General features: G+C 37.0%; 3 protein-coding genes across 5 annotated transcripts; 1 reads left to right on the top strand and 2 right to left on the bottom strand.

Moving 5' to 3' along the window:
* Nucleotides 1–13,609: 13,609 nt before the first annotated feature.
* ZNF22 (zinc finger protein 22) lies at nt 13,610–21,045 on the bottom strand. The gene is made up of 3 exons (XM_074296278.1): nt 20,952–21,045; nt 18,099–18,187; nt 13,610–15,860 (listed from the first exon to the last, which is right to left on the bottom strand). The coding sequence occupies exon 3, from the start codon at nt 15,767–15,769 to the stop codon at nt 15,092–15,094; it is 678 nt and encodes a 225-aa protein (XP_074152379.1). The 5' UTR covers nt 15,770–15,860; nt 18,099–18,187; nt 20,952–21,045; the 3' UTR covers nt 13,610–15,091.
* A 13,434-nt stretch (nt 21,046–34,479) lies between these two features.
* On the bottom strand, nt 34,480–112,884 carry RASSF4 (Ras association domain family member 4). 3 transcript variants are annotated; one of them, XM_074296273.1, is made up of 12 exons: nt 112,727–112,884; nt 91,450–91,583; nt 82,317–82,414; nt 81,320–81,395; nt 61,721–61,863; nt 60,829–60,917; nt 59,475–59,635; nt 44,489–44,590; nt 42,297–42,348; nt 39,068–39,189; nt 37,977–38,074; nt 34,480–36,459 (listed from the first exon to the last, which is right to left on the bottom strand). In XM_074296273.1, exons 3-12 carry the CDS (start codon nt 82,376–82,378, stop codon nt 36,390–36,392), a joined length of 975 nt encoding a protein of 324 aa, XP_074152374.1. In that variant the 5' UTR covers nt 82,379–82,414; nt 91,450–91,583; nt 112,727–112,884; the 3' UTR covers nt 34,480–36,389. The 3 variants fall into 3 exon arrangements, with proteins under 3 accessions (XP_074152374.1, XP_074152375.1, XP_074152376.1); XM_074296274.1 differs by having other exon boundaries at nt 59,475–59,632; nt 112,727–112,881; XM_074296275.1 differs by lacking the exon at nt 37,977–38,074 and having other exon boundaries at nt 36,213–36,459; nt 112,727–112,881.
* DEPP1 (DEPP autophagy regulator 1) lies at nt 69,648–71,402 on the top strand. Its single transcript, XM_074296276.1, has 2 exons — nt 69,648–69,785; nt 70,683–71,402. Exon 2 carries the CDS (start codon nt 70,685–70,687, stop codon nt 71,372–71,374), a length of 690 nt encoding a protein of 229 aa, XP_074152377.1. The 5' UTR covers nt 69,648–69,785; nt 70,683–70,684; the 3' UTR covers nt 71,375–71,402.
* Nucleotides 112,885–144,179: the final 31,295 nt, after the last annotated feature.

The raw sequence follows: 144,179 nt of genomic DNA, 5'->3' as shown, positions 1-144,179 counted from the left end.
AATAAATAAGAATTAAGTTAAAGAATCAAAAGAATCTTAGAAAAGTTAAATATGTTGGAGAAAACTGAAAAAAAAAAAACCTGACTGGGAATAAAAAGACTATGACCAGGTGGGATTTATACTGGGAATACAGGAATGGCTCAATGCTAGGAAAAATGTAAGTGTAATTGAACACCTCAATAATAAAAATGAAGAAAACTATATGATTATATAAGTAGATATAGGAAAGAGTTTTTGATAAAATACCATATGCTTTCATATTAAAAACACTAGAAAACATAGGAATCAATAGAGCTTTCCTTAAAATGACAAGTTGTGTCTAAAAACCAAAAGCAAGCTTTATCTGAAATAAACATGAAACCTTCCAAATAAAATCAGGAGTGAAGCAGGGATATCTCTCATCATCATTCTTACTCAGTGATGATGAGAGATATCCCTGCTTCTCTCCTGATTTATACTTCCCCTCCACCCCCCCGCATAACTTGTAAATAAATCATCAAGTCCAGATGCCAATATAGGCGTGTAAGCGTATGAGCGTCTGAACATATGAGCGTGTGAGCGTACAGACATGAGCAAATAATTTAGCACTATATTATAAATTCTAGACAGAGAAATAATAAAATTAATTGGAGAAGAAAATAAACAAAAAAGAAAAACTATCATTCTTTGCACAAGACATGATGACTTTTTAAGACAATACTAGAATATCAATTAAAAAACCAGTTGTAACTAACAAATTTAGCAAAGTTGCAGGATATAAAATAAACATACACAAATCATTAGCATTTCCATAAACTACCAAAAAAAAGAAAAGAAAAGAAAATATAGATAGAGAAATTCTTTTAAAATAACTATAAGCCACATAAAGTACTTTGAAGTCCACCTGCCAAGAAAAACCCAGGACTATATGAACACAATGATAAAAAAAACATTTTTCTATAAAACTGAAAATATATCTAAACAACTGAAATATTAGTTGCTCATTGGTAGGCTGAAACCAACATAATAAAATAGCAATTCTATCTAAGTTTTTTTTTTTTAATTCATTTGATGCCACATGAATAAAACTACACAAAGATTTATTTTATAGAGCTGGAAAAAAAATTTAAAAATGCATTTGGAAGAACTAAAGTTCAAGAATACTAAAGGAATCATGAAAAAAAAATTAAGGAAGATATCCTTGTAATATGTGGCTTTAAACTTTATTACAAAATAATAAACATAAAAAAATATGTTACTAAGAATTGGAGTGGTAGATCATTGAAATAGATCAAGTACAAAATACAGAGTGTTAAGGACCATTCCTAAGTGTGAAGGGACAGATCATTTCTCCAAAAGCCTCCATAGCTGTGAATAATAACAACCCTGAAGGGATTGCAAATCAGCCTTTATTGACATAGATGTTGCTTGTGGGTTGGGAATGAAATAAACTGGAGGCAAGAGAGAAGAGAGAGATCAGAGAATGCAACTGCCTCTCAATCTCCTTGTATCATTATCATCCTCCCATATGAAGGGATCCATTCTATTGATCTGAGTTGGATCCTCAGCAGACACTGGCAGGAGGCTACCATAACAACCAGCAGCTACTAACAGGTTGTTCCTATAACAAATTGTGCCCAAAGAGAGACACAAGAAACACAAGAAACAAAGAAGCAGCAGTGCTCAAGAGCTGTTCCTGAGTAGGCTCCTCCCAAGAGAGTTCCTTCATTAACCATAGGGAAGGAAAGAGAGAAGAGATCTGTTAAGATTTTTTTCAGTCTGGGTAATTAAATAGGCCAACACATCAAAGGGCTAAGCCAGGAGACTGATGAGAGACTTATGAAAAATATCTGTTCTGACTATAGTCCTCTTCTTTATTTGTCAGAAAATTTGCCTCCATGACATCTCAACACATCGTATCTCACCTTATAACCATCCAGAGGTGATAATGCTGTTTACATTCCTCAGCACATGGCTTTAGATAGCAGCTGTTTCACAATATTGGACAAACTTACTGACTATACTGTTGGGGGAAAGTTAATAGTATTCCTCTAAAACAAAAAATGGGGAATCGTTAAGGACTACATCTAACTGTGAAAGGCAGGTCAGTTCTCCAAAAGTCCCCACAGCTGTGAATCCAACAACCCTGAAGGAATTGCAAATCAGCCTTTACTGACACAAATGTTGCTTGTGGATTGGGAATGAAATAAATTGGAGGCAAGAGAGAAGAGGAGAGAGATCAGAGAATGCAACTGCCTCTCAGTCTCCTTGTATCGTTATCATCTTCTCATATGAAAGGATCCATTCTGCTGCTCTGAGTTGGATCCCCAGCAGCCACTGACAGGTGGCTACCATAACACCCAGAAGCCACTAGCAAGTTGCTCCCCTAACAACAGACTAATAAATAACTACAGTAATTTAGTATTTGATAAATCCAAAGATCTAAGCTTTGAAGGAAAAATTCACTATTTGACCAAAATTTCTGGGAAAACTAGAAAGAAGTTTGAAGAAACTAGACATAAACTAACATCTCACACTGTATAGCAAGATAAGGTGGAAGCAGACAAGTGATTAGAAATAAATGATGACATCATAGGTAAATAAGTGGAACATTGGAAAATGTATCTGACAGATATGTGACTAAAGGAAGATTTTATTATCAAACAAGAAATAGAGAAGATCACATGAAGTAAAATTGATAATTTTAATTACGTGAAATTAAAAAAAAAAACATTTTTCCCAAACAAAATTAATGTGATGAAAATTCGAATGAAAACACAAAATTGTAAACAGATTGCAGCACTTTTTTCTGATAAAGACCTCATTTCTCAAATATGTAGGAAACAAAACCAAATTTAGGGAAATATGAACCATTCTTCAGTTGACAAATGATTAAAAGCTATAGACAGGCAGTTTCTAGAAAAAAATATTAATACTATCAATAATCATATAAAAGTGATGGGCAAAAAGGTTTCAGAAAACACTATACATAGTAACAGAAATATTGCAATGATGATTAACTGTGAAAGACTTAACTACTCTGATCAAGAAAATGATGCAAGACAGTTCCAAAGAATCCATGATGAAAAATCTATCCACCTTTAGAGAATTGATGAACTCTGAGTGTAGACTGAAGCATAATTTTAAAAATTTCTTCATGAGACTTGATGGTGGTGGTGGTGGTGGTGGTGGTAGTGGTGTGTGTGTGTGTGTGTGTGTTTGTGTTTTCTTTAGCAACATGGCTAATGTGAAAATATGCTTTTCATGACTTCATACATATAACCAATACTGAATTTGAGAGAAATAATTATTTTGTATTATACTGATATAACCCACTATTAATTAAGATTGTCTTTTTTTTTCCTCATTCAAGGACCAGTCCTTATAGATAAATCAGTCAGTCTCTGAAGGACATGGCTGATGAAAGAAATTGTCCAGTTCTTTGGGTACATACTCCTTGATCTTGTGCAGGATTCTAACTAACTAGAAAACCTCTTACTTCTTTTTTTTTTTATTTTTTATTATTATTTTTTTTTATTTTTAAATTTTTTATTTTATTTTATAATTATAACATTTTTTGACAGTACATATGCATGGGTAATTTTTTACATTATTATCCCTTGCACTTACTTCTATTCAGATTTTTTCCCTTCCTCCCCCAACCCCCTCCCCCAGATGGCAAGCAGTCTTATATATGTTAAATATATTACAGTATAATTTAGATACAATATATGTGTGTAGAACCGAATTTTTTGTTGCACAGGAAGAATTGGATTCAGAAGGTAAAAATAACAGTTTACATTCATTTCCCAGTGTTCCTTTTCTGGATGTAGCTGGTTCTGTCCATCATTAATCAATTGGAATTGGATTAGTTCTTCTCTATGTTGAAGAAATCCACTTCCATCAGCATACATCCTCGTACAGTTTCATTGTTGAAGTGTATAATGATCTTCTGGTTCTGCTCGTTTCACTCAGCATCAGTTGATGTAAGTCTCTCCAAGCCTCTCTGTATTTCTCCTGTTGGTCATTTCTTATAGAACAATAATATTCCATAACATTCATATACCATAGTTTACCCAACCATTCTCCAATTGATGGACATCCATTCATCTTCCAGCTTCTAGCCACTATGAAAAGGGCTGCCACAAACATTTTGGCACATACAGGACCCTTTCCCTTCTCTAGTAGTTCCTTGGGGTATAAGCCCAGTAGTAGTATGGCTGGGTCTCTTACTTCTTCTAATAATATAAACAAAATCTAATATAGGTCAATTCTTATCCTTAAGGGAATAAACCTATGTCCTTGCAAACTTCCATTAGAGTTGATGGTGACCCATTTTATGAAGAAGAAAGCAACCAAAGTGGTCTGGATAGAGATGGCCTCTGTCCAAATTGTTCAAGATGGCATGATCAAGTCATATTCTCAGTAGAAGGAGTTGAATACTTTTAAGCCTACCTTCTGATTTAAATGTCTATTAATCAGGGTTGATTTCTCCTGCCAAGAATCATTGCCTTTAAAAATATATATATTTAAGGCATTCAGGGTCTCCCTTCCATATTTAAGGTAATTAAGGAAAACCACTGACCATCAATTTATTGATTATTAGTTAGCCTGAATAATACATGGATTATCAATTGCCCTGAAACTCTGTCATTCACCACATATTGTTTGCCTTCTCAAGTGGTAGTAGAAAAATGGAAGGAAGTGAGAGATATAGAACTCAAATTAAAAAAAATATTTAGTGTATTTTTAAAACATATAATTGGAAAATATTAAATGAAATAAAATATACATTTAAATGTATTACTTTTATTACTTTTTTGGCTTCTACATGACCATATTAACTTCTTTTAAGCTTATATAGAAACTAAAAATTTTCCAATGAACTGCTATCTTGACATAACCTTCATCTTGCATTAGAGAAGTAGATTTTTTTAAATTCCATTACAAGATTTTCATTTATCCCTGCTAAATTCCATACCTTATTAGGTTTGACCCAGTGTCTATCCCTGTAAGGATCTTTCTGAAGACTTAATTCTCCTTTTCAGCATTGTCATCTTCAAATTTTATAATCAAGCATTTATTGTCATCACTAATAAAAATTCTAAAGAGGGCCTATTACAATCTGTACAACTCTCAATTAGAAACAGTTAATTGATCTGTTATTGGTTAATTATCAGTTAATTAATTAGGCATACTGAATGGAATGCCAGGCCTGGATTAAGGAATACTCATCCCTCTAAGCTCAAATCTGGCTTGAGATAATTATTGTGCTACTATGGGTAAGTCATTTAAGCCTATATGCCTCAGTTCCCTTGTCTATAAAATGAGCTAGAGAAGGAAATGGCAAAACATTCTAGTATCTTTGCTAAGAAAACCCTAAATAGCATCACAAAACTGAACAAAAAATCAGCTTTGACTGAACAATAATTAGAGACCACATTCCAACATGTCATGGAGCTATTAATGACTATTCCTTGATCCCAGCCACTCTGTTACATTTAAATCCATTGACCACATCTCTCCATTTAGTTGATAAAAATTGTCATGAGACTTTGTCAGATACTTTGCTAACATCTCAGTAAATTTACCAAATCTACTAGTTTAGTAACCCTAACAACAACCCTAAAGAAATGGCTTAATCTGTTTTTGATGGAATCATATTGTATCTTGTGACTATTTCTTCTTTTTTGAATAATATATTCTAGAATTGTGCCAGAAGTCACAGTCAAGTTCATAGGCTTATATTTTCAAATGCCATCTCTTCTAGTCCTGTGGCTCTTTTCTAGCTTTTTATAATCCTTCAGTAGTCACTTGGAGTAGCTCAGCAATCAACCAATTCTCAGTGATTGATCCTATTTATCAATTTAACCAATTGACAGTGAATAATAAGTTGAATTTAAAAAATCAAACTAGCTATTTGGAAACATATGGATCATAATTTTAAAATATTGAATGAATTGTTTTATTTTGTAGTACTATAATCAGAAGTTGTAAGTCTATTTTAGGCAGTCTAACTGAATGTCATGTAAGAATTTTGCATGTTCTTATGACTTCATAAGAAACTATAAACATTTAAAGAAACATGAATAGTAACTAGCATATGCTAAGTGCTTAACAAATGCTTATTGAACTGTATTGAACTCATATAAGCTGATATAGACCAGATAAAGAAACAGAAAAAAAATTGTCTAATTACAATCATGTAAAGGAAACAGCCCTAGAAGCCAGTCCAAACTCAAATTAAAGACAATGAACATATTGGTTCTAGATAATTTACTCTTACTTGACTGGTTTTCTTTGTTAATGTAGGGTCCTTTCAGGGGGAAAAGAAGAGTTTGCACTTCAGAAATTGTGTGATATTATAAATAGTTTTGGTTTTATTTTGTTTTGTTTAAGTCTTGATAAGCAGTGATTGACAAGAAGTACAGAATAAATATGCAATTTCAAATGAGGCTAATATGCTTGTTTATTCTGTAAAATTAAACATTTTTCCCAAGGAAGTGTTTCAATAGGGGTTCTGTGAGTTAGTAGGTAATGATTGAAATTTTAAAAAATCAGTATAACATTTAAAAAATATGCAGGAAAAAAGTGTGTTCCCTTTTCAGAGAAAGAAACATGAATTGCATAATTTTGTTATTCTACCTTACTAATTTTTTAAAAATCTAAATGATACCTCTTTTAGTCCCTTTTAAAGCAGCTTTAGATGAAACCATAGCCTACTGGAAGGAAAAACTTAAAGCAAAACTGAACATTGGGGTTTTAGTCCCAGCTTTGTTAACTTGACAGGTAACTTTGGGTAAGCTACTGCTTTCCCTATACTTCAACTTTTCAATAAAATTGGCGGGGGGGAGGGGGAGGTAGATTTAGGAACTGATTTCTAAAATTTCTTCCAGCACTAAGATTGAGTTATTTGTTTATAATATTAAATCAAAAATGCCCTAAAACAAATTTTCATAATATCTAAACATTTCTTGGGATTCTAGTGATCTAGAGATTCCTTTTTTTGAATCTCTAGAACTCAGCTGTTTTCACATTCAAGCCTCTAATTGGATACATGTGATAATTTCCAGGGTAAATTTATAATGGTAAGCAAATATCTCCATTTCAATTTAATTTGCCTTTATCGCCATCTACTGGTCACCAACATAAAAAGCAACCTTGAAATATTTCTAAAAGATTTAGGCTTTACAAAGTGAAATGTAAAAAGGAACAGCAATGTTGTGGAATGACCAGCTGTAAATGACTTTGCTATTCTGAGCAGTCCAATGATCCATTTTAAAAAAGATGTATGATGAAAAATTCTACCCTTACCCAGAGAAGGAATTGATTGTGTAGGAATACAGATTGAAGCATTCTTACTTTCTCTTTTAAACTTAATTTTTCTTGAGGGTTTTTATTTTCACTAGAGTGGGCAATCTATATTTTCTTTCACAACTTGACTTTTATGGAAATGTTTTGCATAACTTCACATGTGGTTTCTTAATTGTGTGTGGAGATATGAGAGAGAATACTGAACTCAAAAATTTTAAAAACAAATGTAAAAAATGTTTTAAATGTAACTGGGAGAAATTATTAAATAAATAAATCAGAAAAAAAATTTAAAAATCAATCAATCAATCAATAAAATACAACAAAATTGAAGAAAAAAAAAATTAGGCGTCAGAAGGTCTCAAGTCTAAAGCCTCAAACCTTTGATATATACCAGTCACATTGTAATCAAAATTATAATCAAAATCATTGATTAAATACTCACCTGATAATGACATCTCTCTTGTGTATCATAGAATATTTCAATACTTCAAATTTTGTGATTTCATTAGTGGGGATACTCCTATTTCTGTAGATTATAGGTCCTTGTATTTTATATAGGCCTGATGAGTTACTGGTGACAAAAAATAATAATCAGTACTTAGTGATGTTGGGAGTAGAATTTGTTATCAACAATTTTCTGCTGATAGGCTTCTCCAACCTATCCCAATTTATGTTTAAACTTTCACTAAATTTGGTAGTTCATGCTCAACTAATGCAGATTTTAAGAACTCAAGAATTGTAGGATTGAAAAGGAGTGAAATGGCCTAACTTTAAGGGGAATTATAATGAAAATATGCTAGAGTTGGCATACTATAGACCAGGGTTATTGATTTCAAATCCTGGTAAAATTCTAGAATACATTATTGATTTCTACACATTTAAAGGGTTAAAGAATTTACAAAGAAGCAGAATAACTTCATCAAAAAGAATTTAAGCTACACTAATCTCTAGTCATAATAACTGAATTTCCATAAGGATCTCTGCCAAGATATACCATGCTATCCTTGCTGACTAAACAATAATTCATATTCATATAGTTTTCAAAGCACTTTCCTAAATAACTCTATAAGCTAAGTAGTATAAGTGTGTTTTATACATACACACACACACACACACACACACACACACACACACACACAAACTAATTGATCTGAGTCAAATGATTTGCCCATGACCATATGTATGTATGCAGTGTCTCAGAAAGGATTCAAAGTCAGTATTCCTCACTCTATTCTTCAATGACCTCTCCATGACATCACACTGTCTTTCTTAGGAGATGTGAATATTCTTACTTCTGAGTATATTCTTCAAGCTATATTTTCCTGTGAGACAAGCTGCCACCAGAAGAAATTCTCTAAGGCTCCCTCATTTCTCTGGTACAGTACAAATCAAGACATAGAGCCATTAAGGTCTAGAATCCACATGTACTTTTTTTCTTATAAATATTCATTCTACCAATAGTTATTAAATACTTACTTTGTCCAAGGCTCATTAGCAGGCACTTTGGAAGAATATAAAGATGCAAATTACTTTACAGGTAGGAATGGAAAGAGTAGATATGACTACACACCTGTCAGATTGGCTAGGATGACAGTGAAAGATAATGTGGAATGTTGGAGGGGATATGGGAAAACTGGGACACTGATACATGGTTGGTGGAATTGTGAATACATCCAGTCATTCTGGAGAATGATTAGGAACTATGCTCAAAAAGTTATCAAACTGTGCATACCCTTTGATCCAGCAGTGTTACTACTGGGCTTATATCCCAAAGAGATTTTAAAGAAGGGCAAGGGACCTGTATGTACAAGAATGTTTGTGGCAGCCCTCTTTGTAGTGGCCAGATACTGGAAACTGAATGGATGCCCATCAATTGGAGAATGGCTGAATAAATTGTGGTATATGAATATTGTGGAATATTATTGTTCTGTAAGAAATGACCAGTAGGATGATTTCAGAAAGGCCTGGAGAGACTTACAGAAATTGATGCTGAGTGAAATGAGCAGGACCAGGAGATCATTATATACTTCAACAACAATACTATATGATGATCAATTCTGATAGATATGGCCCTCTTCAACAATGAGATGAACCAAATCAATTCTAATAGAGCAGTAATGAATTGAACCAGCTGCACCCAGACAAAGAACTCTTTGAGAGATGATTATGAATCACTATATAGAATTCCCAATCCCTCTATTTTTGTCTGCCTGAATTTTTTATTTTCTTCACATGGTAATTGTACACTATTTCAAAGTTCGATTCTTTTTGTACAGCAAAATAACTGTATGGACATGTATACATATATTTTATTTAACTTATACTTTAACATATTTAACATGTATTGGTCAACCTGCCATCTGGAGGGAAGGTGTGAGGGAAGGAGGGGAAAAGTTGGAACAAAAGGTTTTGCAATTGTCAATGCTGAAAAATTACTCAAGCATATAACTTGTAAATAAAAAGCTATAATTAAAAAAAAGAAGGGACAAAGTTGAAAGGGAAAAAAGAAAAAGAAAGAGTAGATATGAATTTTATTGTTCAGGCAAAATCAAATACCCTGCATATGTATCCAAGGGCAAGTACTTAATATCCCAGGAGTCTCAGAATAAAAATGTTAGTGGAATGATTCATTGGAGAAACATTGTTTGGAACCCCATTTCTGTTTACTCTAAGACAGGGAACTATTAGTGAAATAGTCTGGGGAGTTTATATGCTGCTGAGAACTTTTCACAAATGGCAGTTTGGTTTCTCCCCAAAGGTAAAAGTTTGACTCCCAATTCACCTTGGATCTCTAGTTCCTATTGAGGTGGATAGAAGTTCATCTGTTACTAGACTTCTTTATTTGTTGAGGGTAATGGCTGATAAGTTATTCATTGCTTCATGAGTAGCCCACCAGTTATGGAAAATTTGGATTGGCAAAACACTTTAATTTGAAAATGTCTAAGAAGTATGCTGCATGGATTTTGCTGGGACCCTTACTGTACAAAGCACCACAAAAAGCATAGAATGAGGCAATTTCCTCATAGAAGAATTGAGATAAGAAACAATATATTCAATGACAAGTTTGATTCATTAGAACAATATTCAACTGGAAAGAATGAAATAAAGATTCATCAGGAATGCTTAGCATGGTCTTATGCTTATGGCTAGCTAGTTAAAAGTAACTGGCTCCTTTTCCAAGATGGATGTTGACTGAAACTCAAAAAGGAACAAGTTTTGTTTTCCAGTTGAAAACAAAATTTTATCTCTTCTTTTTCTTGACCCCCCCCTTTAGCCTTCTGCACTTTTTCCTTTGGACTCCAGAAAAGGGGAACAGGGGTCCAAGAATTGTTTCCCCACTTGCCCCAATACATACCAAATGGGAAATTGATTTCTAGTCCTCAAGGTTGAGGCTATCCCTCTTTTTGTTTTTTTCTAGGTACCTAGCACCCTAAACTCTAAGAATACTTTCCATGATAATTTGAGAGTTCTGAAATTTACATTTTTCAGTTCACATGTTCAGGCACTAGATCATTTAGATTTCTTCAACAGCATGACCATTTGAAGAAAAGGAATATCAGATAGCTCTTCAGCTAAAAAACTAAAATAAAGACTGCAACAGGACTGAATTTTGCCAAAATTATTGTTCTGTTAGTGCAAACACTAAATAAAATCTTCTCAAGTGTCTTTATTTGGGCCAGTACAAGGGGAAGTCTAATGAGATATAATTGAATAATGCATTTGTTCATGAATTTCTGTAAATCCTTTATGTCAAATATTTGTTATGGTACAAGATATAAAGCTTGTCCCTACTCAATTCTTATACTGTACACTTAGTATACACTTAGTGCATAGGAGGTAAGAACCTGGTGCCCATTTTGGGAAAAATTTAAATACAGAACATACCTAAGTTGTTACTGTTTTTCAGATGTCCAGGGAATTTTCAAGGTTAAGAGGAAAATAATCAACCCTCTTCGGTGGAGATATGGGTGGGGGGTGAGTAGGTCTTGAAGAACTCTGTAACCCATATTCTTGTGAACTCAAAGGCCTACAGATTCCATTGCATGTAAACTCCTTTAAGATAGGGAATGGTTTTGGTTTTCATTTGTTTTTGTCTTTGTATCTCTCAAGACAAATTTAAGATGTATTAACTAGTGAATGACATTGGACTGACATTTAAAATCCCTTCTAGCTCTAAAACTATATTAGGAATAAAGTTCCATTTAGAAATTAAAAGGATTTTACTCCTCTGAACCCAGCATGTAATGTATACTCTTTTTAATAGGAATTATGTATATCACTTTGGAAATAAGTCAATCAACAAGTTATCAATAGGCTGGGGGGGGAAGGCAAAATAAATTCAGTATTGCAAAATTAGCACTTAGCACTCTCATTAAGGGAGTGGGGTGGGGAAGCAATAGAATTTATTATTCAGCAATAGAATTGTGCAGAAGGTAAACAGAATTTTGCCATCATAAACTATCTCCAAGTGGGATATTAGGATTTTTTTTGTGTGTGCTTCTACAGAATATACAAATAAGAGACTTTGTAAATCTATTTTCATATCTTACCCAATGGAGACATTATCTGGCAAAATTGAGATGTGTAGTCATCTAGCTTAACATTTCTACATCAGACATTCATTATTTTATATAGCAGCACCAATTTTTTTTCTTTTTGATCATTCATTTCCCTTTGAAGTCCAGGGCATCATGGAGACTTTGAGACATGAGATCAATCCCTTTTCTCAAAAATGGCTATTGAAATAAATGCCTGTGATTGTTGCTTAAGGTCATATACATTTGGTAAAGGGAACAAAGCAATCTCCAGGAAAATCTATAATTCAATAAAAATCAGAGAATCATAGAGTTAGAATTGGGATACTGAAAAGTCATCCACTTCAGCATTCATTTTGTAGATTTAAAAAAACTGCCATCCCTAGAGATGTGTCTAACCACGATCTTCTAAGTGGTGAAAGGTAGGAAAAAAAAAAAAAAAAAAGCAGCACTAAATTTGTAATCCAGGGATGTCAGAATTCCAATTAAGCCATTTACTGCCAAAGTGAACTTAGACAAAATATTCCTTCAACCACCTTAGTTCCCTCATTTGTAAAATAAGGAGATTAAACTAGTCTAGGCCCCTTGTAGTTCTAAACTTTTGACTTTGTACCTTTGGCATATCAATCTCTGTGGTTCTTAGTTTTGTAAAAGGAGGGTAAAATTTTGACTAGATAATTTTCAAGATTTTTTTGGCAAAGTTTATGGGCTATTTCAAAAACAGCAGTTAAGCATGACTGGAAGCCAGAGCTCCAACTCTAAAGCTAGCATTCTGCGCAGTACCATGCTTGGAGATTTTATTTTTTAACCATGTTAAGACCCTTTCATTCCTACCCAACATCAGGAATAGCATGACATCCATTTTTCAGAACAATTTGTGGCATTCTCTAAGGAATAACTCTACTGAAAGCTAACTGTACCATAGATCTCTAACTTCACTATCTCCAGGAACCTTGACATCTGCATCTATATCATAAATGTCTAAGTGATGGATCATAAAGGACAGTTTTTGATGTTGACAGCACTCCAGAGAAGGGAAAACAAAACCCTATCAAGTTCTCAAAATCTCAGAAGATATTCTGCACCCTAAAAGTCTACAGTATATGAAAGACCTTCCCAGTAAGCATGCTAACAAAGACCAATTCCATATGTATTGTGCATGCCTGAAATTAAATAGTACCTAAAGAGGAATGGATAACTTTCCAGATTTATCACTGTTTCCAATGATTTTGTTTTCCATTATTGTATTTGACAGCTGTAATTTTCGTCCTTAAACTCCATCCAACATCTCACTTTAAAAGATAAAGGCTGAGTACATGCACAGAAATAGATTGAGTATGTGCTGTCCATTGACCACCCTAAGTTTAGAGAAGCCAATTATCAAAATAGTGGCAGGGTCATGAATGTTGAGGTCATAGAAATTTTAAATTTATTTACTATCAGGAGAGCATATATTAAAACTATACATAGCCTTGAAGTAATGAACTAGAGATTTCCTACTTTATCTTAGTAAAGATACTTAGAAATCAAGTACAATCAAGTGATTATAATTAGATTGACTAATATGTTCAGAGCATTATACCTTAGAATTCTCAGGAGGCATTTCAACACTGACTAGGAAAAAGGCAACAAATACAGAATGTGGATTTATCCTTGTTTTGAGATGGAATCATAAAGACTCAAAAAGTTGAGAAGTAGGAGAGAAGAAAGAATCCTAGATGGTGAATTAACAGAAATGGATGAAACTGGAAACCAAAAGACAAGCATTTGAAAAACAAAAGTTGACATTGTACAAAATATTGCTTTATTTCATATGGAGAGCTGTCATTAGCACAGTAAAATCTGAAATGATTACAAAAGATAGAGAAATTGTGAGAATCTCGGCATCCAATAGGAACCAAAACCCTGAGCTTAAGTTTGGCCAGGATGTCTGAAACATGACACTGTTCCCTCAGAAGCTGAGAAACAGGTTTTCCTGGACTTCTAAAATGTTAATTCTGATCTAGAAAGCAGGAATAGGGGGAAGAGAGGAGAAAAGGTTATTTCAAAGGAGAAGCTAAATTGTACCCAAACTAAAAGTTATTGGCTTTTTGCAATTGTTGAAAAAACTTGCTTTGAAAGAGCAAAATTTCTAAAGTTCTCACGGTTAAAGTCAGGGACACTTGTTACAAATAATGTTTTTAATTAGCAAGCACATAAGCAAATAGTTAATAGATCAGATAGGAACGTCAGATATTTTAATATAATTTTCTTTTTACCAAAAGTTCATGAGTCCACATAGTTACCTTAAAGCACAATGTTACTGATGCCAGTTATGTGTGCCAGTATATCTTCATTCTGTTCAGTGGATACAAACTACATTCATAATCCTGGATCTTGAAAATTCATTCTCAAGGTCACAAGGGAGAAATCCAGGAAATTGAGTATGGGTGAACAGAATAAATCCACCAAAATTCCTGGAAGAACCTGACTTACTAATTTGTAAGGTAATAGCATTACCTCGGAAAAAAAGGGAAAGCATGATTACTATTATTATAGTAATTTAAATACCCAAGTCCTAAAAACACTAGATCTCATTCAGCTATTATATCTTTTGCTGAGAATAGGAAAATTCAGGAGATGATGAAAATTAGAGGTTCTATTATATTCTTGTATTAATAAATGATAAATCAAAATAATGTGAACAGAAAACTTTTAATCCTAAATGGATTAAATTGCTCTCCACTGATGAATGAGCTTAAATCTATCTTTGCTTCCTTCTTCAGTTTTTTATAATAAATCTTCTTCAAGTGCAATACTTGAAAAAATGTCAAACACAAAAAGGACAAAATCCATTTGTTCCAAAACCCAAAAGCTAATCCATCAATTCTTTGAGTGGAATTAACTCCTCTTCCCTTCTACTTCATACAAAGTCTGACCAATCCTAAAACTCAATGATCAACTACTAGCATATTCTTGTACATTCTCATTGCATCAAACCTTAAAAGCACCACAGGGAAATTTGCAGGTTAAAAACCATTAAATCAAAGAACAATAATAGGAGGAATCATAGTCTTTCACCCCAAATATCAACAAATTCACAATAAATCCCAATGACACTTAAAACATTTTCTGTTGAAAGTAGGAGGGGGTGGAGAAGGAATAGTCCAGGAAATAAGGGTGGTGGCAAGGAGGATTGTGGCAGGTACAAGAATTGTAGGGTTTTTTTTGTTTTGTTTTTTTCATTTTTATTAAAGCAGGCCTAAATGGCGTATCTGTTTTATTTAGCACAGCAAAGATACTGATTTCCTTCCTGTATGGATTCTCCAACCTGATACCAAACTAGTTTTTGTCCTGGGATTTTTGCCACGGATTTTTTGAGGTCTCTCTTCTCTATGAAGTTTCATATGTTGACTAAGGTGAGAGCTCTGGCTAAAGCACCTGCCACATTCAATACACTGATAGGGTTTCTCTCCTGTGTGGGTTCTCTGATGCTGGATAAGATGAGAACTTTGACTGAAACATCTGCCACATTCATCACACTGATAGGGCTTTTCTCCAGTGTGAATTCTCTGATGCTGAATAAGATTTGAGCTCTGTTTAAATCCTTCCCCACACTCAGTACATTTATAGGGTTTTTCTCCAGTATGGACACGCCGGTGCTGAATGAGGTTTGAGCTCTGAAAGAAGCTTTTTCCACAATCAGCACATTTATGGGATTTTTCTCCAGTGTGAATTTTTAAGTGCTGAAAAAGAGTTGAACTCTGACTGAAACTTTTCTCACATTGAGTACATTTATAGGGTTTCTCATCTAGGCTGTTTCTAAATCTACTGAAACCTGTGTCAAATCGGGAAGTCATTCCCCATCTCTTCCGCTGCCGTGCTGTCTTACATTGATTCTCAAAGGTTTTTCCTTGGCTTGTGCTTCGGGAAACATTTCCTTTGGCTCTTCCAAACTGCATCCTGGAGATTTTAAAAATAGTCCTGCTGACTACTTTCTATTGTTTTCCTCTTTGATCCAATGGTGTTTCACTTTCTTTGTATCATAATTTTCTAAAGGAAAAAATATGCACATCTTAGTTAATTCCTCAGCCAAAGAGAAATAAAGCAGTAACAATAAAAATAATAGTAACTATTAATAATAAAGTAATAAATCCAGCAATGATTTTTCTTTAAGAACTTCATGGAGTGGGTTAATCCTACTTCAATGTCCAACTAGAAAAACAAACTCTACCTGTGATGAAAGAAAAATATATCAGGCATCAAAAAGTGCAAAAAATATTTGTAAATTCTATACTACTTGATATTAGAAGAAGTCCTAGATACTGAAACTTTAAAGAGGGCCACAATATCAAAATCTTAACTGCATTTATAGTTGTCTTTTTTTCCTATTCTGCATGGGCACTTGTAAATGGAGAAATGATGGAAGAAAAATTAATTTGTTGGTAAGTGTTCTGACCTGGTCCAAATATTCTAGAAAATAATTTGCATGTGTATTCAAAAAGTTGTTAAACTGTACACACCTTTTTACACAGAAATACTATTACTATAATCTACTACAAAAGAAGCCAAAAACAGAGAAAAATGACTAAAGTGTATAAAAATACTTATAGTAGTATTTTCCTTTTGTTTTTTTAAACAAAGGATTGAAAACAAGTGAATACCCGCTAATTGGGGAGTAATTAAAAAAAAAACAAAAAACTGTGATATATTAACTTAGTTAATTTAGGCATGGCACAAAATTATTGTGCCATAAGAAATTAGAAGAATTCATAGACATTTGGGAAGACATATAGATCAATATAGAGTGTATAGAACCAGGACAGTTTATACAATGACAAAAATAATATAAAGGTTAACGATGAACCAAGATCCATCAATGCAGTGACCATTGATGACATCCAAACATCAATAAGGCAGCAAGCATCCATTTCTTTAATATAGATGATAGCCTAGAAGGTACACAATAGGATATACTTTTTTTCTTTTAAGCAAAGTATAGATAGTTTGATTTTGCTTAACCTCATTCATAGTTTATTTGTAGATAAGATAACTTGTTTTGGGAAGGAAATAGGAAAAGGTATAGATTTTTTAAAGTACAAATTAAATTTTAAATGTACAAAAGGCTTCAGTAGGGACAAAAGCATGTGCTACAGACCATCACAAAAATTAAAAAGAAACAGTATAGAAATGTCATTTCATTTATAATTCTCTCTTTTTGTTCTTACTTGTTTATTGTAATGTTTGGATTAATGATCAATTCATTACAAAAAAATTAACTTTACAAAATAAGGAATAAAATTTATATTAAATTATGCCAAATAAATAGAAGAGTAAAATGTGAAGTTACATTGAAAGAAAAGCAACTGTAATTTCTTTTTTTTTCCCCCTGAGGCTGTAGTTAAGTGACTTGCCCAGGGTCACACAGCTAGGAAGTGTTAAGTGTCTGAGACCAGATTTGAACTCGGGTCCTCCTGAATTTAAGGCTGTGCTCTATCCACTGCGCCACCTAGCTGCCCCGCAACTGTAACTTCTTAAGAGAAAAGACTATTCTAAGTATAAAGTTCAAGATATAAGCATAAAAGTATACTCAAAATTTGCTAGTACTCATTCATGTTGTAATAAATAGGAATCTAATACTTATTTATTCCTGCATGATTCTGACCTAAGGTTTAGGTTTTTCTTCACTTGATAGAATAAATGCAACAATGTATTGAATTAAGATTCTTGTTTTTACTTGATATACCTCAACAATGACAACTTTATAAATCTAAAATATTAATTACATTAGGGTAATTAATAATAATGGTTTCATTCTGGAAATGTGTTCTGTATTCTACTGACATTTAATAATGATTAGAAGTGGGATTTTTTTTTTTCCCTAGGTAAAAAATGATCACAAGGAAAAGAAATAATACCTCTCAAAACAAAACAAAATTGATGCATGATAGCTTTCTTGGGGGAAAAAAGGAATTATTCAAAGAATTCTTTGTTCTTCAATGGAGTACTAAGTAGGAAAAAAGGCAATGGGAACAAATTAGAATAAAAAGATTGATGAGTTTGATAGAAGGGAGATAGTAGTAATGATGATGGTAATAAAACTTAAAGGCTAAAATCAGATCAATATTTTAAAGTATCTGGAAGCTTGAAGATGCCAAGTTTTAAAATCTCTCAAAATGTGAAGTCTACAACTTTTATTTTATATATTTTCAAAAAAGCCCTGAATATGTTCAAATTGGAAGTTTTCATAATCATTGCCAATGGTGAGATTACATTAAAGTGATTACTTACTTTATGTGGAATAAAATTATTGGTCTTCTCTCTGTTCCTATAGTACAGCCTTCATATAATTCTCCTGGGTGAGTTGAAACAAAAGAATGCTGGAAGAAAAAAATCAAATCACACATTACTCATTCCAGTTTCCAGATAAATAATTCCATGACAATTTACCCTTTTTAAAAATGTGAAAGTCCTAAGTATACATTGTCCTCACTCATAAACACTGCTCCTAAAGATCCCCGGTATCCTTCAAAGTTCACCTCAGTTAAGTACTACTTAAGTGAGTAAAAAGTTTTTCCTAGTCTCTCCAGCAGTGAATGCTTCTCTGTCCTCAAATAAATATTTGTGTACTTACCTAGAGTGAAAGTTTCTCAAGGACAAGTACTTATGTAGTCACTGAAACTGCCAGCAATGCAATTCAACAAGAATTTAAAGTACCTACTCTGTGCTAAGTACTGAGAAAACAAAGAAAATGAGATACTAACTTAAAAGGCTTACAATCTCCTCAGAGAGTCATAGGAACTAAGAGGCAAAGAGTATAATAAAGTTAGAATTCCAGGAGGGAGAAATGCAGGGAAAGAAAAGTTTGAGAAACTAAGAGATCCCTTTCGTAGAGGAAGGTTTCATGGAAGATGTAGCAAGAATGTGCCTAGAACGGCAGTAGAAACACTCAACAGAAATCCATGTCTGGGGAGTGGGGAGTGGAGTGGGGGCTAGATTATCCAATGTTCAATGTCATTGCAAGTGAAGTGCCCAGTAAAAAAATAAACCTAGAAATAACATGAAGGAGGCCACCAAGGGCAGGCTGAGAAAAAAGAGATTACATACTGTAATGACATTATTTCTTTTGGACCCCTTAGACACCTGTCTTCAATGTAAAGAGCTCCTGTGATGACCTATCAATCAATCCCTGATCCAAATTTCAAGTCAAGAACTGTCTGGAGCACTGAAAGGTCAAGGGACTTACCAGGATAGCAGAGGCAGGGGTAAAACCCAAATTTGCCTGTCTTTGAAGCCATCTTTCTGTGGCCACCACAACATGGTTCTTCACTAACAATGATCAAATAAAACTAAAGTTTGGGCTGAATTATCAATTAATCAATTATCAATGAATCTGGAAGGGCTTTTTTTCTATAACAGGGTTTGTTTTTAATCAGAGGTATCATGGCATTTATACATGTGTATGTATATATATGCATATATATATATATATATTCACACACACACATAAATACACATATATGTATATATGTTAAAAATTCATGTTATGTGATCTTGGAAATGGGGGGGGGGAATCTGCACCTTTATTTTTCCTAATTTTTAGTTCATTTTATAGTCCCTTGTATTTTATTTTATGCAATTAAAAACATTATCCTGAGAAAGGGTCCACATCTTTTCAAGGACACAAGAATGGAGAAGAGCCCCTGCTCTGAAACACTCAAGTTTTCCTCAAGTGTTACAAAATAAAACCAATTAAGAATCAGCAATTATAGTGTTCTGAAATATGCAACTCAAGCACTCCCTTGCCCCCTTTTCAACATTACCTGCTTCTCTTATCACAACACCCTTGGAAGGCTGGTGAGCTTTATTTAAAATCACAAAGACAACAGAAGCACACAGGCCATCACACTGGTGCATGCAGTAGGATCTCAGGAAGGAGATCAACCAAAAGTCAATATTCATTAAAATTCTTCCAACTCCAGCTCCCCCCAAAAAAGCTCTGCCAAGTTCTAACTCGGGGGTTTTCTCAAACTACGGCCAGCGAGCCCGATGCAGCCCGTTTATGTGGCCAGCTGGGTTATGGCAAATGGGCTGAGGGGCAGAGACAGAGGGTGAGCTTTTGTTTTTACTATAGTCCAGCCCTCCAACAGTCTGAGGGACAGTGAACTAGCCCCCTATTTAACAAGTTTGAGGACCACTGTTCTAACTGGTCAGCCAAGACCGCAGTTAAAACAGTAGAAAAGGAGCTCCACCACGGACTAGTCTACAAGGCCTGGGTTCAAATCCAGCCTCAAAGCATTTATAGGCTACATACACCTCCTTCTGGCCTCCAAGGTTCCCGGAATGAGATTACTGCAAAATGAGAATAATTATGTCCACCCTCCAGATCAGTAGTGAGTTGCAAAGTGCTTTGCAAACCTTAAAGTCCCATATAAATGCTAACAATTGTTATTACTATTATTGCTATTATTGTTACCACCGCTACTGGTATTGTTAGCGTTGTTACTGTAAATACTATTATTATTATTGCTATTACTGTTTTCTATTATTATTTTTTTAGTTATTGTTGGTATTTTTACTGTCATTACTGTTACTGATATTACTATTATTACTGTTGCCATAATTGTTACTGTTAGTATGACTATTACTATTATTGTTGCTATTGCTTTTGTTATTATTGTTACTACTAACATTACATTGTTACTACTACTCTAGTTATTGGTGCTGCTATTACGGTCATTACTTTTCCCGAACAGACTAACAGCCTTTTTTTTCCTTTTTGGGGGGTTCCCACCAGCCCCACACAGGAGACATAAATGCTCCTGGATAGACTGACGGACCCAACACCCCCTTCGCGGGAGCCGCCCCCCGCCCGGGGGACCCTCGGCTCTAGGAATGACTTCTGGGGATACGCAGCGGGGTACAGAGGGGGACCGAGGGCTGTTTCCCCACTTCTCCACAACACCCGCAGGGCCTGGCTCCCGGGATATAGTGGGCGGTGCCTCGGTCCCGCCCCCCGATCCCCAGGCCCAGCTCGAACTCGGCCCAACACTGCGGGCCAAGGAATAACCGCAGCCGGGAGGAGGCAGCCGCGGGAGCGCAGCGCGGCCAAGGCGGGTCCGTCCGCGAGGCCCACTCACTTACCGCCACCGCTACAGCGGCCTACTTCTACGCGCGCAACTACGGCTCCCGCCCCTCTCTCCGGAAATTCGGAGAACGAATCGCACTTCGACTTCCTCTGTGTCCACTCTAGGACACGAGGAGGCTCGACTCTATGGTTTTAACCCGCTGGGGCCCATGGAGCTCCGAGGGTGCCCGAGTCGACCCCGGGCTTTACTTTCCTAACTTGTGGCTCCTAGTCCCAGGTCTGGGACAGAGCGCGGCTACCGGTCACTGCTTAGACAAGTGCAGTAGATAGGACGCTGGATCTGGAGTCAGGAAGACCCTCCAATCCAGCCCCGACTCTGTCTCAGTTTCCCCCTTCTCAAGCGCAGCGCTAATAACTGCGACCTCCTCGTGCTTCGGTGCGCGTTAAATGAGAGTGTTTGTAAAAATCGCACAGCATGGGTTTGGCAGAACTGGGTCGAGAACAAAAAGTTCCTGGTGTTTCCCACGGCACTGGACCCTGTATGAGCAGCTCCTTACCGTGCTCAGTCTTAGCCATCATTGCAGAGGAAGGTGAGGAACCTTGACCTTGACCTTGTTATCTCTTCAAGTTCTGGTCCATGGTGGATTCTTTCTTTCTTAGTTGCATCTCTAGATCGAGGGTTCTTTATTTATGGTTCATAAACATAAATTCATACATACACACACATATACACGCACATATGTACACACACACACACAGTTTTGATGATTAAATTTCACTTTGTTTCATTAGAATGCATTTTATTTCATAAATTTAAAATAGCATCTGAAGTCCACAGCCTTTGCCAGGTTGCAAAAACCAGCCAGGTTGTGTCATGACATGACACAAAACATGTTAAGAACTTTTCCGATATTTTGAAGTTTCTGCTGTCCATGAACTCCATGGCAGACTAACCCGAAGGGATCTAGCAAAGATGGCCTAAGCCATGAACAAATTTACAGAGAAAATGTAATCTCAAGGCTTTGACATTTGGCTTTCTAATTGGATACAATAAGGTGAGGTTACCCAAGGCTGCACAAGGGATGGGACTGTAAAATCTAGTTGATCACTAACAGAACTCTTCCCTGCTTGCCTAGGGCATTAATCTTATCCATTCTTTAGGCAATCCTACCTAGTGGCCCAGCACCTCATCACTAGAAACATATTGAATTAAGGAATGGAGAAGAGTGTAAAGGGAGAGACAACAAGCAAAAAACTCTGTACTAAGAAGATATGCTCAGTCATTTTCAGTTATATCTGACTCATCATGATCCTGATTTGGGTTGAGGTCCCTTTAAGATTCCTTCTGATTCCCAACCCCCACAAACAGCTTCTTCCTTATTTAAAAACCCATTGAATTCTAGTCAATGCTAACCCTGGCCAAAACCAGTCAGGAGCCTGGGACTCCACCACCTTTAAGATCACCAAAAAGCACCCTTTTGAATTCCAATGATATCTGGGCTTTCCCAGCCCCCACAGGATCTAAGCTAACTTGGACTTTCCCAGTCTCCACTCTAATGATCTGCTCAGGTTTCCCCAACCTCCACAACCCCATTATAAAAAGGGGGAACCCTGGAGCCCATTCTTTGCAGGAGCCCAAACATGGCATTCTTAGTCAGCCATGCCAAGGGTTCCTGTCTGCCCAGTGACCAGCTCTGGCCCTGGCGTCTTTCTACCTTTACCCTCACTTCCAAACCCTACAATAAACTTTTTTTTTTAATCAATCTAGGTTTTCAGGCTTGTAAATTTCTTTACAGGGGACTCTGGGCCATCACTAGACTGCATTTAACTATGTATCCTTACGTGGAACCAAAAGGGGTTACCCCTTACCTAACTCTCATCAATCCCTCTTGGATTTTTTTTTTTTTTTTTTTTGGTAAAGATTCTGGGAATGTTTGTCATTTTTTTTCTCCAGCTCATTTTATGAATAAGAGAATTGAGGTAAATAGAGTTAAGTGACTTGCCCAGGGTCACATATCTAATAAGTTTCTGATACAAGGCAGAGATAGAATAAATAAGGGGGGGGGAGTTTTAAAGGCTGCCAATAATCTCTTAACTGCTAAATCCAATGGCTTTTTCTTAGTTCCTTTCTTCACACATTGGCATTTCCTCTTCTTGGTTTACCTTCCAGCTCTTCAGCTTCTTTATTTTTTGTCCTCCATCTTCCACTCTCAAAGTCCCAACTTCTTAAACTACCCCAAATGAAGTCTTATAATTGAATATGGTGCTAATGGAGTTATGATTTGTTATCAGAAACTGTGATTCGTATATGTTTTATATACTTATTATTGTATAATAAGTAATATTATATTACTTGGTCATGTAATATCATAGTCCCATGACCCTTGGTCATGAAAAAATTTCTCAGGTGAAAAGAGTTGATAATGGAAAAAGTTTAAGTAGCCCTGCTCTAAGAAAAGGTTTTCCTACAGAGTGCTGGAGAATCATGATTCTCATTCACCCTTTGTGTCTCTAATGGCTTAATTTGCTTCTAATATTTTCTTAAGGTACCCAGATGCCACCTTCTCTGTGAAGCCTTCCTCCCTTCTCATCTTGTCAAATGGCTCTCTTTCTCCTTAAATTACCTCATTTCTATGTATGAGCTTATAGATCACAACTTTATACTTAGAAGGACCTTAGACATCAATACATCAAATCTGTCATTTTACAAATAGAGAATCTGAGGATATACTTAAGTAACTAGCCCAAAGTCACACTTAACTCCTAAAAAACCTATGGGGTCTCCCCATGACTTACTTCATCAAAACCTTGAATGGCCTCAAATTCAAGGTCATCCACAAATTGGCATTTCTCTACCGTTTTAACTTTATTTTTTCTATTTCAAACATTTAATGACCAGTTCAGCTATACACTATTCAACATGTCTCCAGTTCTGCCTTATCAATATGTACATATATATATATATATATATATATGTGTATATATATGTACAGTAAAAATATAAAATGAATAAATATAAACAATATATAAAATAGTTAAAATTATTTAATAGTTGAGTGATCAGGGAAACAGTTCATGTAGAAGATTATTTTAAAGGGGCAATTGGAATTAGGTAGCTTACCAGAGATCATTTAGGAATTGTTAAGTAAGTTGATTTGTAATGTCAAGTTAATAAATGTCAAGTGTCTGAGGCCAAATTTGAACTTAGATCCTCCTGACTTCAATGCTGGTGCTCTATCCACTGAGCCAACTTGTTAACATCTAATTCACTTTCATCTTAAAAGAGAAGTCATCTATCAGGAGGAAGAGTAGAGGAGGAAATACATTCCAGAATTGAAGGATGTGCCAAAACATGGGGAGATAGAGGGCGCATCATGTAAACCCCAGATAAATTAAATGACTTAATCAAAGTCACATAGGTTGTTTCAGTGCCAGAATTCATATTCATGTCCTCTCCAATTTAATGGTCTTTCTACTGCACAACTATGGGAATGACATGTTCAGGAGAGCTCTGAGTGGTTTGGCTATTTTGGTGCTAACTCTTTGTGGCCAAGAAATTAGAGAGCCTTACCATAAGAAAAGTTATATGGTGCATTGGCAATGGCAAGTCAGGAAAGAACCTGTCTCTTATATTTACTATCTATATCTAGACTTCTTAAACTTTTCCCACTCATGCCCTTTTCACATGAGAAATTTTTACACGATGCTGGTTATATAGGTATATAAAATAGATATACAAATCAAATATGTGCTGATCTTAAATCATAAAGAAATTTATCTTAAAACAAATCTTTGTTATATCTATAATTTTACCATTTATTAAAGACAAAAGCAAATTTGCATGCTATTGAGAGAGATTGTTTATTTTTATATAAAGAATTAAATCTTGGTAGAACATTTGATACCTTTAATTGTGGCCAAATTTTTCGTGGTCCCCTCATTCAGTTATATGATCTCCTCAGTTTAAAAAGTTTTAGTCTATATGACCATAGTAAATCACTTTATCTGTCTGAATTTCCTTCTCATAAAATGGGAATAATATTTGTAATACCTAATTCAGAGGGTGGCTATGAGAATCAAAGGAGATAATGTAAGGAGTTTTTGAAACCTTGATGTGCTATATATAAAGCTCAGTTATTATTACAACTAATGGAGTAGCAAGCACTGGAAATGGAGGCCCGAAGGAAGGGGACTCTCTTTTCAAAAGGACAATGTAACTTTCTTATGGTCTATTTATTCTTGCAAAGTAGTTTAAAAAAAGAAAGAAAAAAGATGGGAAGCACCTCTGAACGTGAAAAGTGCTGCATAAGCAGCAGAGCTGTTGTTATTTCAGTCTCGGGGGCTTTGTTTAAGAGGAAGTGATTAAGAGATGAAGCCGTGCTTGTGTGACCTCTCACATGTCTCCAGTCCAAATCTCTGACCTTTGTGCAAGAAGAGCTTTTTTATTGTGTGAATCAAGCATCTCAGGACACACAATGTGTTCTGTTCACCAAAGGCCGCAGGTCTTACTTTCTGTTTCCTTTGGCTTCTCTGGGAAAGGAAGCCCTTCACATTCCCACCCCAGGGTTTGGTGTAGCCCTGCCTTAAAATTCTGCCCACTAGCAATGTCACTTGTTATAATAATAATAGCTCCTATTCACATAGAAATTGTATGTGACACTGTGTATGGTTTATTGTCCCCATGAAGACAATATCATGATTATTGTCCCTATGAAGACAACATTGCTCAATAATATTTTTTTTTATTTTTATAATAGCTTTTTGTTTTCAAAATACATACAGTTTTTAACATTCACTTTTGCAAAACCTTATTCAATAATAATTTTTTTAAAAGCACCATTATATAGTACACTAAGGTTTTAAAAGAACTTTAAAAGATTTTTGACAGGGCAGCTAGGTATTGAAATGGATAGAGCACCAGCCCTAAAGTCAGGAGGACCTGAATTCAAATATGATCTCAGACACTTAACACTTCCTAGCTGTGTGACCCTGGGCAAGTCACTTAACCCCAATTGCCTCAGCAAAAAATAAATAACTAAATAATAAAATAAAATTAAAAGATCATTGGTTCACATGATGAGGAAACTGAGATTTTAAAAAGGCAAGGCATTTGCTGAAGATCATAAAATGAGATGACCGTAACATCTAATGTTAGAATCAAAATTTGAACCTAGATCTTATGAAGATATTTCCTTTTCTCTTTCCATCACACCACAGTGAAAAATTATTGGGACTTATTGAGTAAGAGACTGAATGGAATGTGAGTAATAAGGAAGAAAGGGGGTTGAGACCATATTAGGATTCTAGAATTTATTTATTTCTTTCTATCTTTCTATCTATTTTTGATACAAATTGCTTTCTGAATCTAGTTGGGAGAGAAAACTCAGAACAAAAGGGAAAAACCATGAGGAAAAAAAAGAAAGAAATGAACATAGCATGTGTTGACTTACCTTCAATTTCCATAGCTTTTTCTGGATGAAGATGGCGTTTTCTATCCAAAGTCTATTGGGATTACACAGAGAATCACAGATTTAGAGCTAGAGACCATATAGGTCTTTGAGTCTTTGAGTTCAACCCCTTTATTTTACAGATAGTGAATTGAGGCTTTAAGTAATTTGCCTACATTCACACTGCTGTTCAGTATCTGAGGAAAGAATTGGGCTTTCTCGGAGACCCAAAACATATGGTATCTAAATAGAAGCTCCTGTTCACATTTAATTAGTTATATGTTTTGTTACTTTTTTGGATAAGGCAAAACATCCTGTTTAACTAAAACTGAAAGGTATCAGGAAAGGGGAGTGGGGTGGTTGAACTACGATCCATTTGATAAGGTTGCACAATGTTTCTTGCTGCAGCTGTCTGGACAATTTTATCCAGCACATGTGTGGAATATTTTCACCATGTGAGACTTTTACTCATGTGTCTCTCTGTGTATGTACATGCATATATGTACTAGAGGACCCAAAGAGGCAATCCAGAAATGCTTTCTGGCATTATGTCATGGGTTAAGCACAGGAATGGAAGTCAACTGGGTTCAAGTTCCCACTCTGTCATTTAATTTAATTGATTTGTGTCATTTAATTAGTCATTTAACTTATTTTTAGCAAATCACTTAATCTCTCTCTGCCCCAGTTTCCCCATGTATTTAAAAGGGAGGAGTGAGGGATTGAAAATATTTGTCCCTGTCATTTTAAGGAAAATTTTATAAAAATTAATACATCATATAAAAGTGAATAATTATTATTCCTTTTGAATTCCACTATATTTGACTTGTCATAATTGACAGTGACTTCAGATAGATTGCTTTGTAATCAATTTGACTCATGTTTCTAGGGCTGTGTTATCCTTGGATGTCAATGATATCTATGTACAGAGTACCATTCTGATGATAAACCCTAGATCTGTTGTGGGGTAGTGAGGATGGAGAAGAGAACATTCATTAGGGACCTAAGTGTTTTAGGCACTATAATAAGCAAGATGGTGCAATGGCTCACACTCTCTGAGTCTGGATTTAGGAAGATCTGAGTTCAAATGCAGTCTCAGTCATTATATGTGTGACTTTGGACATTCATGTAATCTAAATTTGCTTCAGTTTTTTCATCTATAAAATGGGGGATAAGGGGGAAATTACAGTACATATTTCACACTGTTGTGAGGATCAAATGAGATAATTGTAAAGTACTTTATACAGGACCTGGAACAAAGCAAGTGCCATATAAATATTAGTAGCAATAACAGCATCTCGAGCTGTTTAATCAAAAACTCACTTTTAATACATTTAATAATGAAATATGTCTCTTCCCTTGAAATCTAAGCAAATATGTCCTTCAAATGGTTGCTTTGGAGCATTTGGAAGTCTGACTTCATCTAGTCCAATTCCTGGTATAGTTTTATGTCCACTAGCAGATACATATTTCCTTTGTTTATCTGAAGACATTGCCTCCTACTTCTATGAAAGACTCAATAAACTCAATCTGGGTCTGCCACCATGGGCACTGAGTGCTGCAGTATAAGTGGGGCATTAAACTTAGGAGTGTGGGAAGGAGAAAAGAGAGAGAGGGTGGAGGGAAAGAAAGAGGGTCTGGAGAGAGTGAATAAGAACTACATTACACCTATTATGTGCTGGAAACGCTGCTAAGCACTTTAGCATTTATTATTTTTTATTTTCACAACATCCCTGTGAAGCAATGGTTGTTATTATCTCTATTTTACAGATGAGGAAACTGAGACAAAAAAGTTAAGTGACTTGCCCAGTATCATACAACTAGTGCCAAAAGCCAGAGGTAGTTTCAAATTTTCCTAACTCCAGACCAACTAGTCTATTCACTGCAGCAGCTAGCTGCTTCTGATAGACAGACACACAGATAGACAGGTAGGTAGATAGGTAGACAGACAGATAGATGGAAAGAAGATACACAGAAACATATAGACAGGTCAGATAAATTAACATTACTTCTCTGCCTTCAGAGTTTCGTGGCGGCTTCAAGATCCAAATAAAATTCCATCTTTTAAAGAAAATCTTTCCCAACTCCTCTCAATTTTATTGCCCTTTTTTCTTTTCTTTTCTTTTCTTATTTTTTTTAATTTCTCCTGTATATAGCTTTATATATTTGTTTGCTTGTTGTCTCTCTCAATTGATTGTGAGCTCCTTGAGAACCGGGACTGTCAGATTCTTTTTTGAATCTCCAGCATTTAACACAATTCCTGGCACATAATAGGCACTTAATAAATGCTTATTTACTCTGTGTGTGTGTGTGTGTGTATGTGTATATATGTGTGTGAGACACAGAGAGAGAGAGAGAGAGAGAGAGAGAGAGAGAGAGAGAGAGAGAGAGAGAGAGAGAGAGAGAGAGTCAGAGAGAGAGTCAGAGAGAGTCAGAGAGTCAGAGACACAGAGAGAGAAGTAGGGAAAGATACAAACATGAGCATACACACACACACACACACACACACACAGAATCAGAGGCAAAGACAAAGAGTCAGATAGATAGGTAGAGCATTTATTAAGTATTTATCTGTTCTAGGCCCTAGTTAAGTACTGGGAATACAAACACAAAAGAACAAGAATAATCCCTTGCCCTCAAGGAATTTAATGGAGTAACAGTTAGGAGTTGCACACTACAGCATGGTATGGAGGAGGCTAGGAAGTATTGGTGACTCGGGCAAAATATCATATCCTAGGAATATGGGACAGAGTTCAGGTTGCCAATAGGGAGAAAGTGGAAAAGATGGTCCAAGTAGAAAAGTCATAGAGTAGCTGAAAACACCAACACACTAAAATACTCTGTGCCTAGAATCTGAAAATGGAGATGATAACACATATTTTTCACTCTATTTCCCTTTTGTCCTTGCTGCTCCCTCAAGGGAGACATGAATCTGTTTTTCCAATCTAAGAATTTGTTTGGTTTCTGACTTGGCACTTATTTTTGAAAGAAACTTATTCTTAAGATAACGGATAGGGAGTAAATATAATCAAGAAAGAGGCTATAGTTAGTAACATATATAGGAAACTGACATTCTATTATGCTAGGAGACTTTGACATTAAATTGGGATTTTCAAGTAATAAAAGATGATACATGCATATATAAAATATATGTATTATATATACATATATTATATATGTTTATAAATGTAAGTAAATGTGTGTATCTAGACCCAATGAACCTGAAATATCTGAGGGAATTTGAAATATTGAGGGAAGGATTTGAAAATGAACCAGAATAACCTTCTGAGGAAAGTTCATATCTAATTCCCCTTTTTTTCTTCCTAAAGCAGGTTTGATAAGTAAACTATTCCCATGAAGGTCTGAGTAAAAGTCATTAACTAGAAGAAAAGTCATATCTAAAGGGAGAAGCTAGAAAAGTATCCTCCCTCTTAGGTATTCATATTTTGAAATATTAGCTTTATATTTTGAAGGGAGTGAGAGACAAAGCCTGCTGTGCACCTAAAAATTTGTAGGACCCAGGCATATACTTAATAAGTTTTCAATGTTACTGAAAGTGTATAGCTCAAGGCACTATAAGTTACTCTTTAGGGATTTTAATTTCACACAGGGAATCAACAGTGTGGTGAGGAGCCTGCTGTTTATTTTAGAGGCATTGCTTAATAGGGCTTTACCACTTTTATTTGGGGGATTTCTCAAATGACATATTGTGGAATTTTTGTACGTCAAGTTCATGAAGAAGTACTTCTTGAGGAACCAAATTAGGCTTTTATAGAATGGGTCAAGCTAAGGTCTAACTTATCCAGTAAGATTGAATCATTCTAAATCTCATGAATTAAGGACGTGGCTTCTAAGATCAATGATGTTTATAAAATGCACTGATAGATTTTTTGTCTCCAGAACACAGGAAATAAATGTTCCAAAATAATTATGAGTCACTTTAAGATCTCTTCCGGCTAAATAGGATCAACAGGTTAGAGATGAAAGTAGGAAAGTACTGGAACCAATTCATTCTGGCTCTCAAAGACTTATCTGTCAGTTGATAGCTATGTAGATAGATAGGTAGGTAGGTAGATTAGATAGATAGATAGATAGATAGATAGATAGATAGATAGATAGATAGATAGATAGATAGACAGACAGACATATAGATGAATGGAAAGGTAGATGATAGATAGAATGAATAAATGTAAAAAGAAAAAAGAAATGAAGACAGAAAAATAGAAAGAGGGAAGAAGGGAAGGAGAAAGGAAGGAAAAAAAGGAAGGAAGAAAGGAAGGGAGGGGGGGAAAGAAGGAAGGAAGCAAGCAAACAAGCCAGTTAGATTTTCAGAGTGATCATTTATACCTGGGAAACTGACAAATGCTATGATCAAGTTTGATATTGTTGTTTTGTTGATCATCTAAATTTAAGAAAGTGATAATGTTGAAAATGCAGACTATACTTTAAAATGTGCCCTGAATGCATTTTTTTTTCTTTGGGAAAAGCTGGCTTTTAAACATTTGTCAGCATATATATGATTGAAAGAGACTTTAGAGTTCAGTTAGTTTAGTAGTTTTTAATTTTGGTCTCAGAACCATTTTACACTCTTAAAAATGGTCAAGAACCCTCCCCCTGGAAGAGTTTTTGATTTATGTGGGTCATATCTATTGATATTTAAAGTATTTTAAATTAAAACATCTTAGTACTATTATGAACATAGTTTTGATCTTGCAAGCTCCCTGAAAAGGTCTTTGGGACCTCCAAAATACCTGGTTCACTCTTCGAAGACCATTGACCTAGTTCATCCTTTTATTTCCTAGATGAGTAACCCAGAGAATGGAGGCCTTCCTAAAATCAGGAATTGAAACTAACAACCAGGATTCAAACCCATATCCCTTTGATTCAATATCCATGACTTTTTCCATTTTACCATATTGGATTCAAGAGTTCCACTTACAAATGAAATAATGAAAAGTGTAGATTGGGCATGCATTCACGATGCTTTGAGGAAAAGATGCCTTTCAAAATACATCAAAGTCCAAGACCACTGACATTGTCTGACAACAACAATGATTTTGACTATTAACATAGCCAAAAAGATCTGAAATTGTTGCATTTTCAGATAGGTAGGTGGTCTTAGAATACTGCAGAATTTGCCAGTCTCCAAAGGTGGCAATGACTGTACAGTAGCAGGCAATTCTGGTTGTGATATATCAATAATAAGTAGAATAACCTCCACAATACTTTTTAACAAACTCCCTTTCTTATTCATCTTTCAAAATTTCAAAAGTTGGCCTCTTTTTAGAAATCAGCTGATTCACACCTTCCTTTAGAGGGTTACAAGCTCAAAACAAGCTAATGTGCTTTTAGTCGGCGCTCATAAAAACATTTTGTCCAGAACAGTGGAGGTGACAGGCAATGAGCTTTTGCCAACAATCAGCAAAATACAGGAAATGTACTGTACTCCATAATGTACTGGACCCGCTGTACTCTGCCCTCATCAGGCCATATCAGGAATATTGTATTCCCAGCATTTAAAAAATCTCAGAATTGGAAGCATTTCAAGAGACCATCTGATCCAGACTATACCTAAACAGGAATCTTCCAAAACAAAACTGTTATACAGTCATTTAGCCTTGCTGTAAGGAGAAATCTGTTGCCTCATGAATCAATCCATATAACCTTTAGATAACATTGCTCATTAGGAAGTTATTTTCTTAATTCACAACTAAATTTGTCTCTGTAACTTCTCATTTCTTCTACTTCTGAATGCCATTTTAGGAAGCACATGGATAACTTCCAACATGGTGAGGCAATCTAAATCCCAGAAGCAACTAGGGATGCTTACCTGCTAGAATGCCCAGTACAGATTTAGAGCTAGACTTTCTAGATCTTCTAGTTGAACTCCCTCATCTGAAAGATAACAGGCCCCGAGAAGTAAATGGATTTTGTTACACCCATTTTGTTCCTTTTGAATTACTCTAACCAAGATGAAAACACTCTACTCTTCTTTTCTCCTCTCTTTTACTTCTTCCTTCTGCCCCAGAATGGACTCTAGAAGTCATTCCAGATAGCCCTGAAGCAGGAAGACCTACCCCGATCCTGGTTACAGTCCCATTGTTGGGATGCTTAACTGCTCATAGGGCTTGAATAAGACGGGAGTCAGTAACTCCATTCCTTCCTATAAGATGGCATACAACCAGGCCTTGCTAATATTTTTTAATATCCTCAGATCTTATCATTTGCTCTGCAGCAACCTACTTAGACGGCCTTTGGATTTCTGGGCCTTGCCATGCTGAATTGTTGGTCTTCCCAGTATTTTCCATCAGCTCCCCTACTCAACTTTCTTTTATGTGTTTCCTCTAACTAAAGCATGAACTTTTGGAGAACAGAAATTGTCTTGATTTTTTTTCTTCCTATTTGTATTCCTAGTATTGTGTTTGGCACATAGTAAGCACTTAGTGCTTTTTCACCCACGTTGATGATAGAGCATGAATATTGCAATAATTTTATTTTCTTTGAAAATAAAGTCTAAGAAAAGATGGACAGCTCTGAACATAATGTGTAGTATTTATTTGAAATAAATAAATGAACAAATGAGGATAAAGTTTAGTTGTGGTGAAGGCTTGCCACTGTATTAGACTATTACTTATCTAGAACATTACTCTGTATTGTGATTACTTGTGAATGTAATATCCCTCTTTTAGATTGGGAATTCATCAAGGAAAGGACTGTTTTGTCCAAACTTTGTATCTCCCTTAGCATTGCATTCAATAGATGCTAAATAAGTATCTGTTGAATTACAGTATTGCATATGATATGTAAGGAACTGATTTGTCTTTGTGTTCATTTAGTGGTACATTGCTACATTGATGGTGTAGGGATAGAGTAAGATACTTTGGTGTTACCTGGTACCAAGGACTGAGCCCTCTCTACCTATTACAACATTGTATAAATGTGAATGAATAATAAATGTATATTCATATACAAATGAGTTTCTCTTTAAGAAACAAGGAGAATAACATCAGAAATAAAATGCTAGATTTAAAGCCAGGAAGATCTTGACTGAAATCTCTCCTCCAATTCTTACTAAGGGAAATTTGGTAAATCACTGAAATTCTCTTGGTCTTAGTTTCTCCACCTGTAAAATGAGAACAGTAATAAGAAGCTTACCTATTTCTTTAATAGCTTCAAGCTGCACTAAGACTTTTAGGACATTGTGTAAAATGTCATGTATTATGATTAATTGTAACTTTCTGAAGGCAGGAACATTCACTTATTAAACTATCTTACCCATTGCTTACCACAGTTTTTTGTTGTTTTTGTTTTGTGTTTTTGTACAAAGTAGGCACTGGGATATAAAAATAATGTTTGACATATATAGGCATATAGGAAATTAACATATGCCCACTGTTCAGTGAATGTGTGTCAGGTAGTTTGTGTCCAATTAACAGAGACTTTGAGAACCAAGGACCACCTGCACTTCAAGATGAGGCACTCTTATAGAACTGAACAAATGAAATAGGAGATTAACTCTGGCAAATAACAAATGAAACCCAGTCTTTGTCAATTAACAGTGACCTTGGCTTTCTCTTCTATTCACAGAAGCTCTTATAGGTTCTAAGTATTCATTCATTAAGCATCTGCTAAGTGCACATTATTGTGCCAAGCACTGGTAGTGATGCAAAGAAAAATAGGACACAGATGACCCCTAGACATAGATTGAGTGATATAAATTCCCAAAGTGCCAGTTTTCATTAACCATCTTATGCTAGGCAATTAGCAAAGTCAGGTTCACACAGAAGTGTTGGACCTACTAACAAATGGCAACTAGGAAAAATGATTCTTCCTAGCACAAGTTTAAACTTTCTAAAGGCAGTTTATTACTGGTACCTGACCACAAAAATTCCCTACAAAACCAATGCTCTAAACAATGCTTGCTTCTGCTTTTCAAGGAGAGGCAAAACAAAAGTATAGAATGATGGGACTGAGGTGAATTATGTAAGTGAGACATGCTGGGAAACTCACAAGACTGAGTCCTCTCACTACCCACCATTACCAGGTTCCTCATCACAGCAACTGCTGTGTTATCCAATATATCCCATTTGCAAGAAAACCCTCTGGCTGATTTAAGTCTGACAAGAAAGAATAAAAACAGTTATAGAAAAATATTGAAGCTTTATTTGTATGTGTTTAGTAAACAGTTATATTCAAATACTCAAACTTGTAGAGAAAGAAAGTAGCACAGACATAGGAGTGTCATTTTTATGTTATAAGTGTTCACAGAGAGACAATGATGATGCTGACCCAGAACAAAGAAAAGCTGAGTTCAAGTTCTAACACTAGCATGTATTATTTATGGGAGCCTAGACAAATAATTTAATATCTCATTGACCCAGGCAACTAATTTTCTTAGATTATAACTTTCAGATTAGGTACTTAATCTGCTTTAGAAGAAGGAAATTACTAGTTTAGAAATCATAATCTAATTTTTTTAAAGCACGTGCAGATTTCTCTTTAAACCCTTAAGGACATTGTCAGGCCCACTGAGTTTCATTAGATCTTGGCTTAGGCGTCCAAAGAAGCCAATTATGATCATTAAGCACTGAACAAATGCTTATTGATTTTGGAGCTCTCAGAAATCCATTTACACCAAATTTGTTATCCATTTATTAGGAGAAAGGGCAAATAGCTGAGGAGTCAGGTCATGAGATTCTGGTCCAAAAGGAGAATCTAGGCTATAGGTTTGGTTCTGTTTTGACCAAGCATTTCCAGTGGCTGTTCCCTGCAAGTGCATATTTTTGCAAAGGCCACATCATTCCTAGAATTTTTCCTTAGTAGAAAAATACAAGATTTCTTCAGTATTGTGTCTCCTGGGAACTTGAAGCCCTTTTCTCCCAATTCAAGCACTAATGGCTTAAATGTCAGTTTGAAGGAATTGATAAGTATTAGACTCACTGTTTCTGAGGTAGAAATAGTAGTTCCATGCCCTTGGGCATCACTAGGACCACTTTGTTTTGCACCTCTCAGACACTGTTCTCATTTAGCATTTTGTCTTAGGGTTATTTGGAAATATTGTATAAACTAGTCCTTCCCTTGGATGTACACCATGCTAACAGAGTGATAATACTTCTTTAAAAGGAGCCAAAAGAAGCTGGCAGTGTTCCCTTCATGATTTGCCCAATATACATTCCACCAATTGCACTGCTTTTGTAAAGAGCGAGGACTGGAATGAACATCTATATGAATGATGTTTTTTTATTTGTGGGGGCAGGGAAAGGGGAAGGTAAAAGAGCAGAATTTAAGTGACTTTGATTTTCACGTTTGCACAAAAAAGATTCACAACAGCCCAGTAGCCAAGGCCAAACCATAGTGAAATGGGCATTGTTATAAATAACAGTATTTCAAAATTGACTTTGTCAACCACTATTGAGGTTGGTGTTTTCCAGGACAGTAGCACACCCACACTGTGAGAGTTATGGTGAATTCATAGCACAGAAGCAAATTGTGTGAGGTACATACTACCCCTTTCTGATGACAAAAGGAACAGTGGATTTAGGTTATTCAGAGATATTAGAAAAGGCAAAGAACAGATGGACTGACCTTACACACTAGCTCCTTAGGGACTTGCCACCAAGAGGATGGCAAGAATGGGAGCTAGAAGTTCCTACAGCTCCCATTACTTCTCCTCACCCATGCCACATGTCCTACTCCTACACCACTACCAGGCAATCAAGGGAGTTGTGCTAAACTCTGAGGAATCTTCTTGCAAAAGAAAGATGGCAGCTATAGGTACCTTAGTTCTCTTTCCCTAAGGTCTAATCTGGTTCCCACAGACCAACTCCAGAGGGAACAACTCCAAAGATACGGTTAATAGCAAAAGATAAGATGTTAGTGCTGCACAAATAAATAGTGTGTCTATCCCCCAGTTGTTCTGGGGGAGCTGGTTAAGTGGCAATTAAAGGGCGAGTATCAAAGAATCACAGCTGATTGGCTTCAGATGATTGCATCCTGTAGACTTTTCCATAACCTGAAATTGCTATCCCTGGTCATTTTGGAAACCAGATGCTACGCCAACTCTTCTGGATCTGTCAACTGCGCCAGGCGTTGCAACATCATCAAGCGGAGAGTGCGGAACCTTATGGAAGACACAATGCACAGATCTCACCCAGGGTTTGACTACATAGCCAATATAACAGTGCATGTGGGATCTTTACCCAGGGAAAGCCTGGATGCTTTGTTATCATGGCAGGGCATGTGGCCCATGAGCCCACTTTGCAAACATTCACAAGCCTTGTCTTGACTTAGGCTATGCCCTTAATTCTCTGAACTCTTCTCTCCTCTAACAGCACCCTCATTTTTTCTGGAGGCTGCTTCAGAGTCAAAAGGGAATCAGTGATGATCTCAGGAGCCTTGAGTTTTTTCTGTATTTTTCTTTTAAAAGCTGTACTATTTTTCTCAAATAAGCAATAATAAAAAGATGGGGCATTTCCCTCAAATAGTATGAATTTCAAAACTATTCACCTCCTATAATTTGTGATGTCTCATCTCAATTTATAAACCAGGAGGAAACTACTATTTTCTTTCTCTATGACATGATTGGAGATTTGAAATCAAATGAATAGATTGTTTTTTCTTTAAGTCACTACCATATGCGAGTCATTGTGCACATTAAAAAAAAATGTTTTTTCATGTAAAATGAGCAAAAATTCAGAATTTTAGAGTTGAAAAGGGTATTAAAGGTACTTCAATCCAGCTCATTAAGGCCCAAATTGATTACTTCATCCAAGGAGCCTGGGTCCAAGTGAAAATGGCTCAGGAACACAAAGCTAATTAAGGACTCTAGGCTTATTCTGTTTACATGAACAATAAAAAGAACTGAATATTCCCCAAGAGTGCCTGCTACCTGCCCTTCCTCCTCTAGGCAAGCAGAGCTGAGATTTATTTCAATGATCTCTTCTCACCTAACTTTGAATAGTTCTTCCTGATCACACCTGTAATTAAATAGAACCAAATAATTGGAAAGTACTATCTTGTACCTGAGAGTAGGCAGCTAGTACCTCATTACTTCCCTTTCCAAAAATCCAAAAACACCATTTGGCACAATCAAGTTTCATCACTTGACTAACTCCTTTTAAAATATCTGTGCTTGAAGCAAGTAGCAAGTTTACAGTTTCTGTTATTTAAAAATATCTTTTCCCTGGGCCTTGCCAGCACCTTACAAGAATTCTTATCCCACTTCCCTCTTCCCCCCCATAAAACTCTTTGGACATTTCAAGACGACTTTCCAGTTTATCACACTGACATTTTATAATGTAAATACTGAGAGACATAGGACTGCCTGTCTCTGTGACTCTGAGGACACATTTTCAGTATCCTCTGTTTCCCTTGTACTACATAGATGGGAGATCTCAAAACTACTTTCCAACTAAAAATAAATGAAATGTCACAGCAGCCACACAAAAATGCCATGGAGCATGAGTGTGGGGCAATTGGGAGACTGGATTTACTGAAATTAACTTAAAGACTCTTTAGCCAGAGAGACAGAAGAGAAGAGAAAAGCATCCTTGCCATCCTAATGGGAGATGCTTTCTCTGCTATCCATGTGGTGACCCTGATGGATAGCTACTATGTGGATTCTTTGGAGCTGCTTACTTCAGAGTCAGTTTGATTATTTCTCTTTCCTCCTCTTCTTTTAATTTTTCAACAAAACTGTCCAGCACCGGCATTTCAAACTTAATGTACTGAGCGACCTAGAAGATCCAAGAAGATTTAATATTTTTGTAAAATATTCTTTAATTTTATTTATTTATTTATTGTTCTGCTTTTCAAATATGGCTTCATTGGCATTCCCAAGCAACAAGATATCTCTGTTCTTTATAAATTCTATTCCCCCACCCTGCCCCTGTTAAAATCCCTAGGTATCAACTAATAGAAGCTAAATAGTGAATGCAGAAATAAAAAGGTCCCATTATTATTTTCAGAGGAGCTATTCTCCATTAGAGGAAATATAAACTGAAGATTAGGAAAAGCATTCAATAGTGAAATACACTCACGCCGAGTTCTCTCAGGGGGAGTGGTTCAAATCCCATTCTCCTGAACAATGAGAATTGAACTTGAAATAGCACTCAGAAAAGTAATGGAGGAGGTGGGGTGAAAGGGAGATATGCAACATTTAAACAATTCTGTCATGGGAATAAACTCTGTGGGATCTACAATTAGCTAATCTTTCTTCTCCACTGGTAATTTTGGAGATTTGCTAATCATTTGGCTGGGAATCAGAAAGACTGGGCTCTAATGAGAGCTATCTTGCCTTGAGATTAAGCTCTTGGTTAATATAATTTTTCTGGGTTGTCCAAGATATACACACACACACTAAAACTCTTTTTATTTCCAAGAAGTTTTTTACCTCCATGCAGGGGGAAAAGTGACATAATAACAATTTCCCCCTTACCTGGTTTCTTTGTTATATTATTTCTTGGAGGTGGGGGTGGAGGGTAAACACAACTACAGAAGCTAGCTGGTTCATTACAGGTAATAAAGTGGAGTGGCCATAGATCTGAGTATATTCTGATTGATGGGACTTTGCAAAGGTTTAGTGGGGTGCCAGTCAAAATAAATGAGAAGAAATGAGGGAATCTTTTATCTGCTTTGCTCAGCTATCCCTACTTAGCTTAGATGCTAAGTATTCTTCCTTATAAAAACATATATGCTCCATAGTGTTTATGACTCTGACTCCCACTTACATCATGAGGAACTTCTTCTCCCAAGTCTGTTTCCATCAGAAAAATTTTGGCGATTTTCTCACATGGACCATGTAGGATTCTTGAAATAAGTGGATATTCACAGTCTTTTAATTTTGTTCGTTCTGGAGAAAGGTAAATAAGATCCAGTTGTCTCATTTTGTTTTGAAGAACATTCTCTTCTGGGTTAAAACAGGCACACTGATGCTCTGTTGGTGAAACTGAATCAATCTATCAATTCTAGTAAAAAATTGGACCTGGTCCCCAAAGTGACTAAACTGTGAGTACCCTTTAACCCAGAAAATCAGCATAAGGATTATTCCCCAAATAAATAAAAAGAACCATATGCATAAAACTATTTATAGCAGCAGTTTTTGTGGTGGCAAACAACTAGAACTTAAGGGGATGAATGACCATCAATTAGTGAATGGCTGAACAAAATATGGTCTTTAAATCTTTAAATATAATGAAATATTTTTCTGTGCTTTAAGAAATGGAAAAAAAAAGGATTTCAAAGCAACCTGGGAAGATAGGAAGATTGATTTACAGGGAAGTGAGCTGAACCAATAACAGGACTATGTATAGGAAAATTTAGGGAAATTTAAGAAAGAGGAAAGACTTAAGATCTCTTATCAACACCATGACCAATTACAATTCCAGAGGACCAATAATGAAAAATAATCACCCAATTCCAGGCAACAAGTGACGTGTTTGACTTGATAAGCAAAATGAGAAGTGCATTTGGACTTGGCCAATAGAGATTTGTCATGTGGCAGACTGGGCTAGAGAGTGCTAAGAGGCTCAATGTGAATCCATCCTCACTAATGGAAGGGCAATTGAAAGCACAGAGTCTAACAATTAATGCAAGGCAGCAGCATCTTCCTATAGGAAGAAATGGAAGAGATTTAGCTTGTTCATATTATAGATGAGGAAATGGATGGAAAGAGATTCCCTTACTTGCCCTAATTTATACAATAGGAAGTAGCAAGGGCAAAACTCAAACACACCAAGCTCTAATCTTACTTCTGCTTTCTCTATTAAAAAAGAAAATTTTTGTTCCCAAGATTTTGTCTGAATACAGAGCAGAGAACTAAGCCATTCTTCCATCTATGCACTTGGTTAATTCAAATTACACCCACTGTGAGCACCTTTTGTTCATTTCCTTTTGAGCTTTGTCACTGAATACAAATTTAGTAGCTGCTAATTGTTTTATTCTAGGCTAGGTCTAGCTCAGTTCAATCTAGATTTGAAATTGAAATGTAATAAGACAATAATTTAAAATAACTGGATAGTATAAAATTGGAGTATTTCTGTGGTCTAGAATATAAGTTGATGAATTTACAAAAATGTGAAAAGACTTGGAATTACCAAGGATGATGGTATACACCTTCAGAGAAACAGGATAAGTAAGCATTGTACAGTCTTATATAGATGTTTATAAATATATATATATACACATGATTATAGATATTTATGTATATAACATATATATGTATGCTTTATATACATGTTTATATGTATATATGAATGTATGAGTGTGTTTGTATATGTATATGCATATATGTTTTATGTGTGTATATCTATGGATATGTGTGTATATATGTATATATTCACATTTAATTGTAGCCTTTTTGGGGGAAGTTACGGCAGGGGGAAATAAAGAGAAAAAAATAATAAAGTAAGTATAACATAAAACAAAAGAATCTACAAGGAAGCAAAGAAAAGAAAAAAGATGAACAATTTTGGACATAACGAATGGTATTTATATCATGCTTTCTTGAAATGGTAATTTATTGTTTCATATTTTAAATTCTCTCATGTTCTGCTGTTTTATATGGTAATTTTTTCTGCCTTTTTTCCTTTTTCCATTTTTCTTTATTTCTTTCATATTTAAGTTTAAAATAAAATCAATTTTTAAAAATAGAATATAATGAGGTTACATGGACCACAAAAGACAACAAAAATATTTTTTATTTAGAATAAGATCTAAAAGTATAAGAATACTAAACACTAAAGAATAAGTGTATAATCCCTATAATTCCTACAAAAAAAAATAAACACTATTCCTCTCAGCCTCCACAACACTAATTTATTCTAGGTGTAGGAACTTCCTCCAATGTGGATATGACTTGGTAGATTAAATCCTATGTGCCTTGGGCACACAAGGCTAAATAAATTGCTCAGGGTCACATAGTGCCAGCTAGTCTAAAATTATTATACATAACAACATAAATAACAAAAATAATCCTGATTCTTCCCATTTTTATCATCACCTTTGCTCACACTTATCTAATGCTTAACATATATTATACCCTTTGATCCTTAGAACTACCTAGTGGGCCAAAGGCTATTATTATTATTCCATAATTCTTAGAATCATCCAGAATCAGGATAAGAAAAAGTCTTTATTCTTGGTCTTTTGGGGTCACTGTCAGGAGATTAGATCTAGGAATCGACATACCTCCTTCCCCTCTCTCCATCGCCCAAGTATATGCCTGCCTACTCCACCCTCTGATCTCTCCTTCCTTTTCTTTGTCCACACACACAGATGGAGCCAGCACAGAGTTGAGTAGAGTCATCCTTAAAGCATGTTAATAGAGAATTGTCCAATTGGTAATTAGCCTTAAATGCTAAGTTATCTCGGTTAGGTTCATCTGCTCAGTTCTAGCCCTTCATATAATAATATATTTTTATATCTATATAGTATATAGATATCTTTGTATCTTTATAGATGAGGGAACTGAGAAGTTAAGACTAGACTAGGGCCAGGGTTACAAAGATAATAACTTTATAGCAGAATTTGAACTGAGGACTTCCTGATTCTAAGCCCATCATCCACTGATATGTGCCTTTTTTGATGAATAAAGTTCTTCATAGATGTGAACTCTTCTTATCATTCACTGGCAGTGATCAACCAAAGCTGGTCTTTCCTTTAGCTGAGTGCCATAGATTCACAGCCACTGAGACCTTTGCCTCTGGGATTTAGGAGCCTGAGTATGTCTTCTCCCAACTCATCACTGTGCTTCCTATGAGCAGTAAAGTGCTTAGCATACAATAAATGTGTAATAAATGTTTATTTCCTTCTCTCTTATTTGTGTCAAATAGTTCAATAAATAAGTATATATATAAAGCACCTATTTTGTGGCAAAACCATAATTTTATCAGAGTCCCCCGTAAAATTCCCAAACTCAAATGCAGGTGTTACCACTCAGAAGGAATGCTTAAAACTTACCTCCTGATTCATGAACTACATAGAGTGCAAACTCGCTGGGGCCATTTTCAACCTGCAACATTCAGAATAATATATTAGTACTAAGACTTAGAGATGTCTCAGCATAGTATTGGACTTAGAATGTCTGAACCTCACTCATCACCTTGGTCTTTGTCATATCGATTTCTCCTTCTAACTCAAATATTTCTATTAATGACCCACTATTCTCTTTGCCACCAAAGCAAAAAAGCATGAAAATCATCTTTTTTATTTCTCCCTTCTCCATGGTTCCCAATATCCAAGCACTTACTAAGTTTTGGTGATCTAGTCTCTTTCATCTCTGATCTTTCTTTTGACCCCTCCTACTCCAATATCAGATCCTCATTACTTCTCACCTAAAGTACTGCAACAGATTCCCAACTGGTCTGACCTTTCCAATCCATCAGATCCATATATCATGCCTAGAATAAGTTTTCTAAGCTGTTGCTTAGATCACATATATAATCAAAAGTATATATATAAGATGTCTGAATTCCAAACTGCTTAGTTTGACATTCAATGTATTTCATAAGCCATTTATTTATAGTTTTAACTTTATGCCATTCCCTGGTCTATAACATATTCTTTGCAACTTCCATGAGTTTACTTATGCTTCTTCCACATGGAATCTGCTTTTCCTAAACTCCTACTGAAATTCCTATTGATATACTACCTAGTTATTATTCAAATGCCATTTCTACCATTTCTATCTTCTTATCTCTTCCAAACAGAAACGATGTTTCTTTTTTTTCTCTGTGTTCAACTTTTTGTTTGTTCTTTTTTTACCTTTTGTGGAGACCTCGTCTCATTCTGCATTATATCATATGAATCTATGTGTTGATGCTGATTTCTCTACTATATTGCGAGCTTGGAGGATCACGGGTATAGACTCAGACCTCAGAGCCTACTAATCATGTGATAACATACATAAAACTGAATGAATCACAAGTAAACTCAAAGGCCCATTTACTATTCCTTGCATACAATATTCCAGTTCCCCTTCTGTGCCTTTGAAATAGCTGTCCTTATTCACAGTATGCTTTTCTTCCTCTGGAATACTTTAGGTACAAGACTGAGATGAAACCCCACTTTTGGCAGGACCCCCATCTGCTAGAGTCTTGGATTGCATATGCATATAAACACACACGCATATGTATTTGTATATATGTATTGCAAATATGTGCGCATATATGTATATTTATATATATATATTTATGTACATATGCATATATATCCATATGTATTTATGCCATATTTATAGATATGTAATATAACTATTTATATGATATCTCCTGCATTAGAATATGTGCTCCTTGAAAGCAAGGACTATTTTTGCCTTTCTTTGTATCTCCAGTGCTTAGCACAATGACAGGAATATAGTAGGAATTTAATAAATGTTGACTCACAAAATCCAAACTACTCATTTTACAAAGGCATAGACAAATTAAAAAAAATATGGCAAGGGTCACATAGCTAGTAATAAGTGTCTGCTGCAGAAATATAAAATCAGATCCTTCTAAGTCTAGTGTCCGTGGGCACTCAGGTAGTGATTGGAATTAAATCAAGATGTCTAACTCTAGAGCTAGGACTCTTTCCATTGCAAAATATTGCCTCATCAAGGGCAGAGACCAGAATCTTATTCATTTCTATTTTTCTTTCTGCTTTTTTGTCCTTTATAGTATAAATTCTAAGACCTTGGACATGTGCCTCTTTTAAATGTGGCCAAATGAACTTATTCAAATTATAGGATATGCCTTTCCTCTTGTATAACCTACCAATATATAAACTACCCTTAGCACTATACTATATAATTTGACTTTTCTCCTCCTAAAACAGAGGTGGGAAAACTGGGGCTCAACGGCCAAATGCAGTCCATCATCTGTATTTATACAGTGAGCTAAGAAAGGCTTTTCCATTTTTAAAATAAACTTTTATTGTATTTTAAAATACACAATCATTCTTAGCTCATAGGCAGTGGGATCCAGCCCCAGATTGTAGTTTGCTGATTCCTGTCCTTAAAGAAACCAGATGTCTATCACCCAAATAACCTCTGGATTATAGAATCTTGTAAGCCCTAACAAGCGTATGTCTACACAGACCCAGGACTTCCACAGGGGTCCTTAGGTTCTTCCCCCTCAGAACTTGTGAATGATGTCTTCTCCAGGCTGACTTACCCTAAATTTGTTCAGAAGCAGGGTGAGCACTTGGACAGTTGTCATGGTGCTGTTGACTCTCACATTGGTCACGGAGCCATAGGCAGGAGTAAACACTGAGGTCTGAGAGAAACAAGATGTGCTGATTAGATAGAGTAAGAGCCAGATGCACGCTCCTATCACGGTATTAGCTTGTCTTGAGCACACTGCTCTGCCATGGACATCTCTGGCACATGGAAAGAAAACTTAAGAGTCCTATCCACTATTCACGTGGAACACCTGTGGCCATCTGCCACTTAGCCTAGAACACAATTGCCATGCTAGCCTCCTGAATTTATGTTAAATCCTATTAGAAAATCAGGATAGGGAAAGTAGTGACAATGGAGAGTGCCAGCCTTAGTCTCAGTAAGAACTGCATTCAAGTCCAGCTTCTGACACATCATTTAATCACTCACTGTCCCAGGTTCCAGGACTAGAAACTACTCTGAAAAAGACCCTTCCTCACCTGCAGCTCCATATGCTTTTAGAATCACTGCTGTACTCTAAAAGAGTCTCAATACTAACAACATTAAAAAAAAATCTACCAGTGCTAAACCTAATTTACACAAAAGCAATTAGTTGATTTAGTAACTCCCCTCTGCATGGGGAGACCACTGGAGATTGTCCTCAAGTATCCATGGTCCTAATAAAAATGCTTCAGAATGAAGCATGAATGAAGGGATAAAAGGAATGAAAAAACATTTATTAAGCTCTTACTTTATATCAGATACTATATTAAGCACTGGGGATGCAAACAGAAAGAATACAGTGTCTAATCATTTCATCAACTTTACCTGACTCGATGACCCCAAATTGCTAGTGAAGAATCCCCAAAACAGGGTTGTAACATAAGGACTAAACAAAAGGGAAAAAAAACTAAAAGGACTAAAACAAAAGAGCAGAGGGACCATTATCATCTCATTAAACAGAAGTCCTAAAATAGTAGTAGTGGGGATGCAAATGAGAAAAATAGTCATTATTAAAAAGACCTTGCAACATTTTATTTTTAAGTCATATTTTTCATATAATTACCAACTTTGGTTCAAATTAAATTTTCCCAAGAAAATATACCTTGGATCAAACCTGAGTGTGACCTACCTGCTATTTTTTTAAGTGTTTCTATGTGTCGGTATATATGTCCCTCCAAAATTTCAGGATTATTATGTAAGACATTAAAATTATTAAAAAGAATGGACTAAGGAGCCTCAGTTCTGAGACAGAAGATACTCTATGAGTTATTTTGTGTGTGTGTGTGTGTGTGTGTGTGTGTGTGTGTGTGTGTGTGTAAGAAATATAAACAGCTAGGTGGTGCAATGGATAAACTGCTGGGCTTGGATTTAAGAAGAGCTGAATGAAGCCTCAGATACTTCCTAACTGAGGGATCCTGGACAAGTCAATTAACCCTGTTTGTCTCAGTTTCCTCATCTGTAAAATGAACTAGAGAAGGAAATAGCAAACCATTCTAGTGTTTTTCCTAAGAAAACTCCAAATGGTGTCACGAACAATCAGACACAACTAAAGTGACTAAACAATAACAAAATATATGAAATATATGCATATACTTCACACATGTACATAAACAAACAATTCATTTTATATACATTCACATGTATTTCACATGTATATATACATATATATTGTATAATATACATGCACAAGAGATAACTATATTCCTTGTGCATGTACATTTATACATATGTGTATGGATGCTTTGCACATATGGATAAGCATAGTTACATGCATTCATACACACTATGTACATATTTACTTATACAAATATATATGTATATGATCCAACTCAAAAAGAAATGGGGGCCATTAATCTGTACATAAGGATTTCTATAAGCCACATATTGACAACTTTAAAATGCTTTAAAATTTAAAAATATCTTTGCTTCATTGTACTTTTATATATTTTGTTAAATATTTCCCAATTATATTATAATCTGGTACAGGTGACACTTGGGAGTATGGTGGGTCTCATGTGGGCTGTGGACTATGTATCTGACAATTCTGCTCTAGGCAACTTTCTAAGACCATAAATTTCAGAGTTGTTGCCCAACTATTTTGGTAAAAGGAGTTTTCTCATCTGGGAGTTACCTATACCAATAAAATCACAGGTATAGTCCCTGAAAACACACACACACACACACACACACACACACACACACACACACACACCTATGTACACACATGTATATATTAGGGAGAGGCAGGAGGCAGCCTGTGCCAGGCTATTAACTCCTCCTTAACCTCCACAGCCTTGATATCAGGAACCCAAAACCAAGAGTCTTGGGAATAACCATGTTAGCATGCTGCCCTTAGCCATTATTCTTGCCAAGCAAGCAAGTGTTCCTTTTGTTCCTTTGGCCCTGACAAAGGGTTCAAATCAGAAAGTAATATGGTTTTCTCAGTATAAATAATATTTTAGAAGCAGCATGGCCATCTGCTTTGGGGCTGCATCCTCAGGAACATGGGATTGTTTCATCTGACTGTAGCAGAAATATATGATCTGGAGTTTTCTACCTCTTCCCCCCTCTCCCCCGGAGCAAGGACTATCACTTTTTCACTTGTACGACCAGCATGTGCATAGTGCTTTGCACACACAATAAGAGCTTAACAAATGTTTCATCCACATAATATACATAAAGAAACAGGTACAGACACACAGAAAAAGAATGAGACAGAGCAAAAAGCAGGGAACATGGTGAAGGGGACAGAGAGCTGAACCCACAGTCCAATGGACCTGAGTTCAAATCATCTGTGAAATAAAGAGGCTATGAGTTATTCACCCTCTCAGAGTCCGAGACAGTGTCCTAAGATTAAATTGTGAGGAAGCTGCTTATTTGCATCTGAAGAGTTTTCTCATAACTAATTCTTTCTCAGAATCTCTCAGCCTCTCGCAATAACGATAGTTGTCTGTCTCCCTCTCTGTAATCTTATTTCTTATTTCTCTCTGTTTCTTGTGTCTTGGCCTGTTTCTCATCCCTGCTTGTCTCTCTGTCTCTTTATTTCTGTGTCTCTCTTTCACCCTCTCCTCCCTACTTCTGTTTCTGTCTCTAATCCATGCATGTCCGTTCATATATGCATTTTTTCCTATCTCCCCCCCTTTAGGAGTGAAGAATATATTCTGAGTATTCCTATATTAAGTCAATTATAACCTTGCTCACACTGGCCTGTTGTCTAGCACCAGAAAATGCCACACAACAGAATGTTCCAGGATTCTGATAAAATTTGTGATGCTTCAAAAGTTTCCAAATTTAGCCTCATGCTGAGGGCTTAGATCCTGGGAATAGGCTTCTAAAATGTAAAAATCCCTGTGGAATTTCAAAATCATTATTAAAAATATTTGCAATATATAAAAGTATAGGTTGAATTCTAATTTGGATACAGAGGTTCTATGATTAATAATGTCATTTTGTCTTCTAGAAGATGCATGTCCATCTCTAGCATTTCATACAATTGCTTCATGAGGATTGTCCAGCAAACACTAATGCACTGTTGGTAGAGTTGTGAACTGACCCAACTATTCTGGAGAGCAATCTGGAACTAGGCCCAAAGGGCTATCAAATTGTGTTTACCCTTTGACCCAGCAGTGCCATTATTGGGTCTATATCCCAAGGAAATCATAAAGGAGGGAAATGAACCAATATGTGCAAAAATGTTTGTAGCAGCTCTTTTTGTTGTGGCAAATTTTCCCCATCAATTGGGGAATATGAAGATAATAGAATATTATTGTTTTATAAAAAATGAACAAGCTGATTATAGAAGGCCCTGTAAAAATTTACATGAACTGATGCTTAGTGAAACAAGCAGAACCAGGAACACATTGTACACAATAACAATAATAAGTCATAAACCTTTGCCTGTTCCGGAAATGTGTGATGATCAACTATAGAGAGACTTGGTTCTTCTCAGTGGTTCAGTGATCCAAAGCAATCCCAATAGATTTTGGACAGAAAATATCATTTACATCCAGAAAAAAAAAAAAAAAAACTAAGGAGACTGAATGTAAATCAACTACTTTTTCCTGTTGTTTTTTTTTTCTTACTCTGATTTTACTCTCCCAATATATTTCATAAAGCAATATGTATCAAAAAAATAAATAAACTTACTACAATTTTTAAAAAGGATTATCAAGCAACTTCACCAACATTTCATCAAATGCCTTTTTCTTTTTAAAAAGGCAAGTATGAAGCCTGGAGTTAGGAAGTTCTGAATTCAAATCTAGCCTTAAACCCTGACTAAGCTGGGGATTCTGAATGAGTCATTTAATCCTTGCTTCACATTCCTCAGTTAGAAAATGGGGAGTAATAGCATTTACCTCACAGTATTCTTATGAGGATCAAGTGATATAATATTGTTAAAGTATTTAACATTGTACCTGATCCATAATAAGTGTTACATAAATGTTTTATTCTCTTCTCTTCCTTTTCCCCATACATTGGATACCAATGGTACCTTTTGCATTTGGAAATGAGCTTCAGCAGCCTAAACTAAATGCTGTGGGTCAGATTTTCAACTTTATTAAAAGTCTTAGTTATACAGTGACATGTTTTAGGAGACTGACTTCTCTAGAGTATTCATTGAGGGGCCCTGTTTATCTGCCTATCAGGAAGAAATGATTTTCTTGAGCTCTAGATATCAAAGGTTAAACTACATCTGGACCTTGATCTTCCGGATCTGAAGCCAAAAGTCTAATCCACTTTCATAGATGAATGCTCTTAATAGTCTCACTTCCTGTTGTCCTTCATTTCTCTCCATCAGCCCTAAGAAAGGTCCAAGGCTGAATATCAGAAGTCCTAGAATTCAAGCTGTCAAATCTACAACCATTTATTTAGCACCTACTATGTGACAGACATTGTGCTAAGCATTTTCTTCTTATCCTTGCCACTATGCAAAGCTAAAAATTCACTTGTTTAGTGTAAGAGATTCATATTTAGGTCTGGACTAGAAAGTTATTGAGCTCATTTTTTCAAGATCTAAAATTCTATGATTCTGAGGCAAGGTCACTTTGCCTCTGTCAATTACATCTTTTCCAAACAAAATTCACTTACTATGCAGCTCCTAAATATAGCATGGTATTAAGCTCTGGGGGAGATATAACATTTACACAGATGAGTAAATGGAGATCATTTGAGAAAGGTAACAGCATTTAAAATAAGAGGAATAGGAAAAGGCATCTCATAAGAGAAAGCAATTACATGAGAACTGAAGTGTAAAAGAAGAGGAGGATTCAAAGAGAAAAGATATTCCATGTGGCAGGGATAGCTTCTGTAAGGCAGAAAGGGCTAAGACAAATTCTAGGGTATAACTGGGTCAGCAATAACTAAGAATTCACAAAGGGGAATAAAGTACAAGAAGTCTAGAGAACCAGGCCAAGCATTTAGACATTAACAGTGTGAATGTGGTGGCCAAGATCAATGGCTTATAGCAGGGGTTCTCAAACTATGTCCTGTAGGCCAGATGCGGCCACTGAGTACATTTATGCTGCTGCCGGATTATGGCAAATGGGCTGAGGGGCGGAGACAGAGTGAGAACTTTTGTTTTTACTATAATCCGGCCCTCCAACAATCTGAGGGACAGTGAACTGGCCCCCCATTTAAACAGTTTGAGGACCACTGGCTTACAGTCTCTTGAGGGCACAGAATCAATTGGAGGAACTGAAGAAAGCTAAGGAGTATTTTTTGTAAACAAAGTTTCTGGGGGGAAAATTGGAATCTGATGAACTGCTCTTCAATTGAGGAATGGCTAAATGCGTTATGATATATGAATGTGAAAGAATTATGTGCCAAGAAGCAATGAAATGGTGTCAGAAAAACTGATGTAGACTGAAATGAACAGAACCAACAAACCAATTTATATAACAATAATATTACCAGAGAGACAAATGATTTTGAAAGATTTAAAACTCTAAATAATGCAACAAGTGATATTTAATAACAAAGAATATTCCAGAAAACCAATGGTAACCTGTTTTATCAAAACGGGTTACTTATACCCTGACCGAGAGGTGATAGGCTTAGAGAGGAAAATAAAATATATTTATTTTTTTGGACATGGTCAATAATAGAAATTTGTTTAGCTTGACTACACATGTTTAACAAAGGTTATGTTTTTTTTTCCTTAAGAAAGACTTGGAGGGAGTGAGGAGCAAAGAAAGTTTTATTGATTGAAATAATGGAATTGAATAAAAAAAATTAAATAAAATGAAAACCAATAAAGGGAGGGGGAAGACATTGTTAAAAAAAACAAGCATTAACACATTAGAGCAAAACACTGAAAATGAAACAGCCCTTCCCAAGCAGTGAGGCTGAAGGATTATTCTGCTTTGTAAGAAAGGTCTTTGGCATCAAACATGTTGTGATTACTGTTATTTTCATGTTGATCTTTTCCTATCTAACTTTAGGGCTGATACTGATATGAGTGCTGTCAAAACTGATGTGGCAGGCTTCCCATTCTGGGCTAGGAAATGCTTCATTCTAAGAGGCACACAGCTGAATCTAGCAGTAAGGTCAAGGCAGTAGGATAAGTCATAAACCTTTGCCTGTTCCGGAAATTAAATCACCTTTCCTGTGATAAAAATAGTGTTTGGAAATATCTCTGCGTGAGCAAAAGCAGGTCCCAACACCATTCTGAGAAAAATTACTAAATAAAGCTGATCAAAACAAGCTGCATCTTCCAAGAATGTCAACTCCAGGGTGCTCTCCTAGTTTGAAAGCCTGATAAAACCTACCTATTGCTATGCTCTGGATATACTTTTGCCTCCCTACTAATGGGTACTAATGTTTAGTTGCAAAACAAGGTGAGAAAGAGGCCTTTTGTTATGTTATACATAATTCTCTTGGGGAAACTATTACTCCAAAATTCTAGTTCAATATCTTAGAAACGTTTACCTGGAAGCAAGCTGAAAGAATCGATCTCCATTTCATAGGTGAATCTGTAATATGCAGTAATCTATTCTCTGTAAAATTAGGCTCCATCATAACTATCTTCTACCTTGAATTAATTACTGATCACATCAATGTGAATGTTTCCCTTCCATTGATGTATATTGCTGCCCATTCTGTGCAATAGTTTTCCATGTACTCTCATCACACAATATCCTGCTTCTTCTCTTACTTTCACTTAACTCCATGTGATGAACCACTTTGACAGATGGCAAGCTGAATACTGAATTGCTAGGAAGACATTTTCTTGTCATGATATTCAAGATTAGATAAATCAGCTATATCACATCTTTTTCTGTTTATCAAGCATAATGGATGAGAACATAAGAATATATTGTCCTCTGACATCATCCATCAGGGATTAAGAACCTATAGTGAGCATCAGCAACAGAATTCAAGCTGAGACTGAGGCACAGGCATTCAGTTGCCAGGCTGGAATAAATTCATCATAATCCTGAAAGATGATGGAGTTAGAAAGGACATTTAATTCCGTTAGGACAGAGTCTTTGTCAACCCAAGAGTCTTGAGCCTCATTTTCTATTTAGAGAGACAGTGCTAGGTGTTTGGAACTATGGCCTAAGGAATTCTGCTGGGGCTGACAGAAATGGATGGGGGATGCCTAGAGTTCCTGAGACTAACTTATATCTAATTTTTCCCCTAGAACTGAATCTCAATCAATAGGACACTGCCTAAATAGCTGAAAATCACTGTCGCTATTCAGGAGTCAAGTTCTTCCCACATATATATACAAATAAATGTACCCCAAAGTGACTGACCTCTTAAGCTACTGCCCTTTCTAGGGCCCAGAATATTCAATAAATACATACTAGTTAACTGAATCTTATAACAATAACTAGCATTTATATAGGAGCAGCTAGGAGATGCAGTAGATTAGAGTTCCAGGCCTAATCAGAGATACTCATCTTCCTGGATTCAAATCTGGTCCCAGACACTTCCCAGCTATATGACCCTGGACACATCATTTAACTCTATTTGCCTCAGTCTCCTAATCTATAAAAATGAGCTGGTGAAGGAAACAGCAAACAACAGTATCTTTGTCTACAAAACCCCAAAAGTTAGACATGACTGAAAAATGACTAACCAACAAAAAAATTGATAATGGTGCTTTAAGGCTTCCAAAGTGCTTTACAAATTTCATATCATTTGATCCTCACAAAAACCCTATGGAGGTAGATATTACAATTATCCCCATTTTGCATTTGAAGAAACTCAGGTAAACATAAGTTAAATGACTCGCCCAGGTTCACACTATTAGGAAGTGCTTGAGACAGAATATGATCTCAGGTCTCCCTGATTCCATTCCACTCCACTCCACTTCTAGGTGCCAGACATAAGCTCCTCAGATAAACTCTTTAGCTCCTTGAAAGAGATGGGACAGCTGTTTAAGCTGGAAACATCTTCACAAGCAATTTTTGCCACAACATTTGAAATAGCCTTCATGTATGTTCTTATCTCCAGTCACTTCATTCTATTTATAGTTCTAGTTGCTTCCTTTTTGTAGTTCTGTTGACCAAATGATGCAATCTTAGAAGGTCAGTGCAACATGTCTCAATTTAATCTGTTTAATTTATAGAAAGGGGAATAATGGATGACTAGGATATGGCATTCAAACAAATAATCAACCCGGTTCCTACAGCAACCCCATATAAAATAATCACTTCAATTATAAATCAATTTAATGTTCATCATAGATATGGGAGAGGAGACTAATAAAACAATGAGGGTTTGGGACTCAAAGTACCTGAAACTTAAAGAAATAAAAGTTAAGGAACAGAAGGGCCTGTTCCAGTGACTTAAAAGAAGGCTCTGTTTGTGATCCTGCTTGGAAGCAAAGGCAAATATAATATAAAATGCAAACTAAATGACCCACTAGAACAGAAGGTACATGGAGTTGAAGGACATTTCTCCTTGCTGTAGCAAATTAAATGAAGAATTATCTTACAGAAAAGAAGAAAGAAAGGAAAGAAAGTAAAGAAAGGAAAGAAGGAAGGAAGGAAGGAAAGAAGGAAGGAAGGAAGGAAAAGGAAGGAAGGAAGGAAGGAAGGAAGAAAGAAGAGCTATGAAAAAAAATATTTGGAGAATTTGGAAAAGATATTGGAGAATTAACCCAGTATTAACAGGTTGGTGGGTAGAAGAATGTGCAACCAGAAGAAAGGGAAAGCACCTTCTGAAACATTGAAGGCATATTAAAAGTATGAATCTCAAAACACAATGTATGGCTCTAAGTGGTGGGACAAAGAATTATTGCATAATATTCCATGGATTCTTAGAAAGGATCTGCAAGAAGAGTATAGCGTGGTGTTGGTTCTGGCTATCACTGCTGAGGGATGTGGCCCTCTCTAAATTTGACTTAAGTCAACTGGATATGTGCTTGTATAGTATAAAGGTGAGCATAAAGGAATTTATGTCCATTGAGCACTATTCTGTTGATTTATAGGAACAAATGGGATCTATAAGAGAAAACCAAAAATTTGTTCTGGGAAATATTAAGTCCTCAACAGAAAAGTGACAAATTTGAGGGGGGGAGGTAGGGGGAAACACAAGTGATCTTCCAATAACATTTTTTAATTAGAAATTGGGATTTTAGTAGAGAAATAATTAAATAGCAATGAAAAGCTGGTTAAGACCATATAGAAGAATAATACATGTCCCAATGTCCCTTTAAATTCTAAATCTCTATATTATAGACATAATTATTCAATCAGAGGTAATAGCTTATATTAATATAGTTCTTTAATTAATGTAAAATACTTGATTTAGATACATTATACTTTACTTGATCTTATCAAGTATACTGAGTGGGCACAATAGACAGTGTCATGCTCATTTTACAGATAATAGAACTGAGCCTCAGAGGCTATGTAACTGCAAGTAGGCAAGTAGTAAGGGTTAGAAGTTAGATTTGAGCCCTCTCTTTTCTGAAGTCCAAAACTCTTGTTTCAACACCAAACTGTCTCTATGCTGCTTAAGTGGCACAGTGGTTAGCATGCTCAAACTAGAATCAGAGAATTCTAAATTCAAATTTATTGACACTTATTGACTGTGAGATCCTGGGCAAATCACTTATCTGCCAGTTTCTTCAAAAACAAGATGGAGAGAACGTGAACTCTTCTCATAAAAGTGACCCCTGCCATAGTTTGGGGCTACAGTTCCATGAAAACCTCCCTTGCTTATATCCTTGCTTAATCTCACACAAACCACATTGTAATCTATCTTCCCCTGTTCTTGTACCCCAAGAGTAGATTACAGATTGTGATCCTTGACACAAATTTGGGACAGCTGAGGCCCAAGATGGGTTAAAATGGTATAAAAAACCATTCTCTGTTGCCTTTCCTTTACCTTGCTCCATTAGACCATGCTAATGGAGGTGACATCTTTTTTCTGCAGAACCTGAATAAACTACTTTCTACTCCAACTCTAAGAAATGTCTATTTGAATTCTTTTGGGTTAGTGTTCACTCTTCCACACACTCATCTATAAAATGAAGAAAATAATTACATTTACCTCCTAAGGTTGTTGTGAGGATCAAATATGATAATATTTATAAAGTATTTTTTAATCCTAAAAGCATCATATAAATGCTAGCTAGTAGTTATTATTATTATTAGCTCTTTGTATGGAATAAAACTAACAAAGACTGAGAAGAAATTATTCATCTGATCAAAAATGACATAGAAAATGGTGGTAAAGGGAGAAATATTTCCAGTCAAATAAGACCTGAAACTAATATTACAAAGAGTGACAGAATCTCCATGGGAGAGGAAGATAGTAAATCATGGGAAAGTAACAGGGAAGAGAGAATATTAGACTTACAGCCTCAGACATTTATATGCCAACATGCAGAAAATGTATAATCAGCAAATTGAGAGTAAGATTTTAATATGCAAGCTGGCAAATATCACCACATAGGAAGCATGAGATTTGTAAGATGGTATTTATTAAAGAATATAGAAATGAGAGCGTATTTTTTATTCAAAGGGAGCTGTGTTAGGGTGGAGAGGAGATAGCAAGTCAACTCTTAGTGTGAGAACTTACAAATCTAATACTCATCCACAGACATGAGAAGTAAAACACAGTGAAGAATGTCTGAATGAAGTAGAAGTTAGAATATAATAGAAGATTAAAGCAATGGGGCAGGTACAGAAAGTGGAGGAATTTTTGATTCAGATCACCAAATGGTATCAAAATAAAGAATTTCAATTACTATGGCATCTACCAGATAAAGCTTTCTTTTAAAAGGAAAACATGAGAAAAAATTCTGACTTGATGATAATATCATCTTTTAGGAGACAGATGGGAATAACTAGGACCACTTAATAATGAAAATAAATTATTCAGTTGAAATAAAGAGTTGGATACCTGGAAGGATGTAATAACATTATTCTAGAATCCATTATGACCAAAGAAATTAGATGAACATGATTTAGATTTTAATAAAGAGAGCGTCAAAAGAATCTAGAAATAAGATAAGTAAGAGATTATAATGGGGATAGGGGGTGCCCCGGTTAAGGGGATCTCATGAATTAAATTATGAAGACAGAGTTGAGAATGTACTTTTTAAGAGTCCAATGTTCCCACATAAGAAGTACCCTGAATTGAAGAGGGCAGTGATATAATATAGCTCCTGGGGAGGATGTAGCAAAACCCTAAGGCTACTTGACCTTAACCCTAAGGCTATTTGGCCTTGGAAGTACTGTAGTTCCACAAATGATGCTGACTCTAAGATAACAATATGTTAGTAACAAAGTTTCTGAGAAAATCTAAAACATATCATTCAATAATGGGGTGCAATTCCACTTCTAAGCCCCTAGAATTCAATATTCCCCAATACTATCTCTAAGACCACTCCTCAAGTCTACCTCTATGCCATAAAATTAGTAAATCAATGACATGAAACACCTTATCTTTCTATCTTTTCCCCATAAATTTATCTTCTTGTTCCTGATCCTTTATTAAATTCCTTTGGAACTTAGCCCATCTTAATTGGCTTTATAATAATAATAAACTTCATTCCTTGTCTTAGAGATGGATCTGAGCCTGTGAATTCTTTTGAGACACTTTGTGAGACCAGTCTAGAACTCCAACCTTTTGGGGATCTCCTTTGAATCCCAACCATAGGAAACCAAGATCAAAGCAGGGTCAAGTTAGAATGAACTATAAAAGAAAGACTAATGATAAGGATGACTTAAGGTTTATGGAAAATTCTAAGGATAAATGTTGGGATTAAGAAGAAAGACCTTTTGGACACAGAGTATTAAGGAAGGGTTACTATTTCAATCCTTTATTGGTATGGGGTAGATGGGGTGGGACAGGGTCTTCAAAGTGAAGCAAAAGAACAAAGAATTGATAAGTAGGACTATTTCCTGATTGTTTCCTGGACCAGGGTAAGGAGAAAAGCAAAATCTTAAGGCTCAAATAGATAAACAATATGGAATAATTAGCTGGAAATGACATCAATTAGAAAGGAATTTGATCCTTTGAGAAATATAGAGGTAAGGAAAGGAAGGCAATGGGGAAGAAAAAGATGAGAGGTCACCAGTGAGACCCTGGAACATACATTCATTCCTTTGGTGGGCTGCACATATACACAAAATGCTTAAATGATTCAATGGGAATGTGTAGAAGGTAGGTGCCAACAACAACAACAACAACAAAAAATAATAAAAAATAAAAACCATGGGAAGGACAGATTTGGGTGAAGTCAATAGGCCGTTGATAATGGATAACCAAGAGGAGAGGAAACAGTCAACACTTAATGTTACTTTCATCTAGTGCTGATTTGAAAAGGCCTGACTTCATTAGTTTAGGAAATTCCTTCTACCAAGTAGGTCAAAACTTGTTCTGTAATTTATAGTCTTAAGAAAGAGGTGTACCTTGGGGACCTTTAGTGATTTGTCCAGAGTCACACAACCTGGATATGTCAAAGGCCAAGTTTATCTGACTCAGAGGCAAGTTCCCTTGCCATGACATCTCCATTGCTCCTGGAATTGTACAGAACACTGTATTTTGCTGAATTGAATCCTTTTACTACACAGGCTTGGGGAGAGGTCTCCACATCAATAAAATGAGGGACTAGATCAGCTCTTAAACTCTTCTAACATGCTATGCTAAGAAAACAATCTTCAGATTGAAAAATGGTAGTCCAAGAAAAATAATGACTTTGATAGAAAGAGAAGACCAAAGGCCCTGGGAATAAACTTCTATCCCCTCATTCTTATTAATGATATCCCATGTTACTGAAAGAACTTTCTGTAATGAAAGCTAAATTTCTGTTCATGATCACTAAGAAATCTTAGAGAACAAGAAAAGTATTCTAAGATTTAAGATACATTTTAAAGAGAAAGAAGGTAGATTTGTCCAACTTAATGTCTCATTTTCCTCCTTGCAAAACAAAAAAAAAAAAAAGAAAAAAAGAAAGAAAGAAAGAAAAAAGAAAAGAAATGTAAAGTGATCTGCCCAAAACCACACAATTTGTGAAGAGAAGATCTGGCTTTAAACCTATATGCTCTTAATCAGTTCACCAATATAATCATCACTACACTACCTATACCTTTTTAGGAGCCAGTGTGAGATCACTGGGAGTAAACTATGGTAGACAAACTACATTTCCTTTTTTGACAAGATTAGTAGGCCAACAGATATAAGAAATACTGTTGAGGCAAATCTGCATTCAAGAAAAACATCTGACAAAACTGTAGTATTTTTGTCAACAAAATGAAGTGGTGCAGGTTGGACAACAGTACAGGTAGGTAGATTTAGACCTGGTTGAATGACACGGTACACTGAGTTTTACTAATGGATCATAGGATTTCAGATCTAGTCCTTAGGGGACAACTAGTCCAATCTGTGCCCAAACTAGAGTCCCCTTTCTTCAATATCCCCTACAAGTGATTACCCATCCTGAGAAGGGGAATTTCTTGTCATCCTTGACAGAGGTATCTAGAGCACTATGGTATGACCTTGTCATTGCCACCTCCACATCACATTTTTATCAATGACTTGGAATCATAAAAGGCATACTTGATAACCCATGTAGGAGGCATGAATGTCTGATGTAGTGGATGGTTGAATCAGAGTTCAAAAGATCACAACAAGATGATGAAGTGTCGAATAATTGTGCAAGCGGGCTACAAAAATCAATGGCACAGCATAAAAGGAAAAATATAGTTTGATTAGTTATATGTAAAGGAATTAGAGTTTTTAATACAGTACACAGATAAGGATGACTTGGCCAAAATAACCAAGTCATATTTTCAGTTGCATCAACAGAAGCATGATATCTACAACACCAGAGTCTGCCAAATCCACTGTGCTCTGCCATGACCACAGTTTTGCTTTAAGTTCCAGGCACCATATTTTATGAAAGGAAGCTGGATGAGTCTGCAAGAAGAGGTCCAAGATTGTGGGAAAGCCTCTAGTATACTGGGAGCAACAAGGTGAGAAAGGTTAGGGGAGAAAAAGTCCATAAAGAGGATTTATGGGACAATATGAACAAAAACACACAATTGCATCAACATGCATTAATGGAAGAAATACCCAAATCAGTGAGCTCACAAGCCCATTATAATACCAGAGTAGGTAACAGGTAGAACAGGGATTGGACCCATTTTTAACAGCTATAAAGGGAGATTTAGAAGCAATGTATCAAATTTTCAGAGAGGTTGATTTTGGTTCAAAATGAAGAATTTTCTAATGATATTGCCTATATGAAAAGAACTTCAGGAGGAGGGTGTGACTAACTCCTTATTAGGGCTGCTGTAGAAAGGGCTCAGATACTAGGGAGGGAATTAGAGTAAACATTCTTTCCAGTCCTAAAATTCTACACACAGTGTAAAAAACAAAACAAAACAAATAAAAAAAACCCAAACTACCATACTTCTTATACCTATGAGCACAAATTATACAGTAACCTGAACATCTTTTCTTGGGTTCAGATGTTAATCTATAACATAAATGGGTTAAATGCACTACAAAAAGTGCTAATCCTGAGAGATTACCTTGTGGTTATAGAAATGCCCATTGATTGAAAATCTATGCCGCTTTATCTTCTGAGCTTCTCCCAGTGTGCGGCATTTTGATCTTCGCTGAATCATGCAACTTGCATCGCTTTTTGTCCGCATGAGCTGTGGTGTCTCTTCTTCACCAATTATAAGATCTGCTAATGGTGGAGGTGAACAAAAAACATGATGGTTTTGGTGGGCCAATAGATGACAATGGAATTAATAAGATGATGTTTGATTGAACTCATGAACAGAACAACATTAAGAATTTATGTATATGGAATTATTAATTAATTCCCTGTTTTTATTACTCAAATTAAATTTAATAAATTTTTTGTGCAAGAGACTAGGGCACTAGTTCTGTTGCTCCTATGTTCAAGTAGGTAGATCAAGATGTATAGAAAAAAGAAGAAACAATTTGTGATTAATTAGAATCCCTTTTCCACTAGAAATTGTGAGATTTCTGCTTAGAAAATTATTGATATTTACTGAGTGACCTTTAGTGGGTGCTGTACAAGAAAATACAAATTGAAAAGAAAACACTATTTGGGAGAGATCCAACAGGTCAAATAACAGAAAATTAGATTCCAAGTGGCTTGATTAGGGTATTGATTGATTAGACTATCATCTAGCCTGGTGCCTTAGTTCAGACCAAATGTTTGGCATTTAAAGCCCTTCACAACCTGGCTCCAAGCTCCCTTTCCAGTCTTGTTACAAATTTCCTTCTAGTTACTATGTATGTATCTTGAATGGATCTATTCATATACATGCTGTCTCCCCCTTTACAAAGTAAGCTGCTTGAGGACAAAGGCTATTTTGACTTTCCTTTGTATCGCTAGAGCTTGGTACAGTGCCCGCCTGGCAACATAGTAAGCATATACTAAGCATGTATCGATTATTCTTCTTTATGTATTCTAGGGACAGCCAAATCAATCTACTTACTATCTCTCACAACATCTAACCTTCATGCATCTTCCACATCTGGAACATACTTCCTTCCTATCTCTATCTTTTGGAATCCTTAATTTCCTTCAAAGCTTACCTGGATGATTCCTCCATGAGACCTTTCCTGAGCCCAGTAGTTTATGTTGCCTCCCCCAGGACCTCATATACAGTTTGTATGTATTTTTTGTATCTACTTATATATCTATGTGCTATTTCCAGCAATAGATTGATACCCTTTGATGCCAGGAATTATTTTGTTTTCTTTTTGTTATCACATCATCACACATAATGCTTGGTGAGTATTTAAAAAGTTGATTGATTGAGTGAAATTACACTAATCTATAGGATTTTCACCTCTCTCTCCTTTCTTTGTTTGGACCATGCTCACAGGAGGAACCCCACTTACTTGAGTAGGTGCCAGAGTTTTCTGAGTTCACCACAGCATGAGGGCTTGATTCCTCAATGGTCTCCTTGGCACCCGGGTGAAGTCCCTTTCTGAAAAGACAGTCATCATGTTTAATGCTTTCTGTTGTCAGAAAAGAGTTTCTCATTTTGAAAAGGACTGAGCTACATATCCTTTCATATCAGGGACAAAGGAGAGGAAAGGAGGCAAAAGTCAAATGCTGACATTTTACACCATACTTCTATGTGTGAATGTTGTCTCCTCCTATAGGATATAAAAGTAGGGACTATTTATTTTCTTTCATTTTGTCCCTGGCATACATTAAGTGATTAATCAATGCTCATTACTGTTATATTATGAAGTAAGTGGTATATTCTTATTTCCATTTTGTAGCTGGAAAAGTGAGGATTAAAGAAAGGAAGAGACTTCTGGCCATGTCTTAAGAGGGGGCAGAATGGCAGAGCAGAACTATAACACTGAATTTGGAATCATGGACCTGGTTTTAAATTCTATCCTTGATCTTCAATACCACTTGTCTACATAGCTTTTGGGCAAGTCACTTAAGGAGACTAAGCATCAATATGGAGGTGATTATGAGGTACCTAAGAGCAGGAGGACCCTGAATCTCCAGTGCCTGGTACAGTGCCACTTAGGAAGAACATGATAGATGCTTGCTGAATTGAGATGAGTAGAGGTCTTTCTTTGACCTCAGCCAAACCATGAATTTTTTTTTTAGTATTTTTAATATTCTCTGTTAATTTTTTTTAAATTTCTCTGAGCTTTTTTCTCATATCTCTACTCTGGCCTTCACAAAGAGGCTGGATGAATGCCTAGTTTAGCAAGGGAAGATCGCATGAAGCACCTTGGGGAGCTCCCTCTCCATTGGGCCACTTACTGGCTTACAGTAGACAGATCTTTCTTCCATGGGTCTGTGGAGAGGTGGATTCTCTCATTATCGTCCTGCATCTGGAGCCTGATGGGTCGCCTCAATCCCCAGGATATGTTGAGTAGCCCTTCAATGATCAGCTCTCCTTCTTCCTGAAGTAGGAGGTAGGGGAACAAAACGTGGAGACACTCAAGGACAGTCTTACCCAACTTAAAGATTGGTCTCAGGGCCCACCCATCTCCACGTGCTACATGACATTTGGTACGTGATGAGAGAACCTAGCAAAAGGAAATGTGAGGCGTGCACTTTCACATCTCATCCCACCCTGACTTGGCCAGAAAAAAGCAGTACTAAGGAATGAATCTGATGAGTCAGAATTAATTCAGGAACACAGCCGAGGTATAGTCAGTCACGTACAGCCCGGGCCGTGAGGAAATAGAAGTCTCAAGGTAGAAGTGTTCCTACCCACATGCCCAGAAACTTCCCCTTCCGACCATACGACTTTTCTAATGAGTTACTATTAATGGATTTTAAGCTGACTTCTATTTCCTATGTATAGTCAACTCAGTTGACTGCAAGTAAATTACCCCACCCATCCCCCATCAGTCAGTGTAAAAGCAAGATCAAACACGAAAAGGTGTCAGGACAAGACCCAAGAGGATGGGAGTAACTATGTAATTAGTATGTGTGCCTGAATCAGTCTCCATCCTACAACCAAAGCATTCCTGGATTACCAAGTATTTGTGCCTCTATCCTGATGTAGCAGGATGAATAATTCAATTTCAACATTTACTAAGTTTAAGGAGGCCTTAAGTATCATTTTTTTTAAAAGTAGGTCACTAAAGCAATGAATCAACCAGCAGGCTCCCAGAGATTTATTTTTCTTATAAAGATTTTTTAAAATTAATTCTCCTCTCATCCCCCAAAGTCCATCTAACTAATTTACTCTTTCCCTCCCACTCTACCCACTCCCACTTTAAGTAAAAAAAAAAAAAAAAAAAAGCCCTGTTACAAATACACAGTCAAACAAATCAAATTCTCTCATTAGACATAAAACACATGTACACATAGACACATAGACACATACATGCAGAGACACACATGCATACACAGTCTCAATTTTCACTTTTGAGTCCATAACTTCTCTATCAGGGGGTAGGAAGAATATTTCTTGAGATGATATTTCCAAAGATAAATTAATTTCCAATTTTATAGGTGAAATGTAAGATTTTTAAAAATCTTCACTTATTTACCACCTTCCTCCCTTCCCTAGATACACTATCCCCAAAGGGGTGAAAAAAAAAAGTGTCTCCAAACTGTAATAAACCTTTTACAAGTAAGTTAGAAGGACTGGATATTTCTTCATTAAATAACTGGGTCTCTTAGAAATCTACCTTATAGGGCAATTGACTTTTCATTTGGTATGAGTCAGGCTAGCTGGCCCTGGATTGACTTAATTCATCTTTCCAAAAAAGATCAAAATTAGGAAATTTGGAGGGGGGGGCATTTCATGAGTGCACAATTACCATCTAAAATTCCAAGAACATTAGTTATTCTGTTCAATCTATCCCACCCCACCCTTCCTCCATACACATTCTGTTCTATTTACTAGTCTCATTTTCGAGGAATTTTCTCAATATAGGAAATGATCAAATAGCAATTAAGAAACTACTGAATATTGATATTGCACTATTGTTATAAAGGAAGGGAGGTGGTATGGTATAGTAGAAACTTAACACAGAAGACTAGTGGTAAAAGCTCATGCTACTTTTATTAATAAGCTCTAGACCTATAGCCAAGTACTTCATCTCACTTTTCAGGGCTTCAGTTTCCTTAATTGAAAAAAAAAAAAATCAGGGACAGGATTAAATCAATCTTTTTGTGTCCTGAGCCTCTTTGGCTCAGAATTACAGCTGGTACCTACATGCAGAATTGAAGTGAATGCTAAATTTTAGTTAAATATTAATGAAAACAAGTATGTAAAAAAATTTCCCTCCAGGTTCAATACAAGGTAGTAGGTATCACTTGAGTAAAGTTTTGAAGGGGAAAAAAGGATTTTTAGAGGTAGACATGAAAGACTGGGAAAGTATTATAGAAATGCAGAACAGTTAGACACATAGATAGGACAGTAAGTATCACCTGAATAACATTTTAGGTCCTTCATAATTTGGACCCAACCAATCATTGGATTTAGAGTGAGAAGGGACTTTGAAATTAGCTAGCCTAACCCTCATCAGACAGCCAAGTCTCAGAACACTCAATATCAAAACTGGAATTTAATACTAGGTTTTCTTTTTTCTTTTCTTTTCTTTTCTTTTTTTTTTACATGACCTTTGTAGCTCAATCAAAAATCTTCTACAAGCATCAAAACTGCTTTCATTCTACCTGGGAGATAAACTTTTGTTCCTTTCATTTAAGATGAATTTGCAATCAAAGTAGCAATTCATTCAGAAAAGAACCAAAGATTTAAATGATATTAGGGCTAAGAGGTTAACACTATCAATTATTTTTAAGCCTTGATGAATTAAAACTCCAGCTCAGATTAAATTTAAGGAAAGTGAAATAAATAGCAGATGCGATTGCCAAGCCATTATTAGTGATATCCAAAACATTTAGAGTGGAATTGATGCTACAGGACAGGAGATAGACAAACATTATCCCCATTTCCAAAAATGTGAAAGAAAAAAGTAAAAAAACTCAATGAGGGAGTTCAACCTTCCTGACAAAATCCTAGTGATGAATCAATCCCAGAATAACTCATCAAGAACAGGTCACATCAGTCTAAGCTTATTTCCTTTTGTGTGAGAGCTTTTAAATTTACAGATCAAAGAAATACTATAAATAGTTTATATACGATTTATCCAGATTTCAGAAAAGCATTTGTCAAAAGCTTCTCATACTTTTCCTCTGGAGTAATATGGTCTGCACAAGAGTGCAATTAGAAAGATTGAGAGATGGTCGAATAGCCAAACCCAAAGGGTGATCATTAATAATTCCATATCTACTTGGAAAGTTTTCAATAGAGGCTTCAGGAAGTTCTGCTCAGCCCTATGCTATAAATAGCATTTTTATCTTTGAATTAGATACAGGTCTAAATGGTATATTTGATAGATGTACAGATGGCAAGGAGCTGGGAACAAGAGTGCACTGGAAGCCCTATGGTCAGTAAGTCAACCATATGATATGACAATCATAAAACCTAACATTATCTTAGGTGAAATTTTAAAAGGCAGAACACAGGCTAATCCCACAGGTATATTTTGTTCTAATTAGACTACATATGAATTATTTTGCCATATTTTCAGAAGGACAGTGGTGACCTAGAGAGATATAATAGGATAGTGGAGAATATCATTCTGACCAAAAAATGGTTGAAAAACTTAGGGATGTTTAGCCTGAAGAGTGGATAAGGAAATTATCTTCAAATATCTGAAAGGTTGTCACATGGGAGGATTAAACTTCTGTTTTGTTTCAAAGGCAATGAAGCAATGGGTAGAAGTTGCCAAAAAAAAAAAAAAAGGCTTAAGTTATTAATATTAAAAATTAGAGTTATCTACCTTTTTCCCTCTCTAGGTTAATAGTTTTCTAACACTGTAGATAACTCTACTTTGGGATTTCTCCACTGACTGGTGACTTCCTACAGAGACTACTATTTCATGAAGAGCCCAGGTCGACGTTCATTTTTCTCCCAGCTTTTCTCCTAATTTTTCCAGCTCTCTTTTATTTGTTATCTTCTCCCATTAAAATGTGAACTCCTTGTGGAGGGGGAAATGTCTATTTTTATGCCCAGTGCTTAGTACAGTGGTTGGCATATAATGAACCTTAATCAATGCTCTATCTATCAAGCATATTATCTTTCTATCCATCTACCCACCAATCCATCTATTAGCACAAGGGGCTGTCTTGAAAATAAGATGATTCTTTCTTTTCAAGTAAAAGTTTGAATAATTATTTGTTGGGGATGGTGTAGAAGAGTGTTATTTTTAGTTAGTGCTTGGAATAAATGACTTGAAATTCACTCATATTACTATCGAGTCCCATCCATATCAAAGCAGAGACCCCAATACTTTCTCTGACCTGGTAGAACATAAGCTGAATAAGAAAAAAGGACCCTCTTACTTTTGGATATGTAATACCAATGCCTGGTATAATAAATGGTTATTGACTGATTTTATTTTCCTTAACATAGTCTATTTGTCCTCATTAACAAGCTTTCATGTTTCATTCATCCAGTTCTCTAATCTGTGAATCAGACAGCTAAGGCTAGCTCAAACTTGTAGAAAGATGTCCTATGTAAACTGATAGATGAGGCAAAACGTTAACTTTCATATGCTCACTCCCATAAGCTGCTGATAGGATCATGCTCACTCCTGGATCTTGTTCCTGATTAAGCAGAAGTACTTACTAAATACCTTTCTCCTCTTAAGGAACCCTCTAAGAAAAGTGGTTAGGCAGGACCCAAGTATAATCTGTTGATGAAGTCTAGCTATTCTCTGCCTGAAAAAAGAATCCCCTCTCTACAGTATTTCTGACAAATGGCCATCATTTTCATTCTTGAAAACTTCTAGTAACAGGAAATTCATTCCCTTAGGAAAGAAAAAAATGTCATTTAAAAAAAAAAAAAAAAAAAAAGCTTGAATGACTAGAAACATCCTAATACTGTGCCCAGATTTGCCTCATTGCTAGTTCTAGCTGTTGGTTTTAATTCCCTCCTTTAAGATAAAAACAAATCTTCCAAATCAAGAAGACTGCTATGGTCTGTCTCTTTCCCCATTTGGCCTCTTGCCCCTCCTCCACTCCTGCTTGTTCTTCAGGCTAAGAACTCTACTTTCCTCATGTCACAAACCTCCAATTGTTCCTAAATGTTCTGGCAGTTCTTTCACAGTATTCTGCCAACTATATTTCATCTGTCCCCCAACTTTGTATCCCACTCTCCCAACCCAACAATACAGATGTGGTTTGATCAGGGACTACAGCGTCACTCATTTTAGAAAAACACCACAAGGAGACATTATGGAGAGTCAATAAAAAACTTGGAGATAACTCAGAATTTCTGTTTCCTTATTCACAAATTTCTGCTCAAGCTACTTGTTTTTTTGTTTTGTTTTGTTTTGTTTTTTTAAGAACAAAAGAGTTTTCTGGCTGCTAACATCCTGAACCTTGAATGCCTAGTACTGAATATACTTGAAATACAAAGTCAACAGTAAGCTTGATGACAGACTAATGGGAAGCCTTGGACAAGGGATATCATGGAACAATACAGCATAGATGATGTGACTGAGATGTCTCCTGAAAACCAGATTTTGCCAAAGGCTTAAAATCAGGTATTAATGTGTACTCTAGCTCAAGGCACAACATTCAAGAAAAAGTTTGGATTTAAGAATAGTTATTCACTTTGTTTTCTTAAAGAGTTGGGATATAGCCTGAAGCATGTTAAGAATCTTTCTTTCTTTACCTGGGAAGGAGAAAATAAATTAACTTTATGTACATGTACACCTTCTCCATCCTTTTAGATCCAAGTGTTCATTCTCCAAGATTAAATATGTGGTTGGAAAGATGTGTCTCTGATTCTCTCAAACACAGAGCCCTAGTTCCCATTTCTAGGCCTTTGCACAATGGCTATCTCCCATGTCTGGGATCTTCTCCTTTCTAATCTCCCTTTTATATTCTCTCGATTCATTTAGCTTTATTGAGTCATCAAATGTTGCGGTTCAGTCATATGAAAAATTCACAATGGCCATTCTCTTTGGCAAAAGGTTCATTTATTTGGAAGAGATTACAGACAAAATGAAGAGATAGACACTTTTAATCATTAACAAAGGAAAAGACAAGTTTCTTAGTGGAACTCACAATTAACGAGGAGAAAGAAAATATTCGATGAAGTGGGAGATATCACTGACAGGTAGGCTAAATTCCAAAAGAGATTTAGCACTTTAAAAAGTTAGGTAACTCTAAGAAAAAGAAAGACACCACATGACATAGTGAGGGATGACAAGAGGGGGAGGTAGAGAGGGGAAAGAGATCATGAGGCAGAACATTGTGATAGACTGATCCAAAGAGATTCGACAAAGATAGTGTGAGCCATGGCATTTTTAGAAAGGAAATTTAACTTTGGGGTTTTGACATAACTCAAATTTCTGACTGAATATAGCAGAATAGGGCTGCCACAGTGGGTAGGACTATCAGATTGAACTGAGCTCCATCAGCACCCTTTCCTTTTTGCTCCAGGGAGTAATTCCATCAATATTTCAGTCTTTCTCTGCCAACCTCATTACTATTTGTTGGAGAGGACTATTTGGTCACATATAGGCTAGAGAGCCCTTTGGCAGCTAGGTAGATGGTGTAGTGGATAGAGCTCCAGGTCTGAGTTGGGAAGACCAAAGTTCAATTGTGACCTCAGACATTTAGTTGTGTGAGCCTGGAAATCTACTTCTGTTTGCCTCAGTATCTTTAACTTTAAAATTAATCATATCACCTAATTAGGATTAAGATAATATCTGTAAAGTACTTAGCACAATATCCGGTATGTAGTACACTTAAAAAATGCTAGCTCTCTTCCTTATGAAGGGAACTTCAACTTAAATTCTGTAGAATCTCTAGCCTATGAAATATGAGGGAAAAGAGCAATCTTTAAAAATAAGAACTGAAGCAATAAACTGGAAGCAGAGTGGATACCCATGAATTGGAGAATGACTGAATACCTTATGGTATATGAATATAATGGAATATTATTGTTCTGTAAGAAATGATCAGCAGGATGATTTCAGAGATACTTGGAGAGACTTACATGAGCTGATGTTGAGTGAAATGAGCAGAACCAGGAGATCATTATACATGGCAACAGCAAGATTATACAATGATTAATTTTGATGGATGTGATTCTTCCAAACAATGAGATGTTTCAGACCAATTCCAATGATCTTGTGATGAAGAGAGCCATCTACACCCAGAGAAAGGACTGTGGGAACTGAGTGTGAATCACAACATAATATTTTTATTCTTTTTGTTTTTTGCACTTTGTTTTCTTTCTCATTTTTTTCTCTTTTTGATCTGATTTTTCTTATGCAGCATGATAACTATATAAATATGTATACATATATTGGATCTAACATATATATATATATATATATATATATATATGTTAATATGTTTAACATATAGTGGATTACTTGCCATCTGGGGTTCTGGGGTGAAGGTAGGGGGAAAGAAGAAGAAATTTTTGAGCACAAGATTTTGCAATAATCAATGTTGAAAAATTATCCATGCATATATTTGGAAAATAAAAAGCTGTAGTAAAAAATAAAAAAAATAAACAAGAACTGATTCCAGGAAAGCTATCTTCCCTAATATAAGCTGGAACCTTTGTCCTATGCTTCTCGTGCCTGGTCCTGACACCCCAGCAGGCATGCAACCTGTGCAAGCTACCAAAGTCTGTGTCCCCCAACCACCTGACAGGTGCAGGGGGAAGGGGGGCTTGTCTTGGAAACTGGCCCTAGAATAGTTTTGTTTCTGTGGGAAAGTAGTTTGAGGGAACAATGGAAATCAGTTTTTAGCTTAAGGCGGAAAAGCTTTCATGAGCCCTTTGCTCCACTAGGGCCCAGGCAGGCCATGCTGCAGGAGCCAAGGACCCACAAAGCACTGCCTCCTCTTTACCACCCCACCCCCACCCTCATTACTGTAAGATAAACAATGGCTGAATCACAGGGGAAATGAATCTGAAAGACAAACATTTACTGAGAGGTTAGTGAAAGGACCAAACCCTGCCCAGTTCCAGCCTGTTTTTCCTCTGAGAGCCTTCCTGAGTGCTGCTATTTTTAGAGCACAGCTGACAGTTATCTATGGCAAGGGATGGTATAAGAGGCTGCTGGGAGGCCCAGATTGGCCAGAGAGCTCCTGGACCAGCAGGCAGCTCCAGCTCCAGCTCTAAGCCCCTGAAGGGACCTTGCCTTTCTCCTCTGCTTTCTGGGTAGCTGACCCAGGCCAGCCAGGGAAGAGGATTCCCTTTGGGTTCTCAGGAAGCCATCGTGTGTAGCAACCGTGACAGAACTTCACAGCCCAGTCACTGCAACTGCAGGTGAGAGCACAGACTGTGTGCACCTTGGGTTGGTGTGTGTTTGTGTGTGTATGTTTTAATTTTTTAAAAATTACTTTCAATGGATCAAAGATCAGTTAGAGTAGCTAGGGAAATTTCAACCACTGGGTAACTTGCATTCTGATTTTAGCATGGAAACTTGGAGTTCAAAGCCCAGCTATGGTTGGGTAGAAAGCAAGGACATCTATGTGACTCTCTGGACCTCCAAGGTGCCTAGCTTCAGAAAACAAAAACTATGAAGCTTTCTTTTTTTTTTTTTCCTTTCCTTTCTCTTTCTTTCTCTCTCTTTTGCTCTCTCTCTTTCTTGCTCTCTTCTCTCTTTCTTTCTTTCTTTTTCTTCATTTCAAATAGATACTGGGTTAACTGCAATATGGATCACAGACTGAGAGCTTTTAGAAAGGGGTCTTAGAGGCCATGAAGTGACTTGCCCAGGTTCTTAAACTAGTAAATGTCTGGGGCAGGACTCAAAAATAGATGGTGTATCCAATAGTGTTCTGGGCTCTAAGCCTTAATTTAAATTCTGGCTTTAACATTGTATGACAATGAGTAATCTCTCTCACAGTTTACCTATCTGTAAAATGAGCAGCACCTACCTCACAATGTTGTTGAGTGAATTAAACGATAATATATGCAATGTATTTTGTGAATCAAAATGTGCTGGGTATAAATGCTCTGATTATTGTCTACTAAAAACACCTGCTCAATGCTCACTGCTCACCTTTCATCTCCCCTAAAACAGAGAGTTGTCAGGATCATTGATTTGCAAGTGGTTTCTTTAAATTGCCAGATGGTAATGAAAATTGTTTGCATGTCAGTCTCTGGGATTCCTCATGAATTAATTACATAACTAATGGGTGATTTTTTTTTTCTTATATCAAGGTATGAGATCCAGGCTTCTGATTTCAGTGGCCCTCCTGCCAACCATAAGTGAGAGCTCAGAGATGATGATGCTGGGAAGCACCCCGGCCAAAGATGAGCTGCAGAGTGATCTTCTCTCATCACAGAGTCTCGATGACTATGTGAAGTCCATCTGTCAGCTAGCCCAGCCCACCTCTGTACTTGATGGGGCCCAGCGTCTCCCCTACAACAGACTGCGAAAGCCATGCAGGCTCAGAGGAAAGACCTTCAATGATTCAACTTCAGCTTCACACAGTGAGAAGTCAAGCCCAAGCTCACCCATGCAGGACATCACTGCCCACTTCAGTGGCCAGCATTCGACACTGACTCTGGGCAACAACATCGACCCCCTCGACTGGCTTTTTGGGGAATCTCAACCAAAAAGACAGAGCTGGAAGGACACTCTAAGGAGGACTGGCTTATCCGCTGACCCTACATGTCTGCATAAACAGAATGAAACAGGAAAGTCCAGGGTCCCGCGACGAGTCAGAGCCTATGAAGCAAAGATCCCTGGGGGTCCCTTAACAAAACTGTCCAGTGAGTGGGGCAAGGTTTGGGAGAAAAGGACTCAGCCCTCCATGCTGAATGCTGCCCTGAAGTATTCCAGCAGTTCTCACCAGGATAGGATACCCCGGGCTTTGAACTCCAATCTCCCAGTCATTTATGAACTGTGACCCCACAAATAAAGCCTTCTGTAAATAACTTTTTGTTATGGTGTTTTCTTGCATTATTGGTTTTCTATCTTAAAGAGAAGGACATATATCCTGTCTTTGCTCTTGTAATGTCTCACAATCCATGCTAGGCTAAGGAATGTTACTGAAGGGGAGAATTTTTTCCATTAAGAGCCACATTCTTGTTTTGATTAAGTAATTGAAGTGGGTAGGATAGACTTTCCATTTGAATAAATAACAATGGTAACAATATATCTTAAGTGTAACTACTGTGCTTAATAAATGGGGAAAATGAGGCGACAGTATCTTAGGTTTTGTTAACAGACACATGCCAGATGAGAAATCTAAGAGGGAGGGGACAGTTGTTCTGGACTGTCAAACCACATCTCTTTGGCTTTATCTAAGATGTGAATAAAATGGGGCTTTACATAAGTCATATGACTATGGATGTTAACATAGTTATAAATGCTGTGAACTGTAAAAAAAAGTTTTGTTTTTTTTTCCACAAATAATGAGGGAGCTCTAGAAATAAATTTCATCAGAGCCCAAACTATTGGCAATTGATCAATCAGTAAACATTTAGTTAGCATTTGCTATGTGAGGCGTACTGGGTTAATCACAGGAAACAGAAATATAGAATTGAGAAAGTCCCTTCCCTGAGCTAACATTCTACTAGGGTATGGTACAAACTCACAGATAAAAGATGTTTGAATGTAATATGTATGTACAAATATGTATATCATTTATATGTATTGTGTACATGTTACATAGACATATAATGTTTACATATTATATGTGTACACATATACCTAAAAATACATACACAGATATAACAAACAACAAAAATCCAAGGGTTGGTGGGAGTGAGTCAGGCAATAGCAGCTGAGGGAATCAGAGAAGGCCTCATCAAGGACATGGCTTTTAAATTAAGTCTTGATGGCAGTTGGGCATAAGACACAAATTTAATAATTCCAGAATTCTTAATCATTACTGAGTCCTTTTCCTTGTACCCTGACTCAGTGATCAATATTTCCTGAAATTGTCAGAATGAACTCTAGGAATAACTGCTTTAACAGTCATAAGTCAGTGCCCCATAATATGTTATAACATGAGTTATACCAACCAATGTAAGGTTTTCCTAGTCTGTTGTCATGATCCCTTAATGTGGGGGGAACTCTCCTGAGAAGCAATATGGGAGAATAAAGGGATGGTGCAAACTTTTGGAAACTAGGGTCCATGTCTTATTTCCACTTGTCTCTTGCCTGGGAGGTCAGTGTGGCTACAGTAGATCAAGATCCAACTCAGGTTCAAGTCCCAACCCTGATACATGTGACTCTCATGCAAGGTACTTGATCTTAAAGAATTGCCCACAGCATTGAGAGGTTATTAGCTGTAGAAAAGATGCCCATCTGCATAGGTATGAGTAGTTTCTTCAGAAAGTTATTGATACTGATGAAATCATAGCTCTCACTTTTATCTGGTCCTAGAGCCTAACATACTTGCATTAGACCTTGTGTGCAGGAGAGTGTGAATACTGAGATCAGTTGTGAAAATAAAACATCTGTTCTATAACTATTTTACTGACATCTTGTTCAATCTCCTGGGACTTCCATTCAGAGGAATCTTACTGAGAATTTGGGAAAGGATATGAAAAGTGAAAGAGGGAAGAAAAGATTCCCAACTTTTATTCTAGCTTACCCAGCATCACCATGTCTTCTCCCCTTAGATGGCATGTTGTATAAAATGTACTCTAAAAATGGAAGGGACCTTAGAAATCATCTATGTCTTATCTCTACCTGAAGCAAGCATTCTCTTCAACTATACTTTCAAAAACAGATTCTCCAAACCCATGTGGTGAGAGAGCCCATCTCATTTTTGGACAGTTCCACCTCTTAGGGAATATTTTCTTAGCGATAGGAATAGGAACTAGATTTGTAATTTTACTGGTATAGGAAATTTCTGGCTGAACACAACTCCTGTCTACCAAGAGAGGGGGATGCTTAGAAGAGAGGGGTCAAACATACAGTTTAAGTCCCTCACACGTATGTTGTAGTTTGAAGCAACTTAAAATGTAATTGAGAAATATTTAGCAAAATAAATAAAAACACAGTAAAATATATATAAACATAATATAGTCAATAAATATTAAGAATATACTATATATACATATATTGGATTTAACATGTTTTAACATGTTTATCATATGTTGGTTACTTGACATCTAGGGAGAAGGGGAAAGGAGGGAAAAATTTGGAACACAAGATTTTATAATCTTATATTTTATAAGGGTCAATGTTGAAAAATTATCCATGCATATGTTTTGAAAATAAAAAGCTTTAATATATATATATATATATACTATGTGTCAGGTAGCATGCTAAATGCTGGGGACTCAAAGAGGCAAAAGATAGTTCCTATCTTTGCTCTCAAGGAACTCCTAGTCAGAGATAGGGCCCAGATCCAGGTTTTCCTAGGCCATACTTCCTCTCATGTTTTCAATCTTTTACTATAGTATCATTCTTTTTCTTATCCTAAATGGAAATGTCTTCCTGCAAATCTATATTTATCAATCCCAGAGATGTGCTCTGGAGCCACAAAGAATGAAATTGATCCTTCTTTCAAGTAATAACCATGTAAATATATGCAAACAAGATATATGCAAACATATCCATCCCTTAGGCTTGCCCCCCCAATAAAAATGATTGTTTTTCAAACAATTTTCATGTAATATAATCTAATGTTCCCTTATCCATATAGCTGCCTTTCCTTGAAAACACTGCAGCTTACCCAAGCCCTTTTTAAAATATAGCACCTAGAACGGAGCACAATGATGCAAATGTAGTCTGACCAGAGCAAAGGGGGCTATCTCTTCCATTTCCTCCTCCAGCTCTACTTCCTTAATTAACTTATTTTTTTTTAGTGCCCACATCACATTATTGAATCATACTGAGTTTATAATCTTCCATGATTCCTTTTTTACTCAGTCAAGGCTAGCTACTGAACATAATAATTAGCTTGCTATTAATGCACTACTGTGATTAACCAATGAAATGCAATAATCCCATGGCCTGATAGTGGAGTGAGACATTAGACCCAGCTTCCAGGGCACACTGACCTTAGAGATGTCAGTTTGCTGCTCTTTGCCTTTGCCCAGAAAAAGCTGAATATGAGCAGTGTCTTCCCCACCCCCTTTCTTCACACACAAGAAGAAATGGGAGAAATGTGACCTCTAACTTCCCTTCCTGGCCTAATTTCAATTAGTCATTGATTTTATGTTCATGAATTGCTTTCCGCTGCCTGAGGAATTGTGTTAAAGAAATACCATGGTCCAGAGGTCACATGTCAAAGGCATATATATGATAGTTCCCTTAAGGAATCATTATGGGGACAATCTCTCTACAATGGCTACATAAAATTCATCCAGCATATATACCAGGGGTTCTTAATTTGAGGATCTATAGGAGTCTCCAAGAAGTCTATGGAAAGATTTCAGGGGGTCCATGAACTTGGATGGAAAAAAAAATTACATATTTATTTTAATTAATTCTTAGTTTCCTCTATCATTCTATGTATTGAATTTTATTCATCTAAGATGTCATTCTGAGAAAGGGTCTTTGGTACACTGCCAATGCATCTCAGCCTGTGCTTTTTCAGGTCTTCTCCTAAGTCTCTTTCCAAACAAAGCCTTTTATTCCAGGTGCTTTGGAGTTGATAAGTATTTGGCATGGTGACACTATTTAAAATGCTCTTAGTTTTTATGGCTCAGTGTTCTGTGCAGGTGATCACGGTCCACCATTTGATACATAATGGTCTGAGGTTCCATTATGGCTTAATGGTTGAATTCTCCAGGCTATTATTAGGACTACATTCCATACATTTAGATTTTTCCACTGTTGGTTTAGGAAGGAAGGTAAGCTTTTGATGGATAATTCTAGCCAATAGGTCATACCTGGTATTATGTTACATTTCTTTTTATTATGCATAATATTATATTTAATATTATTTATTATTGTTATTGTATATAAAAGAAACCCACAGTAGGAAAAAGGAGAGGAAGTGGCTAATGTATTGAAGTTACTCTATCTGTTGCTCTCATCCAGTACAGTAACATGATGGGTCTGAGGCCAGTAGGTGGCAGGCTAAGGTAGGAGAAGGCCCTTTCATAGTAGAACACTCAATTCCTCCTGACTAACTCCAGAGCTGTTTCTTTTCTTGTCCTTTCAACTTTCTACCCCTAAATAAATTAATTCACTAATGAAATTTTGCCATAGTCTTTCAAAGATAAATAAATAAAATTAATAATTGATACCAAGTATAAATTAAGGGGGCAGCTAGGTGACTCAAGGAATAGAATGCCAGGCCAAGAGTTAGAGTTCAAATCTGAGCCTCTGACACCGACTATGTGACCCTGAGCAGATCACTTAATCCTGTTTGCCTCAGTTGTCCCATGTGTAAAATCAGCTAGAGAAAGAAATGGCAAAACTGCTCCAGTATCTTTGTGAAGAAAACCCCAAATGGGATCACAAAGAGTTAAAATGCAATTCAAACTGAACAATAACAAGTAGATTAAGTAGAGTCAAGAAGACAGTACGTTTAAATTAACACAAATTATCAGTGTGCCCTAGGCAAACTGCTTAGCCTAGGGGACCTTTGTGAGAATCTAAGCAACACATAAATTGCTGATATACAGCAGAAGAAAAGTTTCCTATACAAAAGAAATAATAGGTCTGGTCCCCCCCCCCAAAAAAAAAAAGGGAAAAGAGCTAAGACATTAGCTTATGGGGAACTATTCCTGCAGTGTGTTGTCCCCCACTGCCACCCCTATTTCCCTACTTCAGGAAGTCTCCCCACCTCTCCATTATAGATCAGGACCAAGGGTGTGCTTATAAAAGTTGAACAATTGTCTGTCCAAAGTATCTGTGGGGAGAGAGGGGATACTCAAAGTAGACTTTTAAATTTTACTCTGGCAATATAGCATTTTCTCTAATGCTTTCTTAAATCCAGGCAATCACCAAAACAATAAATCAAGTACTGATCTGTAGTGTTTGCTGATTTCCAAGGTGTAAATGCTCATACTACAAATTTAATAATCCCTCATAAATTAGGAGCAGCTGTATCCAATACTTTTGGGGGCAAATAAATCCCTCATCTTCTGCACGTTTAAGGTTGCTATAAAATGAGGGAGTTGAAGGATTCTCTCCACCTCTTACAGCCTTTGTTCTAAATCTGTGGCACAAAACCAGATATAAGCTGTTTTCCCAGAGAAGGAAGGGAAATCAGAAAAGAAATTAGCAAAGACAGAGACCGAGAGAGAGAGACAGACAGATGGAGCAAGAGAGGCACACAGGGAGCAACAGAGCCAGAGTGCTACAGAGAGAAAGACAAAGAGACATACACATACACAGGGATAATAATAAATCAAACAGAAACAGAGAGACAGAGAAAGAAACAGACAGGCAGACAGACAGACAGAGAAAGAGAGAGAGAGAGTTTGGAAGTTGATTCAGGGAGGAGGGGAGCTAACACAGCACAGGAAACAGCCAGGAAACCTTGTCAGGATGACTCTGGGTCCAGCAGGCCATAACAATAGTCATCAGGCCATAACTCCTAACTCACCCACAGTATGTAATGGGAATCTTTTGCCAGGGGACAGCATTCACCGCCATTCATTTCTAAGTCTATTACTGTTCAGATAATGAGCAGAGACACAGATTTTAATGGGAGAGAGTATGTTCAAGGAAGCCTAGAAATGGCCTCACAGATCTAGCACATGTGGAGGAGGCAGTAAATGATGGTTAAGCAAGTGCCAAGTCCATGAATATAAGAAGAAAACTGGAAAGGAAGGTGTTAGGTTCTTACTAGGTGCTAAGTCAGTACTTAGCCTCCCAAGAGAAACCTGCTCACAGAGAAAAGGATTCACAGAAAAGAAACCTCCTCCCAGAGAAGGATTACAATTGAGAGATGACAGAACTCTACAGGAAGGTTCAGAGGAATAGGGCCCCAATATACAAATAAATTAGATTTTCCATAATTAAATTGTTTTGTTCTTCAATCATTTCAGTAGAATCTAACTCTTTATGACTCCATTTGGAGTTTTCTTGGCAAAGACACTGGAATGGTTTGCTATTTCCTTCTCGAGTTCATTTTTCAGAAGTGGAAACTGAGGCAGACAGAGTGAAGTGACTGAGTCAGGGTCACATAGCAAATTCGAGGTCAGATTTGAATTCAAAGAGATGACTCTTCCTGACTCCAGGCTGGGTGTTTTAGCCACTACCATCTAGCTGCCCTAATTAGATTGCACCAATTTAAGAATTGTTGATTGCAGGGGGAAGGGGGAGCTTCCAGCTTTTGAGTTTTGATTATATGAGGTATTGGGTAGTGTAGATACAAAGATAAAAAACTAAACTGTCCATGCCCTCAAGGAGCTTATTTTCTATGATGACTTCCCATATTTCCCCATTAGATCCAGATAAGTTAAATCTCCCCCTAATCTCCTAAACCAGAATACTCACCACTTTCTCCCCTGATCACCTGCCACTCAGGTAGGTGCTCTTTATTGGGTGTTTGAAGTGCTATGACCAATAACTATGAGCTTTGGCTCTTTCCCTGCTTTCACTTTGGGTGGCACAGAGGGAGTGCCCCAGGTTGAAAAGACATGGATGAATTATATTGTGCTTCACAAATCTTTTTATCTCTCTTATCCACACCCTCAATCATTGCCTCTTCTGACCTTCACTCTTTCTTTCAAGGGCTTTAGCCAACATTCTTTAAATCAGTCAGCTGTTACCCATAATTTCTCACTTTCACTTACTCCACATATGAAGAAATAGCTAAATCTTGTCATTTCCAATTCCACAGCATCCCTTGCATCTTCTCTCCTCCCCACTCAAAGTTATCACCCTAGTTCACTGTCATCACTCTTCACCTTCTCCAGCACTTAGCATAGTGCCTGAGCATTCTAGGCACTTAATAAATGTTTATTGACTAATTGACTACTCTCTTTGACATTTAAAAGCCCTTATAGCCCTTCATAAGACCATTTTATACAGCCTCATTACACAATACTTTCCTTTCTGTATGTTTCATTCTAGTCAAACTAGCTTTTTTGCTGTCTTTCATATTAATACAAAACCACAATTAACATATTCAACCATGAAGAAGAAATTAGGCACAAGCTCCAGTCAGCAGAACCACATTATGAATAATTTTTAAAAAGGAATTTATTTATATTGAAAACTTTTGCCTGAGTTAAACTCAGTGATAAATCACTTTTGGATTTGTTTTTGCATCATATGGGGGAATATTAAACATAGAGAAATATGACTTTTGCTGAAAAACTGTTACTCACAGTCCATTATCATGTTGTATGCTGTTTCTTTCGCTAAAGGTATCTTTTCACTAAGAATACTAAGGTATTCTTTTCACTAAAGGTATAAAGATATTAACCTATTTGATTAAACTGATTATCAATAAGAAATTATTCTTTTCAAGGATTTTATTATATTCTGGACATCCCAAGAGATTTTTTTTGAAAATGATGACTATTCAATAACATTACTCTTAAACCAAAAAAGAGAAAAGAAAAGAAAAGAAAAAGTCTGTATATGCAAAGCCATGGTTTTTCTAGTAATAATGTATGGCTGTTGAGAGAGTTGAACTGTCAGGCCGGCAGAGTCCACAGAATTGACAGTTTTGAATTGTGCAGAGAAAATTTTTTAAAGTCATCTCAGGTAGCAAGGAGGTCAAATCAGTCAATTCTTAAAGAAATTAATCAAGAGTATTCATTAGAAAGCCAATTACTGAAGCTGAAGCTTAAATACTTTTGGCCACATGATGAGAAGATGAGTCTCATTAGAAAAGACTCTGATGTTAGGAAAGATTGAAAGCAAAAGGAAAAGGGAATGGCATAAGATCAGATGGATACAGAGTGTCATGGAAGCAGTGAATATTAGCTAGGACAAACTTTGAGAGATCATTCATTCATCCAACTATGAAATTCAGACAAATGGTCATCCAGATACTTCTTGAATTCCTCCAGTGATGGTTAAATCACTAAGTCATGATGCAGTTTATTTTATTATTTTTTATAGGCCTGATGATAAGGACCTATCAGGTTCTACCTTAGAACCTAAATTTGATTCTCTATAGCTTGTTCATATTGAAAATTCCTTGAGGATTTCATTTGTTCACTCAATCAATTTGATAGTTAATTCCTGTTACAGATTGAAATATTTTGCATATATTAGGTATTCAATAAATATTTTTTATTCCAACAGTTGCCCTTAGACACTAATAGAACACTAACTACTCTTGGAATAGGATGGCTATTGCAATGACTCAGGAGAGTAATTAGGAGGTAAAAGTAGATTGGTAAGATCAGTTGATTCAAGACAATTTTCAGATGAAGAAATCAAAGCCATCTATAATCATATAAAAATGCTCTATCACTTTTGATTGGAAAAAGACATTAAAACAACACTGAAGCACCACCTCTCACATCTCAAATTGCTAAGGTGACAGGAAAGGATAATGATAAAAGCTGGAGGGAATAGGGGAAAACTGGAACACTAATATATTATTGGTGGAGTTGTGAAATGATCCAACCATTCTAGAGAGCAATTAGGAAATGTGCCTAAGGGGCTATAAAACTGTGTATACCCTTTGATCCAGCAGTAACCCTACTGGGTCTACCTCCAAAAAAAATCATAAAAGAGGAAGAAGGACCCACATACACAAAAATGTTTGTAGCAGCTCTTTTTGTGGTAGCAAAGAATTGGAAAATGAGTAGAGAGCCATCAATTGAGGAATGATTGAATAAGTTATGATATATGAATTTTATTGTTCTATTAAAAATGACAAATGGACTGATTTTAGAAAGGGCTGGAAAGATTTACACAAACTGATGCTGAATGAAACAAGCAGAATCAAGAAACGCTATACATAGCAATAGCAAGATTGCGTGATGATCAAATATGACAAGACTTGGTTCTTCTCAGTGGTTCAGTGACCCAATGCAATCCCAATAAACTTTGGATGGAAAATGCTATCCACATCCAGAGAGAAATATGGAGATTTAATTTAAATCAACACATTCTATGTTCATTTTTTTTCTTTTTCTTTGTGTTTTCTTATGGTTTTTCCCTTTTGTTCTGACTTTTTTCTTTCAACATGATTCATAAAGAAATATGTTCTATAAAAGAATCTACATGTGTAACCAAAATAAAATGTTGTTTTTTACATGTAACTGGGGAAAATAAAAATTACAAAAAAAGATCAGCTGGTTCTAAGAGAAAGATATGAATCACTCCGGCTGCTTCTCCTTCCTCCACCCTTTCCTTTCCAACATCCTCTTTAAGCCACAGGTTTCCTTCTTGGGAAATGTCTTCCCTTCTAAGGATATTCTCTCCAAGATGATTTGAACTGCTTTTAAACTTCTCAAAGCACTGTTGTAACTCTGGTCACATGTTCTTGGAAGAGTATTCAAACTGATGGCTCAGTTTCCTTATCTGGATAGAGGCCCTTAACCTATTTTATTTCATGTACTCCACTAGTGAGACTTTTGTAAACCTTCTCAGAATCATGTTTTTAAATACACAAAATAAAATACACAAAATCATGTGGAAAACCAATTTTAGTGAAACAAAATGAACTATATTTTGGAAAGCCACAGACCTCAGTTGAATAATCACTGGTATAGATATTTTCCAGTTTTATTTTGCTATGAATCCCTGAGAATCTAGCTAAACATAATAACAATAGTGGAGATGCTGGGGTGAATCAGGATATGATATGACTGAACATAAACCCTGATCTCCAATTGAAATGGCTCTCTTCCTCAGCCCAGCTTAGAGCTGACTCCAAGCAAGGCCTCAGTCAAAATGTTTGGATTTTCTCAGTGCAGCTTTGCTTACTTATCCCAAACTTTTTTAAGTTAAACCAAAATCTTACCTCTCGATGTCTCAGCTGGAAGCTTCTTCCTTCATAATAACAATTGTATGTTTTTAGCAGAGATAAGAGTTCTGATCTGAAGGGGTGAAAACAAAAAATTAAGACTTGTGGCTTGAAGAATGCAACACCGGCTTAAAAATCAGGAAACCAGTAATAAATAATTTGCTATGTAGGGATGGAGAAGTTGACATTTTCTGTTTCACAGAAGAAATTTGTAAAATGAGGCTACTAAGATTAGCCCTGCTGCTTCATGGGATCAAATGGGGTAACAAATCTAAGTGCTTTGAAAAAGTCCTAGACATTATATAAACACAAGATAATTCAACAGGACAGTCTTGAGAAGTGGAAACAACTGTTATCAGCACCTAAATTCTATCCACACACTGTCCAGCTTGCCCACTTACATTATTAATATATTTTTCCCAGTAAAGAGAACTCTATGGGCGCATCCATGTATACATACACTCTACTGTTGGGTAAAAAAAAAATTAACAATAGTGGGATGTAGGATTGGAAAAGAAGAGTTCACTGAAATCAGAGAAAGCAGTTTAATGAAGCAAATCATTCATCACATGATTTCTCAGTATTTTAGTGGAAATCACAGTGGCTTCCTAGAGCAGACTGGTATAGTTGGTATGATGTTTATATACTTAAGAGGCTCATAAACTGTTAGGATCAGAAGGGATTTTCAGTGAGTTGTAGGTACCCCCTTTGTCACTTTATAAATAAAGAAAATGAACAATAAGAGTTTAAGTGACTGGTCCTGGATTATAGAATTAGCAAACAGAAGAGATGAAATATGAACCCAAGTCTCCTTGCTTCCAATCTATTATCTAACCTTCCCTCACTTATAGACAATTCCTAAAATTAGCCAATGATAGAAGACACAATTTGAATCATCCTCTTCCCAATGAATGGAATAAAGCAATTAGTCAAAAGGAGAACCAAGGACATCCCATTTCATTGCCCTTCCCCAGAGGAAGAAGGAAGCACCTACTTCAGAATTGATTTATTGCCACTGATGAGCACATGTGAATTAGGCAGGAGATCTTCGTTCATCCTGATCAGCAGCTCTGTGGGGGCCTGTGAGCCAATCTGCCAAGAAATCAAACATAAGTACAAGGTTGTGGTATTCAGGTGGGCCAATGGTTGTCTGTCACAATCATTCAAAAATTATACTACCATCCATCTCTTGTGCATATTGTGTATGAGCAATTGTTTGCATGCTGTCTGCTCCATTAGAATGAGAGCTTCTGGAGGGCAGGTTTTTGCATTTTGTTACATCCCAAAGGACTTAGCACAGTGCCTAACATACAGTAAGCACTTAAGCAATTGATTGTCCTTTATGAAGGAAACAAACATCAAATAGATTAATCAATAACCATTTATTAAACACTTACTGTATGCTAGGCAGTATAGATACAAAGACAAAAATTAAACAGTCTCTGTCCTCAAGGAGTTTACAATACAAATAACATGTATACATGGAACTACATATAAAAAAAGACAAAGTAAATACAAGTTGATATTTTCTAAGTAGAAGTTGGGGGAAAGACAGGTATTAATAAAGAAAGAAGGCATGTAAGAGATGAGTTTTGACGAAGCTAAGAATTCTTGAAGGCAAAGGTGAAGAAGAGGGTATTTCAAGTATGGAGGGTGCAATTTAACCAACAAAAACAAAATGACAAAAATCCATTGATAACTATACATTACAGAGTATAAAACATTACTACCAGAGGAACCTTAGAGCTCACCTGGTTCCCTTTTTCCTACAAGTCATACACTAGCACTACACAATGGAACAATATTTGTACTTCACCAGAATTACCAAAACCTAGTCATGCTTCACTCATTCTCCAACCATCTTACTATCTTGCCAGTCAAACTATTCCCCCCACCCCAAGTTCAGGTTCCATGACTGAATCAACTCTAATATTGCTCCTCTAACTGTAATAGATTCCAAAAAATGGCACCATTCACCATACTGGTAACTTTCCAAATTAAAGTGATTTTGATCTTTGATCTTAGGTCACTGCTCCCATATGTATCATAATAGAGAGAATATAAATATAATTTACATATTATATAGTCTACATAATATATTAGAATATAAATAAAATATTCCCTTTTATAATAGTATATATAGTATATAATTTAATATATACATATATCTTTATAGATATGGCTGGTTGGTTGTTGTCCTTAGTTCTTGAAGGAGACCAAGATGACATCATTAGGTTAGAGTTGCACTGCAGTGTATCCAACTGACTGATCAGACCAATATGAGCTCGGGATGCTCTGCCACAGTCGGACAGAAATAGTCCCTATAAATATTTGGGGGGGGCTTCTCTAACTTTGTACTTGTTGTGTTTCTTCTGAGCTAATTCAATTTGCCTTGCTCAGAAAGCCCAGCACCTTCTCTGATGAGGGCACGCCATGCTGGACAGTCCTGTGCCAGTGTGTCCCATATTATACAATCAGTTCTAAAGTTCTTAAAAGAGACCTGTATCACTTTTCTATCTTATGAATGCCTACCAAATGTGAGTTCTCCATAAAGTAATCTTTTCGACAAGCTTCCATTTGGCATTCAAACAATGTGACCAGCCCAATGGAGCTGTGCTCTCTACAGAAGAGTTGCAATGCTTGGCAGTTTAGTTTGAGAAAGAACCTCAGTGTCTGATATCTTCTCTTGCCAGGTGATCTTAAACAATTCAAATGGAAGTGATTCTATTTCCTGGTGCGGCATTGGTACGCTGTCCAGGTATCATAGACATACAACAATGAGGTCAGTGCAATGGCTCTGTAGACCTTCAGTTTGATAGTCAGTCTAATACCTCTCCTCTCCCACACTCTTTGGAACCTCCCTAATACTGAGCTAGCTCTGGCAATGTGTATGTCATCCTCTTATTATCAATGTATACATTCCTGGAAAGTGAACCAAGAAAACACAGGTACCATCAGCCAGCACCACATCATCTGTTACAGCAAATGGTGAAATTCTGAATGATGTGCATATATGTAAAAATAGGAGCCAGAGTGGGAAAAGGGAGGAGAGAGGGAAGAAGGAAGGGAAGGAGGAAGGAAGGAAGGATAGAGAAAAGGAGAGGGAGAGACAGGGAGAGGGAGAGGGAGAGAGAGATAGAGAAAGTGAGACCAAAGGAGGGAGAGGGAGGGGGGAAAAGGGAGAGAGAAAGAGAGGGAGGAAAGGAGGAAAGAAGGAAGGAAAGGAGGGAAGTAGGGAGAGACAGAAAAAGGGAGTGAGAGAAAGAGAGGGGGAAGGGGGGTGAGAGAGAGAAGATTCTTCACTTGAATGTAAGATCCCAGAGAATAGAGATACCCTTTCCTTTGTGTAATTGTATCCCATGTTTAGTACAGTTCCTGGCTTCATTCATTCAATCATACATTCACATTCATCTTAAGGTCCACCTTTAACATTTTCCACACAGAATGGAATCATGACCACTGGCCTCTCCAGGATCAGTCCCCACCTTTATCTGGCTTCTCCAATCCTGAATTGTCCTGTGTGAATTTGGTTTATGTAGGAAAGCTATGGTCCTTTATAAATTTTGAAAGCAGACTTTCAAATTATTCTTCTTTCAGGATAATGGAAAAACCTTTAATGAAACTGGGTATTCTTTTTTATCCTATCCTCTCTTGAAAGAAGGATGAAGTGATGATCATTTAGATGAAGGACTGATACAGAATGCTAGAAAGAATCCCAATAGAAAGCCTTCTACAAAATCAGAGGACCTACTGGGTGTCTAAGAGTCAAATGAGCCTGAGCTTGTAGAATATCAAACTATGTTGATCAAAGATTCAGACTGAGCAAATCCTAAATTGTCATGGTGATAGTGGGTGCCAGTGACAATGTTTGAAAACAGACCATGAAGATGGAGGTCCACATACTGACATCTCATCTATGGGAAACTGATGAACACTTTTATTACACTGTTTCTCTATCATTCCCCTGACCTCTAAGTCTAATATTAGTCCTGTCAAAAAAAAAAAAAAAAAAAAGTGGATTAGCCTGACAAGGTAACTTGTCCTTAATCAAACTTCCTGTTTAATTCTCTTTGTAAATGTTTATAAACCAGACCTCTAATATTAGGTTCTAGAATCTGGGCAGTAATCAAAACCCACCAATCTAAAGTTTGAAGACATCATCCTTCTTTACCCTCTCCTTTTTAAAAAATTGGAACATACAATGGCCCTGAAGTCAGGAGACCCTGAGTTCAAATCCAGCCTAAGACACTTAATACTTTCTAGCTGTGTGACCCTGAATAAGTCACTTAAGCCCAATTGCTTCAGCAAAAATAAATAAATAAATAAATATTTGTTTAAAGATCATGAACTGCTTAGTTTCCATTAATTGCAATTATAGTAGCTGCCACCCTCTGGGGACCTGAAACTGAAAAGAATGAACATTGGAAGAGTGGGCCCACAGGGGAAATTTTAGCAAAATTCCAGAATTACAGATTTTTGAGCTGTAAAGTACCTTGGATATTACCCAGTCCAACCCTGCCCTATGATTTCATAAAGGAGGAAAGGAAATTGTAGAGGTTAAGTGGTTATACAGGAGAGCTAAGTACTGCCACAACCACAATCCACATCTCCTGACATTTCGCTTAGTGCTCTTTTCATAGCATCATGTTCAGGGACTGCTATAATTCACTGTTGACCTACTGCCTTTGTAATCCATCAATATGATCAGATTTTGGTCTTGTTTTTCCAGAAAAAAATGTTATCTAATGACAGTTCTCCCAGCCTTGTACATAAGAACTCAAAAACTTTTCAACACTAGGTATATGATTTTATATTTATCCTCATTCAATTTTATCATATTAATAATAGCAGCAATGATAGTTCAGATTTATGTAATAAGTTAAAGTTTGAAATATGATTTATAAATCACTACATTTTACTCTCCCAATAACTCTATGGGGTAGATACTATTATTATCCATATTTTACAGATGGGGAAATTGAGGTAGAGACATTATAACTTGTCCAGGACCACACAGCTAAGTGTCAGGGGAAGAAGCTCAGGTCTTTATTATGTTCTGATACATCAAGATTTTTTCGAATCCTATGAGCCAGTGCTAGCCATGTCTCTTACCCTGTCACCATCTATAAATTTAAGATGCATGGCATCTATGCCTTTATCTAAGTCACTGAAAATAATGTTAAAACATCATTAAGGTCAAATACAGATCCCTTGGCACTCCACTGAAGATCTTCCAAATTGATACAGAGTCATTAATGACAACTTTAGGGATCCACCTTCATATAAACTGTACCATCATCTAGCCTGCGATTTCTTAAGCTTTTCCAGTATTCAAAAATATTAGGATGATATAAGGAAAGATACTTTATTCTTTCCATTGGAGAACTGGGGATGGGGTTAATGAGAAGGGAGAATAAATTATGGGGGTGGAATGCTGCATTTATTTCTCAGCTGATTTTGAATAGCCCTTCCCAACTATGTTGCAAAGAAAGTGTATATTTGAAAATTGGTATTATTTTTTTTAAACATCAATAAAACTTTTTAGAAACAAAATCATTTTTAAAAAGTACCTATGCTAACTAGCTATCAAGTTGTTTGAGTATTTGGTAACAAAACTTGTGAGATTGTTCTGTAAATTGTAAAGTCCTAAATATTATAATTATTGCTACTGCCTTCATATGAATAAAGGAATCACATTACAATCCTTAGAATAAGGAAAATGAATCTAGAAATAGTGGGGAAAAAATAAATAACTGGGACTGGAAGGAAGTTTGGATGTCACTGAAGTGACTTTCCTAAAGCACAAGTCCAACTCTTACTCCTCTATTTAATAAACTCCTGAGGCTCCCTATAGCTCCAGGATCAAACATAAAATGCTCTATTTAACATTCAAAGCTTTTCACAATCTAGTTCCCTAATACCTTGTTAATCTTCTTATAGCTTATTCCCCTTTACATCTTCAGCCAGTACCACTGGCCTCCAGCCTCTTACTGAAACAAGATTCCCCATCTCTAGGCTCCAGATATTTTCTCTGGCTATCTCCCAAGTTTTGAATGATCTCCTCTCTTTTTATCTCTGCCCATAGCTTCTCTGGCTTCCTTTAAATCCCAACTAAAATCTCTTTTTTTTCCTAGAAACTTTCCCTAACCCCTCTTAATTCTAGTGCCTTCCCTCTGATGATCATTTTCTATTGATATTTATTTGTTTGCACTTTAGAGTGTGAGCTCCTTGAAGCCAAGGACTGTCTTTTGTCTCTCTTTGTATCCCCAGGCCTTAGTACAGTGTCTGGCATGTAGTAAATGATTCATACACATTCGACTAGAATCTGGGAAACTGGTTAGGTTAAACAATAGATAACATTTAAATCACACTTTAAGGTTGACAAAGCACATATAACCTTGCTGTTTGCCTTGTGAAACAGGTTTGGAAATGAGAAACGACTTGACCAAAACCATATTATTAGTAAATGTAAGAGGCAAGATTTGAACTCTGGGCTCAACACATCCATCTAAGTCACTTTCCAGTACAGTTTATTGTAGTAGAGGCTATCAATCTCTCTATAACTATCTGTCTCCTCTACTACAATAACCTGTAGTGGAATATATACATACATACACAGACACACACACACACACACACACAGAGACAGACAGAGAGAAGGGGGAAAGAAGGAGGGAGAGAGGGAGAGGGAGAGAGAGAAGAGAGACAGAGACAGAGAGACAGAGAGAGGAGGGAGGGAGGGAGAGGGGGGAAAAGAGGGAGAGAGAGAGGAGGAATAGAGGAAGGGAAGAAGGAGAAGTGGAGAGAAATAGACACAGGGAGACAGAAGAGAAAGACAGAGAGAGATAGAGATAAAGAAAGAGAGAAACAAGACTCAGACACAGACACAGGGAAACAGAGAGACACATAGACAGACCCATACAAATTTGCATGTGTACAAAAATAAGGATAGAGACTATAGTGATAACAGAGAGGATCTAAGGAGAAAAAATACCAGCACTTAGCTATTAATTAGAAAAGAAGAAAGAGAATAGAATTAGAAATGACTTTGAAATCTAAAGTGCAGCCAACTGACTGAATCCTGGGACCCATTAATAGAAAGTGAGAAGTCTTTAGAGGAACTCAGCCTTGGCCATGCTCACTTTAAGACAAAGAAGTGAAAACACCCAATCAGATGACAGAAATGTGGATTCACAACCCAAGAAAGAGTTTGAGTCTGGAAATAAAGATTTGGAAGTCATCTGCACAGAAATGAACTTTGGGGGCTGCCGAAGGTCAGAGTATCAAGAAAGGGAAAGGGACCAAGGACAGAACTTTGGGGAATACCCATGTTTAAAAGGAAGGGAGCATTTATTAAGAGAAATCAATGGGGAGGAGTTGGGAAAGTTAAATGAAAAGAGAATATTAAGTAAAATGAGTAATTTAGTAAATACCAAAAGCTACAGACTTATCATGGAGAAAGGAGACCTAGAAAAGACTTTTGGATTTGAGAATTAAGAAGTTAACAATGACCTTGAAGAGCAGTTTCAATAGAATGACAGAGATTAAAATCATATTACAGTAAATTGAAGGGAATGATAAACACAGAAGTAGGTAGGGTAGACTGTGTCTACCAAGAACACTCTTTGATACAGCTCAGTTTCAGGATTTCACTTCCCCAAGGCAAGTCCCTAGAGGAAGGAGACCCAATGGTATTCAAAAATTCAATCTTATTTTTTTTCCAGTTACAAAGATTTTGAAAGAGTTTCAGTTCCCGTGCTTACTTACTTAGGTCCCTTTCAGATTAACTTTTGGTTAGAGAGGGAAAAAAGTTTGCTATACCATTTTCTCTCTTTAAACATTTCCTTAATACCTTTGGATCTTAGAGAGCAAGATAGTTATAGTAAAAAGCAGATTGCTCAAAAAGACTGCATTTTTTACTCAATTGTGGATATGAGAGGGGAATCTGAACCAAATTATTAATTAACTAATCCTCACTAAAAAAGGAGCTTTGTTCTTGACTGCAGGCTTTACTTTAATGGGGGTGACTCAAGGAATCTGAGCCTCATTGATGGCTTCTTAAAAGCACAGCAGGGAAGTCATTTGCTGTTCCTGATACAAGGTATTCTCTTTCTGCTTTTGACTTTTGGAATTCTACCTTTAAGGCTCAGCAACTACGTATATGCTTTATATTTATTCTATATAATACAATATATAATTATTATATTAATGTAATATCTATTATATACTGATATTATGTTATATGTAATGTATATGTGCTTTATACATTCTATATGATAAAAGTATATTATATATGTGTTTGTCTTCCCCATTAAAATGTGTGCTGTTTCCTGTCAGATTGGCTAAGATGACAGGAACAAATAATGATGAATGTTGGAGGGGCTGTGGGAAAACTGGGACACTGATGCATTGTTGGTGGAGTTGTGAAAGAATCCAACCATTCTGGAGAGCAATCTGGAATTATGCCCAAAAAGTTATCAAAATGTGCATACCCTTTGACCCAGCCATACTACTACTGGGCTTATATCCCAAGGAAATACTAAAGAAGGGAAAGGGACCTGTATGTGCCAAAATGTTTGTGGCAGCTCTTTTCATAGTGGCTAGAAGCTGGAAAATGAATGGATGTCCATCAATTGGAGAATGGTTGGGTAAATTATGGTATATGAATGTTGTGGAATATTATTGTTCTGTAAGAAATGACCAACAGGAGAAATACAGAGAGGCTTGGAGAGACTTACATCAACTGATGCTGAGTGAAACGAGCAGACCCAGAAGATCATTATACACTTCAACAATGATACTGTACGAGGATGTATACTGATGGAAGTGGATTTCTTCAACATAGAGAAGAGCTAATCCAATTCCAATTGATTAATGATGGACAGAATCAGCTACATCCAGAAAAAGAACACTGGGAAATGAGTGTAAACTGTTATTTTTACCTTCTGAATCCAATTCTTCCTGTGCAACAAGAAATTTGGTTCTACACACATATATTGTATCTAGAGTATACTGTAATATATTTAACATGTATAAGACTGCTTGCCATCTGGGGGAGGGGGTTGGGGGAGGAAGGGAAAAAATCTGAACAGAAGTAAGTGCAAGGGATAATGTTATAAAAAATTACCCATGCATATGTACTGTCAAAAAAAAGTTATAATTATAAAATAAAGACTTTTTGCATTGATTAAAAAAAATGTGTGCTGTTTGGGGAGAGGCATTCTTTAATTCTTTCTATTTGTATACTCAGCAGCTACAAGGACTACTACTAAGTACTCAGAACATGCTTGTTGACTGTTTGAAAAATGCAAGTAGGTCACCTAGGGCAGGTGAGTGACAGAGCTAAGATTGAATCCAGTGCCTGACTCCCAATATTTCTGCTATACCCTTCTATACACCGTTTCATGCATTCCCTTATACTCAAAGCCTTTAAGGCACAGTATTTTACATTTGGTACAGTGCCTAGCATACTGTAAGTGTTTAATATGTGTTTATTGAAATGATTTGATTCTAACATTTTTAAATTAGAGGAAACTACCTTTTTAAAAATATGTTAAAATATATTGTTAAATCCAATATATGTATACATATTTATACAATTATCTTGCTGCACAAGTCAAGAAGGGAAAAAAAAAGCTGGGAAAGAAAGCAAAATACAAACATACAACAACAGAAAGAGTGAGAATGCTATGTTGTGGTCCACACTCAATTCCCATGGTCCTCTCTTTGATTGTAGATGGCTCTCTTCAGAACTGAACAACTGGAACTGTTTTGAATCATCTCAGTGTTGAAGAGAGCCACATCCATCAGAATTGATCATTGTATAGTCTTTTTATTGCTGAATATAATGATCTCTTGGTTTTGCTCATTTCAAGAAACTGCCTTTTTGAGGAAGAACCAAGAATGAAATGGGGGTCTTTTAATATCCAAAATCAAAGGGAATGAAAGGTTATCCCAGTAGTGTCTAACATGGAACAGGTTCATGGAGTTTAATCTATAAGTTATCTAGATTCTAGTTTAAAACTCCAATTTTATAGGCAGAAGGGTGCCCCAGGACTAAAGGAAGCTAATTGCTATAATAGAGCGTTACATGGATAAAGAGGCTGAAGCCCAGAAAAGTGACTTACCCAAGGTTAAACAGCAATAAATCGTAGAACTGGTATTTGGAGCCCGGAGAGCTGAGCTAGAATTCTGAGTCTGTCACCAATCAGCTGGATGACTGGAGGCTTATGATTTCACTTCTCAACCTCAGTTCCTTCATCTGAAAAAAGAAAAGCATGAAGATTATGATTACCAGCAAGCCCCAGAATCCTGCCACCTCTATGATTCCCGCCCATCACATTTGTTCAGATTTCCCAACTTCTCGGCAGGTTCTGCTTTCTATTTCAAGTCTGTCGATCAGCCTTTCCTCTCAGTCTCACAAGCATCAGGGCAGTGAAAATGTACTTGGAGTGCTTTTCCTGAAACCTCTTCCATCTCTGCCTTTGGTTCTGAGCAAATGCAGGGCAAGAAACATGCACTGGAATGGTATCTCTAAAGCTTAAGAGCTGAGTGGCCATGAGTAGACCCAAAGACTCCTATAGGAGATATTCCTATGCAGTATGTCCCTCACAGGACTATTGTGACAGGATTGTTTCGAATAACAAATGAGATACTAAGTAAACACCAATTAAGTACCTACTATTTCCAGACATTGCATGAAAATTTGGGGATACAAATGTAGAAAAAAAGAAAAGTCTCTGACTTCAAGGAGTTTACAATCTAATTCAAGAGAAGCTAAAAAGGCACACAGATCAAGAAATCCAAAGCAGCATAAAGAAATGAGGAGATGCTAGTTTGGGCATTCTTCTTAAGTGGAGATTTAGAGAGTTCCCCAATCAGATGGGCTTTAGGGGGAAAGAAGGTACCGATGAGGTATGCCTACAAAGGCTAATGTAATCTTGTAGGATAATGGGGTAGCATTATGGGGAAACCCTAAGGAGTGTAGCCAAGTGGGAAACAATCATGCATGTAAATACATGTAAAGTGCTTTAGAGGGATATAGAGAAAATGTCTGCTAGCTTTTACCCATCTACAGCTGATCCTTCATAGCAGAGAACAGAGGGGTTTTTTGGGGGTACCTTATCTACAAAGGACATATGAAGGAAGATGCTATTTGAATCCAGAGAAAAAAAACTGAAATAGAAGTAAGTACATATAGAAATATTGTGTGTGTGTGTGTGTGTGTGTGTGTGTGTGTGTGTGTGTGAGAGAGAGAGAGAGAGAGAAGGGGGGGCAGGGAGGAGGGAGGGACAGAACAGAAGTTGAGGGACATACTTACCTCATATGAAAAAGGAATGGGGGTGGGGCACATTAGGTAGTGCAGTGGATAGAATACCCTTAGGATCTGAGTTCAAATCAAACCTGAGATACTAGCTATATGACCCTGAGAAAGTCACTTAACCCTCGCTAAATTTTTAAAAAAGAAGGAAGGAAGGAAGGAAGGAAGGAAGGAAGGAAGGAAGGAAGGAAGGAAGGAAGGAAGGAAGGAAGGAAGGAAGGAAGGAAGGAAGGAAGGAAGGAAGGAAGGAAGGAAAGAAGGAAGGAAGGAAGGAAGGAAGGAAGGAAGGAAGGAAGGAAGGAAGGAAGGAAGGAAAGAAGGAAGGAAACAGAGCTAGGGATATGAATGCAAGTTTTCTACAATCAGTCTTTTTCTCTATATACCAAATTATGAATTTAGGCAAGGTAATTCTATTGGCCTATTATTTGCCCTGAAAAATGATGAATTCAAAGTTGTTCTTCCTGCCCAGGTTCTGGGATTTTTATTTCCCCTCTTTTTTAAGTCAAAAAATTTTAATCATGCCTGAGTTAAATAAATGCATTCCAAATAGCGTTTCCATGACAGCTACTGTATGAATAGTTCATCCTTGTCTCCACACTTAGAAGAAATGACTTTCAGCTTCTACAAACTTGCCAACTTTCTGCCCAACACATTTGCACAGCCCAACAGATGCTATAACTAACCATTCTAACCTTGATGCAATCCAATCATTACTGGAGAGTTCAGTCCAATGGGATTTCACCCATTCCTACACCTTCCAAATGAATGGCCAGAAAAGATGGGGAAGTTGAAACCAGCATTTGGCTCGAGACAGGAGCTTTCATATCATTAGTAACCTGCCAGCTCAAAGGAAGGGCAGAGAGCAAAACAAGAAAGAAAAGGAGTCTTTTGAGAGGCGAAACAGGTCAGTGCCACTGAAATGAGAGTTTGGCTTCAATTCAAACTACTGTTCAGTTAATCTCTCTCTCCCTCTGCCAAAGGGCCATTTGCTTCAGTCTTTCTCCTAAGGGCATCTAAAAAACAGAGAACCTCATTTAGCAGCTGAAACAGCAGCCCTATCCTTGTAAAAAGATATGTTAATAGACAGGCAGTGTGCCAAGGGAGAGAGTGCTAAGCTTGGAGATAGAAAAGCTCAGTTTCCATCCCTGACACTTATTAGCTGGATCAGAAAGCTGAGCTCCTGGAGGTAGTCTAAACCTATTTCTCCTGCAGATAGTGGCTAGGTGATGCAGAGGTATATTGGATAGACAAATAGTCCTAGTGGGAAAGAAAAAAAAAAAACCAAAAAAACTGAGGATCCTCAGAACTGGGAACAAGCTGAATGACCAGATTTTGAGTCTGATTCTCTTAACAGGATATAATTATAGCTAGTGTGACGCAGCTACATAAACTTTCCATTTATGATCCTTTTTTCCCCAAGAAATTTTATGTGACCTCAAATAGATAAGTATATGTAACAGATAAATAATCATTTACTAATAAGAAATCATAATTTCATGATCCCATAATCAGTTATGAGACTCCTTATGGAGTGGAGACCCACAGTTTAAGAAGCTGGGACATAGAGGATGGATTTGATTTACCTGGCTCCCAAGTCTAGCAAAAATCCACTGTCCCATCTATCTGAATAGGCCTTTTCCTTAAAACCCCCACAACATTGTTTTTAGCATCTCCTGCTCCAAAGTTTTCCTTATAGGATGGTTTTTGTGTGTGCCTCTGATCTCCCCTACAGATTACCCTTTGAAAAAGTGAAAAAGGGACTGTTTTTTAATTCACCTTTGTGTCCCAGGACCAGGTATATATTGAAAACCCAATAAATGTTTGTTGAATTAACCCTTTCTTATGTGGAAGAACAATAAAAATATCTCTTCTTTTTCAGTTGAATAATATTTTCTGAACAATACTGTTACCTATAAGGAAGAAAGTTAATCAGGACTTAATTTTTTTTAGGAAATAATACCCTCTGATAAAATTCTTCCCCTCAGGTCAAAACCTTTCTTTTAATAAATGTTTGTTAAGTTGAATTTTAGGAAGGTGAGTAAAAAGTCAAGAACAAAGACCAGGTCCAGAAAATGGAAATGGGTAAGCAAGTTTAAGGGGGAATACCTCCGGTATAGGGTGTGATCTTGGCCTTCCCCATCCCCTTAAAGGATGGCAGGGCCCACTTAAGGCACTAATTCTGGCCAGAAGAAATTTACATTAGGGGGAGGAAGGAAGTCCCTTTGATTACACTGGAAAGGGTCAAAAAAGGATGCATTGTTTTTCTCCAGGGAGTATTCAGGAAAGATTAAGTGACTACTATTTCATTACTAGGAGTAATGTGTTTTATAATATTATAACATTTTTCTGGTTCAGTATTCTTGGATAAAAAGTAACTTTAAGAGTCATCTGCATCCAGGGAAGGGACAGTGGGAACTGAATATGGACCACAATATAGTATTTCTCACTCTTTTAATTGTTGTTTGCTTGCATTTTGTTTTCTTTCTCATTTTTTTTCTTTTGGATTTGATTTTTCTTGTGCAGCATGATATTTGTAGAAATATGTATAGAGGAATTGTACATGTTTAACATATACTAGATCACTTGCCAACTAGGGGAGGGGAGGAAGGGAGGGGGGAAAATTTGTTGGGGTGAATGTCAAAAATTATCCATGTATATATTTTGAAAATAAAAAGCTTTAATTTAAAAGAAGTAACTCCAAGGAGGCAACTAAATGATACAGTGCTGGAGTCAGGAGGAATTGACTTCAAATATATCCTCAGACACAGTACTGCCTAGCTGTGTGACCCTGGACAAGTCAATTAATTCCATTTGCCTCACAAATAATAATTATAATAATAATAAAATAAAAATAAAAGTAACTTCCAAATGTCTTGTGTTAGGGATATATCCAAGAGCATTCATGGCCTCTACTAATTTAAGCCTTTTTCTCCAGGGAGTATAATAGTTGACTTTAGAATAATGTTCCACTCTAGAATAATGCTCAATGAATACATTGTTTATGATAGAACTGTGACCAAAACAGAGAAATAACAGTATTTTTTTCTTCAACACTTGTCTTGACAATCTCTAGCATGTGTAGATACTCATTATGAAAGTAAGACACTGGCTATTTCAAAATTTGCTTTGAAATGACCACTTGGGACCACACAAACACTTATAGTTCGCCTTCTTGTCAATAATGCTGTTTGTGAGAGGCAGAAAGGGCAGCTCCCATGACAGAATAACCCTTGCCACTATAAATGCTGGCTGCCCTTGAAGAGCCTTAATTGTGGGCATCTCCCCAGCTGCCCACCTGTCCAATCACATCATACCCTTAGTCCTAAACTCTTACAGCAGCTGAACACAAATGTGCCAAGTTAATTTCAGAATGAGAAAACAGCAGTCCTGCCCCAAGGTACACAATCTGTGAACTATTTCCATGATAACTGGGGTATAAGGGCACCTAATAAGAAGCAGCCTGGTATAGTGGATAGACAGCTTCAAGACCTGTGTTCAATCAAGCCACAAACCTTTAATAAGCACCAATTACATGCCAAGCACTGTGTTAAGCATTTGAGTAACCGCTGAGCACTTAACCTCTCAGTGCTCAGACATGGAAAGGACTAGCTGTGCCTTTGTAATCAGACATCCTGGGCTCAAATTCTGTCTTTATCCATTATTTTCTTAATCTTGGCAAACAGTGATGCAATAGAGAGAATGCCAGACCTAGAGTCAAGAAGTGTCCACTCCCTGAGTACAATCTATAGTCTCAGATACTAGTTGGGTGATCCTGGTCAAGTCACTTGACCTTATTTGCCTCAGTTTCCTCATCTGTAAAATATGCTGGAGAAGGAAATGGTAAACATTCCCAAATGGGGTCACAGAAAGTCAGAGAACAGAAAAATGACTTAACAACAATTAACTTTACGGGGTCTCAGTTTCCTTAACTGTTTAATGAAAGTTGTCCTGAATGGCCTTTAACTTTCTTTCCCATTCTTAATCTATGATGTGAATGGTGCTATTTTGTGGTCTGTATGAATTAGTCTCTCAGGAGATATAGTAGTCATTTTTTAAAAATTACTTTTATGACAGGACTAGAATATAATAATTGACATTTTGATAAGGAGATGCAGGAATATTATGAAAATTAAAAGGTAAAAATAATTCCATGTTTCTTTTGTTTGCCATAGAAGATAGGAGGATGGATTGGAAAACAAGTAGACATGGGTTCAAATTCTTGCTATTACAGCAGTTATATGGTTCTAAGCAAGTTCTTAAAATTTATTTCTTACTTTTTTCATCTCTAACAGAGTGATAACAGGTGATGACTTGTAATTATGGCCACCCTAAATGTGTTAAAAACTCTCCACAGGGTATTTGTAGTTCTGCTTAGTTTGAACTCTAGGGAACATGATGCTTCTCCCAGATAAACTGATATAACTTAAAATGCACAGATACACACACACACACACACACACACACACACACATAAACTTAAAATATACACATTCCCTAAGGCAGAAGCAGGTGGAACATGGGGCTTAGAGTCAGAAAAACTCATCTTTCTGAGTTCACATTTGACCTCAGATATTTATTAACTGGGCGAGTGACCCTAGGCAAGTCAATGAACATATTTCCCTCAGTTTCCTCATCTGTAAAATGAGCTAGAGAAGGAAATGGAAAATTTTTCCAATATCTTTGCCAAGAAAACCCCAAATGGGGTCAGGAAAAAATCAAACATGACTAAAATGACTCAACAATAACCAACTAAGCTTTGAAGACTCAACATTTTCCCAAATTCTTCAGTTTCCTCTCTGTTCTGATTAAAGGACAAGAAGATCCTTTAATCTTTCCTTTATAGAGGGTAGGGATCTAACTTTCCACCTATATCCCCAGTTCCACTTAGTTATAACTCCATGGAACATGATCCCTAATACGCCAGATACCTGCTGGAATCAAACCCACTGCAGCTTCCTTTTGTATGAGCTCCATTAGATTGTAAGCTCCTGAGGGGCAAGGACCTTCCTTTCTTCCTTCCCTCCCTTCCTTCTCCTTTTTCTTCTTCCTTCCTTCCTTCCTTTCCTCCCTCCCTCCCTTCTCTTTCTTCCTCCCTTCTTTCCTCCCTTTTTTCCTTCCTCCCTTTCTTCCTTTCTTCCTTCCTCTCCCAGAACTTAGCAAAGTTCCTAGAACATAAGAGCTGCTTAATAAAAATTTATTCAATTGAATTAAATTGAATTGTCATCTTTCCCTATTGGATTGTGAGCTTGTAGGAAGTAGGTAGGTAGGAAGGAAGGAGCTCACAGGAGGAAGTAGTGGCTTGTATTTGTATCACTAGTGCTTAATACAGCATTCAGTATATAGTGTTGCTATTGTTTAGTCATTTAGTGGTGGGCACTGATTCTTTGTAATCCTGTGGACTATGTGGTACATAGGGCTTTCTTGCCATAAATCATGGCATGGTTTGCATTTCTTTCTCCAGCGCATCAAGGCAAACAGAGGTTAAATAGCTTACCAGGGGTCATATAACTAGTGAATGTTTAAAGCTGAATTTGAACTTACACCTAGCTACCTCCTTCATTATATGGTAAGTGCTTACTCAAGTGCTAGATAAATATTTTATCCATCCATCCACCCATCTTCATCCATCTATCCATCTGTCCATCCATCCATCTATCCATGAATCCATTAATCTTTGGGTACCTACTTCATAAAATTGTTCTGAAGAACAAATGAGTGTCCCAGAGAAAAGAAGATGATCATCAATATCCAATCTAGTTAAAAGAGGATAAAACCAGAAAAGTCTATCTAATTTAGCAGTTGAAAGATTTGTGGTAGCCTAAGAGAGAATAGCTTAGAGTGCTGGAGTCAAATCTTAATTTTAAGAGGTGGAGAAGTGAGCAGGTAGGGAGACAGCAAAAGCAGGAACAGACAAGCTATTTTTGGGAGCCAGGCTTTGAGGAGAAAAGATATAGGTCAGCTTGCTCAGATCAATTACTCCAGACACAATAGTTGCAGAAGAACTAGTCTTAAAAAAGGCTCCAGCAAAAAAACAGGACGGGAGAATAAAACTGAACAAAGCAAAAATAGGTAGAGTTTCAGCTGATCTCATTAGCATTTCCTTCTGAATCTTAAGCTCTTCTTCTCCTCCTCCCTCCCAGAATTTAACAGCCAGATTCTTAGGAACCATCTTCTCCTCCCTCTAAGGAGGGAGATCTCTATCTGGATAAAGCCCTGCCTTTATCCACAGAATAATCTGATTTGGTTCTCAATAGTCAATAGGAATATGAGAGAAGTTGAGAGAGGAGGAAAGAAGCAGCCCTGGAGACCTCTGGAGGGGGAAGTTAACAATCAAACAACAATCAATAAGCATTTTGTCGTGACTCTTTGTGACTCAAATTGGGGTTATCTTGGCAAAGATATTGGAATGGTTTGTCATTTACAGATGAGGAGACTGAGGATTAAGTGACTTGCCACAGTGTCTGAAGCCACATGGGAACTCAGATATTCCTGATTCCAGTATTAAGAATACATTATATGTCAGACATTGTGCTAAGTGCTGGGGATACAAAGAAAGGCAAAAGACTATCTTTGCCTTTGAGGAGCTTGGGCTATTGGGGGAGAACATAAGAAAAATAACTATTTATAAATAAGATATATATATATATGTATATATATATATGTGTGTGTGTGTATGTGTATACATATATATATATATACATATATATATGAGAAAATTAAAATAATCAATATAGGGTAGGTATTAACATTAAAAGAAATCAGGGATAAAATTTTAATTTGAAGGCAGTCAGGGTTCACAGCCAGTGCAAATGCCCACAGGTGAGAGATGAAGGGTTTTGTTACAAAAACAGAAAAGAAGTCAGTGTCACTTGTGGGGGAGCTTTGGGGAGAGTCATTAGACAGAAAAGGTGGGAGAAGAACTAGTTGTGAATAGCTCTGAGTGCCAAGTAGAAGAGTTTATATTTGATTTTAGAAATGATGAGAAACTATTGAACTGGTGGTGACAAATTAGTCTTAAGAAGACTATTTGACAGCCAGGATGATTGAGTAGGACTTCAGTACTTCAAATCCCACTTCAGGTAGTTACAAGCTGTATGACTTTAAACAAATCATTGAACTTCTGACTGTCCCAATTTCCTCAACTGTAAAATGGGGATCATAACAGCATCCATGTCATAGGATTCTGGTGAAGATCAAATGGCATTTGTAAAGTACTTTACATGGCACCTAGAACACAGTAGATGTTTAATACATTTGTTTTCTCTCCTGCCTCCACTCTCCCCTGACTGCGACCCCAAAAGACCAAGAATAAAGACTTTTGCTGATCCTAACTCCGGCTGATTCTAAGATATCCAGGATCCCAACACTCCCTTATTATTTCAACTGTCCTTCTAAAAATTATAAAACATAGTAGATTGGTAACTCTAAGGAGCAGGTTTCCTGTTATGTTATGTTATCTTTACCTATTCCAATGTATGCGGGCAAGGGACTATTTTTCTGCCTTGTATTTGTATCTCCAGTGCACAGTGCCTGATATATAATACATATATGTGTGTGTGTATGTATATACACACACTTAATAAATGCTTTTTCATTCCTTATACACTTGTAGATATAGAATGAGAAGATACTTTAGGAGTTATTCTGGATTAATAAAACGCAAGGTTTGGGGGGCTGGGTTGTATGTATGTGTTTGTGTGTGTATGTATACATACACACACATATACATACACATCTCTATATCTATGTGTTTATGCAAGTTTCAGGGCACATGTCCTAATCTGCTAGTCAGTTTGATACAAGGTGGACTCTGCTGGTCTGTCTTGTTAAACATGATCAAGAGCTGAGATAAAAGAAAGCACACAATATGGGTTAGAAATGCCTAGTCATTTACAAAGAAATAGAGACATTCTAAAATCGAATTCCTGGTGTTGAGAAAGGAAAAGTGGAATGCTTCCCCACCCCCAACACATCCCCCATTTCTCCTCATATAATGTGCTTCTGACAAACAAGACTAGTCACTGTTCTGGGTCTTGCTCTTTCTGATCTTGTCTCTGCATTTTTAGTTGCCGTCCATTCCCTGGGCTTCACCCACTTTTAAAATCCTTCTTTTCTTTCAAAACCCATCTCACTTGCCACTACTTCACAAAGACTTCCCTGATAAGGGAATGAGCCTTCCCTCCTTGATGTCTCAGCCTTCTCTTTTTGACCTATGTACTTCATTGTGTTCTAATATATTGTTGCCTAATGTGTGCATATTTATGAAATAGCATGGAAACAAGTCTGGATTTGAAATATAAGGACCTGAGCTTGTATTCTGGCTTTATTGTTTCCTCCCTGGGAAAGTTTAAGTCATTTTAATTTTTAGGGTCTCAGTTTCCTTTTTTATAAAAGGACAAAGAGGGGCTAAGTGATGTCTAAGGCCCCTTCCAGTTGTGAATCTACATTTCTATAACTCATTTCAGAGGGAGTATGATTCTTTAAGAATGGATACTCCTTGAGAGCAGGGGATCTTTCTTTGTTTTTCATATTTTTATCTATGATACCCAGGAGAATGTCTTTGCTTTTAATAAGTACTTACTGAATTATTGAGTTGTACTGAATTAAAGTGAGTTGAGGCCCAGGGAGCAACAACTTCCATAACTAGATTCACCTTTTGGTGTAAGCAGAGCAGGAAGAGGGGGAGAATCAACAAGAAGTTCTAGGTCTAAGGCTGGAGAAAAAAGCAGGAGGTGACTAATCTACAGAATGAATGTTCTTGGCTACATCATAGACATGAACTATCCACAGCCAAAAAAGCAAAGTGACACTTAAGGTTCTCTAATACTAAGCTAGGAAGTACCTGAGCACTGTGGCATCCTGCATATGTGAAGTGGAACTGGAAGTTGGGAGACCTGTAAACTAACTTCTCACTGCAAGTCCCTTCTCCAGGTCTCAGTTTTCCAATCTATATATTGAAAGGGATAATCTTTTAACATTCCTTTTTGCCTTAAAACACTAGCTCTTTGATTCGATGGTGGACTCTTGGGGAGATGCCAAAGGATTTTCTCCAGTTTTGAAATAAATGCAGTGGAGTGAAGAGGAGGCAAGCTTATTATCTATTGAAAATCAACAACTGTATCATGATTGTGCATCAAAACTTAAAAGGAGAACTGAGAGAATGACAAGTTTCTCCAACGAAAGTGGAAATGTCTGCTCTCATAAAGCTCACTAAATCAAATCCAAATAGATTTTTCCCCAGGTCCTTATCACTCACCCCTTAATATTTCAAAACTAACTTCTCCCTACTCTAAAACTTTGCCATTCTGTAACTATATATAGGCAAGTCACCTTTCTGAGTCTCAGACACTTCTGAGGAAGTAAAGTCATTGTGGGACTTCTGACAGATGTCAAAAAACAAGAACAAAAAATTCTAATTCCCTCAGGATGTAATGTCAACTCCTACCAATGCAAATCATTACAATAAGTTTTGGAACCTGTAAGCCTGATGAGGTTGGTAAATGAGATGATGGTGGGATTCTTAACTATCTTTTAGGGAGAAGTCGCATTTTAGTTAACAAAACAAATTCAATAAGAATTTACTAAATATTTACTATGTGCCAGGTACTACACCATGTATTGGAAATACATAAAAACAGTGCCTGCTCTCAAAGAGCTTACAATCTAATAAGGGGAAAGAAGCCACAAATAGAAATAATTAGAAAACACAATAAGGAATTTGAAGTCAGAAGGAACCTTTAACATTGCTCAGTCTACAGCTAAAGCAAATCTAGACAGTCCAAGGATATCTAGGAATGGATAAAAGGGCACTTCCTACTGCAAAGCAGCCTTTTCCATTTCTTTTTTAAATAGCTCTGATACTTGGGATATATTTTGCCCTAACAAAAACAAAAATCTGCCTCTCTCTGGCTTCCACTTATTGGTCCTAATTCTACCATCATGGTCTACTCTGAATATATTTAGTTTTTATTCCACAAGACATCCTTTCAAGTACTTGAAGATTACTCTCATATCATTAGCAAATTTCTTCCCTCACATTAAACATTCCCCATTCCTTCAGTCATAATAGAGGTCATTGTTTGGGTCCTGCTTGACTCATAGTGAATGCAAACAGCAGCCATTTCTGTTTTGGCCAGAAACCCTGAGAATCTTCCCTTCCCTTCCTTTCCCTTCCTTTCTCTTCCCTTTCCTTATTTATTTATTTGTCTGTTTATTTATTTATTTAGATTTTTATTTTCTTGATTAGGTGAAAGAAGCCATTCTTTGCCTTGACTTTTACTTAGCTTTAATTACCAAATGGATATGGCCTCAGTCAAACTGAAACCTGTTGAAGACCTTAGCTTTAAAAAGTCCAGATCTCCCAATGCATCCAGGACCATCCCCAGTCTTCCTAATCTATATCCGGCCACTGGACCCAGATAGCTCTGGAGGGGAAAATGAGGCAGGTGACCTTGTACAGCCTTCCCTGGTTTCAATTCAATTCACTTGCATGTAATGGCATCATGTTCTGGATGTCATGGTCCTCCTCCAGAATGAAGAACAAACAACAATCGCAATCAGATCCAACTTCCATTCCTTTCTCTTCCCTCAAACAGCCATCATCATCATATAGGTACTCATTACCTCTAGCCTGTAAACAAATGGTCATGCTGAATCCATATTCTTCCTCTTCCGCATTTTAAAGCATAAGTACAACCATGTCACTTCTTAAGCAATGTCACTTTGCTTAAGAAATGTCTGTGGGTCCCTATTGCCTCACAAACTCTTCTGTTGAGCAATTAAACCCTTTGCAAACTGCTTCCAATACATTTTCTTTCCCAGGCTAATTAAACATTACTTATTACTTTGCCTCATGTACTTTTTGTTCCAGACAAAAAGCTCTTCCCCATTGGTGCTCTATTTCTGGCCTCTGTACATTTGAACAGGCTGTCCTGGGGTCTATCTATTCAAAGAATGGAATTTAATTGAATGGATCTACGATGGGAAAAAACCTAAACTCATTCAAAGCTCACATCAAGTGTCACCTCCTTAGAGAGCTCTGTCCTGATCTTCCCCTTGCTGCTGCTTCCTCACCAACAGAAACCGCTCTGCATATATTTTGCATTTAATAAGAACTAGTATTTAAGTAGCACTTGGAAACTTGCACAATTTAAAAGTAAGAAGTTACTATATTAATTTTATTTTATAGATGAGGAAAATGAAATAACTTTTCCAGAGGTCAAATAGTCAGTAAGCATCTAGGGTTGGCTTGGAGTTGGTTTTTTAAGACTTCAAGTCAGACACTCGATCCATTAAGCCAGGAGTTCTCAAACTAAAGCCTGCAGCCCTGATGCGCCCACTGAGATCATTTATGCCGCTCACTGGGTTATGGCAAATGGGCTGAGAGGCGGAGACAGAATGTGAGCTTTTGTTTTTACTACAGTCTGGCCTCCAACAGTCTGAGGGACAGTGAACTGGCCTCCTATTTAAAAAGTTTGAGGACCACTGCATTAAGCCATCTAGCAGCCTGGGATGACACCCAAAGTCCATTTCAGTTCTAACAATTCGTGATTTTTTTCTCCTACATTTTGCTCTTTACATTTTCCTACATTTAGCTCCTTCATCACTGCTTATATAATAAGGTTGTCTTATTCCAATAGACTTGTGATGGAAAGAGCCATCTGCATTCAGAAAGAAGACTGTGGAGACTGAATGTGGATCACAACATAACATTTTCACTTTTTTGTTGTTGTTTGCTTGCTTTTCTTTCTTCCTCATTTTTTCCCCTTTTTGATTTGATTTTCCTTGTGTAGCATAATTGTGGAAGTATGTTTAGAAGAAAAATAATGTTGTCTTGAGGACCTTTGAAAGGGGTCCCTTGAAGGAGGTACACTCTTTCAGATAAATTTCAGCTTGTCAATATAACTCTGAAAAATATGATACCCAAAAAATGTTCCAGATGTGGTCTTCTAAACAGGGAAGAATACAATTGTTCTGAATGTTATTTTTTCTTAATGTAGCCTAAGATCAAATTCACTTTTTTATTTTTGCAACTACATCAGAATTCAGAGTCATTGAACTCCTAGTCTCTTAAAGCTAGTTGTTTTTCCTCCAGAATGCACAGGTCTGACCATATCAATTATCTGATCTAAAAGATCCCACTGTCTCTGGGATAATGACTACAAATGAAATGTTGAGCTAAGATGCTTGGATGTATTGCTCAAGGCCTTTCTCTCTCCTGCCCCATTCTATACTTAGGAATTTTTATTCTTTTTTGGAAACTAAATGCAGGATTTTACATTTATGTTTATTAAATCTGTATGTTGTTAGATGCAGCCCATCCATCATTCCTGCCTACCAGCATCTTTCTAGAGCCTAATTATGTGATCCAATGACCTGTCTCAGAGGATTATCTGTCATTAGTTGGATGAGGGAACCGTCAATATCAACATATACAAATACTAACCAATACAAAGGGGTATGTGTATGTGTGTGTAAAACTAATCTCTTCCTTATACTAATCAGGATACCTAGTATCACAGATTTATTCCATTAGTGAGTTAGTCCTATTCTTGCATCTTGAAAAGAAAAGAACAGACTAAAGAAATAAGATTCTGACATACAATCATAGAGTGAATTTTAGAGTCAAAAAAATTGAATCCAGGTTCTTTTAAACCAAATCCAACTTTTTGTTGTTGTTGTTATTGTTTGCTGTTTGTTTTTAATTTCTACTGTAGCTTCCTGCCTCCATGTTGCTGTTGTTCACTTATTGTCATCATCATCTCTGTATCTTCATGACCCTATTTGGGGTTTTCTTGGCAGAAATACTGGAGTCTATTTCCTTCTCCAGCTAATAAGAAAATTGAGGCCAAATTTGATATCAGGGAGATGAGTCTTTCTAGCTCTTAAGTCAATGAACTATCCACTGTGATATCTGGCTGCCCTCATACTAGGATTCAAATGAAACTCAATCTGACATAAGAATAGTTTAACATATTAAACACTAGCTGCCATTTATACAAGTCTAAGGACCTTGATTTCACTGGTTTAGAACAGTGGTGCCAAACTCAAATAGAAAGCAATCCCTGCTGGATCCTGGTGATTTGGAAAAGCACCAACAAATATTATCTGTGTTATACCTCAGAATTAGTTGTGTTCCCAATTACATTGTAATCTGGTTCAGGCTTCAAGCTGTTGTGAGTTTGACACCTCTCTTACCATCAACTGTAGGAAGTTAAGTGACTTGTCCAGGGTCACAGAGGGAGCATTATGTCATAGGCAGAACTGAACCAATTCATTTATTCTTATTCATTTTTTAAAATTTTAATAGTATTTTATTTTCCCAAATACATGAAAAGACAGTTTGACATTCATCTTTGCAAAACCTTTTGTTCCAAATTTTTCTCCTTCTTCCCGTCCCAACAACAAGCAATCTGATATACATTAAATATGTGCAATTATTTTAAACATATTTCCATATTCATCATGCTGCACAAGAAAAATGGATTAAAAAGGAAAAAAATTGAGAAAGAAAATAACAAGCAAGCTAGCAAACAACAACAAAAGTAAAAAATACTATGCTTTGATCTACATTCAGTGTTATTCTCTGTGCATGCAGATGGCACTTTCCATCCCAAGTCTATTGGAATTGCCTTGTTATTCATTTATTTCTTATAACTTAGAGTTTACAGTTGCCATCAGTGAAGGATGCCTAAAATAAAAAGGTAGTGTTTGAGCCGCACCTTCAAAGCATCAGCAAGGGAGAGAAAGAAAGACACAGAAACAGAGACAGAGATAGAGACACAGACAGAGACAAGCAAAGATTGAGAAACAAGGAGTCACAGAAAGACAGAAAGAAAGGGGAAAATATAGGAAATGCAGGTAGAAAAGTACAAGCAAAACACATAGAAAACAAATTCTTAAGGTTATAGACTTAACAATGGAAGGATCTTAGACAGCATGGTAGTAAGACATCTTTCATCTCCTCATTTTACATGGGGAGAGAAGCCCATAAAATGTAAATGACTTATTACAAGCACTACAGAGTCCCAAGTAATACAGCTGGGAGCTGGACCCATATTCTCTATTTTCAAATCTCGCCAAGCAAATCCGCTTAGAGCAAAACAAGGCACCAATAAGAATAAGATAAGATATGACTAGAAACTCAGGTTAGAGCATGATTTCTTAACCTGAGATCTGCACAACACAGATAGATTTCAGGGAATCCACAATCTGGATGGGGAAATCTTATACATGTATTTCTACTAAGCTCTAAATGAAATTTAGCATTGCTTTCAATTATGAATATAAGCAAGAAAACATTATTTTGAAGTATCTACAGACCAGCAAATTTCCAAAGAAAATCATGACCCAAAAAAGGTGAAGAACTCTTAGGCTTAACCAAGATATAAGAATTTGCTGAAGATTTTGGATTTCAGGTTTTGAGGAGAAACCTTCCTTCTTTTGTTTTCTCCCATCTCTAATCTATCCTACACTATCCTACATAGAGCCACCAAATTAATTTTTTCTAAGGTACAAGGCTGACCATGTGGCTCACTTGCTCAAAAACCTTCACTGACTACCTACTGTGTGATGAATACGTGTCCTCAATCTGATATTTGAGACCCTTCATAATCAGGTACTAAGATACCTTTCCAGGATTATTCCATATCACTGCTCATCATATACTTGAAGTGAAAGGCAAACAAGTCTGCTAGCAGCTGTTCCCCAAGCTCCCATCTCTTTTCATTCTTCTTTCCTCTGCCTTTTTAGAATCTGGACCTTTTTTAAACTACAGCTGTTTCCTTTTGCCAAACTGTGTTCTGATGCCTCCCTCCAAGTTGTTTGTATTTTCTCATCCCCCAGATGACTTTTCATTTCCCTGCATACTTACAAATCTCTTCCCCTGTTCCAGTGCCATCTAAGCTCCTTAAAGTCAGAGACTATTTCTTTGTATCCTCAGTGCCTCATACAAAGCAGAAACTTTGTTTATATTTTTTCTCTCACTCACATGTAAAAACAATTTTTAGCATTCATTTAAAAAATTTTGAGTTCCAAGTTCCCCCCTTTCTCCTTTTCTTCCCTCCTTCTTGAGAAGGCAGGCAATTTGATCTAAGTTATATATATATATATAATCATATAAAGCATATTTCCATATTAGCCATATTACAAAAGAAAACACAGACCTACCTACTGTCCCTAAAAAGAAAAAGAAAGCAAGCCAAAAAAAAAAAAAAGTATGCTTTGATTTGCATTGAGGCTTTTTCTGGAGATAAATAGCATTTTTTAAAAACACAATTCCTTTAGAATTGTTCTAGATCATTGTATTGTTGAGGATAGCTAAATCATTCACAGTTAATCATGAAACAATATTGCTCTTACTATCTACAAAGTTCTCTTGGTTCTTCTCACTTCATATATATCTTCCCAAATTTTTCTGAAATATCCTATTCATCATTTCTTATATGACAATAGAATTCCATCACAACCATATACTACAACTTGTTCAACTTCAACAATGGGCATCTCTTCAATTTTTTATATTTTTGCCACCACAAAAAATGCTGCTATAAATGTGTTTGTACACATACAAACTTTCTTTTTCTTTAATCTCTCTGGAATACAGACCTAATAGTAGGTATTGCTAGATCAAAGGGAATGCTATTTTATAGCCTTTTGAGCACAGTTCTAAATTGCTTTCTAGAATAGTTAGATTAATTCATAATTCCACCAATAGTACATTAGCATCTCCATTTTTTTCCACCTCACCCCAGCATTTGTTCTTTTCCTTTTCTGTCATATTAGCCAACTTCAGAGTTGTTTTAATTTGCATTTCTCTAATCAATGCCGAATTTAGCATTTTTACATGATTATAGAACATCTTTGAATTCTTCTTAAAACTGCCTGTTCATATCCTTTGATCTTTTATCAATTGGATAATGACTTGAATTCTTATAAATTTGATTCAGTTTTCTGAATACTTAAGGAATAAAGCTTTAATCAGAGAAACTTGCTGTAAAAATTGCCCTCACTTTCCTGCTTTCTGATCAAAGCAGGAGTTAAGAAAAGTTTATTGAATTTTGTTAAAAAGTGAAAAAACCTGAATTTGTCAGATGAACTTGAATTAGAATCCTAGATGTACCTGTCTGACCTTAAGGAAATTTCTACTGCCTGAGCTTCAGTTTCCTCATTTGTACAACAGGAGCAATACAACTTTCTTTGACCTAGCTCACAGATATTGTCTATACCAAATGATATCACATGAAGGCATATTTAAAACTATACTGTATTGCATATAAATAAGTTTCTATTATAGGAAGACTGGATCCATTTGTGGCATTAGAAAAGCTGGTAGCAATGTATATGATGGATGAGATGGGGAAATTATATTTGAATATTGAAGAATGAATATTGCAAAAGTCTAGCAGATGTACCGAGGTTCTGAGCTAGCAAAATTGGAGGCATTGCAAGGTAGTTCAGAAATGCTATAAAGTAAAATTGCTACCATTTGATAGATCAACTAGAAGAAGGAGGAGAAATGGTAAAAGAGGATTCTGAGGTTTCAAGTGTGAGTGTCTGGCAGAATGCTGGTACTATTAATAGATTATGAGGAAGTAAGGAAGAGGAATAAGTTTTGGGGAAAAGATGATTTCAGCTTGAGATATTTTGAGTTAGATTCTGGCAAAGATATGGAGACATTGTCAGAAATGTGTCTTTGCAACTCATGAGGGATTGGAGAAGGAAATAAAGATTTGGGCATGATCCAAAGAGGTCACATTTAAATCCTTGGCAGCAGATGAGCCTTGCAAAGGAGAAAGTTTAGGGACAGGTGGTAAAGAATAAGAAGAAAAAAGAGAAATGAGATTTCTAGAACAGGATTCTGGGAAGGGAGGAAGAAGAAAAGGTAATGATAGAGACAGAGAAGAAAGAAGGAATAGTTTTTTTTGTTTTGTTTTGTTTTTTAAAGCTAGGCAAACCAACCCATTCATAGAGTGAAGGAGGTAGTAGACAGCTTTATGAGTGATTCAGAGTTGTCAAGAAAAACCACTGAGAAAAGACCAGTGAATTTGTTGATCAATGAGGTGAAAGCAATAGAACAGGGGAGTCTGGAGTCTGAGTATGGTTGTTGGTAGTGAGAAAAGTGAAGCTAATGATTGAACCCAACTTTCTTGAAGTTTGGTAGTGAAAAGGTGAAATGAGATGAACCACAAGGTTAAGGAAAGAAATGTTTTAAACTTAGGGGAATTTTGCATATATCTTTAAGCAGAAGGGAAGGAATCAGAGTAAAATGATCAACAAGCAAGAAAAAGAAGAAAAAAATTAAGAGATCATGATCCCAAAGGATAAGTGAAAGAAAAGAACTTTGAGGCACAGATGGAAAGAAAAAGATGAAACCACAGAAAGGTTTTGAAAAATGGATTAATAATAATAATAGCACTTATACCACTTAGAGGTCTGCAAGGATTTACAAATATAATCTCATTTTATCCTAACAATAACTCTAGAAGGTGGATGCTACTACTATCTTTATTGATTAGGAAACTGAAACAGAATTGAAGTGATTTTTTTTCCCCCAGAGATTACTATCCAAATATAACATGAAGCTGCATGGCCAGTTTGTTAAATTAATCCATCACTACAGGAATTCACATACAACCTCTAATCTTTCCAATGTGCTCTACAGCTGAACTTTCTTTTATGTTCTTCTCCCACAATTACAGTATGAGTTCCTTGACAGCAGACACTATTTCATCTTTTCTATTTGTTATCATCAGTGCTTGGTACACAGAGAGCACTTAAGAAACATTTTCCCATTCATTGTCATTCATTCTCTCCCTCCTTCTCCCTTCCTCCTCTTCTTCTCCCTTCCTTTCCCTCCTTCTCCCTCCCTCCTTTTCCTCTCCCTTCTTCTCTCCCTTTCTCCCTCCCCTTCTCTCCCTTCTCTCCTTCCCCCCCTCCTCTCTCTCTGGCATTAACAAATGTTTACTATGTAGCAGACACACTGAGGATACAAATACAAAAACAAACTAGCCCCAGCCTTACATTACTTGAGAGGAAATAATGTGTTTATACACAAGAAAATGCAAAACATATACAAAATAAATATAGGGTCACTGAGTGGGGGAGGGGGGGGAAGCCCTAGCCACTGACTGGTTCAATACTCTTATTTTGGCCATGGGCTGTTCATAGACAATGAGCTGGGTCAAAAATCAAATTAAGAGAAGAAAATCAGGCTCCTGGACAATTGGGTAATTGTCAAGCACTTTCAATCATTGTAAATTATTTCCTATTACAATGATCCATCTATGTCTCCCCCAACAACACTCTCTTGATGACTCGATAGAACTAGGTATTCTTTTTTTCAATGTATTTTTTATGTTGTGTTCCAAACTCTCTATTCCCCACTGACCAAGAAGGGAAGAAATGTCACTATTCTTTATTATGATCAAACTACTTTATGAGGGGAATTCTTATTATAGAATCATAATAAGCAGTGTTTAAACTTATTGAGAGTAAGGAACTGAATATATATCTTCATTCCCCCTCCCTTCCATGGCACCTTCACAAACACAGTGTTACAAAATTATGTTGGAAAAGAACTAGAATTCATGTCCTTGGCTATTAAATGTCCACAAATCTAAAACAATCTATACCAGCTGCTTTCCTGAGTAAACACAACAAAATTATATTAATCATCCACTTTCAATATTCATTTCACCTCCTAAAATCCAAGCTTGGTTTTCTTTTTAAATCATCTTATTGTATTTATCAGTCAATAACATTAAACAACACAACAGATCTTTGAAAGTCACCTAATATGCATGAAATACAGCTAGGCACTAAATACACAAAGGTAAAACCAAAGCAGTTCTAGTTTCAAAAAAATTATTTATTTGTCCTTTGACACCAGTGAATTATATTCATGTCATTGCTATCATTAAGAACAAACACAAAAGACACTAAAGATCAACTGATCCCTCAAATAGACTTCAACAGTCAACTGTATTAGATAAAGCAAATGATTCCAGCCTGAACTCGATAGCCTATATTCTGAATATGACAGCGGAGGAGGGGCCAGGAGAGTCGGGAGATCGGCTTCTCACGGGAACTTCTGTATTCATTAGCAACAGCTACAATAAACGTGTGTGTGTTTTAACGACCGGCACGTAGTTAATAGTTTACTAAAAATGAAACAAAGTGGCTTCCACATGGATAAGGGTTGATGGAGTTTGAGAGGTTCCCCCCTCACCTTCACCTCTCCACCACCTAGGTTTGCTTATCTTTAGGGAGAAAAAAAAAAAGCACCTTGGGAAATTGTTGGCGATAAACAGGATGACAAGGTGTTCCATATCCAAGCTTTGACCAGAAATGCAATAAATCACTCAGTTCCAGGTTCCAAACACTTAAGAAGCCTTTTCTCCAAAACCTGGTCCTTCCCGAACAAAAAGGAGGGGCGAGGCAGGACGCCCAGGGAGCTTATCGGGGAGCCAAGTGCACAATCCACGTGCAACTCCCCGGGGGCGTGGGGTATAATGTGTTAGGTCTTTCTTCTGCCCCGCCCAGGGTTCACTTGGACTCCCCTCCCCAGTACTGGCACACGAGGGGAAACTCAGTAGTAGTGCACCCGAGCAGTCCCGGCTCCAGGGGGGGCACCTGTCTCCCCCGGCAGATGTTTCTTTTTTTTTTTTTTTTTTTCCCCACGACCTCCAAGAAAAGGCAGCGTCTGCGCTGCAGTGATAAATTCATAGTCTGAAGGGGCAATGGAGAAGGTGGGGGTTGGGGTGGATGTCAAAGAGGGGAGGGGATTTAGAGCAAAGGGAAAGAGTCCTTCGGGGCCGGTGGGATGCAGAGATGAGTGCTGGGTACTACGGGGTGTGGAGCAGAGAAGCAGGCAGGGCAACAGCTGCTAGGGAAGCGCAAAGGCGCGGTGTCGCCCGGGATCAATAAGTGTCCATCCCCTGGGCAGGACACGCTAGCCCAGGAGATGATACCTCCTCCTCCCTCCGTTCCTGGGAGTCGAAAGAAGGGAGAGGGGGAGAGGGCAAGTGTTCGCTCCCCTGGTCCGAGTGAAGAGGAAGGGGTGGGAAGGACCCTCCATCACTCACCCACTCGCGACTCCCCTGGCCACCTCGCGCACGTCCACCCGGGAGCTCCCTCCTCACCCAGAGCGTGGCCGGCTCCGCTCCCAGCAGCAGCCCCCGCCACAGTCCCCCGCCTCTCCGCTCCCTTCACATCCCCGCCCCTGCCCAGTCATCTACCAATCACCGCGGCCCCGGCACCATCCAGCCCCACCTCCCCCGAGCCCCACGGCGTGGTGGGCGTGGCCAATAAAAGGGTGTCAGAGAACTGGAGGAGGGGCTGCAGCCGTGAGAACAGTATACAGTAGTCCTGGGCACTGGGCAAAGGTGCCAATCTAGCGCAACGGGCAGCCGGGGCGAGGCAAGGTGGTCCCTTGGAAAGGGGGCATCCAGGAGCTGGCGTTGGAAGAGTGGGTTCGAATGCGGCCTTTGTCTTTTATTATCTGTATGATGATCTGATGCAAATCACACACCCTCTCCAGACCTCAGTTTCCTCATGGGTGAAATGAAAGGGTAGAACTCATTGTTCTGTCCTATTAACCCTCCTACTCCCTGTTTTTAGTAAAAAAAAAAAAAAAAAGTAAAAAAGTAAAAGACCTCGCTTAGTAGGTTACTGGTACCTCTCAGGCTTATTGTGAAGATTAAATGAGGCAATATATATAAGGAGCATTGGACGTTTCAGGGATTGCATAAACATTAGCTGCTGTGGATAATAATATTGATCAATGTTTAGCATCCTCACTGGGACATTGCTAGTGAAAAGAGCTCTAGATAGAGAGAGCAGATAATAGCACTGTTAGTAATTAGCTGCGTGGCTTCAGATGAATCCGTTTGGCTCTTTGGAACTTATTTTCCTCCTGGGTAAATTAAGGGTGTTAGATATCATTGAATCCTACCATGAAGCTGGAAGGGACATTAGTGGTCACCCAAGGATAAGCATATCATTTTACAGAGGAGGAAATTACCCCAAAAAGTAGTTATTTGCCCAAGGTATAAGTGGAAGAACGGGGATACATCTCTATAGCATTATTAAAGTTCACATATATTTCCTTGGATTTAATTTAAGTATTCTATTTTCTAATTTCATTTCATTATTATTATCATACCATCTTTGACCTAGTATAGGATAGTCCCTGTCCTCATGAGAATTCACTGTCTAATAGTCAAAATAGGTGCAAAATAGGTCCTTTCTCTGAATTTTCACTATCTCCTATCCTCACTTATCATGCTCATCATCATTTTCATCATTATCATCATCATCACAAATATTTAGTACCAAGCAGTCTGTGAGCACTTTAAAAAGATCATCTGTTTTGATCCTTACAACAATACTGAGAGGTAGATGCTGAAATAATCCCCATTTTACGGATGAAAAAACTGAAGTAAATAGCAATCATTCTCAAGATCATACAAGTAGGATGTGTTTGAGACTACATTCAAACCTCAATCTTTCTGAATCCCAGTCAAGTGTTCTATACATTGATTCTCTTGATTTTCAAGGTTTCCTTTCCAGTTTAAATCTCATCTTTCACAGAATTTTTTCCTCATTTTCCTCAATTTCACAGCCTTCCTTGTATTGATTATCTCTAGTCAGTCAATAAACATTAAGCACCTATTACATGTAAAAACACTGTGCTAAATGCTAGGGTTACAAATAAGAAAAGCATAGTTCCAGCCAAGAAGTTTACAATCTAATGGAAGAAGACAAGGTACTAAAGGAAGCTGAAAGGAGAGGAAATCATCACTTGTAATTGTGGTGGGAATAAGATGTTCTATAGTCCATACCAAGCAGAACAAATGATGAAAAATAAAACTAATTGGGAAAGTCTGAGCTCTTATAAAGAGAGATCAAATTATCCTGCATGTAACTTATGTGGACATAGATGTTTGCATGTTGTCTCTTTGACTTAGACAACTGACGTTATGACTATTTGAACTTCTTAAGACCAATGATTGTCTTTTCTCTTTCTACCTTTAGCTTAATATAGTGACTGGCAAACAGTAAGTGCTTAACATATGTTTATTGACTAAATTCAAATCCTGTTTGCCACTTGACTTCCAGTTGCATAATCTTGAACAAGTCATTTACCATCTTTCAGAATCACTTTCTTCTTTTAAAAGTAATATGGCTCAACATGTATTGGACTACCTGCCATCTGGGGAGAAGGCAGGGGAAGGAGGGGATAATTTGGAACAGAAGGCTTTGCAAGGGTCAATGTTGAAAAATTACCCATGCATATGTTTTGTAAATAAAAAGCTTTAATAAAAAATTTTAAAAAGTAATATGGTACAGTAGGAAAAGTGCTGGTCTTAGAGTTATGAAAACTTGGATTCCAATCCTGGTAGACACTTGAACCCATTTGTCTTTTATCAATCACATCTTTCATGAACCCCAGTTTTCTCATATAAAATGAATCTGTGTGAGAGGGAGGGAGGAGAAGAGAATGGGTCACAATATTTGCGAAATCTTTCTCATAAAGCTTTTGTGAGGAAAAGTGCTTAGTAAATTTTCAAATATTCTATAAAATATAGCTTGTTATTGTTAGAGAATGGGGTGGAGAAAATAGTGCTGGATGCTGAGAGAAAAATCTGTATGTACATTCTGTAGTTAGCATATAATGAAAAAACCCCATGAGCAATAAGTTCCTACTGATATGACAGAGTGGATAGAACATTAGTTTGGAGTCAGGACAATCTGAGTTAAAATCCAGCCTCAAACACCTCCTAGCTGTATGGCCCTAGATAAGAAACTTAACCTCTATTTACTTCAGTTTCTTCATTTATAAAATGGGCATAATAAAAGCACCTACCTCTGAGATTTATAGTGAGGATAAAATGAGATATTTTAAAATACCTTGCAAACCTTAAAGCACTGTATAAATTCTAGTAATGATGGGTTCATTTTATTTACCACCATTGAAAATGGCAACTTTAGGTTGTTATATAACTTTTTCAATAGAAGAAATCTTACAAAACCTTAACATTAAATGAGCTTCTAGAAAAAGCATGCATTCTCTGCAGGGCTGGTTTAATATTAGGAAAACTATTAATATAATTGACCATATTAATAATCAAATTAATAAGAACCATATGATCATCTCAATAGATGCAGAAAAAGCATTTGACAAAATCCAACATCCATTCCTACTAAAAACTCTTGAGAGTATAGGAATAAATGGACTATTCCTTAGAATAATCAAGAGCATATATTTAAGACCGTCAGTAAGCATAATATGCAATAGAAATAAACTACAACCTTTCCCAGTAAGATCAGGAGTGAAACAAGGTTGCCCACTATCACCATTACTATTCAATATAGTACTAGAAACGCTAGCCTCGGCAATAAGAGCCGAGAAAGAGATTCAAGGAATTAGAGTAGGAAATGAGGAAATCAAACTATCACTTTTTGCAGATGACATGATGGTATACTTAGAGAACCCCAAAGACTGCTAAAAAGCTACTAGAAATAATTCAAAATTTCAGCAAAGTGGCAGGATACAAAATAAATCCACATAAATCCTCAGCATTTTTATATATCACCAACAAAATGCAACAGCAGGAGATACAAAGAGAAATTCCATTCCAAACAAATGTTGAGAGTATAAAGTATTTGGGAATCCATCTACCAAAGAAAAGTCAGGAATTATATGAGAAAAATTACAAAACACTTGCCACAAAAATAAAGTCAGATTTAAATAATTGGAAAGACATTCAGTGCTCTTGGATAGGCCGAGCGAATATAATAAAGATGACAATACTCCCCAAACTAATCTATTTATTTAGTGCTATACCAATCAGACTCCCAAGAAACTACTTTAATGACCTAGAAAAAATAACAACAAAATTCATATGGAAGAATAAAAGGTCGAGAATTGCAAGGGAACTAATGAAAAAAAACTCAGAGGAAGGTGGTCTAAGTGTACCTGATCTAAAGCTATATTATATAGCAGCAGTCACCAAAACCATTCGGTATTGGCTAAGAAATAGACCGGTAGATCAGTGGAACAGATTAGATACAAAGGACAAAAAAGGGTACATCTATAGCAATCTAATCTTTGAAAAACCCAAAGATACCAACATTAGGGATAAAAATTCATTATTTGGAAAAAACTGTTGGGAAAACTGGAAATTAATATGGCAGAAATTAGATATGGATCCACACTTAACACCATATACCAAGATAAGATCAAAATGGGTCCATGATTTAGGCATAAAGAGGGAGATAATAAATAGATTAGAGGAACAGAGGATAGTCTACCTCTCAGACTTGTGGAGGAGGAAGGAATTTATGACCAGAGGAGAACTAGAGATCATTATTGATCACAAAATAGAAGATTTTGATTACATCAAACTAAAAAGTTTCTGTACAAATAATACTAATGCAAACAAGATTAGAAGGGAAGTAACAAATTGGGAAAATATTTTTAAAAACAAAGGTTCTGACAAAGGTCTCATTTCCAAAATATATAGAGAACTGACCCTAATTTATAAGAAACCGAACCATTCTCCAATTGATAAATCGTCAAAGGATATGAACAGACAATTCTCAAAAGAAGAAATTGAAACTATATCCACTCACATGAAAGAGTGTTCCAAATCACTACTGATCAGAGAAATGCAAATTAAGACAACTCTGAGATACCACTACACACCTGTCAGATTGGCTAAGATGACAGGAACAAATAATGATGATTGTTGGAGGGGATGTGGGGAAACTGGGACACTAATGGCATTGTTGGTGGAGTTGCGAAAGAATCCAGCCATTCTGGAGAGCAATTTGGAACTATGCCCAAAAAACTATCAAACTGTGCATACCCTTTGACCCAGCAGCGCTACTACTGGGCTTATATCCCAAAGAAATACTAAAGAGCGGAAAGAGACATATATGTGCCAAAATGTTTGTGGCAGCTCTTTTTGTTGTAGCTAGAAACTGGAAGATGAATGGATGTCCATCAGTTGGAGAATGGTTGGGTAAATTATGGTATATGAAGGTTATGGAATATTTATTGCTCTGTAAGAAATGACCAGCAGGAGGAATACAGAGAGGCTTGGAGAGACTTACATCAACTGATGCTAAGTGAAATGAGCAGAACCAGAAGATCACTGTACACTTAAACAACAATACTGTATGAGGATGTATTCTGATGGAAGTGGAAATCTTCAACATAAAGAAGAGCCAACTCACTTCCAGTTGATCAATGATGGACAGAGGTAGCTACACCCAGAGAAGAAACACTGGGAAGTGAATGTAAATTGTTAGCACTAATATCTGTCTGCCCAGGTTACATGTACCTTCGGAATCTAATACTTATTGTGCAACAAGAAAATGATATTCACACACATGTATTGTATCTAGGTTATATTGTAACACATGTAAAATGTATGGGATTGCCTGTCATCGGGGGGAGGGAATAGAGGGAGGGGATAATTTGGAAAAATGAATACAAGGGATAATATTATAAATATATATATATAATAAAAAAAAGAAAAATCATGCATTCTCTAATTTCATTTGCTATGATTTCAATTTTTTAAAAGTCAGTTCATATTCTATTTCCTTCTTTGTCCCATTAGAATATCAGCTCTTCAAGACAAGAACTATGTCATGTTTCATTTTTGTACTTACTCAATGGATGAATAGATAAATGAGATCCAAGGTCTTGTATATAGCAAGTAATTAATAAATTATAGTTAAATAAATGATCATGGACTCTATTAAAAAATACAAAATGAAAATGGATGAGGCTTTTGTGATCTTAGCCATAAAAAGATTTTAATACATCAGCTTTTATATATCCATTACCTGCTTTAAGAGCCTCCTTGCTAGACAAGGTCATACATAACAAGTTTAACTTGATGTTCCTAGTATGCATATTTGTTGGATTAGAGCATCATCACAGTTTTCTAACTCATAGTTTCCAAAGTAAGCTGTGAAAATATGTAGCCTATTCAAATCTGCAAGAGAGATTTTTAAAAATTCAAAGGTTAAAACTATTTTGGAATTGGCTTGGACTTACTAGATGGGGATTAAGCAAAATCTGAGTGCACATACAAGAATTTTTTTCAAGTACATTCCTGAATTTCCTTTTCCTGACCCCTCGTGAACATTGTATGTTTAGGTGGGCCTTGAAGAAAACAACTCATTAAAATCCTCTTGCAATTGGCTATATACTGAAAATTTACAGTAGTTGTAAAGGTTTCCAAAATTCTTGGGAAAGGAGACCAATTTTTAAGTGAAGTCTATAAGATCCTAGAATGCCTATAAAGAACAGCATGGAAATGAATATGATAGGAAATAGTTAGGAAATAGAGATGCTATAAAATGGAATTACCTTTTATTGAAGAGTGAGAACATATGGGTCATATACTATCACATCTGCTTCTTGGTTACCTATAGTAAGATCCTGATTGGTGTAAATAATGAATATCATGAAGTGGTCACATATACTTGAATTCATACTAGTTGAGTTTATAATTATATAAAATAATGGTCATTAGTTCTATCCCAAAGAAAATGAGAATTTGAATTTGTAGTGTGGATAAACTAGAGGAAAGACCATAGATTAAGACCTGAAAAAGAAAATCAAGGACATGTAGACCAGTTAATCAAAGGATTAATTATTTGGTCCTAATTAGAATTTAATCTTATGACTATATAATATAATCACACACACACAAAAAAAAAAGATTCTCTGTTGACCTCTTACTTCTATAATAGTGATAAAAAAGGCTGATTTTTTTTTTAAATGAAGGATTTTTTATTATGTGTCTTTGAGATTAAATGTATACCACATAGAGGTGGAAAACTGTAAAGAGAGTGTTTGGGCAATATTTTACAGAAGTAGTAGTATATAGTAAATATGTAGACTTTGGAGCAAGGAATTGCTTTGAATTCTTGTTTTGACCCAAACTACCTGTGTGACCTTGGATAATTGGGATAACTCTAGAAGCACCCTGCCTCCCAGGTTTATTGTATGGGTCAAATGAGAAAATATTTGTAAAGCATTTGGAACAGTTTCCAAAACATAAGTGCTTAATAAATCCTTCCTTCCTTCCTTCCTTCCTTCCTTCCTTCCTTCCTTCCTTCCTTCCTTCCTTCCTTCCTTCCTTCCTTCCTTCCTTCCTTCCTTCCTTCCTCTCTAAAACTAAGTTACAGAGAAGGGTTGATCTTCATTGATAAAATAATATTTCTTTACAAGGAATTCTTTGCACCAATGAGATCATGGATCTGCTCCCTGTTCCCATTATATACATTTAAAATAGTATTATTTAATTGTCATTTCTAAAAAAAAGTTTTAGACTTAAGCTCTTAAAAGGCACAATTAGTCCCATTTTTATATTGATATACCTAGAGTGGAGTCAAGTGCCTGGTAAATAGTAAGAGGTCTTAAGAAAACAACAACAACAACAACAAAAAAACTTATTGATTGATTCTGAATAATTGTTTTATTTTCTTTTAAGTTTGGTTACTTGCCCAATAGCTGTCAATAGGTACTTTTGTCAATGCCTTCAAAAATTATAGTAAGAACTAATATTTATATGTATGAGTACATTTGGGGGCTTTCAACAATCTGTGAAATAGGTTTCATGGATATTATCCCCATTTTACAGGCAAAGAAATTGAAATTTAGGATGATAAGATGAGTTGCCCATAGCCACATTGTTGCTTACATAGTTTACATAATTTTTAGTACACTAAAAACAGATAATTATCGCTGGGATACTTTAATTTGGGAAATGGATTTGGGTTATTCATTAAGCAAAACAATTTTAAGAAAATGAGTTTAATAGGAGATTGTTGACTCCATTTAGACACTTTGCTTTAGCAAGATTTCTGGCTAATTCAAAGAACTTCATTGCATGCCCCAATAAACTTTCGGAGGAATGATATTATCTTTATGTCCTCTTAAATTTCTGAAGTTGTTCATATGATTTAATAATAAGATTTTAGGTTATTTATAAAAAATTCTAATGTAGCCTGCTTTCTTATATGGAAAGTTTTCCATCTGGTTAGCATATTAATTACCCTTGGGTGGATATGCACAGTTCCCAAACCTGTTCTAGAGATATATCATGTTATTTTTCCCCATACGAACATCAGTTTCAATGATCTATAGCAGGTATGAACCTTCACCTTTCAGTATACTTTTTCTCCTCTAGGTTCATGCTTGTGAAGAAAAAGACTTTTTTGTCATCCATCTAGAGGAAGAGGAATTTCCCTTGACTGTGGGGTTTCCTCGGAGGAAGGCAGCTGGGTTTGCAAAAGGATGTAACCATGATGTAATGGAGCTGAAAATAATCACAGAAGCTACTGTTTGTGGGAAAGTGCTCAATGGAAACAACTCTGGCCAGCCTGGGGAAGCTCCAGGCTCATACACTTGAGGCATGTGTCAAAGTCAGAACATCTATTTGGGAGAGAAAATCCAAAGACTTATTTTTATAATTGATTGGCATAAAATTGATATCTTGCAATAAAGTAAATCTCTCTTTCCCTCTCATTCACAAACATTAAGACAAATGCATATTCCAATTCAGTTGAAAAATACTGAAGGGCTTTAAGCAAAGGTATGATATAGGTAGTCTGCCACAGTGAGTAAAGTGCTAGATTTGGAATCCCAAATTTTCTCTTAAGTCCAGTTGTATTTCATACAACTATAACTGTATATACTTGGGCATTGATATTAACCTCTTTAGGTCTCAGTTTTCTTTTCTGTAACATTATGGCACTGAGCTAAATGATCCCTGAGTTCTTTTCAGGCCTAAAGTATTATAGTAGTAGATTTACATATTGAGCATAGATTAATAAAAGATAGAATATTAGAGTAATATTCTAATTTGTATTTGTATACTGAGCATAGATGAATAAAAATAGAATGTAAGATAGATTAAGGGTAAGGAAGAGTAAAAGCAATGCCAAATTACCCTATTCTACATGGCTGCTTGGATGAATATTAGAGCCATTGACAGAAATGGTAAAGCTAGAAGAAGGAATAGACTTAAGGGGGGGAGGGGGGCAAAGTAATATTTCTTTTGTTAGGCTATATATTCCTCTTGAATTTTTTTTTCAATTATAAAACATTTATTTTTTCTTCTGTTACCTTCTTCTACACTGTTGTTTTGTTTTATTTTGTTTTTTAAAGAAAAAAAAAGCACCCTCTTCAAAAAAAATATTCATAGTCAAATAAAATAAATCCTCATACTGGTAATGTCCAAAGAGGTGTGTCCTCCTTTATTTTAACCTGTTATGTCTTTATCCAGAAGTGGGCAGAATCATGCTCGATCATTGGGTTGACTAGTGTTCTTAAATCTTTTAAAATTCTTTGTTTTATACTTAGTGTTATTGCATAATTGTTCTTCTAATTCTGCTTAATCCTCTCTGTGTCAATCCATACAAGTTTTCTTAGGTTTCTCTGAACTTGTCCTGTTATCATTTCTTACAGCACAATAGTATTTTATTATATTCATATGCCATAATTTGTTCAGCCATTTACCAATTGATGGATATACTTTAGTTTTGAATTTTTGCCACCAATAAATATTAATGCATAAATATTTTGCTGCCTGTAAATATGAGACCATTTGCTCTTTCTTCGGTTTTCTGGGTTATATAGACTATAATTCTTAAAAGCAGGACCATCTATGCAGATCTTAACACAGAGCAGGCATTTAGCCTGTAAAAACCATCTTAGATTCAGCTGATATCTTAGATCATTTTTAAGGCCTAATGAAGTGATAATTCTCTTCATAGTGAGATGGATGGTAGGAAGATATTATCATGCCCCATTTTGTATCTGGGGAAAAAAAATGAAACCATTTAAAGTCAAAAGGAAGTAGGCTATATCACAAGTAAGCTGGATGTACAATCAGGATTGAAAACAGCATTTAGATAGTGCTTGGAGGTTTGTAAACAGCTTTATAGGCATGATTTCATTGGCTCCTCACAGCAATCCTATGGGGTAGTTATTATTATCATTCCATTTTTATGGATAATAAATAAATAATGAATAAATACATAGATAGATAGATAATAAAACTGAGGCAAATTTAGGTTAAATAAATTGCCTAGAGTCATACAAGTAGTATGTAAGGCAGGGTGTGAACTTAATTCTTCCTTATTCCAGGTCCAGGACTCTGAACTACCTAGATACCTATTATAATAATAGTAACTAATATTTATATAGTGCATTATGGTTTGCAGAGAACTTTAATATGTTATTTCATAGATCTTCCCAATCTTATGTAGTAAGAGCTATTATTATTCCCATTTTTTAGATGAGGAAACTGAGATAGGTAAAAGTTAAGTGACTTGTCCAGGATCACATAATTATTTGGATTTGAAATCAGGTCTTTTTGACCCTAAATTCAGTGCTTTATCAACTGGACTATCTGGCTAATTAAGTAACTAATTAATTGAGCATTTTATTAGGTTAAATCAGATAAGAACTGAATTCTTTTGATCATTAATTCTCTGGTTTAACTGCTCAAATGCATTTGATCTCTTTATGTATTTAAAAAGCCTTCTCAACCAAGTCCAATTAGTTCAAGAGATTTCAAATGCCAAAGAAGAGATGGTCTAATCAAATGTGGTCAGATTCTGGAACTGGCTTTTGAATGGCAATAAAGTGTTAGGGAATGTTTCCTAATAACTGTTAGACTCAACAAGGCTTACAAGAGTTCATAGGCTAAGCAAAAGGATCAGAACTAGTTTCTGTTAATGCAGTATTTTCCATTCTAGGAAACTTGGAGAAAATTGAAAAAAATGAAAATCCTGGATGCTTACACAGCTTGAAAACTACAATATCACTTGTAGGAGTAGCAAATTGTAGAAAAATAGAAGTCCTGAATTCAAATCCTCCTCAAATAATCCCCATGTTGATGAGGGGGAAATGATGAGGGGGGACCCTGAAACTCTCTCTGAAAACTCCTTCAAGGAGAAAGTCTCCTTTAATCCTGGCCTCTGTAAAAGACCCCACCCAAGGGAAACAGGATAAACAGCTTCATTCTGTTATCCTGAGAGATGCACACCACCCCAAATGATAACACTCACCACGGATTAAACTTCCCATTGAGATGAAGATCAGCCTAGAGACATTTATTCAATTTCAAGATTTTCTATTCCAATTCCAGCCCAGGCTGCACCCAACCCCCATCAAGAATTGCCCCCAGCTTCTACTATAAAATGAGCCAACTTGGGGCTTAGTCCTTGCAGAGGATCTTTTTCATGCTGTGTATAGCAGCAACCCTCTGCTGCTGAAATGATATTCTCTTTCAGCGTTACCCTCTCTTTATCTTTCTCACTTATTTCCCTAACAAGACTTTATACTTCTCTGTCGGGATTTCTCTGCTAGAAACTTTATTTCTCTGTTGGGACCTTGCTACCAAGGAATTCAGTTTTTCTATTGATGCATAGCAAAGGCTGGCTTCCCAATGCCAATAATAAATTTCTTTTACCAGTCTAGTTTTTTGGGTTCATAAATTCCTTTATGAAGGACCTCTGTACAACCAGAAGGGATTCCCACAACTCCCTACCCTGCGCCAAATCCTAGGGGAATCTAGGGGGCACAGATATCTTCATTTGGTTCCCTGAACCCCAAATCTGCCACTAACCTCATCATTTAACTCCCCGATCTCTAGGAATCCTAACCTCATCAATGTGATACTGGAGAAGACATTTAAACTCTGCCTGCTTTAGTTTCCTCATCTAAGGAAAGGATAATAGCACTTACCTCATAGGATTGTTGAGAGGATCACCAGAGTTAATATTTGTGAAGTGTTTTGAAAATTTTAAAACATTATATCAGCATTATCATATTAACTTGCACTTTAGGCCATTGAGGTTGCATTTATACTAACAAAATTTAGAAAAACTGAAACAAATAAAGGTCTGTGGAAGATCAAGAAGAACTAAGGGTCTATTTTATCCAAAACTGCATGTCTATACCAAACAGCCAGTCAATTAGCATTTATTTTAAGTGCCTACTGTGTGTTAGGTATTGTGCTAAAAAGGTGGATATTCAAAGAAAAAGACAAAACTTGCTTTCAAAGACACTATTGGATCCTGTGAATCCCCTCAGAAGCATGTTTCAAGGAGGTAGATTAAGTCTTTCAGGAGATCACAATTGAAACCTGGCGCAGGAGAGAGAAAGCTGTGGGTAAGGGGAAGTTGTAAGTTAGTCCCACACCCAGCTTTAAGTTAGATTTATCCATTTATTGAGAGAAGGGATAGCTAGCTGAGGCCTTAGGAAGTGGTCTAAGCAATGCTGGGACATCTGAGTAGAGAACAGGATGGACCTGGAGCCAGGAACCTAAGTTTAAATGGCCTCTCATACTAGCTGTGTGATCCTTGAGCAAGTCACTTAACCCTCTTTGCCTCAGATTCCTCATCTGTAAAATGAGCTGGTGAAGAAAATGTTAACCCCATCCAGTATCTTTGCTAAGAAAACCCCAAAGCGGGTTATGAAGAGTTGGACAAATCTGATAAGTGTCTGAACAATAAGAACTAAAGAACGCTGAAGTAGAAGACAAGAAATATTTGGTTTGAATCTCACCTTGGGCCACTTCCTATAGCAGCTGTGACTGTGGGCAAATGACTTAACCTTGGAGCTCCACCATTCTTCCTTAGCTATAATATGCAGATACTAATAACAGTGGCACTTATTTCATAGTGTACTAGTGAGACTCAGATGAAAATAGTATTCATTGAAGCTGGAGAAGAAAATGACAAACTCATATAATGTAGCTTCTAGGGGAGACAGCAATAATTTTAAGGTCCCCTGACCGTAGGGGACTTCTGTCCTAACAATTTGTCAGTGATTCTGAATTTTCTGGCTTTGGAATCTGTGATCCTGAGGTCTTCTGATCTAAGAATGGTATTGTTCTGTCAATGATTATAAAAGTCCTCTAGCCTAGGAATATAATAATATTTTTCCCTTAGATTTTAGGAAAGATATATTAGTGATTCTGAGACTATTGTTCTAAAAATCAGCCAATAATTTAGATTTAGAATAGTCCTACAAATATTACTGCCTATTGGTCAGTAATAACTAAATTCTTGAAAACACTCCTTGGTTCTACTTCTAAGCCATAAAATTAGCATATCAATAACATGAACTGCATAAATGTGTTTCCTTGCTTCAGGCTCCTTGCTAAAATCTGTGGACTTTAGTCTGCTTGAATTGGTGTAACAATTCCGATAAATTTTGCCCCTTGTCTTGGATATGAGTTCAAAACTGCAAAAAAGTGATCAATAGGTAAAAAATTTCTATGGGTGTGTAAAGTAATGTGGAAATTTGTTTAAGATTTGACAGTAAAATCAATTTTAAAGGAACTCTAATTAGAGCCCAAAAGGGATATGTAAATTGCAATCTATTTATACTGATAGTTTTAACTAAAGAATTTGGGAACTTTGGGAAAACAGAAATGCAGTTTGCTACTACTTTAAAAACTTTGCCTTCAAACAGCCTGCTTTTGAGTTATCTAGAGTCAAACTTCTGAGGACCCTGTCAGTGAAAACTGGCACCTTAACCCTTTTCCTGGCTCACAAAAGAAAAATGATTTGTGTGAATTGGAAAATAGCCAAATTGTAATTCAGTTTGTCTAGGAAATTTAATCAGAATCTAGGAAATCGCATTAACTAAAATTAAATCAATTTTAAAATTTGTTCTATCTCAATTTTAAGAATATTTTCTCCCAAAAATAAAAGGGAAACTTCTTTAAGGGAATAGAAATAACAACTAAAACTATTTGGCTATTACTTAGGAAAATTCTAAAATTGTTAACGAAGTTATTTGGAGTTATTGTCATTATGGTAAACCTAAAATTGCTAATTACTTTGTGTGGAATAAGAGTTCCTTATCAGTTCACCTCCAAGTGTGAGCTAAACAGTACATTTTTCCCCTTCAAAACAGCACAGCCCATGAAAACATTAAGAATAACTGTGGTAAGCAACAGCAAGCTCAGCTCCTTCCCTAGAGTCTCTGTCAACCATCCCCCCTTAATTTGTAAGCTTGCCAGTTTACAAATCATCAGGATAAGTCATCAACCCTGAGAAATGATGCTGTTTAAGATTTATAGTTTCTAAATAAGGAATGTGTTTCCTAAGAAATTATAAGCTTGTTTAATGATTGATCCTTTATATTAGGATAAGTTTAAACATATAAAACATGTTAAACAAAAATATCATGTGTCTAAGTCCTAAGTAACTTTTAAAATAATGTATCTAGCCCTAAGCTGTGATTGGTGGAATTTGCTATTAGAGATAAAATCTTTTGGGACTAATTGATATTCTTTTGAGTTTTGAATTTGATTGCCTGATAATTATGTCAATAACCCACCATTTGAGAGGAATGCCTTCCTGAAATGTCTAGATGGGCATCATTTCTGGGCAAGAGATGGGAGGACAACCTTAGTCTCTGCTAAAGGTGGGATTCTTTTGACTTTCTTTGTTTCCCACCTGACTATTCCTGAGTCTGGCTATGAAGTAGAATTATTACTGTATGCTCGATTTTCAAACAAACCTAAGGATGTGCTATTGTGTCATGTATGTGCTCTTAGGCTGAAGCCTGAAGGACCTGTTTTGATGTTATTATAATCATGTCCCTGCTTTTTCCTCTTACAGCAAATTTCTAGAATCAGACCAAATGGTCAGTAGAAGCCATGAGTCCAATGCAAGTATCTCAAGGAACAAAATGGTTTTCTACCTCAGATCTTAAAGATGCTTTCCTTTGCATACCATTGCATAAAGATTCACATACTTCTATTTGCCCTTGAAGGGGCAAATCCAGGGGAATGTAATTCCCTTCTAATGAACATGGACAATAATGTCCACAACATGGAGAGAGCTCAGGGCTTCTGTGACAGACCCCATATTTGGACAGGCCCTGGCTATCCAGCTTCTCCAGCTGCAGCCATACAAACCCCTAACTTCCAGCCTCCCTGCCCTACCCAGAGTTATGAAGCTTCTTTGTCTAAAGTTCCACACAGCCTATCAGTTTGTTAATCACTCCCTGATCCCTTGTGTACTTTCCTGGGCATAGCTGGATTTTATACTTAACTTTAATTATTGCCAAGTCCCTCTATGATTCTATTCAAGGCCCTGACACAATTCCTCTCAAATGGGGGCCCTAATCAGGCCAAAGTTTAAAGACCCTGAAAGCTAAACTAATCTCTTGTCTGACCTTAGCCCTACCTGAAGCCTTTTACACTGTACACTGATGGAAGGCAGGGTCAGGTCCTAGGGGTCTCAGCTTGACTAGGTCACTGGAACCCTATCCTAGACCCCTTGCTTACTTCTCAAAAAACTTGGTGTTTTAGGGGCAACCTTCCTGCTTTACAGCTAGCTGCCATGGCTATTCTCATAATTGAGGAAGCCTCTAAGCTCACCCTAGGCCAACCATTGGAGTTCTAACTCCCTATTAGGTTCAGAGCATTTTGGAAGCTAAAGGTCATCAGTGGCTTGCTAGTGAGAGGCTCTCCTGCTAGATGCCCCTGACCTGACTCTGGGTGTGCACACCCTTAATCCTGCATCCTGCTCCCTGACAACATTCAGTCGAGTGACTTTATTCACAATTGGGCGGAAACTTTAGTTGACCTAACTTGAGGGACATTCCTTTCGACAACCTAGATGGTGAATGGTTTACAGATGGGTTGAGTTTTCTTGAAAATGGGTAAAGGAAAGCAGGTTATTCTGTGGTGACCCTCAATAGCACCCTGGAGGCTAAGCCATTGTCCCCTGGGACTTCTGCCCTGAAAGCTGAACTCATTGCCCTTACTAGGGCTTTGGAACTGGGGAAAGAAATGAGAATGAAGCATCTATACAGACTCCAAATTATGCTTTTCATATTTTGCATGCTCATGGGGCTATATGGAAAGAAAGGGGATTTTTGACAGCAAAGAATTCTCCTATTAAATATGCAAGGGAAATTCTACAACTATTGCAAGCTGTCCATGAACCTAGAGAGGTTTCTGTTATGTTTTGCAAAGAACACCAGAAGGGGATTTACTTCAGGCCAAGGAGAACAAACTTGCAGATTCAGCAGTCCGTGCTGCTGCCCATTGAACCTGACCAAAGAACCTTTAATTCCCCAGCTCCCTGACTCTTACACCCTTTATGTAGCTCTCAGGACCAGGCCCTTTGTGAAAGAAAGGGAATATACCCTTTTCCCCCCTGGATGGTTTCAAACACTCTCAGGCCAGCTTCTAATTAAGTAGAGATTACAATTACAACAAACTTTGCCCCTTGACTTGGATATGAGTTCAAGTCTACAAATTCTTTTGAGACACTGGTCTGCGACCCCCAGCTTTTTGGGGTCCCTTCCTAACCTTCTCAAAACCATTCCAGTATCTTTGTCAAAAAAACCCCAAATGGGGTCAGGAAGAATTGGACATAATTGAAAAATGATTCAATAATAAAATAAAGTTGAAGTGGTTTTCTGACCTTAAAATATAAGGTAAATAGTTATTAGTGTACAGGGATCATCAAAGGAATTCTTGGTTTGTGGGACTGGGGCACCTCCCATGGAATTGACCTTGCTCTCTGACTTCCTTGGGAAATATTTCAATCCAGCAAATTAAGAGTTATATTTTATATTTTATGTTTGTTTATTTGTTTTTGTTTTTGTTTTTTTGTTTTTTTAAGTTCTGAGTCCCTACATTTACTGAAGTGGGAGAAGTCTGCTACTTTTTGTGACCTGCTACTTTGCACTAATTACAGAACTTGGGAAAGCAATTATCCTAGGACCTAATACTTGGCTATTTAGAAATATCCTTAACCCCATGAGTTTGATTGGCATGCAGTCAGTGGGAATTAAAGACAACATAAGGAATTGGAAAGAAAAAATCCTTAACAGGGGTAGATGGATTAGTGTGCTCACAATGGACCTTAAGCAATGATTTCTAGCTACTGGTGCTCTGGAGTTCAAAAGCCAGTGCCTCTGGATCTCTTCCAATGGAATATGAATGCAAGCACTGTTTCTGCTGACCTACTCTGGGAAGAATGTCAATTATGAGCTAGTTTTGATGAGATTAGATTCAGGGAACCAAAATGATGAGGTTAGGGTTCCTGGTGGTCAGGGAGTTAAATGATGAGGTTAGTGGCAGGTTCAGGGTTCAGGGAACCAAATGAAGAGGTTTGACTCCCCTAAATCCCTTGGAATTCGGTGCAAGGTAGAGAGTTGTGGAAACCTGTGAAGTCTGGGTTAGCTCCCTAGAGGCCTCAGAATCAGCTGGAGTCAGGATAAGCAAAAGTCCTTGGTCTTTAGGGGGAGAAGTGAAGGAGATGGATGAAACTGCCACATGCTCTCCACCGACCTCCCTTCTCCTCATCCTCCTCCAAAGTGACTCTGGCTTGTCTCACTCCACTCCCTAATGCCTCCTATGATTATCTGTACACACCAGAAGATCAAGCCAGCACAGAATAGCGAGAAGGGCCATTTTCCAAGCATATGCTAATAGAGTATTGTTCAATAGATAATTAGCCTTAAGTGCCCAGTTGTCTGATTCCAGTGTACCTGTTCAGAGTTTCAGCCCTTTACAGGAACCCCCTTCTGGCAGTGCAGAGGTCCTTCATAAAGGAATTTATGAACCCAAAAAGCTAAACTGATAAAAAGAAGTTTATTATAGGCATTGGGAAGTCAGTCTTTGCTATGCATGAATAGAAAGGCTGAATTCCTTAATGGCAAGGTCCTAACAGGGGAGTAAAGGAAGAGTCCTGGCAGAGAAGTAAAATTTCTAGTAAAGAAATCCCAACAGAGAGGTATAAAGTCTTGTTAGAGAAATAGGTGAGGATAAAGAGAAGGTAACATTGAAAGAGAATACCATTCCAGCAGGCAAAGGTTTCGTTGGCATGGCAGTTCCTCCTTGAGGAGTAAGTTTAAAATTGGCTCTTTTATAATAGAAGCCTTGGCTATAAGTCAAGGCCTGCTCCTGATGGGGGCTAGTGAGTGGAGTTTGAGCTGGAATTGGATAGAATTGAATGAGTCTCTTTAATTCAATGGGAATCAGTTGTGAGTGTTGAGGGGATCTTTTACAGAGACTAGGATTCAGAGAGAACCGGTCCTTCAAGGAGTTTTATAGTTTCGGGGCTCCCTAGTCCATTTCTCAGCTGTGATGAGGAGCTGGCTGTGTTGAGTTATCCATAAATAACTTCACCGTCTGGTGACCAAGCTTATCTCATAACTGGGAAGAATCTAAGACTTGGTCTTTAAATATGGAATAGTTTTGATTTGCTGGAAACTAATGGGTATCTTTAGGGATGCTACAGCTGCTGCTGCTGCTGTTGATGATGATTATAGTGTTATGCTATTGTGGAAAATACACACTAGGATATAGGACATATAATAGGTATTTAGAAAGGATTATTGACTCATTGACTGGACTGGGTTCAAATCACAAACCTGCCACTTAAATTAAGAGTTCATTATTATTGACTTGAATTCTTTTGTTTCTGGCTTAGATTTTTGTAATTAGAATGTAAACCTGGACTCCACCAAACAATGGGAGAAAAGGCCAACCTAGGTAGTGGGGTTATGAGGGGGTGGGAGGGGCCTTCTGCCTTTAGGCTATTTAATCTGGTATTTTAGAGTTTATGCTTTGCACTTCCTTCACTGATAAATACCTTGTCAGAGGGGAGTTACCCTTTCTTGGAGCTACCTTTTTGCTTTTTCTTACTCTGAGAGTTTCTGATTGTTTTCATGCATTATACTGTCCCACACAGTTTGGGGGCTCGTCCTGGGATATTACCTGTCTGTAAGGGGTGTCTGCGCTACAGAATCTTTGGCTAGGTGCCCTCCAGAGTTTTCTGGTAGTCCTTGGACTTGGCTCAGTAATTCTGATGAGGTTTAGAATTGGGGTACCCAAATAAAATTAGGGTTTAATTCAGGTCTAGTGACAAGTTTGGGGTACAGGAAGTCAAATAGAGCCCCCATGCAACTCCTTTGGATTTGGCACAAGGATACAGAGTTAAATGAGGTCTAGTAGCAGCACAAGAGTTCCCTGTAAAGGAATTTACAGACTCGAAAACCTAGATTGATAAAAGAGGTTTATTATGGGGAAGTAAGGTTAGTAAAAGGTGAAGGTAGAGATAAGAGAGCACCAGAAACAGGATTCCAGTGGGCAGAGAGTCTTTGGTGCCAGGCATGGTGATGGCATGTTTAGACCCTCTGCCAAGAGAGGACTTCAGCTTGGCTCTTTTATAATGAGAGGTTTAGCTAAAGAGACCTGTGGGTGAAGTCCCAGGTTGGCTCCTGGCTGGGTTTCAGCCAGGGTTAGAATTTGAATTGAATTCAATGGGTTTCGGGACTGAGCATTCCCACCCAGATAACAAAGATGAAACTGTTTGTGCTTGGGGTGGAGTCTCCTCTCTGAGACAGAGTAGAAGGAGGTTTTCTCCTTTAAAGATTTTTCAGAATTTTGGGATTTCCTCATCAATTACTGCTCCAGTAAAGTAAACTCCAAAAGAGAAACACTCGGAGAAAGCAAAAACAGAAGTGAGCTAACAAAGGTAGAGGATTAACTCACCCCAGGAGATAAGCCACCTGAGAAAAGTTTGAAATCAGTCATATAACCCAGATAAAGGCAAAAACTGGTGAGGGGAGAAGAGACTCTGCCAAAAATTGGTAAGGTATCTGGGTGACCGTGATTGAGATTGGGATAATTTAGGCAGTTGAGGCTCCCATTTCCTTTTGATATTGGAGAAAATCCTAGGTGGTTTGAGCCCATAAGAATTCTCCTGTTTCCCTTTGATAAGATCAGGTGAGTCCTCCATTAGAGAGGATAAGATACTGTGAATCATGGGAAGGGAGCAATCTAAAGTAACTGGCTCTAAGAAGCTGTATAGTATACCTGAAGATAGCCCTGTGGATAATAGACTAGAGAACTGGGAGTAAGAATCAAACAGGGAATGACAAAAAGAAAATGATGAAATACTGTTGTTTGGTTTGGGCAGGCACCCCACTCAGAGGAGATATTTCTGGCCAGAGTACAGATCTCCCAAGGTTTGGGTGTGCCAAAATTTGAATCGGTCTGTAAATTCAAAGGAGGCTATTACTTCTGAGGAGAATGAATATGCAGCCTTGTGGGACAACCTGTTTTGAAGGGGAGAAGGAAGGGGAACTATTCTCTTTAATATTATCATTCTGAGATTGTGTACCCTTTGATCAGGATCTCCCAGGCTCCAAGGAGTTCAGACAGAGTCCAAACTTTTCAGGATAAGAGACTCAACTCCCATAGAAATTCTAAATTCTCATTCAATTGAGGAATACTGATCTGAGCTGTCCCAGCCCCCACCTGGTCTGATCTGCTTGGAGTGTCCCAGCTCCCACTAAAGATACCCAATATAACAGTTTCCCCGCCAAGGTCTTTGCAGATGGACCTAGGTAGCTCACTCAGGTGGCAGAGCCTTCTGTCCACTGAGAAAACATTTTCAGTGCAAAACTCCACTTTCCAACAGATCTGCCACAATAGAAGTCAGTCTCTTGGTAAATTGATTTCTAGCCAACAATAAATTTTCATTTTGCAACTAATACTTCGGAAATGAGTGAATTCTTTCACTCTAAACCTGCAGCCGAATTAAAGGGTATTCTTAACACCTCTTATTGCCACTACCCTGTAGATCACCAGGGATTGAGACCACTCAAACTGCATCAAAGGAAAAGGGAGAGGAGCCAGAGAAATTCTATCCTTGGCATCTCTCTCAGTTCCCTATGCCCCCAAGCCAGCCACCAACTCCTAAAGCTTCAGGATTCCCTTCTTTGATTCCACCCCAGGGAGGAGCTGAAGAAGGGTAGCTCAATTGATTTAAAACCATTAACTATTTCCTCTCCTCCTGGCCCTCTTTAAAGGGAACTTAAGCAAATTTTAAAGGATCAACAAAACTTTCCACTCTCCACATAGATTATTAGCTTGTAAACTTGTTTCAGTTGTGGATTAGAAGGCATATGAAGAAGATCTGCCCACAGGGTAAGAAGGAACAAAAGATCTACTCCCTAATGGAAAAGGAGAAGTGTTGTCTGGGGCTCATTGAAAGAACCTACCCGGAGCCCTTGATAAATTAAAGGGCAGGATGAAAGAGGAATTGGTTTTCTGGATAGATACTAGGGATAGCTACTAGATCCTCTGTAACTCAATTGCCCTGGGGATACAGATTGTCCAAAGAAACTCTGTTTCAGATGTAAAAGGAGAAAATTTTATTGTACCTCTTACTGAGGTTAATCTGTTAGGAAGAGATTTAATTACCAAATTGTCAATCCACTTGATACTATAGGGAAATCAGATTATACCAATTAGAAAAATGTTGTTATTGAGAAAGGAGGAAGAAAATAAATTTAGGTTCTGTTCCATAATAAAGACCAAGTAAATATAATCCCCACAAGAATTAGATTGAATGACTCCAATATGGTGGTTAAGGTCAGACAATACCCCATTTCTTTGGAGGGAAAAAGAAGACTACAATCAGTAATCCAAGGATTAGTAAAGATGGATTACTAGAACCCTGCATATCTCCCTTTAACACCTTACTACTACCAGTTAAGAAGGGAGACAAATCTTATAAGTTAGTGCAGGATTTGAGGGAAATTGATAAAATAGTCCTCTTTTCTCATTCAGTAGTGCCATATCCATATAAAATAATAAGAAAGATTTTAGAAACCACTAAATAGTTTAGTGTTGCAGATGTAAAAGTCCTCTGGGCTTGTCCATTAGATCCTGAAAGCAGTAATATCTTTGCCTTTGAATGGGAAGGCCCCAATGCTGGGGGGAAAAAATAGTATAAGTTGTGCCTTCTACCACAGGGATATACAGAATCCCCTAATGTTTGGGTAAGTATTAGAAACTGTTTTGGGAAAATTTAGAGCTTCCCCAGGTACCCAGATCTTGCTATATGTTGCAAAAGAGGAGATCCCTGAAACCTCCAATGATTTGCTAAACTACCTAGGGAGGAAAGGGCTCAGAGTCTTAAAAAGATACTTGGGGCACCTAATTAGTGAGGGAAATAAACTTTTTGCCTTCAATCAAGCTCTGAAATTTTTAGAAAAGAAGGAAGGAAATATTGATACCGATTCTAAGTACACCCAGGGAGTATTGCATGTGTTTGGAAAAATTTGGGAAGAAAGGTGTATGATCAATAATAAGGGTAAGGAATTAGCCCACACTGGTCTTGAAAAACTTCACTGCCTGAGTCCATTGCCATTGTGCATGTGAATAGACATCAGCCTGGTAAGTCCTTTGAGGTTAGAGGAAACAGTCTGGTAGATGAGGCAAGGAGGGCAAGGAATGAGGAACCTGAATGGGCTAACTCCCTGCTGGGCTTGATACCCCTTTCCCCCAAGTCTAGCCATTCCACCTTTGTCAGAAGAGGAGATTGGGACCCAGGAAGACTGTAATGGTAAATGGTACTTCCCTGATGGTGGGGAAGTGATGAGTAAGGCAATTATGGGGCAGATTTTACTATAAAGCAGTCATTGGGATGTCCTAAACCTGTGTGATACAATTTTAACCCAGTATCACCTGGCCTGTATACTCTTACACACTACCTATTGGATGATTGCCTTATTTGTTGAAGGACAAATAAGTCTGCCCTGTTCTAGAAACAGCAGGATGAAGGCCCCTGGGAATCAGACCTTTTCAGATAGACTTTATTGAGCTGCCTTTGGTACTCAGATACTTGATTGCCATAATAGACCATTGTGGGAAGAGACCTTCCCAGTGGCCCAAACTACTGCTCAGACTGTTAGTCAGATCTTATTGAAACAAATTATTCCCAGATATGGGATGGTAGAGAGGATAGACTTGGACCAGGGGGCTCATTTTACCTTTAAGGTTCTCTAGTCCCTGATGAGGCCCTTGGGTATTACCTGGGAATTTCATATCCCTTGGTATTCTCTTTCCTTGTTAAGGTAAACAGAATGAGTCAGGAGATCAAGAGGCAACTCGTAAATTAGCCTTAGAATGCCTTCCTCTGGCCTTTCTCAGAATTGGAACCAAACCCTGGAAGGATATTAGAGTCCTCTTTGGACATCCCTATCTGGAAAGAGGAGAGGGGAATTGGGATCCCATATTTAACATAGAGGCAAATTGCTCAGTAATTATGTGTGTTCTCTGATAAAACATTTGATTGTGTTGCAGAATAAAGGGATGATTGCTCAGACTCCACCACTAGGATTTCCTGTACAAAAATTTCAGCCTGGGATATGAATGGGGAATGATGGAAAAACTCCCTCTCTCCTGGAAGGGACCAAGTCTTGGTAAGGTCAGACACAGCTGTGAAGATTGAGGGGAAAGGCTGGACTCGCCACACTCAGACCAAGGGACCACTTACTATTCCTGCAAAATTGACTGTGGATTCAAACTGTGTGGGATGGGGTTCTAGAGCTCCTTGCCCAAAGTGACTACTCAGAAGCATCTTCAGATACAAACTGGAAGCATTTATTTGGTCCTTGCAAGCAGAGTTCCAAACACACCAGCTGAGCATAGAACCTTTCTAACTCCCACCATTGTCTGACCTGCCCAGCTGAAAATGTTGAATTGATCAAATAGCAAAAGACTTGGGTTCATTGGATGGATTGAAAAGGAAGTAACCATCTACCAATGGTTGGCATTGCTACTTTCGGTGGGACACCAAACTTCCTAAAGTTTAGATGTAGGGTTTTACCTCTTCTGCCCTATAGCCCTCTGAGAACAGGGATTTTATGACTTCCTGAAATTTAGGCCTAGAATCTGACCCACTCCATCTCATAGACTTTTTGAGAAATCTTCACCTGGTCCCATTTAAAACCATTCTGGTGACTTTCCTTTGGATGGATACAAGAGCTTTGAGAATATGTGTAGGAAGTCTGTGTTTTAGCATTTCTATTGTTGTTGACTTTAGTGATAGACATTTTTATTCTAATTGCTGGGGACACAAATGGTTGGGGAGATAAATGGCCTCCTTGGGGGTAGGTGGTACAGAACCCCAATTTGTAAAGATTGAGCAACTTGGAGAGATAGGTCCTGTTAGATAATGATGGACCCCAATATAGAGAAATGATAAGCCAGGCCCAGAGGGATTTGAGACTGAGAACAAGTTCTTTGAGGAAATGTATCAAAAATGGTGTGAGAGGTCTTCAAAGATTAATAAATAAAAAGCAGAGGGATTGTAATAAATTAACTGAGTGAAGATGTTCTCAAGGGAATATAACCTTAAACTATATTTTAGTTGTGACTTGAGACTTTATAATAATAAATGGAGCTATAGCTAAAAGTTTCAGGCTTGTCCCCTCCTATTTTCCCCACTATTCCTTAATTAGCCTTTAAGTACATCTTTTAAAGGTGATGACTTTGAATTCTATATCTGCTTGTATATCAGTTCTCTAGGGAAACAAATTAAGAATTTATTATTATAAAATTGTATTCTTTTGTTTAAATTTCTGTGATTAGAATGTAAGCCTGGACTCCAGCTGGAAAAAAGACCAGCTTTGGGGGGAGAGGAGCTTTGAGGACTTCTGCCTTTAGGATATTTAATCTTGTATTTAGAAGTTATGCTTTGTACTTTGCTGACAAATCAACATGTCAGATGGAAGATGCCCTTTCTCTCCAGATCATAATAAAATTATCCCTTTTTTGACTTTTCTTACTCTGATTGTTTTTGTGAAAGATACTGTCTCACACAATATGGAAATTGTTATACACACAGTAGAGTTCAAAATTTTCAAATTATATTAACAAAAATCTATTAAATACCTACTTGCCAAGAGCTGCTACAAACTGAAGATAAAAATAAAAGCAAAACAAGAAAGAAAAAATTTCAATAAATTTAACAATTTTTTTATTAAAGCTTTTCATTTACAAAACATATGCATGGATAATTTTTCAACAATGATCCTTGTAAAACTTTGTGTTCTAAATTTTCCCCTCTTTCCCTCCCACCCCTTCTCCTAGATGGTAAGTAATCCAGTGTGTGTGTGTGTGTATATATATATATATATATATGTATATATATATATATATAAATATATATATATATACATATATATATATATATGTCCTAAAATATGTCTTAAACTTTCAAAGTCAAAGAGATTTCCTGCCACTTATTCTGTTGCCTGAGGCAATCATCACTTGAATTCCAAATGGACATGTCAGGGCATTAGCTTATCCATAATTCTATTGCTTTCCAGTCCTTTTCCTCTGTCCAGGGCTCTCTCTCTCTCTGAAGATAGCCTAAAAGTGAATGTAGCCTTTCTCTAAGATGCAAAAATATGTCTCTCCTAAGCTCCTGTCAACTCTGTCCTCATCAGGCAAAGCTGCTTCAAATTAATAATCTTTCTACCAATGGGAAGAATACTTTACAAATATATGATAGTTGAACTCTGCATTACATTATAAAAATCCAAAGCTATTATAACTGTTGGACTGCCTTTGTCAAAAAGTATATGAATCCACCAAGGAAACATACAGTGAAACCTTAATGTGCCAAATTAAAACATTCTCTCTAGAGGGCCATTTGTGTCTCCTGTGTGGGACAGTATCATCCACAGAAACAATCAGAGACTAAGAATTAAAAAAAAAAAAAAAAAGCAAAAAGGGATTTATTATGATCTCAGGAGAAAGGACATCTCCCTAACAAGATGTTGTCAGTGAAGGAAGTACAAAGCATAAATTACTAAAAAAACATCAGATTAAATAGCCTAAACACAGAAGCCCCCCACTTCTCCAGGGGAAGTCCAGGCTTACATTCTAATTGCAGAAATCTAACCCAGAAACAAAAGATTATAAGTCAATAATAATAAACTATTAATTTAAGTTTCCTTACAGAACTGATATACAAGCAGATATAGAATTTAAAGCCACCATCTCTTTTAAAAGAAATACTTTAATGCTAGTTTAGAAGTGGTAGAAAGCAGGAGGGGACAACACCTGCAACTTCTAGCTATAGCTCTATTTGTTATTATAAAGTCTCAAGTTATAATTAGGTTTAAGGTTATAGTCCCATGAGAGTGTCTTCACTCAGTTAATTACACATAGTCCTGCTGCTTTTATTTATTTTTTGAAGAGCTCTTACACCATTCTTGATACATTTCTTCAACCAGCTTGTTCTGAGACTCCAATTCCTCTGGGCCTAGCTTATTCCTTTTCTCACTGGGGTCCATCTTTGTCTAACTGGACCTCCTCCACCCCTAACTCCTATCTGGGGTCACTTGTCACCCTAATCACTTATATTCCCAGTAATTAGAGTAAAAATGTCTATCACTAAAGTCAGCAACAACAGAAATGCTAAAAGAAACAGATCATGTATCCATCAAGTGGAAAGTCATTGGGATGGTTTGAATCCACAGTCCATTCTGTGGGAATGGTACTTGGTCCCTTAGTCTGAGTGTGGCAAGTCCAGTCCTTCTCCTTGCTCCTCACAAGCTGTGTCTGACATCAGCAAGACTTGGAAAGATCCCTTCCATGAGAGGGAGATTTTCCTCTTTCCCCATCTGCACCCTAGGCTGAAATTTGTGTACAGGAAATCCTAATGGTGGAGTCTGAACAATCAGCCCTTTATTGTGCAATACAGTCAAATGTTTTACCAGAGAACGCATAATTACTGAGAAATTTGTCTCTACTGTCAAACATGGGGTCCCAGTTTCCCTCTCCTTTTCCCAGATAAGGATGTCCAAAAAGGAGTTCATAAATAATCTCATGTCTCTCCAGGATTTGATCCTAATTCTGAGAAATGCCAGAGGAAGCATTCTAAGGCTAATTTAGTGAGTTGCTTCTTGATTTCCTGGCTCATTCTATCCACCTTATCTGAAGAAGGAAAGTGCCAAGGGGTATGAAACTCCCAGATAACAACCAGGGGCTTTTGCCAGGCACTAGAAAACCTTAGACTTAAAATGAGTCCCCTGGTCTATATCCTCTCTACCATCCCACATATGGGAATAATTTATTTCAGTAAGATCTAAAAGTCTGAGCAGTAGTTTTGTTGAAGTTGGAAAGAGACCCCAAAAGGTTGGGCGTTGCAGAATGGTGTTTTGAAGTGTCTCAAAAGAATTTGCAGACTTGAACCCATATCCAAGTCACGGGGCAAAGTTTATTGTAATTGTAATTGAAGTTGAAGCAGGCTAAAGTTCACAGATTTTGGCAAGGAACCTGAAGCAATTCATGTCATTGATACACTAATTATATGGCCTAGAGGTGGAACCAAGGAGTGGTCTCAAGAATTTGGTTATCATTGACCCACACAGACAGTAATGTCTGTAGTACTATTCTAAAGCCAGAAGACTTGAAATCACTAACAGACAGATTGTTAGAACAATAGTCTCCGAATCACTAATATATCTTCCCTAAAGTCTAAGGGAAGAAATATTATTATATTCCTAAGCCAGATGACTTTTATAATCATTGACAGAACAATAGCATTCTTGGATCAGAGGGCTTCCAAAACTCAAAGTTCTAGAATCACTGACAGATTGTTAGAACAGAAACCCCTAAGGTCAGAGAACCTTAAAATTATTGTTATCTCCCCTAGAAGCTATATCACATCATTTCCCCTCTCAAGCAATTTTCACTCCAAATTCATTTGGGACAAAGGGACAGAGATCTTATCTTCTGGACATGCTTCATGCTGATAAGGGGGATAGAACTGTCCCTGCCTAATCGGGTCCAGACTGAGGGAAAGGCACATGACTTGGAGATGGCGGCAGCAGTATTCAGAGGGTGCTGAGTGTCAGAATCAGTTAGCCAAGGGTATTCAGGGTGAGCAAATAGTTGGAAGTTCATAGCTTAGAGTCTGGAGGAAACAGATCTACCAATAGGAATGTTAGTTCTTGGGAGGTTATGAAGAAGCTTCAAGGAAGGTGGCAGAGAAGCATTACGAGTGAATTTGCCAGAATAATTTTGGAACAGGTATCCTACAGTTATTACATGGGTAAGAGATCCTTGCCAGCAAGAAAACAGGAGGTAGTCAGGTTAAAGTAATTTCCATGGGGGGAGGTAGCTAGTACAAATGGGATGGCATCCAGGGTGGAGATGGTGACATTTCGGAATGGGGCCTTTGCAAATAATGCCTCAGATTGCATAGGTTGACTGCCTTGAGGATGCTGATGGCCACCCAACAGTCTGAATGCCCCCACTGCCCTCAGAGTTCCCTACCCTGACTAAAGACTAACCATGGGAACCCACAGAATGATATCAGGAGAGCTGGAGAGAAAATACTAAGAGCAAAGCTCTCATCCTCTGAGTGTTGTTAAAGGTACACATGGAAAAAGTGGAAAATAGCAAGAAAGAAAGAAAGCCAGAATGAGGGAGAGGAGACAGGTAATCTCATCCTTCTCTGTCCAGTATGTTTCCAGTGTTTCCAGGAAGATTAGTTTCAGATCCTCTCTGGCTTCACAGGAATATTCAGGAATGTCACATACTGAAGCTGCCTGGCTTTCTCACCTCACACTGCCATGCTGAATGGTGCAAGAGGGACCCGAATTCTTCCCAGACAGTTCCTGGACAGAACCTGCTGAAAGCTGGCGTGACTAGTGCCAGCATCTCCCTTTGATGGTAGTTTCAGGTGCCAGGGCTCAGGGAATGCTGACCACAGAACCTGAACCCCACTCTATTCCCATTCCCTCATGCTGGGTTGGGGAGATGTTTGGGCAAGATTATGTGGGGTCCCTATAGATATTACTGCTTCCCTTATTTTCTACAAATTCTTAGGCAGAATTTGAGTTCCCCTATAGTTCCTTAGCATTCTCTTTTCTTAATCTGATCTGAGATGAAAAGAGTAAGCAAACAGAAGGACTTGGGCTATATTGATCTTGTTAGCAATCCCCACAACTGAGATACACACTCAGGATTCTGGGGAGTGGAGTGAAGAGCATCCCTTAGTGCCTTCTGGGGTACTTTCCCAAAGGAGCAGAAAGGGACTCTGGACAAGATAGGAGTCAAGGAAGGTTAGCAAAAAGTTTCTGTTTATCTAATTTATTTTTTTCTTTTTCTTTTCTTTCAGAATGGGGTAAATTCCTGGAACTATTCCCAACATTTCAGGAATTTTTCTTGCAATTTTAAAATGACTTATTGTAAAATTTTTTAATCATTGCTCTCAAAACTTTGATAATCTGTTAAGATATTATTTTAATTTTAATTAGATGCCTTTTTTGTGTAGCCCCCAGTTAGGTCAGAGCAGAGCTAAAGTCCAGAGGAAAAAGTTAGAGTTTTAAGAAATTTTCCTAGCATTCTAACTACAGCATAAAGGTGTTTTTTTTTTCCTTACTAGTTGTATCTTAAATCTTTCCAGGAAAAAAATCTAGCTCACAGAACAAATATAACACAGACATGCAGACACAGACAAAAATGACATGAAATAAAACTGCCTCATCTTTGCCAAAAGTTATCCTATGGCTTGTCATCTCTTTTGGCATCCCAGAAAAGTGAAAAGATGACAAAAGTTCCCTAGGAACTTTGCTAAAAATTACAAGAATTTCCAAACCTGGGCATCCCCAGTCAAGGAAAACTTGCTGATTGTAGAGCTAGCTCATGATGACCCAGACAAGCCTTCTCCCAGTGGCTTGTGGTGTCCCGGCTATAGGATTGTGGGACTAAAAAAATTGGGGGGCTTATTGTGACAAGGAGAGAAGCAAGCTAGGGGTGGCCAGACACTCCCCGTATGGGCCATCAAAAGTTGAGGTTGGAAAGGGACCTCAAAAAGTTGGGGATCACAGATCAGTGTTATGAGGTGTCTCAAAAGAATTTGCAGGCTTGAACTCATATCCTACATGGATACTCTACAATTATTATGTGGGTAAGAGATTCTTCAAGCAAGAAAAACGAGGTAGTCAAGAGGTGAAGTTTATTGTAATTGTAATGCCAATTGAAGTAGGCACAGATTTTATCAAGGAAGTAAGGAGACACATTTATCCAGTTCATGTCATTGATATGCTAATTTTATGGCCTAGAGGCAGAACCAAGAAGTGTTCTCAAGATTTAGTTATCACTGACCAAAAGATAGTAATGTTTGTAGAACTATTTTAAGACTAGAATTCTTGAAATCATTGACAATCAGTTTGTTAGAACAATAGTCTTAGGATCACTACTATATCTTCCCTAAAATCTAAGGGAAGAAATATCATTATATTCCTGGCCTGAGGATTTTTGTAATCATTGACAGAACAATAGCATTCTTAGATCAGAGAGCCTCAGGATCACAGATTCCAAAGCCAGAACATTTAGAATCACTGACAGATTGTTAGAACAGAAGTTCCCTCAGGTCTGGGGATCTTAAAATTATTGCTTTCTCCCCTAGAAGCTATATTACATTGTTTGGGTCACTGGGAAGGTCTTACCCATGAGGTCAGATGTTTATTATGACAAGTGGGTATGTGAGGGGAGCCACCAAAGGCAGCCCAGTAAAGTCTACCTGAAGAGATCTGATTCCTGGAGATCCTCCTGTTGGTACCTGGAACAGGGCAGACTTATTTGACCTTCAATAAATAATGCAACCATCCATTAGGTAGTGTGCAAGAGTATACAAGGCCAGGAGACACAAACCCCCAGCTAAGACTGCATCATATAGGTTTAGGACATCCCAATGACTGCCTTGTAGTAAAATCTGCCTCATACTTGCCTTATTCAGCACTTCCCAGCCACCAGGGAGGTACCATTTATCATTACAGTTCTCCTGGGCTTCCAACTCTTGGGCTTGTCAGTTCTCTTCTGACAACAGTGGAGTGGCTAGACTAGGGGGAAAGTGTTGAAGGATGAGACACCCTAACAGCATTTGGGGGTCCCCAGGTTAGTGTCGCAGACTTTGCAAAAAAATTTGCAGTCCCAGTTTTCAAGTTAAGGTTTGGGAAAGTTTATTGACACTGAGTGGTTCTCAGTGGGCTAGGATCCTGATTAGGAAGATAGGATGCATTAAGAGACAGTTCAATTTTATTTAGTTTTTTTCTGGCCCTGGGAATAAAGAGCGATCTGTAGATGAATTAAGGGTGGAGGGAGTTAACTTGAAGAGTAATCTTCAGGTGAATTAGGAGTAAGGGTTATCTTTGTGATAGGGAACCCCAATACTGTTTTGACTTTGGGGGGAACTCTTTAGAAATTCTCTTTGCCTCTGTGAAAGACCCTCCCAGGGAATCAAGATAAAGTGGTTTAATTCTATTATCTTGGTGAGACTAGTTGAGTCCACCACCACTCCTACTTAGCCCAAGCTAGAGATCAAGATTTCTATCAACCTCTATTGAGTTAGAGATTAGTCTAGAACGACTCATTCAATTGGAAAAATTCTATTCAATTCAAAGATCTCAATCTGATTTCAACTCAAACTGCCCCCAGCCCCTTGCCAAAGTTTCAAATTATAAAAAGGGACAACTTGGGGCACTTCCCTCGCAGAGACCCAAAGCAGGAACATGCCATGTCAAGGAACCTCTTTCTCTCCTTGGTACAGCTGCCTGCAAGGACCCCCTGCCTGCTTTTCAGCATTAACCTCTTTATTTGTCATCTATTTCCCTAAAAGGACTATAGCCCTTTTTACCTTTCT

The sequence above is a fragment of the Sminthopsis crassicaudata genome, chromosome 2, assembly GCF_048593235.1.
Source record: "Sminthopsis crassicaudata isolate SCR6 chromosome 2, ASM4859323v1, whole genome shotgun sequence".
Classification (NCBI taxonomy): Eukaryota; Metazoa; Chordata; class Mammalia; order Dasyuromorphia; family Dasyuridae; genus Sminthopsis; species Sminthopsis crassicaudata.
Note: the sequence above shows the minus strand (reverse complement) of the source record. Positions and strands in the feature narration are given on the sequence as shown.

Excerpts from the sequence above, each read along its gene's own strand:
- ZNF22 (XM_074296278.1), bottom strand. The coding sequence starts at position 15,769 with ATGCAGTTTGGAAGAGCCAAAGGAAATGTTTCCCGAAGCACAAGCCAA.
- DEPP1 (XM_074296276.1), top strand. The coding sequence starts at position 70,685 with ATGAGATCCAGGCTTCTGATTTCAGTGGCCCTCCTGCCAACCATAAGT.
- RASSF4 (XM_074296273.1), bottom strand. The coding sequence starts at position 82,378 with ATGAACGAAGATCTCCTGCCTAATTCACATGTGCTCATCAGTGGCAAT. Across the intron at positions 81,396-82,316 it reads GGCAATAAATCAATTCTGAA|ATCAGAACTCTTATCTCTGC; the intron begins GTAGGTGCTTCC and ends TCACCCCTTCAG. Across the intron at positions 38,075-39,067 it reads GAGAAGAAGTTCCTCATGAT|GTCGCTCAGTACATTAAGTT; the intron begins GTAAGTGGGAGT and ends TGGATCTTCTAG.